Source organism: Mesoplodon bidens (assembly GCF_964165515.1).
Source record: "Mesoplodon bidens genome assembly, chromosome: 13".
NCBI lineage: Eukaryota > Metazoa > Chordata > Mammalia > Artiodactyla > Ziphiidae > Mesoplodon > Mesoplodon bidens.
Window position 1 is genome coordinate 36,084,901 of NC_138169.1, and position 144,179 is coordinate 36,229,079.

General features: G+C 37.0%; 2 protein-coding genes across 3 annotated transcripts; one reads left to right on the forward strand and one right to left on the reverse strand.

Annotated features, from left to right (window-relative positions):
• Positions 1-1,168: 1,168 nt before the first annotated feature.
• Positions 1,169-69,588, reverse strand: NDC80 (NDC80 kinetochore complex component). Its single transcript, XM_081253336.1, has 17 exons — positions 69,463-69,588; positions 68,040-68,149; positions 66,577-66,654; positions 60,657-60,780; positions 60,379-60,551; positions 59,585-59,687; positions 38,811-38,900; positions 36,521-36,614; positions 34,722-34,828; positions 33,820-33,964; positions 31,205-31,410; positions 28,108-28,260; positions 25,139-25,228; positions 17,212-17,304; positions 16,557-16,687; positions 15,617-15,719; positions 1,169-3,243 (listed from the first exon to the last, which is right to left on the reverse strand). Exons 2-17 carry the CDS (start codon positions 68,138-68,140, stop codon positions 3,106-3,108), a joined length of 1,929 nt encoding a protein of 642 aa, XP_081109462.1. The 5' UTR covers positions 68,141-68,149; positions 69,463-69,588; the 3' UTR covers positions 1,169-3,105.
• Positions 69,589-69,772: 184 nt separating this feature from the next.
• METTL4 (methyltransferase 4, N6-adenosine) lies at positions 69,773-101,987 on the forward strand. Of its 2 annotated transcripts, none has more exons than XM_081252037.1 (9): positions 69,773-70,205; positions 70,463-70,859; positions 72,343-72,405; positions 81,136-81,505; positions 83,654-83,723; positions 87,627-87,801; positions 90,169-90,275; positions 90,661-90,752; positions 96,538-101,987. In XM_081252037.1, the coding sequence occupies exons 2-9, from the start codon at positions 70,470-70,472 to the stop codon at positions 96,681-96,683; spliced, it is 1,413 nt and encodes a 470-aa protein (XP_081108163.1). In that variant the 5' UTR covers positions 69,773-70,205; positions 70,463-70,469; the 3' UTR covers positions 96,684-101,987. The 2 variants fall into 2 exon arrangements, with proteins under 2 accessions (XP_081108163.1, XP_081108164.1); XM_081252038.1 differs by having other exon boundaries at positions 69,773-70,015.
• Positions 101,988-144,179: the final 42,192 nt, after the last annotated feature.

Sequence of the window (144,179 nt, forward strand, 5' to 3'; positions counted from 1 at the left end):
GAGTCGCTATTAAATAGTATCACATTATGGATAATATTTAACTAGTGGTGACTTTTTCTTTTAAAGCAGTGCACCTCAAATTTTAACGTACATATGACAACTCAGAATTTTTTTTAATAGTAATTTAAAATTTTTATTTTATTTTATTTTTGGCTGCGTCGGGTCTTCGGTGCTGCGTGCGGGCTTTCTCTAGTTGCGGCGCGCTGGCTTCTCATTGCAGTGGTTTCTTTTGTTGCGAAGCATGGGCTCTAGGCGCGCGGGCTTCAGTGGTTGCAGCATGTGGGCTCAGTAGTTGTGGCTCATGGGCTCTAGAGATCAGGCTCAGTAGTTGTAGCGCACGGGCTCTGCTCCGCGGCATGTGGGATCTTCCCAGACCAGGGCTCGAACCCGTGTCCCCTGCATTGGCAGGCAGATTCTTAACCACTGTGCCACCAGGGAAGGGAAGCCCCCTCGGAGACCTTTTTAAAATGCACATTTGACTTCTGATTTTGATTTAGTAGTCAAAACTATAAGACTTCTAGAATAAAACATAGGTGTAAATCACAGTGATGCTGGCAAAGATTCCTTAAATACTACACAAAATGCAGAAAGTATTGGACTCCCCTAGTGGCGCAGTGGTTGAGAGTCCACCTGCCGATGCAGGGGACATGGGTTTGTGCCCCAGTCCGGGAAGATCCCACATGCCACGGAGCGGCTGGGCCCGTGAGCCATGGCCGCTGAGCCTGAGCGTCCAGAGCCTGTGCTTCGCAACGGGAGAGGCCACAACAGTGAGAGGCCCGTGTACCGCAAAAAAAAAAAAAAAAAAAAAAGTATTTTAAAAAAAGTGATAAATTGGGTCTCATCAAAATTTAATACTTCTGTTCTTCAAAAGACACTTAAGAAAATGAGAAGGCAAGTCACAGACTGGGAGAAAAAATATATAAAACACATATGGTTGAAAAAACAGCACATGAAATGATGCTTAACACCTTTGGTCATTAGGGAAATGCAAATTAATATCACAGTAGATAGAACCACACACCCTTAGGATGGCTAAACTAAAACCATACAGTGTGGTTAAGGATGTGAGCAACTCATACGCCGCAGGTAGGAACATATGATACAATCACTTTAGGAAACATTTTCTAAGTTTCGTGAAAGTTAAATATGCATCTACCATACGTGAACTAGCCATTCCACTCCTAGGTGTTTACCCAAGAGAAATGAAAGGATATGTCCATGTAAACATCTGTACATGAACGTTCATAATGACTTTATTTATAATAGCCCCAAACTGTAAACAACACAAATGTCCATCAACAGGTACATGGATAAACAAACTCGATATATACATACAATGAAACACTACTCAGCAATGAAAAGGTATGAACTACTGATATACAGTGCAACATGGACCTCACAATTTTCTGAAAGAAGCCATACAAATGTACATACTATATGATTCTATTTATAGAAAATTCTAGAAAATGCAAACTAATCTATAGTAATAGAAGGGAGATCAGTGCTTGCCTGGGGATGGGTGTCAGGCAGGTGTCAGGTAGGGGCAAGAGAAAGTATTGCAAAGGGCAACGAGGAAACTTTTAGAGTTGATAGATATATTCATTAGCTCGACTGTGATTTTGACTTTATGGGAGTGTATATGTATGTCAGAACTTAATGAAAAGTTTAAATATGTACAATCTATGTCAATACCTGTAAAAGGTACAGATTCTGATTCAGTAGGTGTGGGGTGGGGCCAAGGGTCTGCATTTTTAACAAGCTCCAAGGTGATGCTGATGCTATTTCCATACCATGTTCTGAGTGGCAAAGCTCTGAGTCTTTATTTTGTCATACATATATATCACTTGAGTACACAATAGATTCATATAGCGGGTATCATACAGGATAGTGCAGGCAGAATACTTCCAACATTGAAGCAAGTTCTATTGGATGTTGGAGTCAAGATTGTTGAATACATTGGTAACCATTAATCTTGCCATACCTATTATCTCCCAGCAACGACCTGTCTTTGTTTCCACGCTGTCAGGCTGAATGCCCTCTCTTCATAAAATGTTGCTGGAATCCCGTTCTGTATATTGCTTACGTTTCATTTTACCATGTTCTTCATTCTGACTTATATTAGAGTTGGAATAAAGTTAAAAGAATAGAAATTCAACTGGAGGCAGATTTTAGTTCAATTTAAGGAGGAGCTTCCTAACAACTTAGACCTGTCTAAAAATCCCACTTTCTAATATGACTCTCTCACCATCCAGAACATTGACGTTTCAGGGCTCCTGTGGCTGTACTCAGGATTGCATGCAGGTTCAAGAAGCTCAGGGTGGCCTCTACCACTAAGGCGCATGACATGAGTAAATCAGAACTTCTCTAGGAATATACTTTCATCTCTAAAATGAGGGGGTTAAACAAGATTATTTCTTCTGATTCTCGCATTCCATATTCTTCTACTTACTTCAGAGTAAAGATGGCATGAAGCCAGAAAGAACTTTAGCTTCTTAGCTCTGGATAAGGAGTGGGTCTCTGTGTCCAAAGTGATTAGGAAAGTATTTTAGTCAGTCAGTGCCAACCTTTGTATGGTTTATCCCAGGGATTGGCAAACTTTCTGTAAAGGGCCAGATAGTATACATTTTTGGCTTTTCAGGCACATGATCTCTGTCACACATACTTAACTCTGCTCTTGCAATGGGAAAGCAGTCATAGATGGTATGTAAGTGAATGGGTGTGATTAGATTTGGCCCACAGTTTGCTGATTCCTGGCTTAATTCAAAATACCTATTTTTCTAACCATCTCAAGTTAGGCAGAGAGATCATGGGAAAAACACACTTTATTGATTTAAGTTTATTAACTCCAGGTACATAATATAATTGGTCTTTCATATCTAAAGATAACAATCCAACCAGTTATCATAATTTCAGGTTATACATACCTTAAGTTAATGAACTAGATTTATAAAAGATATAAAAATATTTCACGGGCTTGGGAAGATGTGGTCATGAGACTTTACTGTAAGGAGGGATATAGGATATGCTAGAGATTTTTCAAACCTACAAAGGACATTTCAAAATTTCCACTGTTAATAAAGTTCTCGCTTAATCAACATTTTATCTTCATTCATCAGAAGCCTTAAGTAGAGCAGCTTTCTTCTTATACTTGTCTCCAATCTCTCTAATATTGTCCAAGAGATCTTCAGACGTGTATTCTTCATACTCTCTATCAGCTTTAGCAATCTGCTCCTCAAGATGTTTCTAGTGGAAACAATTAACAATTGTTAAGGTAAAAACATTAATTTCTTTTAAAGTGTTTAATTGTGAAATCTACAAATAAGAGCATAACATTTGTAAGAACAGGAATAAAAAGAATACTCTTGCATCCACCTAGCAGACTCCTTTTGTGCCCTTTCCTAATCTTATACCCTCTTTTCTCCCTGACACAACCATTCTCCTGAAAGGTACTTTTCTTTATACTTTTACTACACACACACAGATTAAATATATAAACGATATACTAGTTTAGTGGTACCTGGTTTTAACCTTCATGTTTATTGAATGATATTAAATGTAATGTGTTATGACTTGGTTTTTTTTCCACACAGAATTTTGAGATTCATTCATGTTAATGCATATAGCTATAGTTTATTCATATACTGCTATATAACATTCTGTTGAATGAATATACTAACATTTACTTATCCATTTTACTGTTAATGAATTTTTGTTTGTTCCCAGGTGTGGTAGGCTGACTCCTCAAAGGTGCCCATGTCCTGATCACCAGAACTTGTGAATATGCTATCTTACATGGTAAATGGAACTTTGAAGATGTGACTGAGTAAAGGATTTTGAGAAAAGGAGATTATTCTGCATTATCCTGGTGGGTCCAATGTACAACAGTCTTTGTAAGAGGGAATCAGCAGTGTGGGAGTCAGCAGTGTGGGAGAAGACATAAGGACAAAAGAGAGCTCAGAAAGGACAGACGATGCTGTGTTGCTGGCTTTGAAGATGGAGGAAGAGGCTGCAACCCAAGGACTGCAGGTGACCTCTGGAAGGTGGAAAAGGCAAGGAACTGGATTCCTACCGAGACCCTCTAGAAGGAGTGCAGCCCGGAGGGACCATTTTAGACTTCTGACCTCCAGAAATGTAATCACTCAAATCATTTTCTGGTCTGTGGTTCAAATGAACAATACTTGTTAAAAAAGGATCCATGAAAGGTTATAGAGCCACTAAGTGGTTGAACTAGGAAGAAGTGGGTAGAACCTAGGTTTTCTGATGTAGTATTTATTCCAGGATGCTTTTCTTAGTTCTTACCACTAAGCAGAGAAAAGTACTGGCAAGCAAGCAGCAGTTCATGTCATTCAGGAGAGATGAGGTGATATAAGATCAAATGTTCTGTTTTCAAATAAATGAAAGCCTATTAATGTGTTATTATGAGCTTTTTTTCCCCTTAAACAATTCACAACTGGGAATACATTACCACCTAATAAATTACCAAGGAATTTTAGATTTAGCAATTTATTTTAGTTTTTGGGCTCTGTACAGCAGGTTGGAGGAATAGTTTTATTGTTAAACTTTCAAGCTATGTGAAAGGTGGAGCTAAGGTAAACTTCATGTTTCTGAAATACTATTTTCTGTGTTTATATGAAATTAACAGAAAGGAATGTTAAAAAGAAACAACCGGGACTTCCCTGGTGGCGCAGTGGTTAAGAATCTGCCTGCCAATGCAAGGGACACAGGTTCATTCCCTGGTCCGGGAAGATCCCACGTGCTGCGGAGCAACTAAGCCTGTGCGCCATGAATACTGAGCCTGTGCTCCGCAACAAGAGAAGCCACTGCAACGAGAAGCCCGCGCACCACAATGAAGAGTAGCCCCTGCTCGCTGCAACTAGAGAAAGTCCGCACAGCAACGAAGACCCAACACAGCAAAAAATAAATAAATAAATAAATAAATAAAAAGTCCATAAATATATTAAAAAAAACTTATAAAAAACCAAACAAACAACAGGCTCTAAATGGAGTCACTTGAGCTAAGCCTATGTCACTAAAAGGGTCTTAATACCTAACCTAATTGCAGTTTCAACCTTCCCCAGGAACGTAATCTTTACTAGTCCTTTTGGAATTTCCTGGTCAGCATCAGTGAGGTAATCTGCCTAATAAAAACCTTGTATCCCATAAAGGGAGGTGACCTTGCCACCTTGCCTGAAATAATCCTTTTTAAATTTATGACTTCTTTGTCCCCCGCCACCCTCTACCCTGCCTTTAAAAACCTTTTCTTTTCTGTAGCTCCTTGGAATTCTTTTCTACTCGCTAGATAGGATGCTGCCCGAAACATGAATCACTGAACAAAGCCAATTTGATCTTCAGATTTACTCAGTTGAATTTTTCTAACAGTTTTGGTTGCAGCAACGGGATCCAAAGTGAACTTCTGATAGGGTCTCAGGGACAATGAGAAATGCAGGTATGGTACCCGTGAAGCCTTTGGTTCACTGTCTTTCTCACTGTTTCTGAGGGCCGTGGGTAAGTTCCTCTCAGTTCTGAACTCTGTTCTATTTGTGTCAAGGCTCCAGATATAACTGGCTTTCCACACCTTTCCTATTTGACTGGAAACTCCAGCCCTTGATTCTGCCCCAAGAATCTATTCACATGGGAACTGTTAGTGGCAGTTCCAAGTTCCCATTTATGTGGAGCCCCTGTCTGCAATCCCATTTGTTGAGGTTTGCTGGCTCAATCCTTTTCCCACCCCCCAGGTGACACACTGGAAACTGGTGTTACCAGCTGGAGTAGGACACGGTCCAACTTAAGAACCAACAGGGTCTGGAACCGGACTGGGTCTGATTTAGGTGGACTGGGTCCAGTGTGAGGCCTCAGATGAATAAAATTTTGTTTTAAGCAAAGGCTATTACTTATAATGGTGATCTTGGAAGAACTGCCCCACCCCCCCAAAAAAAAAAACCCCTACAAAAACAAATAAAAACCCCAAACAACATACCCCTCAAAACTTAAACTAACAAATAAAAAACCAAATAAATAGAAATAAAAATAAGATCCTTAAAATCAAAAGAGTTAAGTACACTACCTTCAGGCATACCTGCTTATGGTCTCAGAAGCTATAAATATCTACAAAGATGGCCAACATTTTACTAAAGACAACCTGGAATTTTGTGTCTTGAGGACTTGGCTTGGTAACCATCAGATTGCAAGCCCCAAAATATGGCCTGCCTGTCAGAAATGTGGGCTGAACTGTATTTGTGGCCAGGGTCCTACCAAACTGCCACCAGCCCTCGGGGAAAGTACAGTGGCCATCATGAGGAAAGTTCCAATTAGAGAGATAATTTAAGAAGTGCACTTAAAAAGTACGCAAAAGCCTCTAAAGAGCTTCAAAATTGCAAAATGGTTCATTGAAAGGTTTGTTACAAAAGGCTAATGAAAAAGACATAAGAGGCACCTAAAGCAAAAGACTAGAAGACTGACATAACTCCTGCTGCTGCCCTTTATCCTCCTTTACTTGAGTATTCATTTAGTAATCCTCTCTCTTTCTACTCTGAAGAGACTTACAAAACCATAAACAAAAGTCACCAAGTGAATGGCCCTACAGATGCAACCATGTCTGCCTTCAAGAGAGGTCCTCCATATGGGCCCCTCCCAGAGCTGACAGAAGTCAGGGATTTTCTGGTAAACTGCTATATTATTTCCTTGAACAGCCAAGGGAAATGAAAATACTTAAAAACCCCACTTGGAGTCTGCAGATGAGATCCTGGGAAAATCGGCAGAAGCTTCCTAAGGGTAAGAATTCTTACTATAGTCAGATCTCCTGGACCTCTGTCTGTAGTACCCAGTAGAGAGAGGAATATAAATATCTTTTGCACCATTTTTGGGGATGCCTCTTAGTTACAAAATTAATATACAGAAATCTATTGCATTTCTATACACTAATAATGAACTATCACAAAGAGAAATTTGGGCAACAATCCCATTTACCACTGCATTAAAAAGAATAAAATAGCTAGGAATAAACCTACCTAAGGAGGTAAAAGACCTATACTCAGAAAACTATTAGACACTGATGAAAGAAACTGAAGATGACACAAATATTTGGAAAGATATACCATTTTCGTGGATTAGAAGAATATTGTTAAAATGACCATATTACCCAAGGCAATCTACAGATTCAATGCAATCCCTATCAGACTATCAATTGTGTTTTTCATAGACCTAGAACAAATAATTTAAAAATTTGTATAGAAACACAAAAGACCTCAAATAGCCAAAAAAAATCTTGAGAAAGAACAGAGCTGTAAGTATCATGTTCCCTAACATCGGATTACACTACAAAGATACAGTAATCAAAACAGTATGGTACTAGCACAAGAACAGACACATAGATCAATGGAACAGATAGAGAGCCCAGAAATAAACCCATGTACTTATGAGCAATTAATCTATGACAAAGGAAGTAAGAATATAGACTGGAGAAAAGAAGGTCTCTTCATTAAGTGGTGCTGGGAAAACTGGACAGCTACATGTAAAAGAATGATATTAGAACATTTTTAACACCATATATTCAATACAAAAATAAACTCAAAATGGGATTAAAGACCTAAATGGATGACTGGAAACCATAAAACTCCTAGAAGAAAACATAACCAGTACACTCTTTGACATTGGTCTTAGTAATATTTTTTTGGATCTGTCTTCTCAGTCAAGGAAAACAAAAGCAAAAATAAACAAATGGGGCCCAATTAAACTTAAAAGATTTTGCACAGCAAAGGAAACCATTAACAAAACAAAAAGACAACCTACTGAATGGGAGAAAATATTTCCAAAGGATATGGCCAATAAGGGGTTAATACCCAACACAGATAAACAGCTCATACAACACAACATTCAAATTAAAAAACCCAAAAAACCTGATTTAAAAATGGGCAGAAGACTGGGATAGACAGATTTCCAAAGAAGACATGCAGATGGCCAACAGGCACATGAGAAGATCCTCAACATTGCTAATTATCAGATAAATGCAAATCAAAACCCAAATGAGATATCATCTCACACCTGTCAGAATGGCTATCATCAAAAAGACCACAAAATAACAAATGTTGGTGAGGATGTGGAGAAAAGAGAACCCTTGAACACTGTTGGTGAGAATGAAAATTGGTACAGCTACCGTGGAAACAGTATGGAGGTTCCTCAAAAAACTAAAAATAAAACTACCCTGCAATGCAGTAATTCCATTACTGGGTATATATGTGAAGAAAACAAAAACACTGATTTGAAAAGATACATGCAACCCAATTTTTGTAGCAGCATTATCTAAAATAGCCAAGATATGGACACAACCTAGGTGTCCATCAACAGATGAATGGATAAAAAAGACATTTACACACACACACCAGAATACTACTCACTCATAAAAAGAAATGAAATTTTGCCATTTGCAACAACATGGATGGACTTGGATTGTATTATGCTTAGTGAAATGTCAGACAGAAAAAGACAAATACTATATGATATCACTTATATGTGGAATCTAAAAAATAAAACAAACGTGAATCTAACAAAAAAAGAAACAGACTCACAGACATAGAGAACAAACTACTGGTTACCAGTGGGGAGAGGGGCAAGATGGAGTAGGGGATTTAGAGGTACATACTACTGTATATAAATTAAATAAGCTGCAAGGATATATTATACAGTACAGGGACTACAGCCAATATTTTATAATAACAATAAGTGGAGTACAACCTTTAAAAATTGTGAATCATTATGTTGTACACCTGAAACATATAATAAATCAACTATAACTCAATTAAAAAAAAAAGAAAAACCTTGTTAAAGAATTTATCGGTGGATCCTTTGATGTTGTTTAAGTTGCAACCCAATTCCTTGAGGAATTGAGAGCAACTGTCCTAATCATACAAATCTTTGCAAAAGTAGAAATGCGGCTCTAGGGGCAGTTCAAAGTTCACCTGTTCCTTTTTTACCAATCCCCTAACCTCCCCTATTTATCTTAAAAGGCTTGTTAGTTGCATTCTTTCCTTGTGCCTTTGAGACGTAAATGTTAAAATACAAAGTTCAGGGAGGTAATTCTTTTTTAATTAAAAAATAAAAAAAAATTTTCTTTGGCCACGCTGCACAGCATGCAGGATTTTAGTTCCTGGACCAGGGATCGAACCCGTGCCCCCTGCAATGGAAGCAAGGAGTACTAACCACTGGACTGCCAGGGAATTCCCAGGGAGGTAATTTTTGTCATTAAACAAACAAACAAACAAGGGGGAAAGGTCATTTCAAACATGGACAAATGAGAAATCTTAATGTATGGAAGTTATGAGGTCTCTGTGTCTGTCTGTATGTTCTTGTGTATCCACATATGTGCCATAGATGTGTGGTGTCTTCTACCTTCAGATGGTATTACCAAAAATAATTTGTAAAAGAGCCGTATTTAACTGGCCTAAAGAAAATTAAGCCCTTATATGAGTTATATATTCATAAAATTCCTAAAAATTATATAAAAATTAACCCAAGTGCTTTTCATAATCTTTATGATCTAAATAGTCTTTAGTAAATAAAAGCTAGTTTAAATTTGTTGGTTTAATTAAAAGAGGCATGTCTTTGGAGTTATCAGCATTAAGTATAAAACTTTTTTCCTACCTGGGTTTACCAATCAAATAAGTTCATCTTATCTCTGTTACAAAATTTGTTAGCTAGAGAAACAACTTAGGATGATGACTGACATTGTCCAATGACGCTTTTACTTCTTAATTTTTTATTTATTATTTTGGCTGTGCCGCGTGGCATGCAGGATCTTAGTTCCCCGACCAGGGATCCAACCCATGCCCCTGCAGTGGAAGCTCGGAGTCTTAACCACTGGACCACCAGTGAAGTCCCCTCTAATGACGTTTTTGGATGAACTTTTTAAATAGTTCCCCAAATCTTTTTGGTAACCTGAAATTTTAAAATTTTGCTAAGTTAAGTTAAACGATGAATTAAGTTAAACTTAGTGAATATTCAGATCATTTCCAAATAGAATAAAATACTGGAACATTAATTACTGAACATAGATTTATCTACTGTTGGCTTCATTTTGTAAGCAGATAAAGTCGGGGGTCCCCAGAGAAAGAAAATCAGGCATGGCTTTCTTGACATAAGAGAAACCATTTTTGGCTGAAGTCATTTTGTGATCTAAGCCTGGCCACAATGCTTGCCCTTCCTTGAACAGGTCTCAGTAATTAATGATCTTAAGGGAACAGAAGAATGCTGAAACAAATTGTTATCAGACAAGAGAAATAACAATAGCAAAGGTATTTTATCTGTTGTAAAGACTTCCAGTTCTGTTTCAATGTGGAACATTAGCCTGAAGTGCTCAACCTCCAGATCAACTGGAACCTAAGGGACAATGATGTTGACCTTTTCTGACACCTGTGGCTTGAAGCAAGTAAAGCCTGGACTCTGTGGACTGCCCAAGCCCCTTCATGAATATGTATGTACCCTTAGCTTAAAACTTCCCCAATTTTGCTGTTTGGGGAGACACTGCTTTGGGAAAGATCCCTGGTGTTCTCCTTACTTGTTGCAAGTAATTATAAATCCTTCCTTCCCCCCACTGTCTTGGGCTTGGTTGTGTCTTTTGGCTCAACACCCACCAAGAGGCAAACCCAATTTTGAGGTAACACTTTTACAGAAAAACTAAAGATATTTGGGTCTATTGGTAAACAGGTCCAGTGCCACACATAGAGAAATTTACTATGAGAAAATATGCATTTTTAGAAATTATAAAAAGCATTTATAAATTTGCCAAACCACAGAATACCAGTGTGAGTCCACAATTGCTTACTTCTTAGTTTCCACCAGCAATTAAGGTTTTTAAGGGTTAAAAATTCTAATATATATGTAATTAAAGTTACTAGAAATATAGATAGCTGTAGAAGGTTTATAGAAAAGGAATCTTGTGAAAGGAATTTATGCATGATCAAACTGGGAAAGACAGAATGAATTTATTATAAGGATTTAAAAAATAAGCTTTAAAATCAGTAGTGTACTTATGTAAAATTAAAACTTAAATTTCTGGGGCTTCCCTGGTGGTGCAGTGGTTAAGAGTCCGCCTGACAATGCAGGGGACATGGGTTCAAGCCCTGGTCCAGGAAGATCCCACATGCCGTGGAGCAACTAAGTCCATGTGCCACAACTACTGAGCCCATGTGTCACAACTGCTTAAGCCCATGTGCCTAGAGCCTGTGCTCTGCAACAAGAGAAGCCACCGTGATGAGAAGCCCACGCACCACAACGAAGAGTAGCCCCCCGCTCACCGCAACCAGAGAAAGCCCGTGCGCAGCAGTGAAGACCCAACACAGCCAAAAGTAAAATAAAAAAACCCCAAAATACAAACAAAAAAAAACCCCTTAAATTTCTTTCATCTGTTAAAAGAACAAAATTTTCTTGGACTATTGGTCTGCTTCTAGTAAGTGATTCAAAGGTTTTTCTTGATCTTTTAAGCAATCTGCCAAGAAAAGAAAGATTTTGTGTCTTGTCAAAATAATTTCCTGTGTTTCATGCTTTTTAAATCAGTTCTTTGATTACTTAAGAAAACTGAGTCTTCCTTATTAAAACAGCTATGGTTTTGTTTGTTTGTTTTTGGCAACTATTTAACTTTCTGCATTTGCCTTCTAAGACTCTGTCACTATGGTTAGATAAATAACTTAAGTATTGTTTCACAGTGACATGTCTGACCAAGTATTTTAAAACCTTTTGATAAGAAAATTTCCTTGTCAGTTCCATTATAATAAACTCTTATTAAGTCTTTAACAATGGCATTTAAAAGAAGTCTTCTGTCATTTCAGATAAGTTATTGTTTTCCTCAGATGCTTCTGTAAAAGTGTTCCTACAAAAGTGCTTCATCTTTAAGAAGATTCACGGAAAGGACTTTTGAGAAGTACAGGTTTCTGATAACTTTGAAGATCATAAAAATGAACTGTGTAAGAATTTCCAGAATTAATGGAAATACAGGATTTAAGCAGAACAAGAATTAATGACAGGGGACTGAATGAACTGAGGAGGATGATTAAAATTTTTATGACTTTTTGTTTTAAAACATTGCTGGTTTCTTAATTTTTTTGTTTTTCCAGATTTAAAGAAACCTTTTCTCTTAAGCCATTTATGACTTAACAGCAATTGGTAAAGTATACCTTTGTAAACTAAGATGAAACATTTACTTTTTCTCCCTACCTGAACACTCCAGAATTCAGAAACTCTTAAATATTCTTTTCATGGCAATATAATTAAGTTATTTGCATAAGTTCAATATGAATCTTTTCTTCTTGTAACAGGATATGACTGGAAACATTGGCTATATTACCAAGGCTTTAACTGGATTGTCATATTTGACAGAGATGTACATAAACTCAGATGGGACGAGACAGTTTTAAGGAATTAAGTTTGACTTTATGGAGCCAATAAAGCCCCTTGAAAACTTGACCTGGTACCTTGCTTACAAGGTTCCAGCAAAGCAGTCTTAAAAAGAACTTACATGGTCAATCACTATTCTTGCTGTGCTTCTGTAAATAACCAAGCCAAATTTAATGCAGACAAATTAGTTTTACTGTGATTACCCATGGAAAAAATAAACAGGGATAATTGTAGAGAGAAAAGTTATGCCTGCACCTTTGTGGATATTAGATTCCAGTCCTGTTAATTGTCTTTGAGGTTTTGTCACATATCTGTAAATTGGACTGGATCCTAAATTCTTCTAGCTCCTCAAATATCTGGCTACAACCCTCAAAACTAACATTTCCAAATTTCTCCTACACTTCTAATTTAGAATCAGTAATAACCAAGACTGCCTTGAATTTCCTTGGACGAGAATTATAACAGATCCTCCTCACTACCCAGATGGCAGCCAAATTTCAGGGACGTGAATCTCAGATATACATCTCCAGCTGAAGAAGGCTCCACCTGACATCTGGTCCTATATAAACGCTGGAGACCTCCAAATCAAATTGATAGGAAGAGAAGCAGCTGACACTGAGGTAGAATGCTTCCTCCCAAGATGCTGGATCAAGATTCATGCTTTAACTAAACATGAAACCCTTTTTTCTCTTTCTTTCCTTTATTCTGGCATTGGCCTTAAAAGGTAATGCCATTATCTGTGTCTCCCAGGTCACTGCTCAGGGGGGTAACACTTCAAACTGCTGGATCGGTCATTAAAAAACAAAACACTCTGACAGGTTCATAATGCAAGAGATCCCTGGTCTGTTTCTTCATTTCTGGTTAACAACCCCAAACTTGGGGAATTTGGCGTCCAGGCTCTATACAAAGTGACACAAGGCAAGGGTAACCAGAATAAAGCTGCCTGTGTGTTCTACAGATCCTTAAAATTTTACTGGTCTCAATGGCTGTCACATTTCCAGTACTGAGACACAGATTCAAATGGAAATTACCAGGAGGGATTCATGACTCTGGATTTGATTCCTTTGAGAGAACCCTACCTTCCCTGGGTAGGAGTTACTGCAATTGAGGCTATGATCAGGAACCTCTCATTAACTCTTGAAAGCATTATGGAATTTGCCGCTAAAGCAACAACTGTCCAACAAAAATCCTTAGACTCTTTGGCTGAAATTGTTCTTGATAACAGGATAGTCCTTGATTATACTTTAGCTGAGCCAGGAACTGTTAGTGCTGTGGCCAAGGCCACCTGCTATACCTGGATTACCACTTCTGCAGAAGTTGAAACTCAGTTAACATAAGATCACTGAGCAAGCCACTTGGCTTAAAAAGGCGACTCCTTCAGTGGGGTCTTTGACTTATTTGGTTTCGATTGGTTTGGGTTTTGGGGACCATGGCTTCAAAGGGCACTTCAAACACTGGGGATTATCTTGCTTATTATAATCATAATGGTCTCCCCAGTGTGTTACAGTCTCTTAAAAGCTTTAAATGCATGTTTGCAGCTGCTAACCAACAAGCAAATATTTCCCTAAGACTGGAAAATCAGTAAAGAAGCAAAGAGAATGACCAAATCAAGAATTGTGAACTTGGAGCTGGGATCTGTGAATATTACATGGATTAAGCAAGAACATCATGACCTATGAATACCACACAAAGCATCAACAAAAACTGCAAGCAATAGTTGACAGTGGTGCTAACACCTTAAATTTTGATCACGTCTCTCTCAGACAAGCTGAGAGTGTGATCAAAAGGGGGGAACTGTTAAAAAGAAACAACAGGCCCAAAATGGAGTCACTTGAGCTAAGTCCGTGTCACCAAACTAGGACTCGATACCTAAGCTAATTGCAGTTTCAACCTACCCCAGGACTGTAATCTAACTGGTCCTTCTGGAATTTCTTGGTCAGCACCAGTGAGGTAATCTGTCTAATAGAATCTTTGTCCCACAGAGGGAGGTGATCTTGCCACCTTGCCTGAAATAATCCTTTTTAAATTTATGTCTTCTTTGTCCCACTCCCCCTCTGCCTTTGAAAACCTTTTCCTTTCTGTACTCCTTGGAGCTCCTTTCTATTTGCTAGATGGGATGCTGCCCGACACATGAATCACTGAATAAAGCCAATTTGATCTTCAAATTTATTCAGTTGAATCTTGCTTTGTAACAGGAAAAATATTTGTTATTAACACATGCTCTTTCGTCTTAGTCATAATTAAATCTAAACGTACTAATATGTTTTCAGTATGTAGAATATGGCTTGGCACAACATCATTATATACTGTTGATGTAATAAATATCATTGTATGTTGTTTATGCAAATAAAACAGATTATTTTTTATTAAGGGCTTGTACCTTAAGCAACAAGAAGAGTAACTTAATAATTAAATGACAGAGTTGCACAACCCTCACCACAATCTTTGTGCCCATCTGCTCTCATTCCCACCCCAGCTCCTGGCAACCACAAATCTACTTTCCACCTCTGTGGATTTGCCTTTTCGGGACATTTTATATTAGTTAGTCATAAATATGTAGACTTTCACATCTTTCACTGAGCATAATGTTTTTTTTGTTTTTTGGGTTTTTTTTTTTTTGCGGTACGTGGGCCTCTCCCGTTGGGGAGCACAGGCTCCGGACGCGCAGGCTCAGGGGCCATGGCTCACAGGCCCAGCCGCTCCGCGGCATGTGGGATCTTCCTGGACCAGGGCATGAACCCATGTCCCCTGCATCGGCAGGCGGACTCCCAACCACTGCACCACCAGGGAAGCCCTGCATAATGTTTTTGACATTTGTTCATGTTGTAGCATGCGTAAGTGCTTTTTTCCTTTTATTGCTGAATCATATTCCAATATATGGGTATATCATTCACCAGTTAATAAATATTTGGGTTGTTTACACTTTTTGGCTATTATGAATAATGTTGCTATGAACGTTTGTCTACAAGTCTTTGTATGGACATATATTTTCATTCCTTTTGGTGGGTTGATACCTAGGAGTGGAACTGCTGGGTTATATAGTAAACCTATAGTAAACCTATCACTTTACAAAATGCACATTGCTATACAAAATTCTTCTGATAAATTTTTACTAGATAATATTTTCCACAGAAATAAAATTTATCATTTAATTTCTGTAGAAATAAAACAGAAATACATAAAAGTTTTTAAAAGCTTTCTTAGAATGTAGGAAAGACCTTCACACACTTACCTCTACAGACCCTACGTGTGTAGCAACCATCTCTAAAAGACGCTGCAAGTTATTTCCCACTTTTCGTCTTTCTTCAGTTGTGGTCTGCACAACTAGTTGGCATCTGTAGGATAAAAACTCTTGTTTGAATTGTCTAGGACAAAACCTAATATATGAGTTCTAGCTAGCTCACTTCCTTTTATATTCAATAAAACCAGGCTGTGATTGGTATAGGTGCTGCTTGCCCAGTGTATCATTCACAAAGGTCCAGTTCACAATCATTAAAACAGAAATAAAAACATTTTCAAAGATCCCATGCAAGCAACAGCACGAAACAGCACCAAAACCTCATGCTTTAATATACAAAGCTTAGGAGCAAATTGTTTACCTGAGTCTCTAAAAGGATTGTAAACTTAATCAGGGACAAGACATTAAATACATATGAATGAGGAAACAGGAGTCTTAGGCATTCAAATTTAAATTAAAAACAAAGACTATATGCCAAAGATACCTTCAAATAAGTTTTCTGTCCCTAGGCTACAAATAAGGAAATAAAGAGGTGTGATTTTCTTAAGGATTAAGGTGTGATTTCTTAAGGTTGGATACTTCCAACCTCAAAGAAAGATTATTTTGTAGTTTTTTTGAGGGCCCCTTAACACTTAAAAAAAAAGAGTGTATTTTAATATAAATTAACATAGAGCCTATGGGTTAACTATTCAGTCCTCTTCTGACTGAAAAGATAGTAGGGGGGCAATAGCTATAACGGTAGCAGAATGTGTTTATCTAGGGAAAGTATCTCAAGTGTCTCAAGCTGTTCTGCTTAAGTTTTACTCATCAGTCCCTCTCCCCCAAATAGCTCTATAATATAAATTAAAGCAAATAAACTTAGGCCTAGTTTTATATAAATGTTAAGTAATTAAACTGAAAATAAACATTACAAATCTTGGCGAGATGAACTTACTCCCGCTGAATAGCATCTAACTCATTCATAGCTTCACTGAGGCCCTCGTTAACTGCACTCTCCAGCAGGTGCTTGTGTTTCTCCAAGGACTCCAGCTCATTGGCACATTTTTTGTCCTCTTCCTCAGCTTCCTATCAGGGTAAAGTCATGGTTAAGTTTTTTCAGTATTCACATTCTATACACTCCAGGAAGATTTAAAAAAATTTATGTAAAGCATTAAAAAAAAATCAGGTTGCACCATCATTTGTATTTGCAGGATGCTTACTGCTTTACATGTAAGAGACTTTTAAAATGGTCTTTTGGAAATTTTATACTATAAACATAAATGTGACCTTTTCAACAGGCCTATACAGAATTCATTTAGCAGTAATTTCAAGTCTGTACTACAAGAAATATACTGAATCACAAATGCAAGTATAAAATATTAATGGAATACTAAACATGTTCTATGGTAAAATAGCTGAATTCCAGAAAAAAGTCCTTTAGAAAAACAAAATAAAATAACTCCTTAAAATAAACTTTGGATGAGAAGATTAAACTAAAGACAAGTTATAGGATATAGCTTAAAAATTTCAGTTTGATGTCAGAATAGATGCCTAGTCCATTAAACATGACATGGCTTTGGATAACCTAAACAAACGGGCAAAGTTCTTACCTTAACTTTTTGTTGGTGAAGATCATCCAGCTTTTGAACTTCTTCTTTCAGAGTTCGTACACTTCTCCTGCTTTCTGTGATCATTGTATTTAACTTGAGGAAGAAAACTTTGGTTGAGAAATCATAACTACACATCAAAAAAATTTTAGTAAGTTATAAAACTTTTATGTTATCAATCAACTAACTGATCCATGTTATTTCTTCTAGTTCTTGTGGGCTCTTACCTTTTATTTGCCCTATAAATTTATTATTTCCCAAAGAGAAGTTAATTTCAAGAAGACATGTTTTTTAATACATAATATTTAAATGCAGAGTGGTATAGTAGGGCATTAGTTAGGAATAAAAAATCTGGCCTAATTCTCACTAAAATAAAGATACCAATATCTGTTTTTCCACTAGTAGCTGTGGGAGTACTTTTTAATATCTCATATATATTATACAAGTATTACATATAATTAATATTCTTATATTAACTTAATAAATATAAATTGTTTTGCTCTCTATTTTTTTTTTTTTTGCGGTACGCGGGCCTCTCACTGTTGTGGCCTCTCCTGTTGCGGAGCACAGGCTCCAGACATGCAGGCTCAGCAGCCATGGCTCACGGGCCTAGCCGCTCCGTGGCATGTGGGATCTTCCCGGACCGGGGCACGAACCCGTGTCCCCTGCATCGGCAGGCGGACTCTTAACCACTGTGCCACCAGGGAAGCCCCGCTCTCTATTTTAAGACTCACTTTATTTAGATTTTATCTACTTGAGTTAGTTATCTAGCTTTCATTTGTGTGTTCACTTTCTGGGATGTTAAAGAGAACTATTTATATTGATTTTGTTTGATAATATTTGCTAATTGGTTATAGTCAATGCATTCTTCCAACGAGTAATAAAGTAACTACATTTAATCTTGTTCAAGTTTGAGCTTTAAGATCTGATGAAACCAAAACTGGGGAAAAAAAAAGTGTTTCTAAAAAAAAAAAGAAAAGTGTTTCTGAAGTTCATTTCCTGTTGACAAGTGCTGATACCAGTTGATATTGGTAATTAATAGAGAATATTTTTCAGCTAGATCAAGATGATAATATTTCCAACAGGAAACAGAAAATAGTTGACATCTTTCTTTAAAAGGATGATTCTACACATACATAAATTAAAAAAAATATGTTTTGGGAAAAATTTAGTGAAACTATTGTTATTTGGCAAAAGATAGGATGGTAAAATGACCAAACTTATTAAAGAAACCTGCACATAGTACTTTTTTTTTCCCCTTTTCTTTTCTTGCATATACTACTTCTCATTCAGTCATCCAAAGTCCCTTTTAAGGGACATTCCTTTCTTATTTACAAGAAGAGAAGAGTGGGCTGGAAAGAATGCTGTTTACTCATGATCACACAACTAGCATACGCCCAGAACTCAAAACTAACTCCAAGGTCTTTTTCTAATACCAGTTGTCTTTCACATTTTAAAGACCAGAGCTACTGAAGCTATAAACTTTGCTTCCAGTCTAAAGATATGCTACTTCTGAAGTGAACAAACTGTTTCATTAAACTCATCTGCAATAAGACCAATCAACACCCAAATAATCAGAACTTCCACTAGGCCCTCCTGGTTGATCAAACGTGTTGTTTACTTTTATCTGAGCAGCTCTACTTTCCATGTCAGCTTTACTAAAGTTATATCAATTAATTAAACATTTTTTTCCCCGACTACAAAAGTACACATTTCCACTGTGGTAAACAGGGGAAGCATTAAAGAAAATAACAATCACCAATAATTCTGCAACCCCTAAGACCTATTAAGATTTGGCTTCCTCCCTCCCTCCCTTCCTTCTTTCTTTTTTTTTTTTTTTTTTTGCGGTATGCAGGCCTCACTGTTGTGGCCTCTCCCGTTGCGGAGCACAGGCTCCAGACGTGCAGGCTCAGCGGGCCATGGCGCACGGGCCCTGCCGCTCCGCGGCATGTGGGATCCTCCCGGACCGGGGCACGAACCCGTGTCCCCTGCATCGGCAGGTGGACTCTCAACCGCTGTGCCACCAGGGAAGCCCCCTCCCTTCTTTCTTAGCTCTCAAGTTGCTTATAAGCAAAGAAGATACCATTATTAATTAGATGATTTTTTTCTTCTATAATTGAGATGACAGAAGCCACTAGACTGCCTCCAGTCAACCAACCAACCAGCATGAGACCTTTCCTTCTTCCTTCCAGTCAGTTTCAGGATGTAGGGCACACATTTTCTTCATGAACAGAAGTAACCCCTCCAGCTCTTCTCTGGATCTCATGCCTTTGTATTTCTTCACAACCAGACTCAAATACATCAATGCCTTTCGTTCCTAATTTTTAAAACTTTACTCTCTTTCCATGAACTTTCTCCCTCATCATTAAAACCAAACAAACCCCTCCCATAAACAAAGAAACTACACACAAAAAACCAAAAATCTTTCCCACACACCACTTTCCAGCTACTGTTCCATCTCCCTTCCTTAGATTCAAACATTTGCAATAGATTTGTAGTAGTCCCTGAAGAACTACCTTTTCGGATTATAGTATCTTCCTCTTTTACCATTCAAACTCCACCAGTAATATGCTTTCTGGCTCTTCTGGTTCATGAAGTTGCTCTTGCAAATGTCATGAGGAACATCTTTATGGTTAAAGCCAACACGCACCTTTCAGACTTAATCTGAGTAACATTTGTAGTTACTGATCACTCCCTGCTGAAACCTTCTTCCTTGGTTTCTAAGACCATGGAAACTACTGGTTTCCTCTTTAGGTCTTGGGATGTCCTTCTAATTCTTTCTTATAGATTTCTCTTTCTCTGCTTGTACTTTAGATGTGGATGTTCTCCTAGTATTCTCACCTTGGCTGTATTCTCATTTGCTCACTTAGGAGAGCTCTCTCTCATTCTCACACCTGGGGAATCTCCTGGCTGTAATTACACGTATGCTAAAAATATCTATCTGTATCTATATTATTTCCAAACCCCAACTGCTTACTGGACATTCTCTACTTTGATGTCCCAGAGACCTGAAACAGCATATCCCAGCCTGAAATTCTCTGTTCTACAACCTTCTTTGTATTCTTTATCAAGGTTTTAGGACATCACCACTGACAAAGAATCTCTCTTTGACCAAACTACTCAGGATCTTCTGAACTCTCTTCTCAATTAGGCTGACTTTCGGGCGTTCATGTTTGTCTCTGTATTATCCAATTTTAAGCAAGAATCCTCCTAAGTCACTTTAACCAGAATCTCCCATCCCGAATAACTGATCAGGTTCCTCATCCTCTACCACGCCCCAGGTGATGGTTGATCACCTTGGCCTGCCTTCAGCAAGAAACCTGTTAGGTTGGTTTAGCCAGAATCCCCCCTTACCCTGATATTTCCTCTCAGTAATTTTCCATCCACTGATCCTCACTCTGCTCCTTGGCTATAAATTCCCACTTTTCTTTGCTGTATTTGTAATGAGCCTAGCCTACTACAAAACCTCACTGTAATAGCCCCCCTTAAATAAAGTCTGCCTTACCACCACTCACAAGTGTCATAAATAATTTTTCTTTAATACCATATACCAAAGCTGGACACCTGGACATTCTTAATTTCTCACTCTTCCTTAACCTTCACATCCAAGTGGACCACTAAATTATGCTGTTTCAATTTTTTTTTTTGGCCGCGCTGTGCAGCTTGTGGGATTTTTATTTCCCTGACCAGGGATCGAACCCCGGGCCCTCAGCAGTGAGAGCGAGGAGTCCTAACCACTGGACCCCCAGGGGATTCCCTGTTTCAATCTTTAAATCTCTTTTCTCCATCCTCACTGCAATAGTGTTGGTTTGAATCCTTATGGCTCAGGATACTGTTAGATCTCTTAATTGTGTGTCTCTAGTCTCATGTACCTCTAACCTGTTCTTCAAAATGTCAACACTGTGAGCTTACTAAGATACACAGCTTTTATTCCCTTGCTTAAAAACCTTCAATGGTCCCTGCTACCTATAGAATAAAAATTCAACCAGTAAGCAAGAACAAGTAAGTCTCTTCAGAATTAGGTTTTTGTTTCTCCAGGCTTCTCCTCTATCCTATTGATACTTAAACTCATGGTAATTCTTCTTTTTTTTTTTTTCATGGTAATTCTTTAACATGCCATGCTATTTGGTCTCTGGGCCTTCAGCAGTAGGGATGTGTGTGTATCCTTTCATGTATCCACTGGCCAACTCCTTCTTGTTATTCATCACTCAGCTCACCTACCACTTCCTTCAGAAAGAACCTTGTGCTTATCTTTGGTGTATTATAAGAATCCACAGCATGCTGTATTTACACTCTAAAAGTATTATGATGAAAGTGATTGTTTTCATTTCCACCTTTCCACACAAAATAAGAATTCACAAAGGCAGATATTATATCACCAACACTGATTACAGTACAGGCATGTATAGCAGACTCTTAAAAAAGTTTGCTAAACAAATTTCAATTGCTAATATTTAATTTAAACTTTACACTTTATTCATAAGTATGATTGGTTTAATTTTCTTCTTTTGTGATAATCTTCGTTAGGTTGCGGTATGAGGGTTATACTAGCCTTATAAATTCCCTCCGTATTTATAGGGTATCCATTTCTCATTTTGTTTTTTCCTGCTTTTTCTTGAATGGTTTTGGCAATTATTTTAAAGTACTTATCAGATTGATTAGTTTTGTTATTTTTATTTTTATTTTTTTTTGCGGTATGAGGGCCTCTCACTGTTGTGGCCTCTCCCGTTGCGGAGCACAGGCTCTGGACGCACAGGCTCAGCAGCCATGGCTCACAGGCCCAGCCGCTCCGCGGCATGTGGGATCTTCCCGGACCAGGGCATGAACCCGTGTCCCCTGCATCGGCAGGTGGACTCTCAACCACTGCGCCACCAGGGAAGCCCCTAGTTTTGTTATTTTAATCTATTAATTTCTGTTTAACCTTTACTATTTCAAATGCTATTTTACCTTATGCCATCTTAACTTGGTTAAACTACTTGTCAAATTAAAAAAAAATAGTTTTAGCTTTTAGTCTCAAGCATATGACGTCACTGATCACTCCCTTTTTTTCCAGTTCTATTGATATAATTGACGTATAACATTGCATAGGTTTAAGATGTACAGCAAGATGATTTGATATATGTATATATTGTGAAATATTTACCACAAAAAGATTAGTTAGGATCACTACTTTCTTGAAAATTCTTCCCTACTTTGCCTTTTATAGCATATCCTCTTCTGATTATTCTTCAACTATTCTGTCTACTTCTTCTAAGTGCTTTTCCTACAATTTCCTTCTTTGGCCAATCCTTTGCCACTTTCTTCTACAATTATCCCTAAGAAATATCACCCACATCACTGGCTTCAACAATCACATATATACTAGAGACCCTAAAATCTGTACTTTCAGACCCAATATCTCTTTTATGTTCTGAATCTATTGCTTCAACTTCCTTTTGGTTTTCTGTGGCCAATGGACAGCAAGCTCATCTCCCAAGCTGTCCTGGTTATTCCCAGCACTAGGTTTTCCTCCTCTAAGTTGCCCATCCCAGGAAAATGGAAGTCACTGTTGATCCTTCTTTCTCTCCTAGCTTTCCTTTTTTTTTTTTTTTTTTTTTTTTTTTAACTTTTTGGCCTGGCTGCACGGCATATGGGATGTTAGTTCCCTGACCAGGGATCGAACCCGCGCCCCTTGCAGTGGAAGCACAGAGTCTTAACCACTGGACCGCCAGGGAAGTCCCCTCTCCTAGCTTTCATTTGGCCATGAAATGCTTGGGTCCTACCTCCTTAACGTTTCTTAAACCTGTCCCCTTCTTCATTTTCTATTCTAATACTATGGTTTAACCTCTTAATTTCAGTTCCCCTCTACTAAGTCGTTTTTTTCTATGCCCAAAGGAGTTTTGCAAAAAAAATGCAACTCTGATTAGCATAATTGCATATATTGGTCTTCTCCAAATGGGCTTTATATTTCATATAAACTTGAGTTATATTTATCTTTGGAACATTAATATGGGGCCTAGCCTATTGTAGGCATTTCATAATCGCCGTCCCACCCCGCCCAAAATTTCCTGCCTATAGCCTTTAAAAAGTTTCAAGTCAGGGACTTCCCTGGTGGCGCAGTGGTTAAGAATCCGCCTGCTGATGCAAGGGCCACGGGCTCGAGCCCTGGTCCAGGAAGATCCCACATGCCGTGGAGCAACTAAGCCCATGTGCCACAACTACTGAGCCCACGTACCACAACTACTGAAGCCCATGCACCTAGAGCCCGTGCTCTGCAACGAGAAGCCACCACAATGAGAAGCCCACACACTGCAACTAAGAGTAGCCCCCGCTCGCTGCAACGAGAAAGCCCGCATGCGGCAATGAAGACCCAATGCAGCCAAAAATAAAGAAAAAAAAAAGAGGAAGCCAAACAAGGCTAAATTCCTTAAAAAAAAAAAAAAAAGAATCCACCTGCCAATGCAGGGGACACAGGTTCGATCCCTGGATTCTTGGTCTGGGAAGATCCCATATGCCATGGAGCAGCTAAGCCTGTGTGCCACAACTACTGAGCCTGCGCTCTAGAGCCCACGAGCCACAACTACTGAGCCCATGTGCCACAACTACTGAGCCCACGTGCCACAACTACTGAAGCCCATGCACCTAGAGCCCATGTGCCACAACTACTGAGCCCATGCGCCTAGAGCCTGTGCTCCTCAACAAGAGAAGCCACCTCAATGAGAAGCCCGTGCACTGCAACGAAGAGTAGCCCCTGCTCGCCACAACTAGAGAAAGCTCGTGTGCAGCAATGAAGACCCAACGCAGCCAATAAATAAATAAATAAATAAATAAGTTTCAAGTCAGTTGAAAATATGTTTCAGTCAAGAGGTTCCTATTGCTTGAAATTCACACCTTTTTGAGAGTCTTCAGGTTTACTGCCCATTCCAACCAGAGAGAAATTGAACTGAAGCAGGCTAAAGGAAGACTTTACCTCAAATAACCATCACCCCTGGGGAACACCTGTTAAAGCAGTCCGAATTCCTATCTTCTTTCCATACTGTGATGTTACAAAACCCACAGATTTGTAGACACCCCAAATTATAGTAACAATAGTATCATGAAACTCTTCACTTATCTAACAACATTTTCTGTTTGTGGGAGGTATGAAAAAATTCTTTCTAATACAAAATTACTTAAAAGTTATCTGTGAAACGCATAGATTTTATTTCCAGATGAGAGAAAATAAATGTTTCTATTCTCAAAAAAGACAGGATTTCTTTTATATCTTGAAATCTGTTAGCCAGAACACAATAGTTCTCGAAAAGTTGAATTAGCTAGGGGTTTCCTTTAACTGTTTGGTGTTATATAAATAATACCTTTTGCTTGCATTTGAGAAGTTTTTTTTAAACTTTTCTTAATCAACTATAACAATGTTTACTCTAAAGATTATTGAATATAATAGTATTCTTTCTCAGGTATATTGGTGATATTATGTTGCAAGTATCTCAGAAGCAGGAATTTTCTGAAACTACTTTTGGAAATAGACTTTTATAGGCATTTAAAGTTGAATCTCCCTGAATTCTATGGTCCTGAAAAATCTGGTAAATGGAAGTCTCTTAATGTATCATAGTTAGTTAGCTTCTAACTGCAAATGATAACATACTTACTTTTAAGGTAGCCTCCTCAATTCCCTTTTACTATAAAAAGGAATATTACTAAATTATCTTAAGTTAAAGGAGGCAATTCTCCGTTAGAAAAAAAGCAAGCTTTACTCAGTTTTGTATCACTTCATCATCAATGATATGGGAAGCTTAGAATGTTTAAGTAACTTAAAAAGTTACTTCAAGTGTTTCTAGGTCAAGGGTATACCTGACTCTCATTTTTCATAATATTTTATTAAAAATTCATTCCTTATCAATCAGAAAACACAAAATGTTATGTTTGTTTATAATGACTCTGTTTCATTACTTACTTGTTCTAAAGTATCCTCTAACCCCATCTTTTTATTTAGAGCTTTATTAGTTTCTTCTTCAGTTTGGTTCAAGAGTTCTTTGAGTGGTACCTATAAAATACATAGGAATGTGGGTTACATATGACATATGTAATTACAAAATTTCTCTCATGAGGCATCTTTTGGAGAAAAAAAGTGAAGCCATGGTATCTTTAATCTAATACACCATCAGTAAGAAAATAAAACAAAAAAAATTTTAATGCAATTTCTATAACTATAGAATGTAACTTGCTTTTGGTTTTGAATAATTGCAAAATTCTAGATTTGCTTCTCTACTCTGGAAATTCACTGTTATTATTTAAACATTCTATAAGTACACTTAGTTTAATTGAAGTACACTTGAAAACAACTTATATGTAGGTTTTATTTTTATGCTATGCTCTCTAGATGCATCATTTTTCTCTTAATCCTTTTCGATTATTTAGTCTTACAATTATCTGCTTAAATTTCTTCTTTATTTTTACTTATTTATTCTTTTGGCCGCGCCATGTGGCATGCGGGATCTTAGTTCCCTGGACTGAACCCGTGCCCCCTGCAGTGGAAGCATGGAGTCTTAACCACTGGACCGCCAGGTAAGTCCCTCTTCTTTACTTTTTTGCTCCTCATTCTAACTCTGTTGTAATAGCAGAAGACTTGAAACATGGCAAATGTCCATCAGTAAGGACTGGTTGAATAAGCCACAAATGTAGGACTGAGGCTACAAAAGGAATGAGGAAGATCTCGACACTGTCAGGGAGAGGGAAATTCCCCCTCTACCCTCTTGAGTTCTTGAGGCAGGACTTATAACAAAACTGAGAGAAAAGGGACTCTCACCACTTTCCCTTCCACCAGATCCTGTAGTCAGAGACCCTGGAGGCTGACATGGCAAGAAATCTTACTTTCTGCCTGCTTTGGCAGATGTCCCAGGATCTCTCAGTGGCAGCAGTTTTTCAGCTGGTGATTTGTCCAGGCTGGCTTGCCAAAACTGCCTGGGAGAGGGAAACTTCCCCCTCCCCAACAACATACTACTGTGAGAGATCTGGGGTGGGTTGATCCGTGAATAATGCAAGGTGGGTGTCCAGATATAACTCAGGGACAGCCAGATGGAAGAGATGCATAGGGCAAGGTATGTGGGAAGAGGTGCAGCACTTCTATGCTCTCTGGGCATGCCACTCTCCCTGCATCTCCACATGTACACCAATAAGCTCTTAGCTGCTTGCATTTCTTATATTTATCCTCTATTCTACTGATTTTGTTTGAACACAGTACTTCATTCCTTCCCCCCTTTTTTTTATTGAGATGAAACTCACACTTTAAAATGGTTAAACTGAAATAATTAAGTTAAAATATTAATTTAACATAAAATTAACTCTTTTAAAGTGCACAACTCAGTGGCATTTAGTACATTCACAATGCACTCGCATTCTAGAACAATTTCATCACTCCAAAAGAAAACCCTGTGCATTACTATGTTTTCAGTAGGTCTTTTGAAGTCACTGCTGAGTTTTAATTTTGGCTGTTCTTTTTTGAAAGATGCAATTGCCTCTCTAATCTCTTTAAGAACTTTTCTCCAAATACTACTTATAACAGTTGGGGCTGCATCTTCTTGATGCTATTTCTATTTTTATTGTCCTATTATTATGTAAAACTATTTCCAGGGAGCCAAAAAAAAATTTCCCTCTTTTCTGAGCAAATGCATTCTTTTTGAACCAGGTAATCTTTTTTACAGCAATTTAATTTAGGAAATTGTTTTCTTGAACTAGCATGAAAAATTACTCAAAATAGAGGTGAGTAAACTCTATCTGCTTGCCTGCCTATCTATCTACCTACCTAGCTATTGCTTGAGAAACAATACAGTAAAAGATTAAATGTTTACTGGATGCATTTTTTTCTATGAAAAATGAGTTTAGCTTTATTTAATCAAAGTCTGTCCACCAACAAACTGTAATCTGGGAAAGTAGGAACTGTATCTTTCTAGGGTTTTTTTTTGGCTACAATGCACAGCTTGTGGGATCTTAGTTCCCTGACCAGGGACTGAACCTGGGCCCAGCAGTAAAAGTGCCAAGTCCTAACCACTAGACCACCAGGGAATTCCTCTTTCCGCGTATTTTATCTCCAGCATCTAGCGGGTATGGAACGTAGTATGTACTCAATAAATAATTTATGGGATAAATGAGTGATTCTAAGGGGAAAAAAATGCATGGCTTTAGACTTTTATTGACATGCTTCTATTAAAAACTATTTTGAAAACTGACATTTTTTGGGGGGTCACTAAAATACTAAAATCTGTGAATAATTGAGAAGTTGAAATTAACATTTTTCTTCCCCAAATTACACCTTTGACTATATTTGAAAATTATGTGCAGTTTTCTCATTATTGACTCCTGGTGTTACTTACTGCTCTATTATATCTCATGCCTTCATGTGCGTCCTTGTGCCTGAAACTTTTCCACAGACCACCCTCATAAACGTCTCATCTGTGAAGATTTCATTCCAGGTTCACCATCTCTGTGGGGACTTTTCTCTCAATTCTGAGAACTGATCTTGTTACCATACCTTGTAAAGGCTTCTAATAAAGCACATATATAGCATTTATTTTTATGTCTTTCTCCCCTGAGGGGACTAGTAGCAACTTGAGAGCAAGTATCAGGTCATTTTTGTCTTTATAATTCTGGCGTCTATTTTATATGTAATCATATCTTTTATTGGATAGTTGAATAGGTAAAGTATGTAGCGAGAAAGACAAGGCTTTATAATTTGGAGAGTAAGGTACAATAGAGAGCAGATGTCTACTACTAAGAGAGAAGAAGATAAAAAGTTTCAGTGCTGTATTTCTATGTTCAGTCCTGAACTATGGACATTCTAAAGTTTAAATTGTTACTTATAAATATTATGAGCCAGACATCAACCCTATCATTTAAAAACCTTGTGAAGTACTCACGATTACGTACATAAACTTGAGCTCTGTATTTGACAAGGCAGTTGGCACCAGCTTCAGGATTAAACTTAATTTCAAAGTCATAACCTTTGGAATTTTCAGCACCCTTAGGGATAAGTTTTAATTTTCTAGCCAACTTATGATACTCTGCTAATTGTGTTTCAATCTGTAAGAAGAGAACACAAAAACAAACATTAAAAAAACCCAGAGCCCCATTCCATATGGTTTACAATTGGCATTTTTTGGCAGTTTTACACAAAATTATGTGTTTTTTAGTAGTTTATAATTTAGTATTTTTATAGTAGTTTATAATTTATTTTTTTAGTAGTTTATAATTTAGTATTTTTAGTAGTAAGAATGGCAGTTTTAAAATATAAAGAATGAAAGATTTTTTTCACATTAAATTGTAGGATAGTTTTAACACCATAATTAATTGGTCAGTAATATACTACTGTTCCTCAATTTATCTGACAAAGAGTTTGGAATAAAAGTCCATGTTTAGGTATTAACTAAAATTTACTTTTTAAAGTACCAGAGAAATTATGAAATGAAAACAAACTTAGTTTTGCCAATGTACAAAATATTTCATTTATCCAAAATTAGAGAAATGTAGTCACTTAAGTCTCAAAATATTATTTCAACTGTTTTGATAAAAATATTTTACTAATACGTTCCACATTTCCTGGTCTCCTTCCCTTTGTTCAGGGCTCTTTTCAAATTACATCATCAGAAAGGCTTTCCCTCTAATATAACACCCCCAATTTCTCTACCCTCTTACTTTACTCTTCTTCATAGCACTTATTACTACCTGACATATATTATTTATTTGCTCATCTCCATTACTTGAAAGTATGCTCCATGAAAGCAGTTGCATCCCCAACACCTAGAACAGTACTTGGCATACAGTACCTAGTTTTTGATTAAATAAATGAATTTGCAGAGTCTAGGCAATTTATTTTCATACTGCTTTCTCCATGTAATACATACTTAGTTTCTCATTGCTGTTATCCACCCATAAAATTGAATACTTTGAAAGAATGAAATGGCAAAAGTACTTATTGGAATCTGATTAAATAATTTGCAATTTCCAAAAATTTATCAGCTCTCAAAAGCAATACTACTTATATGTTAAATTTAAGATTCCTTATTAATAAATCAGGAAATCATTTCAACTACTATAGCAGCTCTCTAGGTACAACTAAAGTATGTAGGTCTATTTGTCCTTACAGTAAATGATCACAGGGGTAGTTTCTTCTGTTTTTCACTAGGATTTTATTTCTGTAATAAAACAGCTTTCTCAAGACCATGCACTTTATCACACCTAACTGCAGGGAGAGCAAACATGTGGCACATTTCTCCTTCCCTCAGCTAATTCAGACAGTGAAAACTCATCACACTCTTTCCTGATGAGTCTAGATGCAGCCTCAATGTCTATCTCAACAAAGAGCTCCAGAAGGACACTAACTTCCCCTTTCCCACACAGTGCTTGAGAGAGAAAATATACTAACCAGTCAGAGGTGGCATGTGGAATAAAAATCAGTCTAGAAACAAAGGTAATGGGTGGAATGTTTATGTTGGCCTTTTGCATTCTGTTACCATTCTTTAATATCTCTCCTACTCAGTACCCTAAGGCTTTCTTCTCACTGTCCATGGCCCTACTCTTGCCCCTCATAGGCCACTGCTTACCCACTTCCCAGATAACTTCCTCCTTTCAGCCTGATCCTCCAAATCAAACATAGCATTCATATAGCTAGATTTAGCTAGTTAAATAGAATTTGCCTAAGTCCAGAGACTCGTAACTTCCCCTTTCCCACACGGTGCTTGAGAGAGAAAATATATTAATAACTGTTTAAGTGACATTTCAGGTTTCCGACCTAGTCTAACCACACTTTATTTTATAAATAAGGAAACTGAGGCTATGAGAAGTCAGAGGACACTCTGAGGTCACAGAAACATGTGGTGGCAAATCCAGGGCTAACACAGGTTTACCAAATTCTAGGTTCAAAGACTTTTGGGATCACCACAACAGCCTATTTCTTATAAATGTATATTTTTCTCCTTAATACACGGGGACAGAGATTACCAGGTCAGGAGTATGAGGGAGCACAGATGAATCTCCAATAGCATTACCTACAATTCAGCTTGTTATTTCTACTACCTTACTGCCACAGATACTTATCTGACGGGTTTGCTCCCTTCTACCCATTTTTCACATTACCAAAAATGAGATCTTTCTGAAATGTGATCTTATCTGTTTAAAAATTTTAAAGGCTTCCTGGAGCTTTCAGGATAAAGTTCAAACTTCTAAACATGAAAAGGATCTTCACCACTTGGTCTCTGCTTATCCTTGAGTCTCATCTTTTGCACATGCTCCTATCCCTTGTTATTAAGCTCCAGCCATACGAAAACCTTAGGGTACCAGAGTGCACCATGCTATTTTCTCCCTGAGCTTTCCTACAGACTTCTTTGTTTGCTGGCTCCCCTAGCCTTGCCATGCTAACTCTCCCTTATACTTCCCAATTCAGTTCAGGTGTACGTCTTCAAGGAAGCCTTTCTAAAATCTACCTCCATCCATCTCCCCACACCATGCACACCAAAATCTTGGTTAGGTGTACTATATGCTCCCTCAGTACACTGTGCAAACATCTATTGGAGGTCTGATCTCATGGCAGAAAAATATCAACTAGAATGGAAGTTTCTTAAGCTTCTATATCTTTTTATCTCCGCTCTACGCCCATCATGGTAAGTGGCACACAGCAGATGTTAAATAAATGTTTAAGTAGTGAGGAGGTAAATGAAGAAGTGACTCATATCCACTTATGGAATAAAAGGCTTGGGATTTATGAAAATTATTTTCATGGCCTTAGAGACTTCTTTGCTCACTTCTTGGTTCACTATTGGAAAATACAGGCTACCTTAAAAATGACAGAGAAATAGGGCTGTTATTGAACTGACATAAAGGGATGAGTGTGTTTTTAATAAAATGTCGATGCTGAAAAATTTTACCTCTTTAGCCAATTTATTCTACCCACTCAGTTGTCCTTAACTGGGATAGACTTTTACAAATGTAAGTTTGAATGAGGTGCCACTCTGGGAATGGTATGACATACCGCCTCTTTGCCTCGGGCATATTTCAGTTCCTCATTCCACAACTGCTGTTGTTCAGCCTCTAGGTCCTTGGTTAATTTATTAATGGTCTGCTGCAATTCATTTCTTTCATGATTTATTCTCTCAATGTCTGCAACTGAGTACTTCTGGTTATCAACAATATTCTGTAGTCGAGAATTCTCCTGTTTCATTGTTTCACATTCTAGTTCTGCATTGAAAAAGAAAAAATTTGTTAAGTTCCTTCAATTCCTACAAATAAAGTGATGCCGTTATTTAATAGAGTTGACCTCCACACATAATGATTATGATTAATAATTGTTAGACTTAACAGATAGTCTGCTACTATTCAGTTAAAATGCTTTTAATACTCCTACATGATTCTCTGCAAAAAGTCAGAAAAGCCACAGAAAAGCCACAAGTTTTTCACAAACAAAAAATATTTATATAAACATACATCAGTTTATTCTTATTTCACTGATATTTTCAATGGTTTCATAAGATATTAAGCAACCATAGTGGTTAGGTTCTTGCTTTACCAAAATTTGTAATCATGAACGATGATACTGTACCAAGAGAAGATGGTACATACAAACAGCAAATGATCATGAAAGGGGAAGAAAAGTTATCAAATTTAAAATATTTGGTGTTCTTTAGAACAGTGATGCCAACATTTTATGACTCATAGCTTATAAAAAATATGACAGTATTTTTAAGCAGGCTGGGATAAATGGATGAGGATGCTCATGACCAAAGGGGTCACGGAAATCATCCTGAGGGCTGAGAGGATCAAAATCTCAGCTTTGTTATAACTCAGTTGTATTGTAGTACTGTAGTTGGGAAGCTCCACACCTGAGCTCAAAATGAATTAATAGTTGGTTTAAGTAAAACTTCATTTATTAACAGGAATTGGCACAAAAAATCCACAATATACAATATCTATAGAGTTATATATGTCTCATTCACACTCTTGGCCATGAATGACTTTAAGTAATCAAGAAAGTTAAAAAAATTCAGAATAAAATATTTTAGGTTAACAGTTATCAATTATTGTCTCAAACTAAATCACTGTGCAATGGCAAATGATTGCTGAAGTATTTCTCTCTCTCCTACCCAGTTTGCAATTACTGGAAAAAAAGTCTCAGAAGAAAAGTGGGAAGGACAAAAATTCTCTAGATTAAATACCAATAAGGAAAATAAATTATTAATATTATATTGATTTAATTGAATTACAAACATTGCTATAATAAAAAATTAGTTTATGGCTCCTTGTCGTCATGGAGAACAAACATTAGTGGTCAAGTTTAAACTATTTAAAGAGTTGGTTTACAGCAAAGCTAATATATGTAATCAGACTTATTTGGAAAAAAATAAAACAATTTAGCAAATACTCCAGATAATTATTGTCCTTGATTTTTGACAGATGATCAATATTCCATAGACTAAGAACTAAATCAAATATCCTAAGGACTATCTACATAATTCCTACATGACACAGATACAGCCTGTAAAACCCTAAAAGAATAAAATTGAAGCAGGTAGAGGCCTGGGAAAATAGTATAGTAGGTCCATATAGTTATTTATTTTGTAAACTGCCAGCCAATGGCTCTGTGATGTGTAGATATCTTTCTTCGATCTCCTTTTGGCACCACAGAAGCATCAATCAATTCATGTGTCACAGTATTTTCAGGGTTTTATGATTAAGATCCATATGTGTTTATGAAAACAAAGTTAGGAGCACACCAGATATAAACGAGCTTCTTTTAGTTGGGCTTTTATAGTACTAGCATCTTTCCATCTTATTTTCAATCAACTTAAGCTGCTGAGTAGCTTAGGAGGTGGTGATAGAGGATAAGGCAAATATAGCAGACTGAGGCCAGCAGAGATTTAAAAATCTGGCTTATTAATTACAAGGTGGAATAGAAGATATATTTATATTCAGGCAGCTTGTGTTCTTAGATAAGGTCCCTCTGGCTTTAAAAAAACAGGTGTCTGACAACATGTTAGAAGGTGTAGTAGGTTGAATAATGACCACCCAAAGATAGGAAGTCCTAATCCCTGGAATTTGTAAACATTATCATATTTAGTAAAGGGGTCTTCACAGATATGATTAAGTATTTTGAGATGAGGAGATTACCCTGGATTATCGAGGTGGGCCCTAAATGCCATCATAAATGTCCTTAAAAGATAAAGGCAGAGAGAAATTAACATAGGCAGAAGAGAGAGAGAGACACACACAGAAGGCAATGTGAGGATGGAGGCAGAGACTGGAGTGACAGGGCCACAATCTCAGGAATGTCATCAGATACCAGAAGCTGGAAGAAGCAAGGAATGGATTCTCCCACATAGTCTTGGGAGGAAGTGTAGCCCTGCCGGATTTCCGACCTCTAGCCTTCTGTGAGTGAATAAATTTCCATTTTTTTAAGCCACCAAGTTTGTGGTAATTCGTTACAGCAGCCTCAGAAAACTAATACATAAGTCACTAAAAACTTGGTTGCCTGATACATTACCATTAGAGGCAAAAAAGATACAGATGACAAAGCTGTCTCTACATGTGATAAGTCCCACACAGGTGCCCATCCTGGTCTGAATGACCTCTTTCAGCATTAGTTGTGCTTACCTACTCTAGAAATTTCTTCATCAAGGCCATTCAATTTCTGGTCAAGAATGGCTGAATGAGACTCCAAATTGCTCATGTATGCCTGATATTTTTGAACATCTGCTTGTAAGGAAGCTTTCAGTTTTCTCAATGACTCTAGGCGATTCTTTAAAAGAAGAGAAAGTGCGATTAGTTATTCTCGTCAATAATGATGCCATACTTTACTTGAAAGTTAAAGCAATATTATTTAAATTCATCTTAGAGAAAGGTAAATTAGTTTCCTTTTCACTTTTAGAGGGAGTCAAAAGAACTAAAATGGTAGCTTACTGTTATTACCCAATTAAGAAGATGTACGTACTTTTCGGAAATCAGTTTGGGACAGAAAAAGTCCAGGGCCAGAATGAAAAAGAACAAACATTTAAAATCTGTTATTTTACAGAACAGTCTAGGGGCTTCCGCAATATTAAACACAAAATAAAATTAGATATCTGGATATTATCATTTAGCTTTTAGAAAGACCTCTGGATACAATATATTATATAAACCCATTTATTACCATTCTCTTTCCACTAACTACAAAACTCAGGGCCTCTTGTAAGTAGTGCTCCCTAGAGGTATATAACATGTGGACCTTGTTCTAAAGATCTTTTTGGTCTTATGTAAATAGGTAAGACTCTTTCATCATATTCTGAACACTATTAGTCCAAGACTGATAGATCACAAGGGAAAACAAAGCTCTAGGGATACCAAACATGTTTTCATTAGGAGTTCTGTCCTATGTAAAAAAAATTAACTTTTAAGAAGCTTATTTTGTTAATGTATTTTTTTAAAAAAATAGATAAAGAAACAGCTGGTGTTGTCCAAGGAGACCCAGTAGTATAAGTAAGTGTATAAGCCTGTTGAAGATAAGTATGTTTACTAACCGGTTCTTTTTCTCTTTCTTGTTCCAATCTTGCAATCTGTTCATTCAATGCTCTGTTTTTTGCTGCTAATGATTCCAGCTTGGAAGCATCTACATTAAATAAATCCTCTGGAGAAAAAAACCCAGAAACTTCATAAGGTCTCAAATCTGCCTAAAAAATTCTCCCCCAGGTTTTTACCATTGCTCTCTCCCTCACTTCCTCTAGTCTCTACTCAAAACATCCCACTGAAGGACATCCTACCGTCTGTGAAACTGCAACCCTTCCCTTTGGTCCACCGCACTCTCTACCTCCCTATCCTACTTCATTTTCCTCCAGAGCACTTATCACCATTTGACTTATAGTTGTTCATTTGATTATTGTCTCTAATAGAAGGTAAGCTCATAAGGGCAGAGATTTTTACCTCTTATTCATTACTGTATCCTTGGTGCCTACATGGTGGCTGGCATACAGTACGTATATAATAAATATTGTTTGAATAAATGAATATAATTTATATGCTTAATTAATTATAACACAATATCAAAGCAAAGATGCTTTCAGTGTTAGATCACTATGAATTTTCCTCTTTTAAAAAAAGACAAGATCATTTTCTTTGCTCCCCTTCTCATGTGGACAAGCTGAAATTGTCCCGCTTTTTAAAAAAAATATATTTATTTACTTCTTTATTTGGTTACGCTGGGTCTTAGTTGCGGCTCATGGGCTCCTTAGTTGTGGCATGTGAACTTAGTTGCAGCATGCATGTGGGATCTAGTTCCCTGACCAGGGAGCGAACCCAGGCCCCCTGCATTGGGAGCGCAGAGTCTTAACCACTGCAACACCAGGGAAGTCCCTGTCCTGCATATTCTTCAGGAAAGTATATCCCATGGAAACAAAAGAGAATGCTTTCACTTTTTGTGCTAATAGTGGCAGGGTGATCTCCTATTTTCATTGATTCCATAGTCTTTGGAGGATCGCTTTACACATCTTAAACTTATCTATTTTACCTACCACTCTGGCATTTTATATACAAGACTATTACAAAAAAGGAACAACAGGGCTTCCCTGGTGGTGCAGTGGTTGAGAGTCCGCCTGCCGATGCAGGGGACACGGGTTCGTGCCCCGGTCCGGGAAGATCCCACATGCCGCGGAGCGGCTAGGCCCGTGAGCCATGGCCACTGAGCCTGCGCGTCTGGAGCCTGTGCTCCGCAACGGGAGAGGCCACAACAGTGAGAGGCCTGCGTACCGCAAAAAAAAAAAAAAAAAAAAAGGAACAACAATGTAAAATAATACTCTGGAATATTTTAAAGTTAGCCAGTAAATACCGAGTGTCACTAGATTAGCTAAGTGGAAAAATAATTTCTTTCTTTGGAAATATCATGGCCCATTAACTATGTGACATAAATTTTGAAAGAGACCATAGATCTTTTGACTAACCAGTACTTTAATTTCTAAAATAATAAAGCAAGGATATCACAGGGATATCATCCCCCAGGAAGAATAACATTTGCTGATTATATTGTGTGCTCCGGGTAGCACATTTGACATTTTATAAACATGGCCACCTAATCCTGCAAAACTTTGTTAGACAGGTTAAGTAGTTTGTTAATGTCACACAGCCAGTAAGGGGTCATGTCTCAGGTCTGACTCCAACACCAGTATTCTTTCTGCTTAACCTTTTCTCCTCTCCACCAAAGAAACAGTTATGATAAAAATTAGGAGGCATCTAAACGCATTTACATTAGACATAGTAAGATAGGCTATAACTCCTTGAGCAAAGTTAAATCACCCAAAGCAAGCACTCTAGGAATGAGAACACTTACTCAGCTTGGACTGCAACTCTGCATTAATCTCTTCAAAGCTGTCGGCACCAGTCATGAAACTCTCATAGCATTTTATGGTGTAGTCCAAAAACAACTGATTGGGTTAAGCAGATTTAAAAACAAAGCCATGATTCTCTATTTAGTTTATTTCAACTTTTCTAAGTAGAAATTTAAATTTGAATTAAAGAAATAAAAGTCAGGAACACTAAGTGGTTACATGAACTCCTGTAAATGAGATACAAACCTAGGGAATATCATTAATTATGACGCACAGATTTACTCAGTCTGCTACTTCTATAGTGAATAATAAGGATGAAAAGAATACTTCAATTTGGATAAAGGTGATACTTAGTAAATGGTTAAAAAAACCCCCATATCTTCAGAATTTTGAGAAGGTTAGACAAAGAAGCTTATTAATAAATATAATTCAACATAAAATGCAAACTTGAGCACCTTTAGGGATAATCCAACTAATTAAAAATTTAAATGAATTGCTGACCATTTAAGTCTAATTAAACTGACAAGATCTAGTTGTGAAAACCAGAACATAATTAATAAAGGCTATAATTTACATTGTAACTTCACGCTAAAACATGGCATGGTTAGTAGAGACCTAAACAGTAGACTATTAGTACTCTTAATATTTATCCAAGAGGAAATAATACTCTATTTTGCAATTCTGAGGTGTTTTGCTTACTGAAGATGTGTACCTTGTTAGGAGGCAAGGATGGCTGATCAGAATTTTCCAAAGCCAGATTAAGTACACATCCCTCAAGATAAACCAATTCCCTTTGTGCTGATTCTCTGCTTACTAAGCAATCTTCTTATTACTTGGTTCATACTGAAGGGGTGCCCTGAATAGGGAGTATGAGTATTTCTGTAACTGGAAAGATGTGTCATTGGTGGTAAATTAATACATTTTTATTCTTCTTCAGAGGTGAATTTGGTAAGAGTGAACGTTTCCTTAAGTTTGCTCAATTGTGATTTTGCAGGTTAAAAAAAAATTGAATTTCTAGATCTACAAAGCTGAGGCTCAGAATCTGATGAAGTTGGATACTTTGATAACTCTTTTTAATTAAATTTAAAATTAATTTTTACTTTAAAATTAAAATAATAAAAATAGCACTTTATAATTTCCCAAGTGCTTCTTTATATATCGTCATCTGAAATAACAGCTAAAATAGCAAGAAGAATTTTACTGTTTTAACATTTAGGATGAATATCAATAAATTTAATATTTAGTCATTTAGTAGGTATTATACTTTTATTTGGGTGAGAACTGAGGCACAAATAAATCTAGTCTAGTACACATATTGCAACATGGGAAGAGAATTCTCTCAAGAGGATCAAAGGCTTCCTAGCTGCTTCTCCAGCAAGGATCACTGATGAAGTAGTAACGGGGTATCATATTTTTTGTTTGAAAAAAAAAAAAAGCAACACTACCATGCCAGTCAGTTGATACACCTTTCTATTTGAACTATTTCCCAGGTAGTAATAAAAGATGAAGCTGAGGTTATTTCCACTTTCTTTTTATGACAAATGCTCCAAAGAGTGAAGAACAGAGAATTTTTTTTTTTTTTTAATCTTTAGGGTCCTACATAGTAGGACCTATATATGCTATAGGACCTATATATGCTAGGGGACATTAATGTTTAATCTCAATACTATAAATTTATTCCTAGGAGTTGGTGTTTGCTCCCTTTGGATATATAAATTTATGTATTTTAGGAAATAGGGTAGGGTTATTTATTTAATAGGGTTAGTTAAGGCTCCAATACAGGATGGTTTGGGAACCAATTTAGACCATCTATTTACTTTTATCTCAATCACTTTTGGAAGTGGAAACTCTTAAATGCAATATGCCTAACTAAAAAGCCAAAACAAACAAAAAACCTACATGCCATCTATTTAAAGACCCAGTCTTTCAGGCTTTGTGTTGACAAAATACTATATTACAATAATGATGCCAGTATTGATATCTTCATTATAAAAGATAGGGGAGAAAGAGAACTATTACATCTGTACATATAACAATAACATTATGATGTAATTCTAACTGCATTGCTTTTTTAACCTACTTAAAATTTACAAATTTCTGTTCCTAGTTACTTTTAGGAAACTACAATGTGATTTCAAGAGTAATTCCATTGACTAATATTTCCAAAAATCAGTTTTAGCAGATTTTTCAGGAAGCAAAAAGCCAAGTTCTACAAAAGAATATATCAATTTCAATAATAACACATTTATTTAATATTAAGATAACTCTAATGTTTACAGTAATGTAAGGTACCTTATTATACATAACTCCATCTTCAGTTTCTTCTCCCCAAGGCTGTCCATCATCAAATACAGGTGAGCTTTCTTTCATGGCATTATATAACTATTTAGTACACAAGCAAAATATTAAGTTGATTAAGATTCTGAGGAAAACACATAGCTTTCATGTTTTGTCAAATTTGTTTTCAGTGTCATTTTTAGGAGCATTCACATTACTGCCTGACAAAGTCTCGTGAGAAATTATTCTTTTAAACCTTAAAATATAATCCTTTTGATATTTTAGTAACTAAATCCCTTAGGATTAAAAAGGATAGGCTCCATGTTTAGTTCTATTCTATAGTGAAAAATACGCTGATCTTTTTTATACACTTATTGAGAACATATACACACATTAAAAAACATTATTTTATTTATTTATTTATTTATTTTTGGCTGTGTTGGGTCTTTGTGGCTGCACATGGGCTTTCTCTAGTTGTGGTGAGCAGGGGCTACTCTTCGTTGAGGTGCACAGGTTTCTTAGGGCGGTGGCTTCTCTTGTTGTGGAGCACGGGCTCTAGGCATGTGGGCTTCAGTAGTTGTGGCACGTGGGCTCAGTAGCTGTGGCTCGTGGGCTCTAGAGCACAGGCTCAGTAGCTGTGGCGCATGGCGCATTGCTCTGTGGCATGTGGGATCTTCCCCGATCAGGGCTCAAACCCGTGTCCCCTGTGTTGGCAGGTGGATTCTTAACCACTGCACCACAAGAGAAGCCCTACACACGTTTTAATGCAATTCTGAGAATCCAAAACAGAACTGCCACAAAAGGTAAGCCAAAAGTAATTATTTCTCTTTTATATAAACTCAATTTTAGTGCTCAAATGTTATCTACTGACTCCTTCAGACTGTATAAGCATGCACTTTAGATTGAATTTTACAATATAAAATCTTCAGAAATACAAATATTTAACCTTAAAAGTGATAACAAATAATAAATTATAGCAAACATTCAGATGTTATAATTAACAAGCTAAAAGGAAAATGCCTAAAGGTTTTTAAGGCACATAAATTCCATTTTGGAACACTTGTTTTTATAACTTGTTTTAGAAATATAACCTTTTAAAAATAAAAGCTATACAAGCCTACCTCAAGAAAGAAGAAAAATCTCAAATAAACAATCTAACCTTACACCTAAAGGAACTAGAGAAAGAAGAACAAACAAAACCCAAAGTTAGCAGAAGGAAAGAAATCATAAAGATCAGAGCAGAAATAAATGAAATAGAAACACAGAAAACAATAGAAAAGATCAATAAAACTAAAAGCTTGTTCTTTGAGAAGATAAACAAAAATTGATAAACCATTAGCGAAACGCATCAAGAAAAAGAGGGAGAGGACTCAAATCAATACAATTAGAAATGAAAAAGGATAAGTTACAACAGACACTGCAGAAATACAAAGCATCCTAAGAGACTACAAGAAGCTCTATGCCAATAAAATGGACAACCTGGAACAAATGGAAAAATTCTTAGAAAGGTATAACCTTCCAAGACTGAACCAGGAAGAAACAGAAAATGTGAACAGACCAATCACAAGTAATGAAATTGAAACTGTGATTAAAAATCTTCCAACAAATGAAAGTCCAGGACCAGATGGCTTCACAGGTGAATTCTACCAAACATTTAGAGAAGAGTTAACACCCATCCTTCTCAAACTCTTCCAAAAAATTGCAGAGGAAGGAACACTCCCTAACTCATTCTATGAGGCCACCATCACCCTGATACCAAAACCAGACAAAGACACTATAAAAAAAGAAAATTACAGACCAATATCACTGATGAATATAGATGCAAAAATCCTCAACAAAATACTAGCAAACAGAATCCAACAACACATTAAAAGGATCATACACCATGATCAAGTGGGATTTATCCCAGGGATGCAAGGATTCTTCAATATATGCAAATCAATCAATGTGATACACCATATTAACAAATTGAAGAATAAAAACCATATGATCATCTCAACAGATGGAGAAAAAGCTTTGGACAAAATTCAACATCCATTTATAATAATAACTCTCCAGAAAGTGGGCATAGAGGGAACCCACCTCAACATAATTAAGGCCATATACAACAAACCCACAGCAAACATCATTCTCAATGGTGAAAAAGTGAAAGCATTTCCTCTAAGATGAGCAACAAGACAAGGATGTCCACTCTCACCACTATTATTCAACATAGTTTTGGAAGTCCTAGCCACAGCAATCAGAGAAGAAAGAGAAATAAAAGGAATACAAATTGGAAAAGAAGAAGTAAAACGGTCACTGTTTGCAAATGACTTGATACTGTACATAGAAAAGCGTAAAGATGCCACCAGAAAACTAGTAGAGCTAATCAAGGAATCTGGTAAAGTTTCAGGATACAAAATTAATGTACAGAAATCTCTGGCATTCCTATACACTGATGATGAACAACATGAAAGAGAAATTAAGGAAACACTCCCATTTACCACTGCAACAAAAAGAATAAAATACCTAGGAATAAACCTACCTAGGGAGACAAAAGACCTGTATGCAGAAAACTATAAGACACTGATGAAAGAAATTAAAGATGATACCAACAGATGGAGAGATATACCATGTTCTTGGATTAGAAGAATCAATATTATGAAAATGATTATACTACCCAAAGCAATCCACAGATTCAATGCAACCTCTGTCAAATTACCAATGGCATTTTTTACAGAACTAGAACAAAAAATCTTAAAATCTGTATGGGGACACAAAAGACCCCAAATAGCCAAAGCAGTCTTGAGGGAAAAAAACGGAGCTGGAGGAATCAGGCTCCCTGACTTCAGACTATACTACAAAGCTACAGTAATCAAGAGAGTTAGGTATTGGAACAAAAACAGAAATATAGATCAATGGAACAGGACAGAAAGCCCAGAGATAAACCCACGCACCTATGGTCAACTAATCTATGACAAAGGAGGCAAGGATATACAATGGAGAAAAGACAGTCTCTTCAATAAGTGGTGCTGGGAAAACGGGACAGTTACGTGTAAAAGAATGAAATTAGGACACTCCCTAATACCATACACAAAAATAAACTCAAAATGGATTAGAGACCTAAATGTAAGACCAGACACTATAAAACTCTTAGAGGAAAACATAGGAAGAACACTCTTTGACATAAATCAGATCTTTTTTGATCCACCCCCTAGAGTCATGGAAATAAAAAGAAAAATACACAAATGGGACCTAATGAAACCTAAAAGCTTTTTCAAAGCAAAGGAAACTAAAAACAAGACAAAAAGACAACCCACAGAATGGGAGAAAATATTTGCAAACGAATCAATGGACAAAGGATTAAAATCCCAAATATATAAACAGCTCATGCAACTCAATATTAAAATGAAAAAATGGGCAGAAGACCTAAATAGACATTTCTCCAAAGAAGACATACAGATGGCCAAGAAGTACATGAAAAGCTGCTCAACATCACTAATTATTAGAGAAATGCAAATCAAAACTACAATGAGGTATCACCTCACACCAGTTAGAATGGGCATCATCAGAAAATCTACAAACAACAAATGCTGGAGAGGGTGTGGAGAAAAGGGAACCCTCTTGCACTGTTGGTGGGAATGTAAATTGATACAGCCACTATGGAAAACAGCATGGAGGTTCCTTAAAAAACTAAAAATAGAATTACCATATGACCCAGCAATCCCACTCCTGGGCATATACCCAGAGAAAACCATAATTCAAAAAGACACATGCACCCCAATGTTCACTGCAGCACTATTTACAATAGCCAGGTCGTGGAAGCAACCTAAATGCCCATCGACAGACGAATGGATAAAGAAGATGTGGTACATATATACAATAGAATATTACTCAGCCATAAGAAGTAACAAAATTGGGACATTTGTAGAGATGTGGATGAATCTAGAGACTGTAACACAGAGTGAAGTAAATCAGAAAGAGAAAAACAAATACTGTATATTAACGCATACATGTGGAACCTAGAAAAATGGTACAGATGAACCGGTTTGCAGGGTCGAAATTGAGACACAGATGTAGAGAACAAACATACGGAAACCAAGGGGTGAAAGCAGCGGCAGGTGGGGGTGGTGGTGTGATGAATTGGGAGATTGGGATTAACACATATACACTGATGTGTATAAAATGGATGACTAATAAGAACCTGCTGTGTAAAAAAATAAATTAAAAAAATGCCTCTGCACCTCTAGTTCTTGCGGAGGTTGGCATCTTCAGTGAAGTCTCCTATTGCGGGAGGACCTTCAAGATGGTAGAGGAGTAAGATGTAGAGATCACCTTCCTCCCCACAAATACATCAGAAATACATCTACAGGGCTTCCCTGGTGGCGCAGTGGTTAAGAATCTGCCTGCCAATGCTGGGGACAATGTAGGGTTCAAGCCCTGGTTTGGGAAGATCCCACATGCCGCAGAGCAACGAAGCCCGTGCACAACAACTACTGAGCCTGCACTCTAGAGCCCACAAGTCACAACTACTGAGCCCATGAGCCACAACTACTGAAGCCCATGCACCTAGAGCCCATGCTCTGCAGCAAGAGCAGACACTGTGATGAGAAGCCCGCGCACCACAACATAGAGTAGCCTTTGCTCGCCAAAACTAGAGAAAGCCTGCGCAGCAACGAAGACCCTACACAGCCAAAAATAAAAATAAATAAAATAAATAAATTTATAAAAAGAAAAAATACATCTACATGTGGAACAACTCCTACAGAACACCTACTGAATGCTGGCAGAAGACCTCATACTTCTCAAAAGGCAAGAAAATCCCTACATACATGGCCGTGTGGCTGAGAGGGTCTTGGTGCTCCAGCCTGGTGTCAGGCCTGAACCCCTGAGGTGGAAGAGCCGAGTTCAGGACACTGGACCACCAGAGACCTCCTGGCCCCAAGTAATATCAATCGGTGACAGCTCTCCCAGAGATATCCGTCTCAACGTTAAAACCCAGCTCCACCCAATGGCAAGTAAGCTCCAGTACTGGGCTCCCCATGAGAAACAACTAGCAAGACATGAATACAACCCCACCCATTAGCAGAGAGGCTGCCTAAAATCATAATAAGGTCACAGACACCCCAAAACACACCACCGGACACAGTCCTGCCCACTAGAAAGACAATGTCCAGCCTCATCCACCAGAACACAGGCACCAGTCCGCTCCACCAGGAAGCCTACACAACCCACTGAACCAACATTACCCACTGGGGGCAGACACCAAAAACAACGGGAATTACAAACCTGCAGCCTGCAAAAAGGAGACCCCAAATACAGTAAGTCAAGCAAAATGAGAAGACAGAGAAATACACAGCACGTGAAGGAGCAAGGTAAAAACCCATCAGACTAAACCAATGAAGAGGAAATAGGCAGCCTACCTGAAAAAGAATTCAGAGTAATGATAGTAAAGATATCCAAACTTTTGGAGATAGAATGGAGAAAATACAAGAAACGTTTAACAAAGGCCTAGAAGAACTAAAGAGCAAACAAACAATGATGAACAACACAATAAATAAATTAAAAATTCTCTAGAAGGAATCAAAAGCAGAATAACTGAGGCAGAAGAATGGATAAGCGACCTGGAAGATAAAATAGCGGAAATAACTACCGCAGAGCAGAATAAAGAAAAAAGAATAAAAAGAATTGAGGACAGTCTCACAGACCTCTGGGACAACATTAAATGCACCAACATTCGAATTATAGGGGTCCCAGAAGAAAAAGAGAAAAAGAAAGGGACTGTGAAAATATCTGAAGAGATTATAGTTGAAAACTTCCCTAATATGGGAAAGGAAATAGGCAATCAAGTCCAGGAAGCAGAGAGTTCCATACAGTATAAATCTAAGGAGAAACAAGCCAAGACACGTATTAATCAAAGTATCAAAAATTAAATACAAAGAAAAAAATCTTAAAAGCTGCAAGGGAAAAGCAACAAATAACATACAAGGGAATCCCCGTAAAGTTAACAGCTGATCTTTCCGCAGAAACTCTGCAAGCCAGAAGGGAATGGCAGGACATATTTAAAGTGACGAAAAGGAAAAACCTACAACCAAGATTACTATACCCAAGAAGGATCTCATTCAGATTTCTTTTTTTTTTTTTTTTGCAGTACGTGGGCCTCTCACTGTCGCGGCCTCTCCCATTGCGGAGCGCAGGCTCCGGATGCGCAGGCTCAGAGGCCATGGCTCATGGGCCCAGCCGCTCCGCAGCATGTGGGATCTTCCCGGACCGGGGCATGAACCCATGTCCCCTGCATCGGCAGGCGGACTCTCAACCACTGCGCCACCAGGGAAGCCCCAGATTTCTTTTTTTTAATAAAAGAGATTTCCCTTTTTATTTTTTAAAATTAATTAATTAATTAATTTATGTCTGCGTTGTGTCTTCATTGCTGTGCACAGGCTTCTCATTGCGGTGGCTTCTCTTGTTGCGGAGCACGGGCTCTAGGCACACGGGCTTCAGTAGCTGTGGCACGAAGGCGCTAGAGCTCAGGCTCAGTTGTGGTGCACAGGCTTAGTTGCTCCACGGCGTGTGGGATCTTCCCAGACGAGGGCTTGAACCTGTGTCGTTTGCATTGGCAGGCGGATTCTTAACCACTGCGCTACCAGGGAAGCCCCTCACTCAGATTTGAATGGAGAAATTAAAACATTTACAGACAAGCAAAAGTTAATAGAATTCAGCACCACCAAACCAGCTTTACAACAAATGCTAAAGGTACTTCTCTAGGTAGGAAACACAAGAGAAGAAAAAGACCTACAAAAACAAACCCAAAACAATAAAGAAAATGGTAATAGAAGCATACATATCAATAATTACCTTAAATGTAAATGGATTAAATGCTCCAATGAGAATATACAGTCTGGCTGAATGGATACAAAAACAAGACCTGTATATATGCTGTCTACAAGAGACCCACTTCTGACCTAGGGACACATACTGACTGAAAGTGAGGGGATGGAAAAAGATATTCTATGCAAATGGAAATCAAAAGAAAGCTGGAGTAGCAATTCTCATATCAGATAAAATAGACTTTAAAATAAAGACGGTTACAAGAGACAAGGAAGGACACTGCATAATGATAAAGGGATCAATCCAAGAAGATATAACAATTGTAAATATTTATGCACCCAACATAGGAGAACCTCAATACATAAGGCAAATGCTAAAAGCCATAAAAGGGGAAATCGACAGTAACACAATCATAGTAGGGGACTTTAACACCCCACTTTCACCAATGGACAGATCATCCAAAATGAAAATAAATAAGGAAACATAAGCTTTAAATGACAGATTAGACAAGATGGACTTAATAGATATTTATAGGACATTCCATCCAAAAACAACAGACTACACTTTCTTCTCAAGTACTCATGGAACATTCTCCAGGATAGATCCTATCTTGGGCCACAAATCAAGCCTTGGTAAATTAAAAGAAAAATGAAATCGTATCACGTATCTTTTCCGACCACAAAACTATGAGATTAGATATCAATTACAGGAAAAAAACTGTAAAAAAATAAAAACACATGGAGGCTAAACAACACCCTACTAAATAACCAAGAGATCACTGAAGAAATCAAAGAGGAAATCAAGAAATACCTAGAAACAAGTGACAATGAAAACATGACGACACCAAACTTATGGGATGCAACAAAAGCAGATCTAAGAGTGAAGTTTTTAGCAATACAATCCTACCTCAAGGAACAAGAAACATCTCAAATAAACAACGTAACCTTACACCTAAAGCAATTAGAGAAAGAAGAACAAAAAACCCCCGAAGTTAGCAGAAAGAAAGAAATAATAAAGATCAGATCAGAAATAAATGAAAAAGAAATGAATGAAACAATAGCAAAGATCAATAAAAGTAAAAACTGGTTCTTTGAGAAGATAAAGAAAATTGATAAATCATTAGCCAAACTCATCAAGAAAAAAAGGGAGAAGACTCAAATCAACAGAATTAGAAATGAAAAAGGAGAAGTAACAACTGACACTGTAGAAATACAAGGGATTGTGAGAGATTACTACAAGTAACTGTATACCAATAAAATGGACAACCTGGAAGAAATGGACAAATTCTTAGAAAAGCACAACCTTCCGAGACTGAATCAGGAAGAAACAGAAAATATCAACAGACTAATCACAGGCACTGAAATTGAAACTGTCATTAGAAATCTTCCAAGAAGCAAAAGCCCAGGACCAGATGGCTTCAGAGGTGAATTCTGTCAAACATTTAGAGAAGAGCTAACACCTATCCTTCTCAAACTCTTCCAAAATATAGCAGAGAGAGAGGAACACTCCCAAACTCCTTCTATGAGGCCACCATCACACTGATGCCAAAACCAGACAAAGATGTCACAAAAAAAGAAAACTACAGGCCAATATCACTGATGAACATAGATGCAAAAATCCTCAACAAAATACTAGCAAACAGAATCCAACAGTACATTAAAAGGATCATACAACATGATCAAGTGTGGTTTATCTCAGGCATGGAATATTCTTCAATATACGCAAATCAGTCAATTTGATAAACCATATCAACAAATTGAAGGATAAAAACCATATGATCATCTGAATAGATGCAGAAAATGCTTTTGACAAAATTCAATGCCAATTTAAGATAAAAACTCTCCAGAAAGTAGGCAGAGAGGAAACCTACTTCAACATAATAGGGGCCATATAAGAGAAACCCCCAGCCAACATCGTTCTTAATGGTGAAAAACTGAAACCATTTCCTCTAAGATAAGGAACAAGACAAGGTTGCCCACTCTCAACACTATTATTCAACATAGTTTTGGAAGTTTTCGTCATGGCAATCAGAGAAGAAAAAGAAATAAAAGGAATCGAAATTGGAAAAGAAGAAGTAAAAATGTCACTGTTTACAGATGACTTGATACTATACATAGAGAATCCTAAAGATGCTAACAGAAAACTACTAGAGCTGATCAATGAATTTGGTAAAGTAGTAGGATACAAAATTATGCACAGAAATCTCTTGCATTCCTATACACTAATGATGAAAAATCTGAAAGAGAAATTAAGGAAACACTCCGATTTACCATTGCAACCTAGGAATAAACCTACCTAAGGAGACAAAAGATCTGTATGTAGAAAACTATAGGACACTGATGAAAGAAATTAAAGATAATACAAACAGATGGAGAGATATAGCACGTACTTGGATTGGAAGAATCAACATTGTGTAAATGACTCTACTACCCAAAGCAATCTACAGATTCAGTGCAATCCCTATCAAACTCCCAGTGGCATTTTTTAGAGAACTAGAACAAAAAATTTCACAATTTGTACGGAAACACGAAAGACCTCGAATAGCCAAAGCAATCTTGAGAAAGAAAAAGGGAGTTGGAGGAATCAGGCTCCCTGACTTCAGACTATACTATAAAACTACAGTAATGAAGACAGTATGGTACTTGTACAAAAACAGAAATATAGGTCAATGGAATAGGATAGAAAGCCTAGACATAAACCCAAGCACATAGGGTCACCTTATCTTTGATAAAGGAGGCAAGAATATACAATGGAGAAAAGACAGCCTCTTCAATAAGTGGTGCTGGGGAAACTGGACAGCTACATGTAAAAGAATGAATTTAGAACACTTCCTAACACCATACACAAAAATAAACGCAAAATGGATTAAAGACCTAAATGTAAGGCTAGGCACTATAAAACTCTTAGAGGAAAACCTAGGCAGAACACTCTATGACATAAATCATAGCAAGATCCTTTTTGACCCACCTCCTAGAGAAATGGAAATGGAAAACATACACAAGATAAAAAGACAACCCTCATAATGGGAGAAAATATTTGCAAACAAAGCAACTGACAAAGTATCAATCTCCAAAATATACAAGCAGCTCATGCAGCTCAATATCCAAAAACAAACAACCCAGTCGAAAAATGGGCAGAAGTGCTAAATAGACATTTCTCCAAAGAAGATAAACAGATTGCCAACAAACACATGAAAGGATGCTCAACATCACTAATCATCAGAGAAATGTAAATCAAAACTACAATGAGGTATCACCTCACACCGGCCAGAATGGCCATCATGAAAAAAATCTATAAACAGTACATGCTGGAGAGGATGTGGAGAAAACCCTCTTGCACTGTTGGTGGGAACATAAATTGATACAGCCACTATGGAGAACAGTATGGAGGTTCCTTAAAAAACTAAAAATAGAACTACCGTATGACCAAGCAATCCCACTACTGGGCATATACCCTGAGAAAATGATAATTTAAAAACAGACATGTACCACAATGTTCACTGCAGCAGTATTTGCAATAGCCAGGACATGAAAGCAACCTAAGTGTCCATCAACAGATAAATGGATAAAGAAGATGTGGCATATATATACAATGAAATGTTACTCAGCCATAAAAAGAAATGAAACTGAACTATTTGTAGTGAGGTGGATGGACTTAGAGTCTGTCATACAGAGTGATGTAAGTCAGAAAGAGAAAAATACCGTATGCTAACACATATATATGGAATCTAAAAAAAAAAAAAGGTTCTGATGAACCTAGGGGCAGGACAGTAATGAAGATGCAGACGTAGGGAATGGACTTGAGGACACGGGGAGGGGGGAAGGGTACGCTGAGACGAAGTGAGAGAGTAGCACTGACATATATACCTACCAAATGTAAAGTAGACAGCTAGTGGGAAGCAGCTGCATAGCACAGGGATATTAGGTTGGTGCTTTGATACCACCTAGAGGGGTGGGATAGGGAGGGTGGAGGGAGATGCAAGAGGGAGGAGATATGGGGATATATGTATACATATAGCTAATTCACTTTGTTATACAGCAGAAACTAACACACCATTGTAAAGCAATTATATTCCAATAAAGATGTTAAAAACAAAACAAAGTCCTAGAAGAAAACATAGGCAGTAAGCTCCCTGACAGTGGTCTTGGCAATGATTTTTTGGGATTTGAGACCAAAAGCAAAGGCAACAAAAGCAAAAATAAACACGTGGGACTATATGAAACTAAAAGGCTTCTGCACAGCAAAAAAATGATCAACAACATGAAAGGGTAACCTCTGGAATGGGAAAAAATATTTGCAAAGCATTTATCTGATAAGGTGTCAGTATCCAATATCCATAAAGAAGTCATACAACAATAGCCGAGAAATAAATAATGAAATTAAAAAAATGGGCAAAGGACCTGAGTATACATTTTTACTAAGATATTCAAATGGATAACAGGTACTCAACATCACGAATCATTAGGGGAATGCAAATCAAAACCACAGTGAAAACCTCATGCCTTTGAGTATGGCTTACATGGAAAAGACAAGAGATAAATGCTGGTAAGAATGTGGAGAAAAGGGACCCCTTGTGCACTGTTAGTGTAGTTGTACATTTGTACAGCCATCACAGAAAACACTGGTTTCCATCGAGGTTCCTAAAGAAATTAAAACTAGAACTACCACATGATGCAACAATTCCACTCTAGGTATGTATCTGAAGGAAACAAAATCACTATGCTGAAGAGATTCCTGTACCCATATGTTCACTGCAGCATTATTTACAACATGGAAACAGCCTAACATCTACTGACAGATAGATGGATAAAGAAAATGTGGTATATGTGTATATATATACACACACACACAGGTACACACAATGGAATACTATTCAGCCGTAAAAAGAAGGAAATCATGTCATTTGTGACAACATGGATGGACCTTAAGGGCAGTACTCTAAATGAAATAATTCAGACAGAGAAAGACAAATATTACATGATCTCACTTACAGGTGGAATTTTGAAAAAACAAGCCAACAAAAAGAGATCATATTTGTGGTTACCAGAGGCAGGGGGTTAGGGAGTGGGAGAACTGGATAGAGGTCAAAAGGTACAAACTTATAGCTATAAGATAAATAAGTCCTGGGAACGTAATATACATCATGTGTATATACCAAACACTACTGTTTGGTGTATTTGAAAGTTGCTAAGAGAGTAGATCCTAAAAGATCTCATCATGTGGAAAAAAACCATTTTTCTTCCTTTTTCTTTTTGGCATCTACGAGATATAGATTTTAACTAAAGTTACTGTGGTAATCATTTGGCAATGTAAGTCAAGTCATTACACTGTACATCTTAAATTTACAGTTCTGTATGTCAATTATATCTCAACAAAATTAAAGAAAAAAAAACGAAGGGGAAAAGATGGGTTATCCAATAAAAGGTATTGAGATATATGAGTGAGCCATTTAAAAAAATAAAATTTCCTTTTCTTTAATGTTAAAATAAATTGCAGATGGTTTAAGATTTAAACACAATACAAAGAAGCCATAAAAATACTAGGGAAAAAAGTGAAAGCACTTTTTAAAAAACATGGGAGTAAAGGAGACCATCCTAAGTGTGGCTAATTACCTAGGATTCTGTTAAGTGGGAAAGAAAGCATAAGAAACCTATGAATGCTCTCTCACTGATTCTTACATTGTTATAGTGTTCAGTTGTAGTACCTCAAGCAAATTAAGATAGGAAGGAGGGGATTTCAACCTATGCCTCCAAGTCTATGTAATGGACTTGGAGGCATCTCAAGAGGTCCCTCCCCAATATAAGCCAAAGTAGGTACTCCATACAGAAGCTCCTGTATCACTGTGGAAATGCTATCTCCCTAAAACATAACAATGACCTAAGCTGCTTAGGCAAACAAGGGTAAGGTGTTCTAATGACAATAGGGGTATTTGGAGGGAAGAGCAGAGAGGTGGTTACCCAATGTCCACGTGTATCACTGAGGAGAGGCAAACTGAACACATAAAAGTTATAAAGTTCAATAAAACTTAAGTTCTATTAATGGACTATGGTAGTGGATTTCTACTTCTCTCTTGAAAATTGGTGGTGCTGAATGTACCAGTATATCTCCTGGGTCAAAATCCATCCCCAGGGCCTGCCTACATTTAGTTATGGGCTTGCTGACGGCCAAGAGAATGTCAGGGGACAGTATTAGTTCTAAGGATTCCAGAACTAAGTAGGACAGGAAACTTAGAAACTAGAGAAGGAAGAGACTGTATTAGACTAGGTAACAATGTACATATTTACATTTGCAACCAATTAAAATACAGCACATAAATCAAAAGGATAATGAGGGAAAAACATTTGCACCATATACAAAAGAGCTTATTTACCCAATTCAACTCTTTTTGACATACAAAATGGCGATCTTGCAAATAAACAAGAAAAAAAAGTCAAAAGACATGAATACGCAGTTATGTGTGAATATTCAAGTTTAAAAACAAAAACTGCAAATACAAAAATATCTTTTGCTTGTCATGTTGTCAATTATTAAAAACATCAATAAGCTTAATATGTAAGGAGTTCAATATATAAAGGCTTATAGTAATACTAGGAAGAAATAAAGAAATATAAAATAGGCCAAAAAAGCACATATAAGCAAGTTATAGGACTTCCGGGTAAGATGGCGGAAGAGTAAGACGCGGAGATCACCTTCCTCCCCACGGATACACCAGAAATACAGCTACACGTGGAACAACTCCTACAGAACACCTACTGAACGCTGGCAGAAGACCCCAGACCTCCCAAATGCAGGAAACTCCCCACATACCTGGGTAGGGCAAAGCGGAGAGATTCCCGCACAGAGGATCAGTGCCGAGCGACACTCTCCAGCCCGAGAGGCTTGTCTGCTCGCCCGCCGAGACGGGCGGCGCTGGAAGCTGAGGCTCGGGCTTCGGTCAGAGTGCAGGGAGAGGACTGGGGCTGGGGGCGAGAACTCAGCCTGAGGGGGGCTAATGTGCCACAGCTAGCCGGGAGGGAGTCCGGGAAAACTCTGGAGCTGCCGAAGAGGCAAGAGACTTTTTCTTCCCTCTTGGTTTCCTGGTGCGCGAGGAGAGGGGATTAAGAGCGCTGCTTAAAGGAGCCCTACAGACGGGCGCGAGTCGCGGCTGAAGGCGCGGAGCCCAGTTACGGGCGTGGGACGCTGGGGCTGCTGCTGCCGCCGCCAAGAAGCCTGTGTGCGAGCGCAGGTCACTGTCCACACCGCCATTCCGGGAGCCTGTGCAGCCCGCCACTGCCGGGGTCCCGGGATCCAGGGGCGGCTTCCCTGGGAGAACGCACGGCGCGCCTCGGGCTGGTGCAACGTCACGCCGACCTCTGCCGCTGCAGGCTCGCCCCGCACTCCGTGCCCCTTCCTCCCGCCCGGACTGAGTGAGCCAGAGTCCCCGAAGAGGCTGCTCCTTTAACCCTGTCCTGTCTGAGCGAAGAACAGACGCCCTCCGGCGACCTACACGCAGAGGCGGGGCCCAATCCAAAGCTGAGACCCGGGAGCTGTGAGAACAAAGAAGAGAAAGGGAAACCTCTCCCAGCAGCCTCAGAAGCAGCGGATTAAAGCTCCACAATCAACTTGATGTACCCTGCATCTGTGGAATACATGAATAGACAACAAATCATCCCAAATAGAGGAGCCAGGAGTCAGTGCTGTGCCTCTGAGTGGGAGAGCCAACTTCAGGACACTGGTCCACAAGAGACCTCCCAGCTCCACATAATATCAAATGGCGAAAATCTTCCAGAGATCTCCATCTCAACACCAGCACCCAGCTTCACTCAACGACCAGCAAGCTACAGTGCTGGACACCCTATGCCAAACAACTAGCAAGACAGGAACACAACGCCACCCGTTAGCAGAGAGGTGGCCTAAAATCATAAAAAGTCCGCAGACACCCCAAAACACACCACCAGACATGGACCTGCCCACCAGAAAGACAAGATCCAGCCTCATCCACCAGAACACAGGCACTAGTCCCCTCCACCAGGAAGCCTACACAACCCACTAAACCAACCTTAGCCACTGGGGACAGACACCAGAAACAACGGGAACTACGAACCTGCAGCCTGCAAAAAGGAGACCCCAAACACAGTAACATAAGCAAAATGAGAAGACAGAAAAACACACAGCAGGAGAAGGAGCAAGATAAAACCCCACCAGACCTAACAAATGAAGAGGTAATAGGCAGTCTACCTGAAAAAGAATTCAGATTAATGATGGTAAAGATGATCCAAGATTCTATTTCCAAGATCCAAAATCTTGGAAATAGAATAGACAAAATGCAAGAAACAGTTAACAAGGACCTAGAAGAACTAAAGATGAATCAAGCATCGATTAAAAACACAATAAATGAAATAAAAAATACTCTAGATGGGATCAATAGCAGAATAACTGAGGCAGAAGAACGGATAAGTGAGGTGGAAGATAAAATAGTGGAAATAACTGCTGCAGAACAAAATAAAGAAAAAAGAATGAAAAGAACAGAGGACAGTCTCAGAGACCTCTGGGACAACATTAAACGCACCAACATTCGAATTATAGGGGTTCCAGAAGAAGAAGAGAAAAAGAAAGGGACGGAGAAAATATTTGAAGAGATTATAGTTGAAAACTTCCCTAATTTGGGAAAGGAAATAGTTAATCAAGTCCAGGAGACACAGAGAGTCCCATACAGAATAAATCCAAGGAGAAATACACCAAGACACATATTAATCAAACTGTCAAAAAGTAAACACAAATAAATCATATTAAAAGCAGCAAGGCAAAAACAACAAATAACACACAAGGGAATCCCCATCAGGGTAACAGCTGATCTCTCAGCAGAAACTCTACAAGCCAGAAGGGAGTGGCAGGACATAATTAAAGTGATGAAGGAGAAAAAGCTGCAACCAAGATTACTCTACCCAGCAAGGATCTCATTCAGATTTGATGGAGAAATTAAAACGTTTACAGACAAGCAAAAGCTGAGAGAGTTCAGCACCACCAAACCAGCTTTACAACAAATGCTAAAGGAACTTCTCTAGGCAAGAAACACAACAGAAGGAAACGACCTACAATAACGAACCCAAAACAATTAAGAAAATGGGAATAGGAACATACATATCGATAATTACCTTAAATGTAAATGGACTAAATGCTCCCACCAAAAGACACAGATTGGCTGAATGGATACAAAAACAAGACCCATATATATGCTGTCTACAAGAGACCCACTTCAGACCTAGAGACACATACAGACTGAAAATAAGGGGATGGAAAAAGATACTCCATGCAAATGGAAACCAAAAGAAAGCTGGAGTAGCAATTCTCATATCAGACAAAATAGACTTTAAAATAAAGACTACTAGAAGAGACAAAGAAGGACACTACATAATGATCAAGGGATCGATCCAAGAAGAAGATATAACAATTGTAAATATTTATGCACCCAACACAGGAGCACCTCAATACATAAGGCAAATACTAACAGCCATAAAAGGAGAAATCGACAGTAACACAATCATAGTAGGGGACTTTAACACGCCACTTTCACCAATGGACAGATCATCCAAAATGAAAATAAATAAGGAAACACAAGCTTTAAATGATACATTAAACAAGATGGACTTAATTGATATTTATAGGACATTCCATCCAAAAACAACAGAATACACATTTTTCTCAAGTGCTCATGGAACATTCTCCAGGATAGATCATATCTTGGGTCACAAATCAAGCCTTGGTAAATTTAAGAAAATTGAAATTGTATCAAGTATCTTTTCCGACCACAATGCTATAAGACTAGATATCAATTACAGGAAAAGATCTGTAAAAAATACAAACACATGGAGGCTAAACAATACACTACTTAATAACGAAGTGATCACTGAAGAAATCAAAGAGGAAATTAAAAAATACCTAGAAACAAATGACAATGGAGACACGACGACCCAAAACCTATGGGATGCAGCAAAAGCAGTTCTAAGAGGGAAGTTTATAGCAATACAATCCCACCTTAAGAAACAGGAAACATCTCGAATAAACAACCTAACCTTGCACCTAAAGCATTTAGAGAAAGAAGAACAAAAACATCCCAAAGTTAGCAGAAGGAAAGAAATCATAAAAATCAGATCAGAAATAAATGAAAAAGAAATGAAGGAAACAATAGCAAAGATCAATAAAACTAAAAGCTGGTTCTTTGAGAAGATAAACAAAATTGATAAACCATTAGCCAGACTCATCAAGAAAAAAAGGAAGAAGACTCAAATCAATAGAATTAGAAATGAAAAAGGGGAAGTAACAACTGACACTGCAGAAATACAAAAGATCATGAGAGATTACTACAAGCAACTCTATGCCAATAAAATGGACAACCTGGAAGAAATGGACAAATTCTTAGAAAGGCACAACCTGCCAAGACTGAATCAGGAAGAAATAGAAAATATGAACAGACCAATCACAAGCACTGAAATTGAAACTGTGATAAAAAATCTTCCAACAAACAAAAGCCCAGGACCAGATGGCTTCACAGGCGAATTCTATCAAGCATTTAGAGAAGAGCTAACACCTATCCTTCTCAAACTCTTCCAAAATATAGCAGAGGGAGGAACACTCCCAAACTCATTCTACGAGGCCACCATCACCTTGATACCAAAACTAGACAAGGATGTCACAAAGAAAGAAAACTACAGGCCAATATCACTGATGAACATAGATGCAAAAATCCTCAACAAAATACTAGCAAACAGAATCCAACAGTACATTAAAAGGATCATACACTACGATCAAGTGGGGTTTATTCCAGGAATGCAAGGATTCTTCAATATACGCAAATCAATCAACGTGATACACCATATTAACACACTGAAGGAGAAAAACCATATGATCATCTCAATAGATGCAGAGAAAGCTTTCGACAAAATTCAACACCCATTTATGATAAAAACCCTGCAGAAAGTAGGCATAGAGGGAACTTTCCTCAACATAATAAAGGCCATATATGACAAACCCACAGCCAGCATCGTCCTCAATGGTGAAAAATTGAAACCATTTCCACTAAGATCAGGAACAAGACAAGGTTGCCCACTCTCACCACTCTTATTCAACCTAGTTTTGGAAGTTTTAGCCACAGCAATCAGAGAAGAAAAGGAAATAAAAGGAATCCAAATTGGAGAAGAAGAAGTAAAGCTGTCACTGTTTGCAGATGACATGATACTATACATAGAGAATCCTAAAGATGCTACCAGAAAACTACTAGAGCTAATCAATGAATTTGGTAAAGTTGCAGGATACAAAATTAATGCACAGAAATCTCTGGCATTCCTATACACTAATGATGAAAAATCTGAAAGTGAAATCAAGGAAACACTCCCATTTACCATTGCAACAAAAAGAATAAAATATCTAGGAATAAACCTACCTAAGGAGACAAAAGACCTGTATGCAGAAAATTATAAGACACTGATGAAAGAAATTAAAGATGATACAAATAGATGGAGAGATGTACCATGTTCTTGGATTGGAAGAATCAACATTGTGAAAATGACTCTACTACCCAAAGCAATCTACAGATTCAATGCAATCCCTATCAAACTACCACTGGCATTTTTCACAGAACTAGAACAAAGAATTTCACAATTTGTATGGAAACACAAAAGACCCCGAATAGCCAAAGCAATCTTGAGAACGAAAAACGGAGCTGGAGGAATCAGGCTCCCTGACTTCAGACTATACCACAAAGCTACAGTAATCAAGACAGTATGGTACTGGCACAAAAACAGAAAGATAGATCAATGGAACAGGATAGAAAGCCCAGAGATAAACCCACGGACATATGGTCACCTTATCTTTGATAAAGGAGGCAGGAATGTACAGTGGAGAAAGGACAGCCTCTTCAATAAGTGGTGCTGGGAAAACTGGATAGGGACATGTAAAAGTATGAGATTAGATCACTCCCTAACACCATACACAAAAATAAGCTCAAAATGGATTAAAGACCTAAATGTAAGGCCAGACACTATCAAACTCTTAGAGGAAAACATAGGCAGAACACTCTATGACATAAATCACAGCAAGATCCTTTTTGACCCACCTCCTAGAGAAATGGAAATAAAGACAAAAATAAACACATGGGACCTAATGAAACTTAAAAGCTTTTGCACAGCAAAGGAAACCATAAACAAGACCAAAAGACAACCCTCGGAATGGGATAAAATATTTGCAAATGAAGCAACTGACAAAGGATTAATCCCCAAAATTTATAAGCAGCTCATGCAGCTCAATAACAAAAAAACAAACAACCCAATCCAAAAATGGGCAGAAGATCTAAATAGACATTTCTCCACAGAAGATATACAGATTGCCAACAAACACATGAAAGGATGCTCAACATCTTTACTCATTAGAGAAATGCAAATCAAAACTACAATGAGATATCATCTCACACCAGTCAGAACGGCCATCCTCAAAAAATCTAGAAACAATAAATGCTGGAGAGGGTGTGGAAAAAAGGGAACACTCTTGCACTGCTGGTGGGAATGTGAATTGGTACAGCCACTATGGAGAACGGTATGGAGGTTCCTTAAAAAACTACAAATAGAACTACCATATGACCCAGCAATCCCACTACTGGGCATATACCCTGAGAAAACCATAATTCAAAAAGAGACATGTACCAAAATGTTCATAGCAGCCCTATTTACAATAGCCTGGAGATGGAAACAACCTAAGTGCCCATCATCGGATGAATGGGTAAAGAAGATGTGCCACATATATACAATGGAATATTACTCAGCCATAAAAAGAAATGAAATTGAGCTATTTGTAATGAGGTGGATGGACCTAGAGTCTGTCATACAGAGTGAAGTAAGTCAGAAAGAGAAAGACAAATACTGTATGCTGACACATATATATGGAATTTAAGAAAAAAAAATGTCATGAAGAACATAGGGGTAAGACAGGAATAAAGACACAGACCTACTTGAGAATGGACTTGAGGATATGGGGAGGGGGAAGGGTAAGCTGTGACAAAGTGAAAGAGCGGCATGGACATATATACACTACCAAACGTAAGGTAGATAGCTAGTAGGAAGCAGCCGCATGGCACAGGGAGATCAACTCGGTGCTTTGTGACCGCCTGGAGGGGTGGGATAGGGAGGGTGGGAGGGAGACGCAAAAGGGAGGGGATATGGGAACATATGTATATGTATAACTGATTAAATTTGTTATAAAGCAAAAAATAAATAAAGAAATGAAAGAAAGAAAAAAAAAGCAAGTTATAAGAAATAGCAATAATAATGATAAATCATACAAAAACATAATCACTTTAATAATATATTAAAACAAGCTACATTTCCACCTCCCAAATTGGTAAAGATTTTAAAACAATAATGCCTATCATGTGGGAAAATGGGTATTCTCAGACATTGTTGAGGACCTTTTAACTGGTGTAATTTTTCTGGAGGGAAATTTGTCAATATGTATCAAAAGTTGAAAAAATACATATAATTTGCATAGCAAAAATGCACCTTTAAAACTATATCCTAAGGAAATGTTTTAAGTTGTTGCCTCTGAGTTGTGGGATTATGAGTATACCAATTTCTGTGTACACGTTTCTGTATTTTCCAGAACTTTTGCAATGAATATGGACTTTAAATAAAAAGGGGAAGAAAACGAAATGTTATGGGGGAAATTCCTACTGACTTATTTTGCTGTGGTTTTTTTTTTCTGTTTGTTTGTTTGTTTTTGAGCTGTAAAACCTCATGAAAACAAATGATCTCCTTGCCATTGTGATATTTCCTTTCCTCACCTCTGGAATCATATATTAACATCTTGAAGAACTTAAAATTAAACATGCTTTGAAAATGGAAAACTGATGCAGATTTTGAGATAATTGGTAAAAGTAAGATTGGGAAAGAAATAGAAATACCCTGAGGAAAAAAAAATCTTTCCTATATATATAATTAAAATGAGAAATCAAATACCTTGATGCAGTCTATTAGCCAAACCAAGGCTGCCACAATGTGAGGCCATGTATGAGGGGCCCCCACTGTATACATGGAGCTTTTCGATAATGCAAAAGGATACCTATGAAAAGTCAGAAAACATAAGCCAGTATGTTAATTTTGTAAAAATAATGGCTAAATTAAGCAAGAAGTTACATTAAAAAAAATTCCACATATATACCATGTCTCGACTTGTTTAGAAGCAAGATACTTGTTGAGATTCTCTTCTTCGTCTTCTTACCCTCAAATGGTTTTGTGTATTTTTTGTTTTTTTTCTCTGCAGATTACTTTGTACATATATCCCCTAAGCTGCTTGATTTACAACCAACATGCTGGACTTCTCTCCTGAAAGATTGTTCCCTCAAATCCAATGTACCCCAAATAAACCACATGTATGTATTTCTCCTCCTGAAATCCATTTCTCCCCCTGTGTTTATTCTACACAGGCTTTTCTGGACTTTCTTACTCCATTTTCACCAGGCTTTCAATCCTATCTTTTCTGTTTCTATAAAATCTGCAGTAGCTAGCCTATTCTATCTATTCCTCATCACATCAGTAGTTGAGGGCTTTATGATCTATCATCTGTAGTTCAGTAATAATCTCCAAAAAGTTGTTTTTTTTGCCTTTTCAATTTATCTTGCATATGTGGCCCATAGTGACCATCTTAAAATATATTATTTCTCTAACTCAAAATCTTTACACACTTATTGAGTTTCATTCTTTTCTGTGTTCCAACAACCTCTCTAGGCTAATGAGACATATAACATACAAACCCAAGATCTTTAAAGATTCTTGGAACCTCTTCTTCAAACTTTGTGTCAGGAAGTTCATACGAAGGGCACAGGAAGCCATAAAGAAAAGTGAAGATCTTTAGGAAGTCTTTAACAGAAGGAGCTTGTAGAGATTTCATGGATACGCTATATGCATAACCGTTTTCTGAAAGAAACTATAATAATTTTTATGAAACATCAAACATTTTACAATAGGAAAATTACTGAAAAAATACTTAAGAAAACACTCACAATTTCGAATAGTTAAGATTATAAAATACCTCACAGAGCTGTCGAATACATTGCTGAATGAATGCTTTGTCATTAAGTGGTCTTGGGTCCTTGATTTTTTCAGAAGTGGAAAATATACCAAATTGACTATTCCGGGATCCATGTCCACTAGTCCTGTAAACATATTTTAAAAAAGTCAGTCAAAATTATTTCCTTCTGTGGTCAAGCCTAAATTATTTCAAGACAATTTTATATTTTAACATCAGCATCAAACATTAAAGTTCAATTCTTTGGTTTTTATTTAAGATTTCTCTTACTCAAAGCAGAGAAAAAAAGAGCAAATAATGAAGATTAAAGCATAAAATGAGGTGGGAAGAAAACTACACTTCTGGTGCTCTGCATTACTAACACATACATCATCCTCTAAAACTGTGCATTTTGAGTCCACTAGGTCTTCTGCACCAACTGTTCTCCAGGTCTATTCAATAACCCAGATTCTTTCAACATCCTACTTGCCCCTCCATGATTGCTCCTTCACTTCCAACTCCTTAATTTACAATTATTTATTGCAGGAAAATTTGAGATGTTGAAACAGATTGTGCTTTTTTTCATGAACGTTATTGTGTCATGCAATATTATGTATCTGATTGTTATTTACCATAAATATATGTTGCTACTTTTTAGTCATTAATAGCTATAGCATATATGCTCCATCTTAAGCCCCTCCTCTCAAAACATCATTTGTTTAAATCATTTTTTTTTGAAATTTGGCAACTTTTCTCTTTTTTATTGAAGTATAGTTGATTTACAGTGTTGTGTTAATTACTGCTATACAGCAAAGTGATTCAGTTATATATATATATATATATATATATATATATATATACAAACACACACACACACATTCTTTTTTTTTTTTTGGATTTTATTTTATTTATTTATTTATTTTTTTGCTTTATAACAAATTTAATCAGTTATACATATACATATGTTCCCATATCCCCTCCCTTTTGCGTCTCCCTCCCACCCTCCCTATCCCACCCCTCCAGGCGGTCACAAAGCACCTAGCTGATCTCCCTGTGCTATGCGGCTGCTTCCCACTAGCTATCTACCTTACATTTGGTAGTGTATATATGTCCATGCCGCTCTTTCACTTTGTCACAGCTTACCCTTCCCCCTCCCCATATCCTCAAGTCCATTCTCTAGTAGGTCTGTGTCTTTATTCCTGTCTTACCCCTATGTTCTTCATGACATTTTTTTTTCTTAAATTCCATATATATGTGTCAGCATACAGTATTTGTCTTTCTCTTTCTGACTTACTTCACTCTGTATGACAGACTCTAGGTCCATCCACCTCATTACAAATAGCTCAATTTCATTTCTTTTTATGGCTGAGTAATATTCCATTGTATATATGTGGCACATCTTCTTTACCCATTCATCCGATGATGGGCACTTAGGTTGTTTCCATCTCCGGGCTATTGTAAATAGGGCTGCTATGAACATTTTGGTACATGTCTCTTTTTGAATTATGGTTTTCTCAGGGTATATGCCCAGTAGTGGGATTGCTGGGTCATATGGTAGTTCTATTTGTAGTTTTTTAAGGAACCTCCATACCGTTCTCCATAGTGGCTGTACCAATTCACATTCCCACCAGCAGTGCAAGAGTATTCCCTTTTCTCCACACCCTCTCCAGCATTTATTGTTTCTAGATTTTTTGAGGATGGCTGTTCTGACTGGTGAGATGATATCTCATTGTAGTTTTGATTTGCATTTCTCTAATGAGTAAAGATGTTGAGCATCCTTTCATGTGTTTGTTGGCAGTCTGTATATCTTCTGTGGAGAAATGTCTATTTAGGTCTTCTGCCCATTTTTGGATTGGGTTTTTTTTTTGTTATTGAGCTGCATGAGCTGCTTATAAATTTTGGGGATTAATCCTTTGTCAGTTGCTTCATTTGCAAATATTTTATCCCATTCCGAGGGTTGTCTTTTGGTCTTGTTTATGGTTTCCTTTGCTGTGCAAAAGCTTTTAAGTTTCATTAGGTCCCATGTGTTTATTTTTGTCTTTATTTCCATTTCTCTAGGAGGTGGGTCAAAAAGGATCTTGCTGTGATTTATGTCATAGAGTGTTCTGCCTATGTTTTCCTCTAAGAGTTTGATAGTGTCTGGCCTTATATTTAGGTCTTTAATCCATTTTGAGCTTATTTTTGTGTATGGTGTTAAGGAGTGATCTAATCTCATACTTTTATATGTCCCTATCCAGTTTTCCCAGCACCACTTATTGAAGAGACTGTCCTTTCTCCACTGTACATTCCTGCCTCCTTTATCAAAGATAAGGTGACCATATGTCTGTGGGTTTATCTCTGGGCTTTCTATCCTGTTCCATTGATCTATCTTTCTGTTTTTGTGCCAGTACCATACTGTCTTGATTACTGTAGCTTTGTAGTATAGTCTGAAGTCAGGGAGCCTGATTCCTCCAGCTCCATTTTTCGTTCTCAAGATTGCTTTGGCTATTCGGGGTCTTTTGTGTTTCCATACAAATTGTGAAATTCTTTGTTCTAGTTCTGTGAAAAATGCCAGTGGTAGTTTGATAGGGATTGCATTGAATCTGTAGATTGCTTTGGGTAGTAGAGTCATTTTCACAATGTTGATTCTTCCAATCCAAGAACATGGTACATCTCTCCATCTATTTGTATCATCCTTAATTTCTTTCATCAGTGTCTTATAATTTTCTGCATACAGGTCTTTTGTCTCCTTAGGTAGGTTTATTCCTAGATATTTTATTCTTTTTGTTGCAATGGTAAATGGGAGTGTTTCCTTGATTTCACTTTCAGATTTTTCATCATTAGTGTATAGGAATGCCGGAGATTTCTGTGCATTAATTTTGTATCCTGCAACTTTACCAAATTCATTGATTAGCTCTAGTAGTTTTCTGGTAGCATCTTTAGGATTCTCTATGTATAGTATCATGTCATCTGCAAACAGTGACAACTTTACTTCTTCTTCTCCAATTTGGATTCCTTTTATTTCCTTTTCTTCTCTGATTGCTGTGGCTAAAACTTCCAAAACTAGGTTGAATAAGAGTGGTGAGAGTGGGCAACCTTGTCTTGTTCCTGATCTTAGTGGAAATGGTTTCAGTTTTTCACCATTGAGGACGATGCTGGCTGTGGGTTTGTCATATATGGCCTTTATTATGTTGAGGAAAGTTCCCTCTATGCCTACTTTCTGCAGGGTTTTTATCGTAAATGGGTGTTGAACTTTGTCGAAAGCTTTCTCACCATCTATTGAGATGATCATATGGTTTTTCTCCTTCAATGTGTTAATATGGTGTATCACGTTGATTGATTTGCGTATATTGACGAATCCTTGCATTCCTGGAATAAACCCCACTTGATCATGGTGTATGATCCTTTTAATGTGCTGTTGGATTCTGTTTGCTAGTATTTTGTTGAGGATTTTTGCATCTATGTTCATCAGTTGTTTAAATCTTTATAATGGTTTCTTTTGCTTTTCTTTGTGGCCCAATTTACCTAACCATTGTAGTTTATTAAATATCCTTGGGACAATAATTTTTCTTTTTGGACAGATGCCAGAAAACTGAGTTACAATGAACACTGCTGTAATGTCTGAACTCTGTTCATCAAAACAATTTCTCCCTGCATGTTTGCTTGCTGCTTTCAAGTTCTTTCCTGACCAGGTTCTAAAAGTTCTTTAGCTTGGGCTCTCTGATGCCACTGCTCTGATTAACTAGCTAATTAGCTAATTCTTCCCCTGAGAATTTGCTATTTGAGATCCACTTTTCTACATACTGCTATTACTTAATCTTTAATATTTTTTTTTACTAGGAAAGAATACATGTATAGATTCAGCTCTTATTCTACACAAAACTGTAATAATAGATAGCTTTTTAAATTATAAAAGAATTCCCCAACCAATCAAAATACTGTATCATTCAACTTATAGTTTAAGATAATAGGGTCTAGAACCAGAGTCTGGTTAAAAATTCTGTCTCTGTTAGTAGTTGTATGACCTTGGGTAAACTATTTAACCTCTGTGCTTTAATTTCCTAATGTCTAAAATGAAGACAATAACAGTATCTACACATAGGGCAGTTCTGAGGATTGATTAAAAGAGATATAAAATAGCACTTTTCTGGCTTACAAAAATGCTCAGCAAAAGTTAGATTTTATAATCATTATCATCAGTATCTCTGACATTCAGCTCTGAGATGAAAGTTACATTACAAAAATGCCTTAAGATTTTTTATCAACTAGAATAAACACCAGAAACAGTTTAACTTGGGTTCATGACAAAGACTTTTCATAAGGTAACAAATATGTCATCTCTAAATATTTTCAAAATAATTAAATAAACATTTGTTTTAAAACAAAGTTATATTTTGTTTTTGGTGAGATGAACAGTTTCTCTATTTTGGAGTTGGAAATTTCTTTAAAAAATTAATTTTATTGAGGTATAATTGCTTAGAATAAAATGCACCTGCTTAAAGCATACAAATTTTTTTTTTTTTTTTTTTTGCGGTATGCGGGCCTCTCACTGTTGTGGCCTCTCCCATTGCGGAGCACAGGCTCTGGACACACAGGCTCAGCGGCCATGGCTCACGGGCCCAGCCGCCCCGTGGCATGTGGGATCTTCCTGGACCGGGGCACGAACCCGCGTCCCCTGCAACGGCAGGCGGACTCTCAACCACTTAAAAGCATACAATTTGATGAGGTTTGACAATATTTACACCTATGTAATCTCTACCACGATCAAGATATTAAACATTTCCATCATCCCAAATCTTATCCCCCTTACCAGTCAATCCTTACCCTACCCCCAGCCTAGGCAACTACTGATCTACTCTAGACAGTGGTTCTCAAAGTGTGCCCTAGGGGATCAAGAAGTCAAAACTATTTTCACAATAAAATTAAGATTTTTTTCACACCTTTCATTCTCATTCTTTCGTTGAGTGTACAGTGGAGTTTTCCAGAGGCTGGCTACATGATGTCAGATATCATAAGACTGAATTCAGAAGCAGATATGAGAATTTAGCTATCTTCTATTAAGCCAGACATTAAAGAGATTTGCAAAAATATAAATGTCACTCTTCTTACCGAAATAGTTTTGTTTTTTAAAAGTTAAAGCATGTTATTTATATTAACATGTAATGGGTTACTGCTATTTTATTTTACTTTAAAAAAAATATTTACTTATTTAATTAATTAATTTATTTGGCTGCTTTGGTTCTTAGTTGCAGCATGCAGGATCTTCGTTGAAGCATGTGGGATCTTTTGTTGCGACATGCTGGCCCTTCATTGCAGCATGCAGGCTTCTCTCTAGTTGTGGCGTGTGGGTTTTCTCTTCTCTAGTGGAGGTGCACAAGCTCAGTGGTTGTGGTGCGTGGGCTTAGTTGCCCCGCCGCATGTGGGATCTTAGTTCCCCGACCCGGGATAGAACCCATGTCCCCTGCATTGGAAGGTGGATTCTTTATCACTGGATCACAAGCACAGTCCTGGGTTATTGTTATTTTAAACTGAATTAATACATACTAATTTTTTTCTCAGTTTCATTTTCTAATATAGTTAATATCAATAGATACAGCCCACAAGATAAAAGCTCTTTGGAGTCCTTAATATTTTAGTATAAAAAAGTCTTTGGCTAAGATTTTGGACTAGATGATGGTTCCTAATTTTAAAATGCTATGATTCCATAGTATGTGAAAGCTATGTGTAGACTTTTCAATCAAGTATTCACTTGTAACAATGAAATACTGGTCTAAATGTGCTGATATATCTCAGCATAACCTAAAGCAAATATAACCATTTTAACCATTTAAAACAGAGGAAAACTAGATTATAACTTTCTCTTGAAAGGGACCATGCCATCTAATTTTTTGTACTTTGACAACATCTAGCTCAATGCATGGCTATAAGAATCCCTTTCATTAGAATTAATAAAAAAAGTAATTACCTTTTACCAAATACAGAGGCTTTTCTTTCAGATGTGGGTTTGTTTATATTCAATTTTCCAAAGGTTGATTTCTCTTTGCTTTAAGAAAAGGAGAAAAACAAACTCTTTAAATAAGTGGAAAAATATTAGTTCAAGAAACTTTTGTAAATACATTGGAACCAACCCCTCTTCCTCATTACCTATAAGAATAATTCAAAATCATGAAAATTTTTAGCAGCAATCATAGCTATCAAAAATAGGATAGGCTTACAACATAGTATGAGTTTTAACACTAAAATGTTAAGAAAAAAGGAGGAAAACCCCCCATATCTACATTGTAATTTTAATTATCCTAAAATATGTACATTTATGGATAACAACTTCAAAGGAAAAGAAATGACTTAAAAATAGATATTTTCAATCATAGAATGATAGCCACACTTAAAATTTTTTCTTTTGAGGCTCACTCTTTATTAGACTGCAGCTACACTTAAGAACATACATTACGTCAATTACAAACCAGAAACATTGACAAAGGCAGCCTTTTAGCTTTGAATGCAATTCAAGGCACAAATCTTTTGGAGTAGTAATGTGCAACAGTACAAAACATTTCTCTGATTTCAGAAGAAAAAAATGTATAAATATTTCAAATTTCTAAAAGTAGCAGAGGCTCATACTATGTAAACCCAAGTAACTTAAGAACAGTTAGCAAGTAACTTGTACCTTGGTAATAGAGAAGGACTGATAGCACTCAACATGGTTACAAATAGCCTTCTCTTAATTGTAAGAAATTCATTCATAGGGAAAAATTAGTTTATGATTTTAAGTTTTTTTCCCCTCATTTTATTTTTTATTAAAAAAATTAAAAAAAAATTGAAGTCCAGTTGATTTACAATGTTTCAGGTGTATAGCAAAGTGACTGAGAGATACACACACACACACACACACACATACCCATACTTTTTTGAATTCTTTTCAATTACAGATCATTACAGGATATTGACTACAGTGATAGCAAGTTCTTTTGGGCACCTTTCTTTCCCAGTGAATCCTGAGGAAATAGTTTGGAGAAGTGGTGTTCTGTAGGCTGCTACTCAACTGCAGCTAATTGTCAGGGCAAATAATACCTTTCATTGAGAACTGTGCTAGTTGGATACACCTCAGTAAATAGAAGTTACAGCAGAGAACCTGCTCAAACAAGCAGCTCTACGGTAAAGGGGGAAAATAAAAGAGTGAAAGAGTGCTGAAAAGGAATTAGCAGTCCCTCAGGGATTGCCTAGCAAAAGACGTGGCTTTGGAGATTTAACTATCAAATGAGATAAAACACAACACCTAGTAACATGCCCACTTTTAGCCTTCACTGACTCCAAATTAGGTACCACTGAGAACAGGTAAGATTCATCACAGTATCACTCATACTACATCTTTGTATTAACCTCCTTTACAGATTTCTTTGCCAAAGACAATAAGGCATAGGTACTCACGTTTGAGGGGTATGGAGGCCTGGTTTATTTAAGTCCTGGGATCTTAATTCCTGCATAGAGAGGCGGCCAGCACCACCGGTGGAAAATGAACTGCGTTTCATGCTTATGACCTGCATTCACGAATTTGGTAATGAACAAGTCTTTCCAGACACAGATGGTACATTAAGCAACAACTATTATCTTTACCCTCAAACAGAAAGGCAGCCAAGTTTCACTGTTTTTTCAAGATAATCTTTCCCGGGCTATCTTTGCTTGTTCATGTAAGGTGAAGTCCTCATTTGCAGGGAACATCTATCCATTTAAAAATATTCAACACACATAAACACTTACTAACTGCCTACCATGTACAAGGGAGTGTACAAGCAATGCAAACAATACAAAGGTGAATAAGGTATGATTCCTACCTTCACAGGATATTTATGGTAGTTAAACTCCTAAATCCTAACTCAGACCACATCACCACTGTTGGCTGTGCCTATTTCAATGGGAAGTCAGAGGCTACTGACAAGAACTACCTCTGATGTTTCCTTTTCTTTGGTCTTGGAACAGAGCTATTCAGTTTTCTTTTCCTAATGTCCATCTCCCCTGCTCTGTCCTTAACCTACTGTTTCCCATTTACATTATTCAATTACTGCCCCTCGTGCTTCAATCTCCCACTCATCAAGGATAAATTATCTGGTCTACAGACTGCTTCCATTTTCTCAGACCACATTCACATCTCATTCCCTTCCCATCTACTGAAACAGTTGCCTCCTGAGATACTCATGACTGACAAATCTTTTGATCCTATCTTAACTCTGAGACATTAGACACTATACACCTAGCCCTTCCAGGTCCTGTCCTGGTTTCCAAGAAAGTGAACATCTCTGGTTATCCTTTTACTTCTTGGGGCTCTCCTTTGTCTTTTAAACTGATTACACTCTTTCCTTCTTTGTTTGGCTATTTCTTCTTCAGTATACGCTTCTGATCTATTAAACTTTTCCACTCTCACCTATCTGTCCACTCCCAATCTCCACTTAAAATGTACTCTTAAAATCTGAGGTTAAGACTTTCAGATGTACTCCTTACACGGCCACCAGGATGTTATACTAGTATCTCAAACGCACCATAGCAAACAGTTCTTCATCTCGTCCTTCCTCTCCCTGCTCCCATCCATTCTTCCCCTTTTCCTCTCTCCATGTCCTCTTCACCCCACCAGTGTCACCTTGGCCTTCCCCTTCTCCCTTGGAAAATCACTGCCATAAGAAATTTATTGGACTCCGGGAAACTAGCGCCTCGAACAGATGGGGCCCGGGGGCCGGTTACAACAGCAAACACCAAACCGTCGCTCCTCAGGGCCCGTGAATCTAACTTTTTGGCGCCCTGGCGTTCTCCCTCTAGCCCAGTGCTGCCGGAACAAAATTAACGCAAAGTCATTAGTCACCTTTCTTCCAGCTTCCCGATACGACGCAGGGACCGAACTGTTGTAAACCGTGCTATTGCCCGCTAGACAAGACGTCAGCCGCCAAAACACAACCACCTTCCTTCACCCGCCGGCGCCGTTCGAATTTTAAAATCTCCGGCGGGCGGCGCTGACGTCATCGCGCACGACATGCGCGCGCGTGCGCAACTCTCGCGCGCCGCTCGTCGCCGGAACTCTGCGTGTTGGTGAAGTGCCGCCGCCTCACGGGGGCGCTCGGGCGTCTCCCGGCAGCTGTAAGCGTCCTCTGCGAAGTCTGGTCCGACCCTTAAAATTTAGCTGTGAACACCCGAGCGCTTTACGTCCCTGAGTAGCGAGAAGAGCGCTCCAGGCAGCCCTAGAAACGTTTTTTCCGTAGAGCAACATGGCGGCTCCCGCTGACTGTTAGAAAAGGAGATTTTTTTTTTTCCTTTGCCCTGAAAGGAGTGTCTTTCAGGACCACTGTTTAGATGGGTGCTGTTTCATGAAGCAAGTCTGGGAAGGCGGGGTGCACTTTTCTGACAAGGGAGGCGGCGAGGTAGGAGATAGGGACGGCCGAGTGTGGGGGCACAGTCGGCCCCAGGGTAGCGCTGCTGAGGCCGCCGCCAGGGTTCGGGCTCAGAGCTTGAGCGCTCTCTGGGGTTCCAGGTACTCTAGCGGTGGCCTGCGGAAAGCTGGAGGATCCAGTGTGGAGCCGAGAATTAGGAGAGAAAAGTGACCTGAGCACAGTAGGTTACTTTGCTAAAATATGACATCCCCCCTTCCCTGCGTTTGAGGCAAACACAGCCCCAAACTTGGAGAGTGGTGGGTGTCGGGAGGGGAGCTCAGAGCCGAAGTCTGGATACCTGGGTTTTGTAGCAATTGTGCCATCAACCAGTTGTAATTTTGGGCACGTCACCTTTCCTGTCTGAGTTTAGTACTTAATTAGGAAAGTTGGGTTTTACTTCTAGTGTCTAATTCTCAGAGGTGCTTGTTTGTTTTAAAGGAAGAGAATGTCTGTGGTGCGTGAGCTATCACCAGGATGGTTACTGGATCATCTTTCTTTCATTAACAAGATAAGTTACGAACTTCACCAGCATCATGCGCCTTGTTGCAGTAAAAATGAGCCTACTTCTTCTGTTCACCTTGATACTCTTTACATGGATTCTATGTCCTCTTTTGGAGCCTCTGCTACCTGTATTGCTTCTACCACTAAGCCAGAAAATGATGATGGAGGAAATTGTGAAATGTTCATACAAAAATATGTTTTTCGATCTGAACTGTTTGATGTCACCAAACCTTATATAACTTCTGCTATTCACAAAGAATGCCAACAAAGTAATGAAAAGGAAGATGTAGTAAATGATGTTAAGAAAGAAATCTCCATTTCTGTTAATGGGAAGGTAATAAGTTTTAAGAAATTAAAATTTTTCTACAGAGAACACAAATTTATTATTCCAGCATCTCAAATATCTTGTGATTTACTAAGTATAAAGAATAGTCAATAAAGCATAATAAGACTTTAGCACATCCAGAGTGATTTTTAACTTTTTGCTAACATTCTACCATTTTTAGAAGACCAAATTTACGTATTTCAGAAGTAAGCCAAGTTGATTCAAAAGTGAATGCTCTGTAAATTAAACAAACAAAACTAAGTAACAAAAAAAGAAACCCTGTCTGCCTAGGTTTTCGTATTAATTGCATGTTTTTACACCGATTTTTGCCCAAAAGTATGTTTCTTTCTCTGTAAAATTCTAAAGCAGTATATAACAGTATAAAGGGAGAATTTTAGAGATTTATCCTTTGGGGATAAGCTTGTATAATAAATGTTTGGAAGAAGGGTGATATTTTTGAAAAATTTCTAGTGATAAAATTAGACAGCTACTATGGAAAATATATATTCTTAAAGTATATATATTTGTATACACATTGGTGCAATCAAAAGTTTTGAGAATGCCATATAGAGTCAAATTAATTATGCTTGAATACTTTTTATGTATTTGAAGAGCTCAGAGGTGATTATACAAAGTCCATTTCAGATAGATTACATTAATATTTTCTTTGTTAGAGATAGGAATTACATTCATTATTCTCCCAATAAATGTTTGAGATCTTTCTATGTGCTGTTGTACAAAGAGTGATGAAACAAGATAAATATAATCTCTGCCTTTTTTAGATCTTACAATTGAGTGGGGAAGAAAGATACTAAATAAGAAAGCATGTTGAAAATTAGAATAAGGAAAGTAATAGAGAGTCCATGTATTTATTCAGCCAAAGAACTTTTGTTGTTAGCCTGCTAGGAGTTATGCCACCATGTAGGCACTGAGATTTCAGCAATGAAAAGTACAAAGTCCCTGCTCTATATTGCAGACTTACATGTTCTTTGCTATGGAGTTGTTAGATGTAGAACAGTGTTAATATATCTTATTTATACCTAATCCTCAGATTACATATAAAGATCTATTAAAAGGACATTGCAAATTGTTTTTGTTGTAGAAATTAAGAAAGTTCAGAATAATTGTACCGTATATCAACTGATAGATGACACTGGTGACTCATACAGTGTCACAGTTTCCTTGTGTTCTGTGGATGTCAGTGCCATTTTATTATGTCATACTAGTTCTTACTAATAGTAGATAATGCCTACATGGCCTTTTATCACCCATTAAGTTTGTAATAATGATTATTATTATTTGGGAAATCTTACCTCCCCAGTCCATACTCTTTGTACTTATTTCGACCTCAGTAGTTAATTATCACCTCTTAAAGAATGAGATACACAATATGGAAAATGTGATAAAGAAAAAAGAAGTACTAATATATTTCAAAATATCATTATTTTGATGGATGGCCACATAATTTTTTTCCCTGTAATTTACTCTTTAGAAGCGTAAGAGATGTGTTGTTTTCAATCAAGGTGAATTGGATGCTATGGAATACCATACAAAGGTACGGTGTAAAATATTCATTGATAACTTTGGAAGTTTAATGTGAACTAGTATAAATAAATGGACAACATAAATAAGGATGTTCTTAAAAATCAATCAGTCATTAAAAAAATATTATTATTTATTTATTTATATTTACTTTTGGCTATGTTGTGTTTTAATTGCTGCTGCCGGGCTTCCTCTAGTTGTGGCGAGCCAGGGCTACTCTTCATTATGGTGCACAGGCTTCTCATTGCGGTGGCTTCTCTTGTTGCGGAGCATGGGCTCTAGGTGTGCGGGCTTCAGTAGTTGTGGCTCGTGGGCTTAGTAGTTGTGGCTTGTGGGCTCAGTAGTTGTGGCTCACGGGCTCTAGAGTGCAGGCTCAGTAGTTGTGGCGCACAGGCTTAGTTGCTCTGCGGCATGTGGGATCTTTCTGGACCAGTGCTTGAACCCGTGTCCCCTGCATTGGCAGGCGAATTCTCAACCACTGCGCCACCAGGGAAGTCCCTCAAGCAATCATTTTGATCAAGGTTAGAATTTAACAGTGGAGTGATTTATCATTACTTTTATTGTAATGAACAATTTAAACCAATTTTTATTAAAATCTCATATACTTCTCATTTACATATTTAACATAAGTAAACTTATGCTATATTGGTTAAGTCCAGAAATTTTCTGAGTTATAAAAGCCTACTGTCAGTAGGTAAAACAACTTAAGATAGTGGCAGAAGAAAGTGAATAATATGAAGGATGTATTTCTAGAACTTAGAGGTTACTGAGATCTGGGAGTTAAAGAAATGAGAGGAAACAGAGGGTACAAATTGTTTTAGATCTCATTGTCTTTCCTACTTTTATTTACTTAATCTTTAATTGCTGACATTTAGGTATAGTATGCACATGTCATTTTCTGTATTTATGTGTGGTATCTGCAGGATAAATTTCGACAAGTCAAATTTCTGGGTCAGAGGGTTTGAACATTTTGATAGATACTGCCAAATCGCTGCTACGGAGATTGTATCATCTTATTAGCACACCAGAAATGTATAATTTTGCCTGTTTTCCCACATCCTCACCATTACAGTATATTATCATTTTTGATGTTTGCCAATCTAATAGTTGAAAAATAGTATTTTAGTATGGCTTTAATTTGCATTTCTTATTATGAATGTAGTTATGCATTGTAATGTATGTTTAAAATTCATTTGTATTTCTCTTATGTGAACTGTTTGTTTCCTTTGCATACTTAAAAAAATTGGATTCTTCTTTTTCTTACTGATTTATAGGAGCTCTTTATATGCTAGGGAAATTAGGTCTTTGTCTATCATGTAAATTACAAGTATATTTTTCCCAGTTTGTCATTTTAATTTTAATTATGATTTTTTTGGGGTTTGTTTTGCCATGCAGACAATATTGTATTTTCATTTAGTTGAATTTATTCATTTTTTCCTTTTATGACTTCTGAATTTTGGAATCATAAGTAGAGAAGTATTCATTCTTCAAGGTTTTAAAATAATTTCCCATGTTTTATTCTAGAACATTTATGGTTTTACTTCAAATTTATATCTTGATCCATTTAGACTTTATCCTGGTATACAGTGTGAGGTATGGATCCAATTGACTATCTATATGTCCTACCATTATTCATGCAGTTTTTCCCTCCTTATATGAGATGCTTGATATACTAAATTCACCTAAGTATTTGAGTTTATTTCTGGACTTTAAGTCATATTTGTTTGTCTCACTATTTATTTGCCAATCTCTTTTGAGATTTTATAATGTGAATATGTTTTAATATCCTATCTGGTAGTACTTATTCCCCACCCTCCACCCCCCCACCCCCAACTCTGGGCCATCTTCTCATTGCTACTTTTTACAGAATTTTCCTGGGCTTTTTGTTTATTTTCCCATATGAATTTTAGGATCAATTTTAGTGTCTGGTTAGAAAAAAAAACCTATTGGAATTTTTATGGCAATCAAATTTATAAACATTTACTATTAGCATCTTTAAGATGTTGTGATCCTACTCCAAAACATAAATGTGTCTTTTCATTTGTTTAAGTTTCTGTTGTTAGTCTGTAAAATTTTCTTTATATAGATCTAGCATTAATTAAAAAAAAATTGAATGTCTTGATTTTTGAGGTAATAATTATAACTCTTGCAAATATTAATAGTTTTACTTACACCTCTGTAATTATTATATCCCTAATTTATTTATCTTCTCTAATTGTATAGGCTGGAAAATATGATACAATATTAAGTAACATTTGTGAGAGTATCTATCCTTGTCCCTGACTTTGTAGGAGATGATTTCCTCTCCACTGGGTTTTGGGCTGAGTTGGAAATAGCATGTTAAAGAAGTTTCCGTGTATGCTTATTTATGAGTGTTATTATCAACTGTGGTTACTGAATTTTATCAAATGTTTTTTAAGCATCTATGGAGATTGAATGGATGATTTTTCTCCTAATATTTTCCTTTGATTTTTAATCATATGTAACCACCTTACATTTGTAGTATATATTTCAAATGACCATGATGTATTATTTTTTAAATGTTCTGCTGGATTTTGTTTGCTACTATTTTATTTGGAACAGTCGTAAGTGAGATTGGTCTGATATATTTAATTTTTTTGTTTTATATATATAATTATATACAGATATTTACATATTTCAGTGTTGGAAGTTTTTCTTTTTTTCTCCCCAATTCTCTGGAGTAATCTGTTCTTTAAAAGTTTGGTAGAGCTCCCCTTTGCATCCATCTCAGTACGTTGCTTTTTTGTGGGGATACTTCTTTGACAGCTTTTCCTTTTTCCTCTTTGGAAATCAATTTTAGATTAGAAAAAATTCTTTTGTAGTCAACCTTGGTAAATTATGTTATCTTAGAATATTATCCATTTCATCTAATTTTTCAAATTTGTTTATGCATAGTCTGTTTCTATGGTTATTTTGCCTTCACTATTTATGTTGTATGTTTACTCCCTTTTCCTTGATAGATTAGTTAATGCTTTGCCTAATTTATTAGTTGTTTTTGAAATTAATTTACCTTAAAAATGTCTAACTTATTTCTGCTTTAATCCATTTTAATTTATTCCTTCTGCTTTTCTCTTTTTTTGACTTTTTGAGTTGTCTTAGTTCATTTTTTTTTCTTCTTTTTTTTTTTGGATGGAAGTATTCAATGTTATGATTTTTTTCTCGGGGCACTGCAGCATACCATAGGTTCTGATATGTTGTGTTGTAATTGTCATGATGTGATATTTCATTGATATATCATGGTTTTCTAGAGATTTGCTTAAGAGTTGTTTGTAATAGAGTTTTAAATTTCCATGTTGGAATGGTTTTTTTTGGTTTGATGGTTAATGTTATATTTATCCATAAAAAAATGCCAAATTGCTTTCCAAAGTAGTTGTACTGTTTTGCATTTCCCACCAGCAAAGTATGAGAGCTCTCTTTGCTTCATATCCTCACTAGCATTGATATCATCAAATTTTTGATTTTAGGAATTCTTTTAAGTGTGTAGTGGTATTTTATTGAGGTTTTAACTTGCATTTCCTTAATGACTAATAATGTTGAGAATCTTTTCATTTGCTATACATCCATATACATCCATCTGCTATACATTCTTTGTTGAAGTTTTCATAGGGTCAGTGTTTTTTCATCCTTGAATATTTGAAATAATTCACCAGTGAAATTATCTAGGCCTGGAGTTTCCTTTTGGGGAAGGTTTTTAGGAACAATATAAGGTTCTTTAATAGATAACAGAGATTTTCAGATTTTCTGCTTTTGCTTATGTCAATTTTGGCAAGTTGTATTTTCTAAGAAATTTGTTTCATCCAACTTGTCAAATTTATTGGCATGAAGTCGTTCATAGTATTCTCTTATAATGCTTTTAATGTCTGTAGGATTTGTGATGATAAGTGATACCCCTTTTCATTCCTGATGTTGGTGATTTGTATTCTTTCCTTTTCTTGCCAGGGGCTTGTTATTTTGTTGTTGTTGTTTTTTCAAAGAACCAGCTTTTTTTTGTAGCTTTTCTTTTTTTTTTTTTTACTGTGGCAAAATATACATAAAATAAAATTTACCACTTTAACCATTTTTAGGTGTACAATTCAGTTGTACTGAGTACATTCACATTGTTTTGTAACCATCACCGTTATTTATCTCCTGAATGATTTTTTTTCCCCCAACAGGGAAGTGCCTATTTATATATATTTTTGTAAATGGACATTTGGGATGTTTCCACCTTTTAGCTATTGTGAATAATGCTGCTATGAACATGAGTGTACAAATATCAGTTCCAGTCCCTGCTTTCAGTTTTTTGGGGAATATACCCAGAAGTGGAATTATTGGATCATATAATAATTCTAATTTTTTGAGGAACTGCCTTATTGTCTTCCACAGTGGTTGTACCATTTTACATTCCCACCAGCAATGCATAAGGGTTTCCAGTTTCTCCATATCCATGTCAGCACTTATTTTCTGTTTTTGTTTTTTTAACAGCCATTCTAATGGATGTGAGTGGTGTTTCACTGTGGTTTTGATATGCATTCTTCTGATGATTTATGATGTTGAGCATATTTTTATGTGCTGTTGGCCGTTTGTATGTCTTTTTTGGAGAAATGTCTGTTCATGTCCCTATTCATGTCCTTCACTCATTTTTAAATTGGGTTTTTGATGTTGTTATTGAGTTCTAGGAGTTTTGTTCTTTTTTTTGGCCGCACTGCACGGCTTTTGGGATCTTAGTTCCCTGACTAGGGATCGAACCTGCGCCCTTGGCAGTGAAAGCTTGGAGTCCTAACCACTGGACCGCCAGGGAATTCCCTAGGAGTTCTTTTATATTCTGGATATCAATCCCTTATCAGACACATGAACTGATGTCAAGTATATTCAAAGAACCAGCTTTTAACTTAGTTAATTTTCTTTACTGTCTATCTATTTTGTTGATATCTGTTCTCTATTATTTTCTTCCTTTTGGTTTACTTTGCTCTTTTTCTAACTTCTTAAAGTAGAAGCTTTTGTCAGTGAATTTAGATTTTTTAAAATATAAGCACTTAAAGCTATAAGTTTGCCTTGAATCATTGCTTTAGTTGCATTCCACATATTTTGATATTTTGTATTTTCACTTTCATTCACTTCAAAATATTTTCTAATTTCCTCTGTGATTTTATCTTTGACCTATATGAATTATTTAGAAGTCTGCTGTTTCATTCCCAGATATTTGGGGTTTATCTTGATATCTTCTTGTTATTGATTTCTAACTTAAATCCGTTGGGGTATAAGAATATATACTCTGATGATTTCAATCCTTTTAAATGTATCGAGCCTTGCTTTATAGTCCAGCATATGAATTACCTTTGTGACTGTATTGTGTGCTATTTTTAATGTATTTTTGAATACGTATTCTATAGTTGTTGGATGCAGTGTTCTATGAATGTCAGGTTAAGTTGGTAGTGTTGTTCAGAACTTCTATGTCTTTATAGATTTTTGGTTTAATTGGTCTAACAATTACTGGGTAGATTTTTCTTAGGTGAGTTTAGAATGATGTTTTTAGACTAAGGCTGATTATTCCTTTTTACTGACACAAAATCTGTTATCTACCCAATACCCCTGTCAAGAACTGGGATGAACTGTCTGAGATTTTACTCTATTTGGAAGCTAACAAGTTAGCAAGTTTAGGTCTCAGATTTTATTAAAATAGATTTAGACCTAAGATTTTATTAAAATAAGGAGTTTACTGCTCCCTGCATAGCAGGAAGCATATACTTTTTGTTCATAGACTTCCCTTGTACTCCATGGGGACAATACCAAGGAGCCTTGGTGTATGCTCTGCATGCAGTAGATTTGGTTCATAGCTAAAGAACCCCAAGGTTAGGGAACCCCAGTTTTTTAAAATGGGTTGCAAACAAACCTGTCCAACCTTTTGTCCCAGAGTGAGCCTTTATTAACCTGGACAGCAAACAGATCTGCCTTCTGGCTTGGAGGGAGACATGATCTCTGTCTTCCATGCTATATGAATATCCTTGTGTTGGAGGAACTGATCTTGGGGATATGACCACTGGTTGACCTGGACACTTGGAGGCTCCTCACCCCTCCTTTGTCTTTGGACTGTACACTCTGCCCACTGTTCCCACAATGGGAGCTGTTTTCAAGGACATAGCCTTGAGAGAGTAAGCTGTTGTTGAGACTATCTGGACTGTGTATGTGACTGAACCCAGTTAAGAACTCTGTATAAACTTTTAGGATTCTGGGAGACAGGTACAGAGATCTACTTGTCTTGCAGCCTCCCAAGACAAGCCTCGTTTGTAAGTTCTCTTGTTGTTAAACCTGCCATCTTCCCATCTAGAGTGGTCTGCCTCTTTTCTTTGGTCTCTCCTTGCCCTCTGTGTACGGGGGCCAGTTTCAGATTTCACCTGGGAAGCTCTTGAGGTTACAAACCAACACCTTGAAAATTTATTCTGGAAGAAAAGCTATCCGTGCCTCTGCTCACACAGAGAGACCCATGGTGAAATGTCCTCCAATTGCCCTGTGAATCATGATGTTTTCTGGTCTGAGTGTTGGAAACAGGTACTATTCTTGGCCCTGTGAGAGCTCAAGACACTGTTTCTTTTGGTCCTCTTGGGTGGTTCTTTTCTTGGCCTTGGATAGTTCCCCCACACACTTGGAGTGGTCAGTATTTAGGGGAATTTCTCCAGTGTGACTACCTGCAGATCTACAGAGTTCTCTCTGTACAGCTCTTTCCTCTCTGATACTCTCCTGGGTACTCTGTCTTGGCCTCCCCGTATTCTCAGCTCTGTCTCCTCAACTCTGGATTTCTTCTAGACTCTGCCCAGATTCTTCCTGTGCCTTGGAAAATCTCCAGGCAGTTAGCTGGGGCAGTCAAAGGGCTTACCTATGATTTCTTTCACTCTCCTTTGTTGCCTGATGTCCAGTGTCTTGAAGGCTTTTGTCCCTATTACTCCATCTTGGTTGGAAGTGGAAGTCTCTGGCTGCTTTGAGCGTTTTCAGCAATTTAATTGTGATGTTCCTTAATGTAGTTTTCTCTTCCTACTCTTCCTCCTCCTCCATTTGTTGATCTTCTTGGATCTGTGAATACTTAGTCTTCAACAAATTTAGAAATTTTTGGCTGTTATCTCCTCAAATATATTTTCTGTCCCCTTCATTTTGGGCACTTTTATTGCATTGTTTTAAAGTGCATTAACCTTTTCTTCTTCAGTGTCTAATCTGCTGTAATTCCAATGTAGTGTATTTTTCACTTGTGCATTGTAGTTTTTAATCTCTAGACACTCAGTTTGGTCTTTTCTTATGGTTTCCCTATTTCTTCTTAACAGGTTCATTTTTTCTTTACATTTTTGAACATATGAATATGGTTATAATGAGTGCCTTAATATCCCTTTCTACTTTTTTTTCCTAATCTTTAAAAATGGGCTGCACAAGCCCTGTGTGAACTCTGGGGATTTCTCCCTCTGATCATTTTATCTGGTTCTTTCCCTGACCTTGGGTATTTCATCACATACATGTGCTGATCATTACTCAGCTGGAGACTTGACCCTCTGCAGCTCTCAAGAGCTCTCTGTCTGTGCAGCTCTCTCCTCTCTGGTATCCTGCCCTGCAAACTCTAGCTGCCTTGGCCTTTCCAGACCCCCAGCTCTATCTCCTTGACTCAGAGAGACTGCTGGACTCTGAATGGGTCTCTTTCCTGTACTGATACCTAGAAATTTTCTCAAGGCAGTAAGCTGGAGCAACTGGTTTTTCCTTTTTTAGGGACTACTGTTCTACACTGCTTGACATCCATCCAAGGTCTGAAAACCGTTTTTTAAAAATAATTTTTTAAAAGTAATTTCAGATTAAAGGTACTCCATCTTGTCCAGAAGCAGAACTTGGCTTTTAATTTTATAATTATTTTGGTTGTATTATTGAAAACCTTTGTTTTATATTCATTTTATAGAGTTAATTCTTTTCTTTCTTTTTTTTTTTTTTTACAATTCAAGCTATATTTTATAAAATCAAAGGTATATTTATTTTAAAATTAAATTACTAGGGGGACTTCCCTGGTGGTTCAGTGGCTAAGACTCCATGCTCCCAATGCAGGGGGCCTGGGTTCAATCCCTGGTCAGGGAACTAGATCCCACATGCTGCAACTAAAGATCTCATATGCTGCAGTGAAGATCCTGCGTGCTGCAACTAAGACCTGGCGCAGCCAAATAAGTAAGTAAGTAAATAAATAAATATGTAAAAAATTAAGTTACTAGAAAAATTTAAGATTAAATGTGATTTAAACTTAATTCTTTTTTTTTTTTTTGGCCACACTGTACAGCTTGCGGGATCTTAGTTCCCTGACCAGGGACTGAACCCGTGCCCTTGGCAGTGAAAGCATGGAGACCTAACCACTGGACTGCCAGGGAATTCCCTTAATTCTTTTTATGAAGTAGAAATTCCACTTTCTTTTAGAAACATTATCAAATTTATCTTATAAAGTTTTAAGGATACATTTTCTACGTATTCACTATATTGTTTGGTTAGTTAATTTTCAGTGAGTTTATGAGATTTGTTTCATTCCACACTTAAGAAATAGCATTTCAAAGGTATATTCACACTTTCTAACTTTTTTTGTAGTATAAAGTTATTTTCCTGTAAGCATTAAGGATGTTGATTTTAATCTAAGAGTTGAAATATTCAAAGCATAGTAGGAACTTTATTATTTAGAAAATTGTTTTAATGTCAGTGACTTTTTAATGTACTTAAAAAAATTCTCTTACAGATCAGGGGGCTGATTTTGGATGGATCTTCACAGTTAATACAAGAAGGTCTCAAAAGTGGCTTTCTTCATCCACTTTATGAAAAACGGGAGAAGTATAGTGAGCCCATTACTTTACCACTTGACACCTGCAGTTTGTCAGAATTATGTGAAATGGCAAAGCACTTGCCTTCTCTGAATGAAATGGAACTTCAGACGTTACAATTGATGGAAGATGATATATCTGTTACAGAGCAGGATTTATTTTCACGGATTGTTGAAAACAACTCTAACTTTACAAAAATGATTACTTTAATGGGACAGAAATACCTGCTGCCACCAAAAAGCAGTTTTCTTTTGTCTGACATTTCTTGTATGTACCCGCTTCTGAGCTGTAAGTAATTATTATGTTCATTATTAGAAAAAGATAATTTTTTTGTGGCCTCAGAAGTCAAGAACAAGTCTGAATGTTGAATGAGCACCAGCATTTTGTGATAGGGTAAACACTTAATTTTCTCAGTATATTTTTTCTTTTAAATTCAATTTTAAAGTGCTGACTTCTGTCTTAAAAATTAAAAAAATTCTTATTACAAACAAAGGGTCGAAAACTTAACTAGCCCCCAAGAGAGTAAACATAGTTACTGTTCTGTACTTAGTAATTCAGGGTACAGTTGGGGTTGACCAAATAACTTTATTTAGCTTTTATTCATAGCAAAGTAGAAACACTTCATATACAAATGTTAATTCCCAAACCATTCCTAGCCTTTTAGGTTACATTTTAAGCTACTGTTCAAGTCTATTATCTAAAGTTTCTCAAAATATTTTCCTGTATAAAGTTAAAAATTTAGATATTTAAGTCCAGAGTCATATACACCTGAATTTGAATTTAGGTTCTGAAGCTTAACTATGAGTCTTTAGGCACTTCACAAAACTGAGCCTCAGTTTCCTAGTTTATAAAATGGATATGATAATACCTACTTCCAAGGGTAATTTTGGGGATTAGATGAGATAATCTGCATCATGAGCTTAGCTCAGTGATTTATATGTTTCTAACAAATTATAACTTATAATAGTCTAAGGGATGATGTAGATAAGAGGTATATTGATCAAATTGAATTTAATCTGCTGTTTAATGTTATTTGGACATTTTTAAGCAAAATTTTACATTATTAACATAACATAGCTTACTAATGAAAAGCTTCTTTTAATTACTTTCAAACCGTCTTATAAATGATTGGTTATTCATGTCACAGTGTCATAAATTCTTCAGGGTAAATGACAAGATAACAAATTAATGAGAAAATCATTCTATATTTGAACATTTTTCCCCATTCTTTTTGATCTTTGTTACTCTAATAGTTTAAAAACCATCACTTCCTTATTTTAAATTGCATTCTTTTGATCACCTATGAGATTGTACATTTACAAAAATATACCTCTGTTTATAAAAGGAAAAGGGACAGCTCTTCCTCACAGTAAAATTCCAATTAATAAATATAGGTAGAATGATGTAACTAGAAAATTTCCATTTGGCACACATCATAGTATTTGGGTGTCAAAATAGTGGATGAAAAGATGAGATGCAGGTTATTTGCACAGTCTTAAAATATCTCCCTGCAAAATACTTATTAATTACAAAGGTAAAACTGGAGAAACTTGGCTGACAGCATTTTAACCAAATAATCAAAGGTAGTATCACGAATAATGAGACATTTTGACACTGTGTTTCCTGATAATGTTGCTCTGATAAGGGCATGGTGGTACTCTTGCCAAAAATAAAGAGCCTAAATTTAATCACGAGGAAATACCAAACCCAACCTTGAGGGACATACTATAAAATGACTAGCCAGTAGTCTTCAAAAGTATCAAGGTCATAAAAGACAAAGAAAGACTGAGGAACTTTCCCAGATTGGAGGAAATTTAGGAGACATGGCAACTGAATGCAATGTGTGATCCTGGTCCAGAGAAAAGGGCACTAGTAGACAATAGGGGACATTTTGTTGTGGTCAATATATCAGTTAAAAGACAAGTTTTATTTCATGTAAAAAGTTGAAAAACAAAAGCAAATAAACCACACCTACCCTATCTAGGCTTGAAAGGACCATGTTAATATGGCTACCAAGACTTATAGGACATTTATAAATCATTGATGTCTAGCTAAGGGAGCTGTAGTTATTTTTAGGAAGTCTCTGCAATAGGTGAAATTATGTTAAAATCCCAGAGGTACTAAATTATAAGGGGAATCTCTTAATTTTTTTAGATAAATTATTTGAATAAATGCCACATATCCTTTTCTTGCATTCCAGTATATTTGTGTCTGTAGTAAATGCACTTCATTGTTGAAGAACATGTTTAGTTTTTTTTTTTTTTTGGCCATGTGGCACGTGGGATCTTAGTTCCCCAACTAGGGATGGAACCCATGCCCCCTGCAGTGGAAGTGCAGAGTCCCAACCACTGTACCGCCAGGAAGTCTCAGAATATGTTTAGTTTTTAAAGTGATACATATAGAAGATATTTTCTGAAATTGTCTCTTTGTTTTCAGGTAAGAAAACATATGATGTAATTGTGATAGATCCACCATGGCAGAACAAATCAGTTAAAAGAAGTAACAGGTAAGTATAAATAATTTATCTATTAGATATGCTTTCTCAAAGCTATTGTCCTTTGTACATTCTAGTTATATATGCTAAAAGCATTACTTTATGATAATAGATTGTCTGAAACTACTAAAACACTTTCGTTTTAAGATTTTAATTCCCTTAAGTAGGTAATTCTCTTGAACTAGAACTATATGTAGGTGTAGGTTAAGAATGTTAAAAGTAATATATTTATTAATGATTAAGTTTACTGACTGTCCAGTTCAGGGATGTTTCTATCACACCAAAAGGCAACATTTTTGCCTTCTTTGATATCAAATTCTAAAGTTTAGAAATATGTGCCAAAATATAGTATTCCTTAATACTGCTATGAATGAATTGGTCTACTTCATTCTGAAATTTGTTTTTATTTATGCCACCATTTAGTTTATGTAAACTTTTAGAGTGATAAGTTCACTTAGTTAGTAAGAAGACATTTCCTTTTAATAGCTTTTTAAAAAATTAAATTTTTCCCTCTAGTTCTAGTGAATGTCTTCAGTTGTATTTCCTCTCACTCTTCGATTTTCTAGACTGAACAGTTCCTACTACCTTGACTTAAACTTCATATGAAATTTCTTCTCCACAATTATCTTGTTTTCTTATGCTTTTTGTTTATGAGCTGTGCCAATAATTGGACTTTTTTCTCTTAAAGTTTCAAGGATCATACAAAGAATTCCTGTAGCTATTCTCTATATGTGTGTATTTGTGCATGTGTGTAGATATCTATGTATATATAATTTCTTTCTGAACTGTTTGAGAATAAATTATTTAGGAAGAAGTAAGTTACTCTGGAATATTTTATTCTGTATTTCTTGAAAACAAAGATATTAATATTTTCTTATATAATCATAATGTAATTATCAAAATGGTAATTAATTTTCTTTTTTAATTTTCTATTTTTCCTTTATTAGTCAGAATCGTATAGGGAGATACTGTGGTATATGTAAATATCTTGTTACCAGTTTTAGCATCTGTGGTAGGTAGAATACTGTTGTCCCCCCTCCCCCCACACCCGCCTCCATGTCCTTGTCCTAATCCCTGGAATTTGTGAATATGTTAGGTTACATGGAAAAGGGGAATTAAAATTCCAAATGGAATTAAGGCTGCTAAGAAAAGGAGATTACTATGCATTATCTGGATAGGCCAGTCCTTAGCTTAGCTGTAGACAGGAGACCTAACTGAGAGTATTTCTCCCTTTTTTCTTTTCTGTTATTTTTTCTTCTCTTCTTTTCTTTCTCCCTTCTCCACCCTCCCCCCGCCCAAGTCTTCTCTCCTCTTTTTTCCTTTAAAAGTATATAGTATATAGAAAAACTAACCAAAAAAAAAAAAAAAAAAAAGAAAAGAAAGTAAAAGTGTATAGTATAAGCATATTTATAGGGTGATGGTAAGGAACTACTAGAGAGGTTGAAAATGCAGGAGGAGAGTAATTAGCATCACTAATAGACTAGAAGATGGGAATAAGAGAACACAGCTGGAGGGATAAGCTTTAAATATATGAAGCCATGCCATCCTTTAAGAGGAAATGTATAGCAATGGGTAAGTGAAAGCGTATAACCAGGTGGGAGAGGGTTAGGTAGTTGAAGCAGTCCGATGGCTTTTTTTTTTTTAATTGATATATGCATTAACTTCATCTGCAAAGAGTGAGTTTGGGCGAGACTTGAAAAGAGATGAAGGTTTGTAGTAGTTGACCGAGGATAAGTAAAAGAATTGATGAGTAGTTTTGTGAACCTGAGAATGGACTTAATTTAGCAGTTTAGCATTTTTCTCCACCTGATTTTGTCCTTATGAAGAAGTTGAATTGAATTGTGTTGAAATTGAATTGAATTTAAGATTGGAGGTTTGCAGGAGTTATGGGGTGAAGGAGTAAAGGGGAGATTGGAGTTAGGGGTGCTAGTGAGAAGGCAGTGAAGTGATTGGTTGTTGGTAGTGTGTAAGGAAGAGGAGAAAGTGTGGGCAGGAAGAAACCAATAGACTCAGTAAAGTAGAGGAATGGGGCACTGACTGAATGCTTTGATAAAGTCAAAGAATTAGTGACGGAGAAGAGGTAATGGCCAATCATCAGAAAATCTAGAATCAATAAATGCTGGAGAGGGTGTGGAGAAAAGGGAACCCTCCTGCACTGTTGGTGGGACTGTAAATTGATACAGCCACTATGGAGAACAGTATGGAGGTTCCTTAAAAAACTAAAAATAGAACTTCCATATGACCCAGCAATCTCACTACTGGGCATATACCCTGAGAAAACCCTAATTCAAAAAGATACATGTACCACAGTGTTCATTGCAGCACTATTTACAATTGCCAGGACATGGAAGCAACTGAAATGTCCATCAACAGATGAATGGACAAAGAAGATGTGGTACATATATACAATGGAATATTACTCAGCCATAAAAAGGAACAAAATTGAGCTATTTGTAATGAGGTGGATGGACCTAGAGTCTGTCATACAGAGTGAAGTAAGTCAGAAAGAGAAAAACAAATACCGTATGCTAATGCATGTATTTGGAATCTAGAAAAACGGTACTGATGAACCTAGTGGCAGGGCAGGAATAAAGATGCAGCATAGAGAACGGACTTGAGGACACGGTGAGGGGAAGGGGAAGCTGGGACGAAGTGAGAGCGTAGCATTGACATACACATACACTGCCAAATGTAAAATAGATAGCTAGTGGGAAGCAGCCGCATAGCACAGGGAGATCAGCTCAGTGCTTTGTGAAGACCTAGATGGGTGGGATAAGGAGGGTGGGAGGGAGACACAAGAGGGAGGGGATATGGGGATATATGTATACATATAGCTGATTCACTTTGTTGTACAGCAGAAACTGACACAACATTGTAAAGCAATTATACTCCAATAAAGATGTTAAAAAAAAAAAAGTAATGGCTAGAGATCAGTGTATATGGTTTCAGAAATGGAGCAAGTTTGAGTGATGTCAAGGTCCAGGTTTTGGCCACTCGAATGGATTATTGAAGTGGGGTGAATGCAATTGTGTTTATTTAGGGGAAGAATAGGTGAGTGTGTACATTATTTAGCTTGTGCTTTGAAATTGCCCAGGATACTGGCAAGATTTATGTTGGTGAGGTAGAAGGATCTCAGAACTTAAATCCTCATTGAACATGGAGAGTGAGGATGTGTAATAGGTTCGATAAGGAACATTGGAGGCTAGATAGCGTACTTCTCAAAGAGAAGGGGATTTTACACAGAGGTAGATGACTGATAGCCTGGAACTGGAAATAGGGGAGCTAGGAGAATACTGACCTCTCCTGTCTCTGTTGTGTGTGTTGGGTGCTGGAGAAAGGGCCGCGTTGGTTTGATGGGGTATTGTAGAGCAAGTAGTGTTTTAGCAAGAGAAACTAGACTTCATACTACTAACGACCAGGAGGTGCAAGACTGTAGAATTTTTTTTTGTAATGAAAGCATGAGAGTTTCAGAGAGCCCAGTAGAACTGATTGGGAAGGATGAAAGAAACAAGATGATCGATTGAAGATGTTGGTGGGATATTGAGACAGTAGTTTCAAGACTGTTAATGGGGTCCCTTTGTAATGTACAGATGATCAAACCATAATATTTGCTTAATTTTGAATGTTAGAAAAGCATATAGAAAGTATTATTAAAATTACTGAAATGTAATACATTTAGAAATGATAAAGAAATATGGCTTCATCATTTTAAATTAGTAAAAACTAAAAATATTATTTCCGACTTGCATGTAATAATGTGTCCACTGGGTGTCAGTGTGGCTTCATATTTAGTTGCACAAATAAATATAGGAGCTTTGTGTTTGTGGAGTCAATGTTATAATAACAGGTCTTCTCCCTGCTTATTTTTCTTTTTTGCAGCAAATTTTGCTAATATTTTTTTCTGTTTATTTTTAGATACAGTTATTTATCACCACTGCAAATAAAGCGGATACCTATCCCTAAGCTGGCTGCTCCAAACTGTCTTGTTGTTACTTGGGTGACGAATAGACAGAAGCACCTACGTTTTGTTAAGGAAGAGCTTTACCCTTCTTGGTCTGTGGAGATAGTTGCTGAATGGCACTGGGTAAAAGTAAGTTTAGAAGTTACGTATTTGTTAACTTTATTTGTTAATAAGGTGTGACATACAAGTCACATAAAGGTAGCATCTACTTTTTAATGCTTAACATGACACCGCTCTACTCCTTCAACATGGTCTAATTAAAATGTTTACTTTGCTGCTAAATACCTTTGTCTTCTTATTCTCAAGACTTTTCACCTATTTGTTCTGTATATTTTTGTAGTAGAATCCCAAACTGCTGGCCTTCAGAAATCACTCAGAGATATCAGGGTGACATTTTAAAAAGCTCTGATGTCTGTAGTTTAAGAAACAACAAACAAAAACTTTGGGGGATTTGTCCATCACTAAACATAGAAATTGTCTTACTCTTCATCTTCTTCCTCTTTACTCATCCAAAATTTCAGCTGCCCTTTGTGACTTGTGTCCTTCTTTCTTTTTTCTTCTCCTTCCTCCCTCCCTCCCTTCCTTCCTTCCTTCTTTCTTTTTTTCTTATGTTTCTGGGGATGAGAGGGAGATAGCAAAGAAACCTACCATGGAAGAGTTGGGAAAATGCTAGAAGCAAGGACCTTTTATACTTTAAATCTTAACTTGGTTCCTCAGTGCCTGTTTTTGAAAGAAATGATTCTAACTCTTGGATTGGTTGAATGATCTTTAATATCTTTGCTTGGTATAAAAATACCAAAAGATACAAAAATATAAGGCATCAGTTCAGAGTTCATTGGACATCCTTTTAAAGATACATTGTCTACCAGGTGAATTCCACAAAAGCCCTCCTAAATTTAAAAAGGTAAACCAGGTTATTATGGGTTGAATGTTTAACATTTATATAATATTTATATAACTGTATATTCATTTTAGACACAGGTTCTATTTTTATGTGCTTTGTGTACTTTGTAGTGTACTGGAATATCTTCTAAAAGCTGTGTACATTATTTATTTGCACCTATTTTGTGAGACTTGACAAACAAACACTTACAGTTGTATCTTTGCTTTTACAGTGGTGCTTTGGGCTTAGCTTTGGTTGATTTGCTGTAGGACCATAACAGGAATATAAAACTCCATTCCACTCTGTCTATTATGGCAGTTCTTTTATAATCAGAGACTGAGGCCAAAGTCATGAAAAGGTTACCTTCTGAAATCAAAACCAGTAAAATGTTAATACATGAAAACTAAGACTGTTCATTTCTGGTAGTAATCAGTTCTATGAGATGGTATGATATGACTATAGCTTAAAACAAAAATATGTTTTATGAAATACTTATTAGGTAATTGAACATATTGTTATATCAGAAGGAGTAGTCTGCATTGAGTATAAAGGATATCCAAAGAATAAGAATTTGCCAGTGTTTATACAGTGCTGTGTGGAATAGATGCTGTTTCTCGTGGGCCCTAGAGTTGATAAAAGGACTTTACTGATTTGGTTTTTTAGATACCTCGATATAGGGTAAAGGGTTCCACAGAGAATAGATATGAATATTCTGATAGTGAAAATATTTTCTTCCATGCTTAATTAATGAATTGATATTGTTATTATAAATTGTGTTTTGAGTTTGATTAGCTAAAGTGAGTCTTTGGGAGTCTGATCACTCCAGGATGAAATGATAAGATTGAATTTCTGCATTTATAATGCCAAGAAATTGACCATGTATTGTCTATCTCATCAATCCCTGAGCTTCTTTCATTATTAGTTTTAGCTCTGACAGCATTTAATGCCATTGTTTCCTATAAGTAAAGGAAAATACTTTATTGTAATCGACTTAGTCACATTGCCAGTAATAGGTAAATGTTATTTGAACAAATAAATGAATTAATGATGGCATGGTTTCCAATAATAAATTTTAATGAAAAATAGAGGTTTTTGTGTGCAAGATGATAAAATGATACTTAAAATTTTTTAGTCCTTCATAGCTGCCTTGTCCATTATGGTAGTCACTAACAGTGTGTAGCTCTTCAGCACTTGGAATGTGGCTAGTCCAAATTGAGATGTGGTGCTAAATATAAAATATAAGTGTTTTGGATTTAAAAGACTTAGTATGAAAGAATATAACATACCTCAATAATTTTTTGAATTGATTACATATTGAAATGGTAATATTTTAGATGTGTTAGGTTAAATTAAAAATAATTAAAAATTATTTAAAACTTAAAATACAATTAAAATTAATTTTGCCTCATTCTTTTTGATTTTTAAATGTTGGTACTAGAAAATCTAAATTACATGTGTGGCTTAAATTTGTGGCCCACATTATATTTTTATTGGACTGCGGTACTTCTTTTTCTTTGGTGGAAATTGTATAGTGGTAGGAAAAAAAAACCAATCATTTTCCTGGATATTTACAGATGTATGGGTTGTTTTTGTTTTTGACTCCTTTTTGTCAGATCACCAGTTCAGGAGAGTTTGTGTTCCCATTAGATTCTCCACACAAAAAGCCTTACGAAGGTCTTATACTGGGAAGAGTTCGAGAAAAAGCTGCTTTACCATTAAGGTAGGAAAGGTGATTTTTCAAAATTGTATAAATGTATTGATTTTAAGGCTTTTAAAAGTTATTAATACAGTGATCATTAGTTTTTGTTAATTTTTACATTTTTGAAAATCTGAAAATGGCCGAGATGAGAAAAGTGTGAATGGTATGGCACATGAAATTTTATATTATCTTTTGCTTTACCTAATGTGTAAGAGTCATTATTGTAGAAAGGAAACTATCTGAAATTTCTTAATACTTAGGTTGTTGATTTCCATTATTTCTATTCTTAAATTTATTATAAATTCAGATACTATTGGAAAGGTGAAAAAAAATCAAGGCAACTGTGGCTTATATGTAAAAAATTGTCCTCTAAAATATAATTTACGTTTCTGTTCTGTTTTAATAGGAATGCAGATGTAAAAGAGCTCCCCATTCCAGATCACAAGTTAATTGTCAGTGTGCCCTGTACGCTTCACTCACATAAGCCACCTCTTGCTGGTATGTTTTTATAAAATAGTTATGACTTCTGTGAAACTGACAAAAGGGTTGAATGTATTGATAGTATTTGAATAGTCTAGAAATTTGGAAATTAAATCAGGTATATGTTATTTTAATTAATATTTTAAAATCATATAGCAGAATTTATGGAATAGAGAATAGATTTTTTTTTGCTACAGAAAGTTTTATTGTTTCCAATTGGTCTGTAGCTTGGGAGAGGGCTTCAGGCGGTTACATAGCTGCCTAGTGGCAGCAGGGAGAGGCTCAGGCAGAGGCCCTGAGACCAGGAGGTGGAATTGGGCCCTCAAGGGCTGCTGGGCTCGAAGGCTACTGGTCCTAAGTACTCGCCCAGCCTTGGCTGGGGGCCGGCCAGCCTGAGGAGGTTGGTCAGGTGGTCACCCATCTTCTTGAGTCTCACCTCCTCATCCAGGAGGTGGCTCCCCAGGAAGGCACAGAGATGGTCTGTGTGGGCAGAACCCAGGGCATGCAAACCCAAAAAGGCCTGGTTCAGGTTCTTCTCCAGGCCCATGGTAGCTTCTGTGGCGTCCAGGGCTTTGCCCCACTCATCTTGGGGCAGCTTCGGTGTGTGCTGGAATAGGGTGCTGCTGCCATGCTGGTTTTGCATCTTGGAGAGGTGCTGGGCCAACCTGCTGAAGGAGGCAGGGCCCTGGCCCTCCAGAGCTGCATTGTGGCGCTCAGAGCAGAAGCCCAGAGAGAGGTAGGTGTAGCAGGCCAGAGGATGCAGGTCCACCAGGCGGGTGACCGCACCCTCCACTTGGGTGGAATAATTTGCACGAATCTGGGAGGTCATTGTGGGTGGCACTAAGGAGCTGACCGCAAAAGCGGTGTTGCCTGGTCCCAGAAGTCGCAACTGGAAAGGAGTCTGGAGGGTGGTTGGTGGTTGGAAAAAGGGTCTGTTATATTAAAACGCTGTTGAAATGGAGATGGAGCCGCGTGACCACCCAGCGCACCCGTGCAGATTAGTCTTACATTACCTCAACCTTCCTCATTGCCATTTTTTAGGTTCCCCTTACTAACCGGGTTGTTATCCCATCACTGCCCTCAGCAGAATGAAGACTGATGGTGCATGTCAGGACAAGTTCTGCTAGGTTGTACTGTCAGGGTTCTATCCCTTGCTGGCTCGAAAGCCAAGAGTGCAGAAAGCAGTCAGAGAGATGGTTAGAATTCCCTTGATAGTTGGTAGACACTCTCAGTTTTATGTTGAGGTGGTGTTGCTTTACTGAACCATTGGAAAGGTAATTGCTGCAGCCTGCAATTCTTACTAGTCTTAATGCTTTAGTATAATGTCTGTCATTTAATGAAAATAAGCAGCAAGGAATAGTGGAAAGCTTTAGCTTTTCAGATTGACTAACACGAGTTTGAATCCTGGTTCTGCTACTTGAGCAAGTTACTCTAATAATTTTCCACCTCAAAGTCGACATTTGAAGGGGGAATAATGATATTTAATCTTTCAGAGTTGTGAGGATTGGTTATATTTGAAATTCTGTAGCATATAGTAGAAGATCAGTAATTGCTAAATTTTTCAAGTGAAAGAATAAAAAAATAGGAATGTAATAGGAATAGGAATATGAGAGATACTGACTTTGACATTCAAAGTTTACTATTAAAATTTTTTCTTTAGAAATATATATTTTATTAATTTGGTGGTCCTGGCTTAAATAAACCAAAACTTTCAAGCTGCCACTCAGGAAGACTATAGGCTATCAGCTTATCACCTGATTTTGCAGAATGTGGGATAGTTCATGAGCTAGGATACATAGGAAGGTGAATTCAAATTTCCAAGAGAATGCTTGTTGGTAGCATTTAAGATTTCTATTATCTTAAATTGCTTATACAGAGAGTCTTTAGTGTTAATTCATTTGAGAAATGTTCAGATGTCTACCTGTTGATCCATTCTTTGACTTAGAGGGATTCTCAGTGAATAATTGCCTGTAAACTTTGGACTGTTATAGATTCTTTAATGCATTAAACATTTGACTTAAATGAAAAGTGAAGCTGTATTGTTCTTTGAGAAAAAAATTATGTTTGCCACCAGTTATACTCATTGGAGGAAATCTAATTTGTATTCTTCTCATTTGAATTTTCTTTATCATTTGGTGAGTACCAAAGCTTAATTTAGGGTTTGTCTTAGGGCTTATTTTTTTACTTTTAAAAATCCAAGCGCCAGACTCAAAAAACCTTTCATTCCCAAATGATAGTTAAACTATTTCTTAATTCATTTTACATGGATTATGTTTAAAGAGTAGTCTTAAGATATAAGGCTTTATAAAATAGTGATTAAAATTAGTCTTATATTAATACTAATGAAAATTAGTACATATTACGGCCTGTAGTTATGAAGTGCAATTCTGCTGTATTCCCAGTAGAGGGCAGCACAAACACATTTTTAGCATTGAGAATATTTAAAAAGAAAAGTTAGATTTTGGGGGGGAAAATCTTGTGTGACTCAATATATGTTATTCTTATGTTTTGGTTAAGTACTGGTAGACAAGAAGTATGTATAATCCTTTATTTTTGAGTTCATGTTACTGGATAGCAAGTGCCTGTATTTTGGATACAGAGCCACACAAAGCCATCAGAAAGCAACTTGCAGATTTCTGCAGTATATTTTACTCTGAGGTGAGAGAGTGGCATGGACATATATACACTACCAAATGTAAAATAGATAGCTAGTGGGAAGCAGCTGCATAGCACAGACAGATCAGCTCCGTGCTTTGTGTCCACCTAGAGGGGTGGGATAGGGAGGGTGGGAGGGAGGTGCAAGAAGGAGGGGATATGGGGATATATGTATACATGTAGCTGATTTACTTTGTGATACAGTAGAAACTAACACAACATTGTAAAGCAATTATACTCCAATAAAGATGTTAAAAAATAAGTAAATAAAATAAATAAAATAGTATTTTACTCTGAATCATAACCCTAGGATTTGGGTAATACATGTTCTCTATATAATGCTTAGAACTTTTACATGGAAATGTTCTTAAACTGCTTTATGCCAATTCACAAAATGAAATGTTCCCTCTTTTGCTTCTAGAAACACCAAGTTTTTTTTTCTTTTAACGAGTTTTAATTTGTTATTTCTACTGCAAAATGTAAAAAACACCAAATTGGAAGCATATTCTGTTTCAAAATGAGACATTTACTCTTTTTAAGTTTTGAAATTTCTTCCTATAGACTGAAACATAAACCAACAATAGCTATGGCTTACAACCTAACATAAATGTATAATATTTTAAGTTTAAAGATTTAAGGTAGGAAAATCATGAAATAAAAGTATTTGAATGAAAATTTTGTTTTTCATATTGTACCTTAGAGGAATTTCTACTCCTTTTTACTACTTTACTTGCAACAATTTGTATCTGAACAGTTAAATATAGTTTGATGAGATTCCATGCACTGACATTTGAGCCGCTTTTCCCCCAGCCATGCCCTTTGCTCCCAAGCAGAAGGGGAATGACAGGCTATGTATGAATTACTTCCTTTCCATTGGTTACAAGTATGTTTTACTAATGCCAGATGTTATGTAATTATTTATATATATGTCATACTCATATTTAAATTTATACATTTGAATTTGCTTTTTTAAAATTGAGATAATTGACATATAACATTGTATTAGTTTCAGGTGTACAACATAATGATTCAAGATATATATATACATATTCACTGATCACAGTAAGCTTATACATAGCTACAAAATTTTTTTCCTGTGATGAGAACTTTTAAGATCTTGCATTTTCTTTTAAATTGATATTTAAAATTAGTAAGAATAAAATATTTCCATTAATTTGCCTCTTTCTTTTGCTTTGTTTTGAAATTAAACATATGTGGTTAACATTACAAAAACATTACTCCTTGATTTTCTCTGTTTCTCAACTAGAAAGGAAAAAGGCCATGCAGAAATGTGTTCCACTGATAAAGTAGAAGGTGATAAATGGGTTTAGGTTTTATGTATTTTTCCACTCCAAGTACCTGGCCATCTTTTTCTATTAGCTTCTGAACTCTTAGAAGACATGGATATCTATTTCTTTTGCTAAGTCCCATAGCACTTATAATGGGTGCTCAGAAATAGTAAACATTAAAAAAATTGTATTTATTTATTTATTTATCTAGGCTGTGCCAGGTCTTAGTTGTGGCATGCAGGCTTCTTAATTGCAGCATGTATGCAGGATCTAGTTCCCCGACCAGGGATCAAACCTGGGCTCCCTGCATTGGGAGCACAGAGTCTTACCCACTGGACAACCAGGGAACTCCCTCAGAAATAGTAAACATTATTGACTGGCTGATTCCAGTTTAGACTCCAGTTTAAAATTCCAAAATAGAGTTGCTAACAACTTTGTACCAAAGAACTGAACAAGCAGAAACAAGAAAACAAAACCTTGCCTTCAGTATAACCTTAGACCACATTAAAAGTGAATTGAGGCCAGTAAGGCATTGAATTCATGGGGCAAAAATGGAAAAGTGATATAAAAGTTTATTGTTCTAAGACTCTGGGGAAATTTTTCTCACTCACGTTTAATAGCATTTAATTATATACTTATGAAAGGACTAGAAGTCTCATGTAAGCATCACCTAGAAGCTATCAAAGCCCAGATTTGAGTTTGGTGAGTTATAGACAATGAATACTTTAAATTCTTCGATTTTTGATAATCAGGACCAGTGCTTTCAGACAAATGAACAATTATTTTGCTGTGAGAGCATCTGAAGAACATGAAATATACATTTAAAAATATATTATCTTTTTTTTTACATCTTTATTGGAGATAAATTATCTTTTACATCTAACCTATATCAAATATTTCTAAGGAACCCTTATCATTGCTAAAGGGAATTTGATGGGTTTCTTCCAAGCTCAATCTTATATAGCAATTAAGAACTATATTTTGCCAGTTCTAGTGACTTTTCATCCCTGAATCGTTATTTTCATACTCAGTTCCTTTTGTAGAATATACATATATCAAAAAAATATAGCTAACCAGCAATGTGATCAAGGTTAAATTGATTTAACTATTTGTCATTCAAATGAGCATGTACTTTAAAAAAAAGCTTCTACGGTATTCTCTTTTTTTCTGTTAGTGTAGATCACAGCTATTTAGCCAAGGTATAGATGAGATGCCATTTTCCTAACAAAATATAATTTTCAGTAGTTATGAATACATAGAATAAGGAATACTTAACTGTGGAAATAATATGGTGAACTTTTAGGTAAAGAAAGATCTGTAATTTTGTTCTCAGTACTACCAAGTTATAGCTGAGGAGGTAGAGTTATTTGTTATATATATGTTCTGAATATTTCTCTGTGTTTCCAACTCTTACACTAAAGTATGTTTTTGCAGAGACTTATGTTTTATCTTAGTTTTTAAAGTGGGTTGTCTTTGTATTGTTCCTATAGACTTTTTTTCATGCATGGATTATATTTATTAAAAAATAAGTTAGTACTCAGGAGCTATGTCAGCATTATTGGAAGACTGAAAAGTTACTGGTGTGGGTGTTAAAATCCTCATTGCTTATCTACAAATGAAAACTGATAAGTCAGGACTATTGAAAGTTCTGATGGTATTGTTCCCAATCTCAAGGGTTTTTATTTCAAATGACTTTCTAACTATAAATAGTAAAGCCTGTGATGAAATCCTTGAAATTAACTTGCCTTTTTTTTTTTTTAAGGAAACATCCCTTCTTTTCTACTCTTTACTGCTAAAGGAAATTGATTCCTTCCTTAATAATAATTTTTGTGTTTTTTTCTCTTTTTTTTTCTGGACAGAGGTTCTAAAAGACTATATCAAGCCAGAGGGGGAATGTTTGGAATTGTTTGCTCGAAATTTACAGCCGGGTTGGACTAGTTGGGGCAATGAAGTTCTCAAATTTCAACATGTGGATTATTTTGTTGCCCTGGAGTCTAAAAGTTGACTATGTTCTTAAAATTGTGTTTTTCTTCAGTTTTTCCTCACTCCTTCTCCCTTCATTCTAATAGATTTTTCCTTTTATTACCAACCAATATGCTTAGAGATGTAAACAGGACTTGGTTTTTCAGCAAAATGATTAGAAGTGACTAGCTGTCATATAATTTTGAGATGAATTTTACTTCAGTTGCACTAGTATTTCACATTATTCTGGGCTCTACAAATAAAGAGGTAAGCAGTTAGAATGATGGCAAGACTTTGTTACTGAAAAAGTTCAGAAAGCATGCACTATGGACCTGAAGTCACAATTCTATGTATGGGTGTGTTTTGTTTGGCCCATATGGTGTTGTAAAAAAAATTGGAGCCATCATTCTAAAAAAATCAGGAAATTTCACATAATAAGTCCATATTTCTGCCTTTCTTTAAACATCAGAAACTCTGACTACACTGCAGCCTGTGTTCTTTCCTGGCATCAGTCTGTGGGACCCAGTGGTGGCAGCTCATTTGGGAAGGGCCATGTACTCTCCAGTTTACCACAGTAACCCTTGTCCCATACCACTCACTTATATTGTCTACCTGACCCCTGTACAACCTGAATTTAGAACGTCTAGTATGCTGCTACATTCTGGAAAATGTATTCAAAGACCTGCAAAGTATTGCATCATTGTACTGAGTTCATGAAACATTTTTTGGAGGGTTTTAAATTTCATTCAGGGTCACTTTTCAATTACTTTTTAGTTTTGCTTGTTTTTCTAGAAGAAAAATAAATTCTTAATAATGTCAGAAAGTAAACACTGCTTGGACTTAATTGATATTTATAGAACATTCCATCCAAAAGCAGCAGAATACACATTCTTCTCAAGTGCACATGGAACATTCTCCAGGATAGATCACATGCTGGGCCACAAAGCAAACCTTGGTAAATTTAAGAAAATTGAAATCATATCAAGCATCTTTTCCAGCCACACCGCTATGAGATTAGAAATCAACTACAAGGAAAAAACTGTAGAAAACGCAAACATGGGACTTCCCTGGTGGTGCAGTGGTTAAGAATCCACCTGCCAATGCAGGGGACATGGGTTCGAGCCCTGGTCCGGGAAGATCCCACATGCTGCGGAGCAACTAAGCCCATGTGCCACAACTACTGAGCCTGCATTCTAGAGCCCATGAGCCGCAACTGCTGAGCCTGTGTGCCACAACTACTGAAGCCCGATCACCTAGAGCCAGTGCTCTGCAACAAGAGAAGCCACCACAATGAGAAGCCTGTGCACTGCAATGAAGAGTAGCCCCTGCTCACTGCAACTAGAGAAAGCCTGCATGAAGCAATGAAGACCCAACACAGCCAAAAACAAACAAACAAACAAATAAATAAAAATTTGAAAAAAAAACCCCACAAACATGTGGAGGTTGAACAATGTTACTAAACAACCAATGGATCACCTAAGAGGAAATAAAAAAATACTTAGAGACAAATGAAAACAAAAACATGACAATACAAAACCTTTGGGATACAGCAAAAGCAATTCTAAGAGGGAAGTTTATTACCAATACAATCTTACCTCAGGAAATGAAAAATCTCAACTAAACAACATAACCTTACACCTAAAGCAACTAGAGAAAAAAGAACAAACAAAACCCAAAGTTAGTAGAAGGAAAGAAATCATAAAGATCAGAGCAGAAATAGAGATGAACAAAACAATAGAAAAGATAAGTGAAACTAAAAGCTTGTTCTTTGAAAAGATAAACAAAATTGCTAAACCTTTAGATTCATCAAGAAAAAAGGGAAAGGGCTCAAATCAAAATTAGAAGTGAAAAAGGAGAAGTTACACCTGACACCACAGAAATACAAAGGAATCATGAGACTACTACAATCAACTATATGCCAATGAAATGGACAACCTGGAAGAAATGGACAAATTCTTAGAAAGGTACAATCTTTCAAGACTAAACCATGAAGAACAGACCAATCACAGACCAATATGAACAGACCAGTCACAAGTACTGAAATTGAAACTGTGATTAAAAAACTTCCAACAAACAAAAGTGCAGGACCAGATGAATTCTATCTATCACAGGTGAATTCTGTCAAACACTTAGAAAAGAGTTAACACTTATCCTTCTGAAACTATTCCAAAAAATTACAGAGGCAGGAAAACTCCCAAACTCATTCTGTGAGGCCACCATCACCCTGATACCAAAACCAAGCAAAGATACTACAAAAAAAGAGAAAATTACAGGTCAATATCATTGATGAACATAGATACAAAATCCTCAACAAAATACTGGCAAACCTAATCCAACAATACGTTAAAGGGTTCATACACCATGGTCAAGTGGGATTTATCCTAGGGATGCAAGGATTTTTCAATGTACTCAAATCAACTAGTGTGGTACACCACATCAACAAATTGCAGAATAAAAATCACGTGATCATCTCACAATAGATGCAGAAAAAGCTTTTGACAAAATTCAACACCGATTTATGATAAAAACTCTCCAGAAAGTGGGCATAGAGGGAACCTACCTCAACGTAATACAGGCCATATATGACAAACCCACAGCTAACATCATACTTAGTGGTGATAAGCTGGCAGCATTTCCTCTAAGATCAGTGAGATCAGGCTGACAGCATTTCCTCTAAGATCAGGAACAAGACAAGGATGTTCACTCTCACCACTTTTATTCAACATAGTTTTGGAAGTCCTAGCCATGGCAATCAGAGAAGAAAAAAAAAACAAAAAAACAAAGAAATCCAAATTGGAAAAGAAGTGAAACTGTCACTGTTTGCAGAAAATCCTAAAGATGCTACCAGAAAACTACTAGAGTCCCTCAATGAATTTGGTAAGGTTGCAGGATACAAAATTAATACACAGAAATCTCTTGCATCTCTATACACTAACAATGAAAGATTGGAAAGAGAAATTAAGGAAACTCCCATTTGCCATTGCATCAAAATAATAAAATACCTAGGAGACAAAAGGCCTGTACTCTGCAAACTATAAGATGCTGATGAAAGAAATGGAATATGATACAAACAGATGGAAAGATATACTGTGTTCTTGGATTGGAAAGATCAGTATTGTCAAAATGGCTGTACTACCCAAGGCAACTACAGATTCAATGCAATCCTTATCAAATTACCAATGGAATTTTTCACGGAACTAGAACAAAAAATTTTAAAATTTGTATGGAAACACAAAAGACCCCTAATAGCCGAAGTAATTCTGAGAAAGAAAACTGGAGCTGGAGGAACCAGGCTCCCTGACTTCAAACTATACTACAAAGCTGCAGTAATCAAAACAGTATGGTGCTGGCACAAAAACAGAAATATAGATTAATGCAACAAGATAGAATGCCTAGAAATCCATGCACCTATGGTCAATTGATCTACGACAAAGGAGGAAAGAATATACAATGGAGAAAAGACAGTCTCTTCAATAACTGGTGCTGGGAAAACAGCTACATGTAAAAGAATGAAATTAGAACATTCTCTAACATTATACACAAAAATAAAATGGATTAAAGGCCTAAATGTAAGACCAGATACTATAAAACTCTTAGAGGAAAACATAGGCAGAACACTCTGACATAAATTATAGAAATATCTTTTTGTATCCACCTCCTAGAGTAATGAAAATAAAAACAAAAATGTACAAATGGGGCCTAATTAGACTTAAAAGCTTTTTCACAGTAAAGGAAACCATAAACAAAATGAAAAGACAACCCACAGAAAGGGAGAATATATTTGCAAACAAAGTGACCGAGAAGGGATTAATCTCCAGAATATACAAACAGCTCATGCAGCTCAATATCAAAAAAACAAAAACAACCCAATCAAAAAATTGGCAGAAGATCTAAATAGACATTTCTCCAAAGAAGACATACAGGTGGCCAAAAAACACATGAAAAGATGCCCAACTTTGCTAATTATTAGAGAAACGCAAATAAAAGCTACAATGAGGTATCACCTCACACCGGTCAGAATGGCCATCATCAAAAAGTCTACAAACAATAAATGCTGGAGAGGGTGTGGAGAAAAGGGAACCCTCCTACACTGTTGGTGGGAATGTAAATTGGTACAACCACTATGGAGGACAGTGTGGAAGTTTCCTTAAAAAACTAAAAAAATTAATAGAACTACCATATGATCTAGCAATCCCACTCCTGGGCATATATCTGGAGAAAACCGTAATTCAAAAAGATACATGCACTCCAGTGTTCATTGCAGCACAGTTTACAATAGCCAAGACATGGAAGCAGCCTAAATGTCCATCAACAGAGGAATGGATAAAGAAGATGTGGTACATATATACAGTGGAATGTTCCTCAGCCATAAAAAAGAATGAGATAATGCCATTTGCAGCAACATGGATAGACCTAGAGATTATCATACTAAGTGAAGTAAATTGGACAGAGAAAGAAAAATATCATATGATATCACTTATATGTGGACCCTAAAAAGATGATACAAATGAACTTATTTACAAAACAGAAAGACTCATTGTTTTCAAAAACAAATTTATGGTTACCAAAGGAGAAAGGTGGGGGGAGGGATAAATTAGGAATTTGGGATTAAGAGATACACACTACTATATATAAAATAGATAATCAACAAGGACCTACTGTCTAGCACAGGGGACTATACTCAGTGTTCTGTAATAATCTATATGTGAAAAGAATCTGAAAAAGAATGGATACATATATAACATATATAACATATATAACTGAACCACTTTGCTATACACCTGAAACTAATACAACATTGTAAATCGACTATACCCCAATATAAAATAAAAATTAAATTAGAAAATAAAAACAAAGAAAAAAAGAAAGTAACTACTGCTTATGATTGTGAAAAAATTTTTAATATTATTTCCAGATTTTCTACAAATAAATATTTGTTTACTAAGTAAAATATTTTTACTGAAATGGTTCTTTGAAAAGCATGCTGATTTATTATATATAAGCTTAAAAATTTTTTTTGAGGTATACTTTTCACATAATAAAATTCTCCAATTATCAGTGTCGAATTCAATGAGTTTTGAAAGCATACATATATATCTACCACCATAATCATGATATAGAACATTTCCTTCATCCCCCAAAATTGATATGTCCCTTTGCAGTCAATCCCATCCTCCCACCCTTGGCCCTTGGCAAATGATTTGTTTTGTATCATTAGTTTTGCTTTTTAGAATTTCATATAAATGGAATCGTAGAATATGTAATCTGTTGTGTTTGGCCTTTCACTTAGAGTTTTGAGAAAAGAGTTTATTTACAGATTTTCTACAAATATTTATCTACTAAGTAAAATGTTAGATTGAAGTGATTATCTGTCAAGTTTGCCAATTGATTTACTGATTTTGCCAAATAAAATTGTTATTTTTGAAGTTTGTTCAATCTCTGAGTATGTGAATATCAGAGGCTTAACTTTGAGCCTTGCTTTAGTTGCTGCCTTTTGCTCTATCCTCGCTGTAAGCTCTATCTACTTTGTCCTGTTCTAGTCATCCAAATTCTATGGCTCAAACTCACTCTTACCAGAAAACTGTAGGCCCTCAAATCTTACCTTTTCAGGCTTGGTACTCTAGAGACATATATTTAGCGAATTTGTGTTTTCAGCTTCAGTGAGACATTGGATTTTGTACTGATTGTGATTCAGAGGAGGATTATAATCACCTTCAATGGCTTTACCTTCCTTGAAGATGCTGCTCAATTTACCTCATTTGACATATCATGTACCGTTGGCTTACCACATGCTGGGAAGCACCACAGCACTGTTGCCATAGTTTTCTGGTTATCAGAGTTCTTTTACTTCAATTATATCACTTTATTCTCAAAGCAGTCTTATGAAGTTGTAGTTATAATGAGAGAACACGTTCATAGAGGTGAACTGACATGGCTAATAAGTGAACCAAGACTTGAGTTCTATTCTGTTTCCTAAATTAAGACACTTTATGTTGTACCATGTTTGCTAATGAACCTGAGATCTTAATAGGCTCATCAGCTACTAATCAAAGGATCCACTGTTTGGCCTGAAGCAAATTTAGAATGGTTCATATGTAGTCATCCAAACATACCTTTCTCAATATGTGATATCATCAGTCTTGGCTAATTAACACAATATTTTTTGTTAGAGATTTAGTGACATTAGTTGAACTGATATCCTGAGTGCAACTCAGAATCACATAGCCTGCTAAACCCTTTGACATAAGCTGTTAGCACATTTACCATGCAATTGTATTTATCTCAATCAGATTAGCCATTTTAAATTTACATTTTTTAAGGAAGCCCTTCTGCAAGATACAGACTCGGACTTGAAGGTGGTTGTTCAAATTGTTAGATTAAGTAACGTAAGTACAGGTGCAAATTATTTAATGCACCATGGTTATCTGCTATCAGGGTATAGACCAACCCAAAACTCCACTGAGGGTCTTAATTAAATTCATGGCTCTATTTTTTTTTTTTTTTCTTTTTGCGGTATGCGGGCCTCTCACTCCTGTGGCCTCTCCCGTTGCGGAGCACAGGCTCCGGACGCGCAGGCCCAGCGGCCATGGCTCACGGGCCCAGCCGCTCCGCGGCATATGGGATCCTCCCAGACCGGGGCACGAACCCGCATCCCCTGCATCGGCAGGCGGACTCTCAACCACTGCGCCACCAGGGAGGCCCCATGGCTCTATTTTTAAAAACTTTATATTGATTTATTTATTTACTTTTGCTGTGTTGGGTCTTGTTTCTGCGCACGGGTTTTCTCTCTAGTTGCCACGAGTGGGGACTGTTCTTCGTTGCGGTGCGTGGGCCTCTCATTGCGGTGGCTTCTCTTTGTTGCAGAGCACAGGCTCTAGGCACACGGGCTTCAGTAGTTGTGGCACATGGGCTCAGTAGTTGTGGCTCGCAGGCTCTAGAGCGCAGGCTCAGTAGTTGTGACTCACGGGCTTAGTTGCTCTGTGGCATGTGGGATCTTCCTGGATCAGGGCTCGAACCCATGTCCCCTGCATTGGTAGGCAGATTCCTAGCCACTGTGCCCCCAGGGAAGTCCAAATTCATGGCTCTATTGACCAGTCTGCTCCAGCTTGAAAGCAAGTCAATACCAGAATACCATGATAATTACACTAAATATTTTCCTCTAAATATTCCTAGGAGTTAACCTAGGTTTTCTAGGGCTTCTGTGAACTTGAGTGAACTTGTTGGATTTTTTCAGTATCAGTCCAAATTCTTGGGACTATATAAAAACAAATTGATCTCTAGGAGTGGAGACCATGAGGAAAATTTTTTTTTCATCAACTTTTTCTGATTAGACTTTGTACTAATTATCAGATAACTGACATAACAATGGGATAACTTCGGATGACTAAGGCAAATGACTGGTCATTTACAATGTTAAAATCATTTTTGGTCAATATCTTTAAGGAAAAACATATGGTACTTAGCTTGATTTTTAGCTGCTTCTCCCAACATTCCCATATATGCCTTAAATGTTAGTCTAACTGCATATTTGCTATTACCTGAATTTAGGACTCTGCTTTTGCTCATGGACCTTCCTCTGTCAGGAAAAAACTAGGCTTTGGGATCAGCTGGATCTATATATTGAGTCTTAATATTTAGCTTATGAGTGAATTTGAATAATTATTTAAACTATGTTTTCCTGTTTTGTTTCCTTTTTTGAGGTTAAGAGGCCTAATCTTTGGACCTTGTAGGATTATTATGAGGATGAAGGGAAATAACATATGTGAAGTGCCTAGCGTAGGGCCTGGTACCTAGAAGGTATTCGATATATATGCTTATTTCTCTTTATTCACAGTCTTCTTGACAGCACCTCTTATTTTGTGATCCACCTTTTTTTGTCTCCTAAAGGAAAGCCTTTATTCTTGCTTTTAGAGCCACTTTTCACATACATGGATTATCTAGCTAGGTTTTTCCTCACATTTATCATGAAATCAGAAAGTGGTTTATTCTGTAGGTGGCTCCCTTTTTTTTTTTTAAATAATAGATTTTACATCTCAGTAGATTATGGGAGGTAGGCCAATTTTTCTTTTTTTTTTCTTTCTTTTTTTTTTTTTTTTTTTTGCGATACGCGGGCCTCTCACTGTTGTGGCCTCTCCCGTTGCGGAGCACAGGCTCCGGACGCACAGGCTCAGCGGCCATGGCTCACAGGCCCAGCCGCTCTGTGGCATGTGGGATCTTCCCGGACTGGGGAATGAGCCCGTGTCCCCTGCATCAGCAGGTGGACTCAACCACTGCGCCACCAGGGAAGCCCAGGACAATTTTTAATATATGTTTCTCTTATCAGCATATCTAGCACTGCCAATATTTAATGAATGAATGAATGGACTCTTGGCCTTCAGTTATCTTTGAATTCAATGGAATAGACAAGACTCCTACAAGAAACCATGAGAGCTTAATAAACCACAGTATACAGTAAACACTAAGCTGGGGAACAGATGGAAAGTGATGCAGAAGTTTAGAGAAGCACATCACTTCGAGATCACTGAGCAATGTGAGAAATGGAGAACAGGAACCACATGCTGGTTAAATTTTGGTTTATTTTCTAATTCTAGGTAGTGGCTGTAATGTTACTAGACAGTAGGCAGCTAAAATGTGCAAGTTCAGAAGAGTTACAAAGGAAGCATTTTGTTCTTTGTAGATTGTAAGCTTTAAAAATTCTTTTTATAGAAATATAGAAGATAGTGCACACTATTTTTAAACTGGAGGCTAAATTAACAGGATTAAAAAAATCTGCTCTGCATTTTCTACCTTTTGAATGAAAATGTTATTTGGGCATCTTTTCTACAGTTGTCTAGGAGGCTTACTTTTAACATTTTTACAGCTGTATTGAGGTATAATGATATAAATTGCACATTTTATAACATACAGTTTTATGAGCTTTGACTTATGTGTACGCTTGTGAATCCACTGTCAGAAACAAGATAATAAACACAGTCATCATCTCCTAAGATTTTTCTCATGGCCCCTTATAATCCACCTTCCTTAACCACCCTTCCCCATCCTATTCCCAGGCAATCACTGGTCTGTTTTCTGCATCATAGAGTTGTGTGCATTTTCTAGAATTGTACATAGATGAAATCATACAGAATGTACTCTTATTTATTTTTACCTAGCTTCCTTCACTCAGCGTCATTATTTTGAGATTCTTCCATTTTTTTGTGTGTATCGATAATTCATTCTTTTTTATTACTGAGTTGTATTCAGTTGTATGGACATACCACGTGTTACCTATTCATGTACTAGTTTTCTATTGCTGCCATAACAAATTACCACAATCATAATGGCTTGAAACAACACCGATTATTAGCTTATAGTTTTGTAGTTCAGAAGTCTGAGCAGTCTCAGCTGGGTTCACTGCTCAGGATCTCAGGAGGCCAAAAACAAGGTGTTGGCTGGGCTTAGCTCTTATCTGGAAGCTCTAGGGGGAAATCCATTTTCTTTCTTTCTTTTTTATTTTATTTTTTTTTACTTTTGGCCACTCCATGTGGTTTGCAAGATCTCAGTTCCCCTACCAGGGATTGAACCCAGGCCGTGGCAGTGAAAGCACTGAATCCTAACCACTAGACCACCAGGGAACTCCCAGGAAGGATCCACTTTCAAGGTTGTTCAGTTTGATAGCAGAATTCAGGTCTGTTTCTTTGCTGGCTGTTGGCTAGGAGTCAAATCAACTGCTAGAGGCTGCTCTGTGGTCCTTGCCCATGATTCCCTCCGTCTTCAAGCTCACAGTAGCACATTGAGTGCTTCTTGCCCTTTGACTCTCTCTGACTTTGCCTTGTGCTGCCATCTAGAGAAAATTCTCTGTTTTTAAAGGGCTTTTGTGATTAGACTGGACCCACCTGGATAACCTTCCTTTTGTCATATAATGTAACATAACCATGGGAGTGATAGTTCATCATGTCACAGGTTCCCACCAAACTCAAAGTGGAGGTTATACAAGTGAGAAGGTCACTGGGAGTCATTCTTAGAATTTTGCCTAATATGACCCAACCTCTGGCCCACAATGATCCATGCCTGTTCCACAAGTGAAATACATTCAACCTATCCTAAGGTTCGAAATGGTATCATTCCATCATATAAATTCGACTGGCTTAAAAGTCCCAAATCTCATCATCTAAATCTAAATCAGGTTAGAACAGGCTCCGCTGTAATCCGTTAAGTACAGCTCCTGGGCAAAATTCCCTCCATCTGTGGACCTGTGGAACTAAAGAAAAAAGTGATCTGCCTCCAACACTCCCACAGTAGTTGGATGGGCATAGCATAAGAGTTATAGCTATTCCAGTTGAAAAATAGGGGAGGATGGAAAAAAATAACAATTTTCCTTGTCCAAAGCAGTTAAAAAATCCAGCCAGGTAAACTCCAGGCAGAGTTCTTTGATTAAAGCTTCAAGGCCTGGCAATAATGGGTGGTTCCGAGCTCTGCACTTTGGGTTCTTGGCTCCATCCTCTGAGCTCTGATTCTGCTCTCTAGGCTTTTGTTTTCAGCTTTTGATTCATTCTTTTCTTTATTTTTTTAAAAAGTTGAAGTATAGTTGATGTACAGTAATATTATATGTTACAGGTGTACAACACAGTGATTCACAATTTTTAAAGGTTATACCACATTTATAGTTATTATAAAATATTTGCGGGCCTCCCTGGTGGCGCAGTGGTTGAGAGTCCGCCTGCCGATGCAGGGGATACGGGTTCGTGCCCCGGTCTGGGAGGATCCCATATGCCGCGGAGCGGCTGGGCCCGTGAGCCATGGCCGCTGGGCCTGCGCGTCCGGAGCCTGTGCTCCGCAACAGGAGAGGCCACAGCAGTGAGAGGCCCACATACCGCAAAAAGAAAAAAAAAAATATTTGCTGTATTCCCCATGTTGTACAATAGATCCTTGTAGCTTATTTTATACCTAATAGTTTGAATCATCCTTTTCTATGAAAGTTAGCATGTGTTTACAGCTGAATTATTTTATCAGCCTCCTCCTGTCAGTAGAATTTGGGGGACTTGACAGCCTTTTTTTTCACTTTCTACTTTCTCATGTTCAGTCCACACTGGTATTGTGTCTGCTGATATAAAATTCTCAAAAACCTATGGATCTTGTTTGGAATTCAAGGGGATTCACTCCCATCAGACAAGAGCCAGATCCACAAATCTTTTAAAGATCTCTGTGTTTTGGCTGAGGGGCAGTGCTCTTAAACTATCTCAAGGCCCTCTTGATTGACTGAGAAGATCTGTTAGGAACACGCTTAATCACTTGGAAGGATCTTTTGTGTGGCTGAATACTCTGACCCTTTGATCTTTCCAGGGTTTTGGCAAAGGGTTGTGTGGTTACATGCCCAGCCTGAGCTTGTCCTTAATGCCATGATTTCAGAAGCAATCTCTTACTTTTAGCATCTCTTTCCACCTGGATAGGCCGAGAATTTCCCAAATCAGCGAGTCCTGATTCCTTAGCAGTTCTTTCCTCAATATATCTCCCCTTATATTTTACTATAAGCAGCAAAAAGAAAACAGGGAACACCTTCAACACTTGGCTTGGAATCTCCTAAGTATTCAAGTTCATCACTTTTGAATTTTCCTTTCTCCTATATAACTGCAGGATATAATTTTGCTAAGTGTTCTGTCTCTACAACACAAGGATTTCCTTTCTTCTAGTTTCCAAATGCATGTTCCTCTGAGTTCCACTCAGTTCTTTCTGGGTCCTCACCAGCAGTATCTTTAAAGTCCATATTTCTACTAACAGTCTGTTCAAGATTTCCACCATGCTCCTCAAAATCTTCCAGTCTCTCTCTGCCCATTGCCCAATTTCAAAGTCACATTTTAGGTGTTTATCATCATGACATCCCACTTCCAGGTACCAAAATATGTATCAGTTTTCTATTGTTGTGTAACAAATTACCACACAGTAGTTTAAAACAACACTATTTTTTTTTTTAATTAATTTCACAAACCTTAGGTAAGAATTCCAGGCAGGCTAAACTGGATTCTTTGCATAGAGTCTCAGGAGGCCAAAGCAAGGAATTGTTGGTCAATCTGGACTCTTATCTGGGGGCTCTAGGGAATAGACTGCTTCCAAGCTTATTCAGATTGTTGACAAAATTCAGTTCCATGTGGTTGTAGGACTGAGGTCTCTGTTTCCTTGCTGGCTGATAGCAGAGGTGGCTCTCAGCTCCTAGAGGCTGTACCCCCTCCATCTTCAGAGCCAGCAACAGTGTGTCAAATCCTTCCTGTGTTTCCAGTCTCACTGACTTCACCTTCTGCCATCAGCCAGAGAAAACACTCAGCTTTTAAAGGGTTTTGTGATTAATTGGTTCACCTGGATAATCTCCATTTTGCCAAATAAGGTAACATAATCATATTCATAGGTTCAGCTCATAATCAGAGAAGAAGAGAGTATATTAGGATGTGGGTTATTGGGGGTCATTCTTAGAATTTTCCTACTATAATTCTTCTGTCGATGGACATTTGTGTTGTTTTTAGTCTGGGGCTATTATAAATAAGGTTTATATGAACATTCCTGTGTGAGTTTTTGTATAGAGGTAAAGGTCAATGTTTGTTTTTCCCAAATGTATAACCAGTTATTTACAGCACTAATTGCTGATAAATCTTTCTTTTCCACTATTGAGTTGCCTTGGCATCTTTGTTGAAAACAATTGACAAAGATATATGTGTCTATTTCTGGATTCTCAGTTTTGTTCCATTGAATTTTGTCTTCATTTATGTCAGTTCCACACTATCATGATTACTGTAGGCTTGAAATCAAATAAGATCAGTTCACAACCTTTATCCTTCTTTCTTACTTTTGGTCATCACTTAAGAGATATTATCTTTATATGTAAATTTCCTTTTAAAAATTAGTGAATCAAACAGTTAAGAATGTTTGGCCATTTATATTTCTTTCATGGATCATCAGTAGTTTCTTCTGATTATCCATTTTTCTGATGAGGCATTCATATTTTAAAATTAATTTTTCTAAGGTTTATATTATAGAAATTTCAACTACCTGCAAAATAGAGACAATGATATAATGAATCTCTGTGTATCCATCATCCAACTTCAGTAATTATCAACCTATGGCCAGTTTTGATTAATTCATACCCCTGCCCACTCCTACCTCAATTGTTAAAAAGAAAATCTCAGACATCATATTATTCCTCCTGTGGTGTCCTCATTTTAAACATGAATATAGTGAGATTCAGAGAGTTTAAATGATTTGGCCAAAGTCACATGGCTAGTAAGTGGCAAAACTGGGACCTGAACCCCAGTCTGTTTCACTCCAAAATCAATCAATCTTTCCTCCCTCCCTCCCTCCCTCCCTCCCTCTCTCTTTCTTTTCTTTCTTTCTTTCTTTCTTTCTTTCTTTCTTTCTTTCTTTCTTTCTTTCTTTCTTTCTTTCATCTTCTTTCTATTTTTAAACCACTTCATTGAGGTATGAATGACATGTACAAAGCTGTACATATTTAATGAATACAACTTGATGCGTTTGGGGATAAGCATATACCCATAAAACCATCAGTACCATCAAGGCCATAAACATGTCCATCACTTTTCCAAAATTTTCTCCCACTTCTATTATTGTTATTATTTTGTGTGTGCATTTGTGTGTGTATTAAGAACACCTAAGATCTACCTACTTAGCAGATTTTAAGTATACAATACAGTATTGTTAGCTCTAGGCACTATGCTGTATAGCAGATCTCAAGAACTTATCTTGCACAACCGAAATTTTGTGCCCTTTGACCATCACCTTCCCATTTCCCCCTCCCTTTTCTGGTAATTGCCAGTCTACTGTCTGCTTCTATGAGTTTGATTATTTTAGATTTCACATATAAGTAAGATCATACAGTATTTATCTTTCTGTCTGGCTTATTTCACCTAGCATGATGTTGTTTTGGCTACTCTAGGTACTTTGAATTACTGTATAAATTTTAGAATCAGGATAACAGTTTCTAGAAAAATACCTACTGGGTTTTGGTTGGAGATAAATTGAAGCTATTAATCAATCTGGAGACACTTGCCAATATTTCTTTGTGCAGGTGGGGCCCTTCCCCCACCTGCAGCGCCCCTGCATTCTTTTTTTTTTTTTTTTTTTGCGGTACGCGGGCCTCTCACTGCTGTGGCCTCTCCTGTTGCGGAGCACAGGCTCCGGACGCGCATGCTCAGCGGCCATGGCTCACGGGCCCAGCTGCTCCGCGGCATGTGGGATCTTCCCGGACCGGGGCACGAACCCGTGTCCCCTGCATCGGCAGGTGGACTCTCAACCACTGTGCCACCAGGGAAGCCCGCCCCTGCATTCTTGGGCACGGTTGAGAAAGCTGAAATTATGCCTCCATGTGGCTCCCTCACTCACTCCTTCACATCCCACATCCTGGACACCAGTAGGCGTGCTGCCAAGATGCCTCACATGTCCTCTTCTCACCTCCATACTTCTGCCTGCCATTAATTCTTCTACCCCAGGAAAGGAAAATGGAAAGGGAAAATGGGAAAAGATGGGAAGATGGCAAAGGAAGGGGATCTGGGAAAGGAAGGTAACAAGACTGAAATGTCTGAAACCAAGTAAAGAAAATGCTTAAACAAGCAGTTGGTTAATCAACTGCATCAATGATGCATATGTTTGGAATAAAATGAATGCACACAGATTGGTCATCTTAACACAGGTGATTTTAATGGAGTAGCAGTATAAAAGTCTAACTGGAGTGAATTAAAGAGATAACGGAGGGGAGGAAGATGGTGAGAATTAATATAAATCATTCTGTTAAGGAATTTTGTTATATAGAATGAGCAGAAAAATGGGCAGTAACTGGAAGCAGCTTTTAATTTAAATGTCTTACTATTTCATTACAAAAAAAAATCGTCGTTCCCAGGACTTACAGGAATGAGTATTTCTTCTAGCTGGGTTTAGGTCATCTGGGGATAGTATAATCTTGTCCAGTAGAGTGCCATACTTTTTTTTTTAACTAACTTAAAAAATTTTAAATCTATTTATTATTATTATTATTATTATTATTATTATTATTATTATTATTATTATTGTTATTATTATTATTATTGGTGGCATGGCATGTGGGATCCCAGTTCCCCGACCAGGGATCAAATCCGTGCCCCCTGCATTGGGAGTGCAGTGTCTCAACCACTGGACTGCCAGGGAAGTCCCTAGAGTGCTATACTTGAAAGAATCAGCACTTACATTTTCACAGAGAATATAGGAAGAACTGTATTAAGAATCAGAAGAACTGCACTGAAGCTGACACAACTTGTTATTGACCCTGGTAAAATCTACTGACATCTCTGGCCTCACCAGCTCACCTCATGTGGTGGTTTTGAGTATCAAAATGAGACTATGTATATGAAGATATACTGTCTACTTAAACAATAATTTGTTTTTTGTGGTATCCTTAGTGCCTAGAACAGTGGTGGCACCTAGTAGGTGTTCAATAAATATTTGTTGAACAAATAAATGAATATATTTTATTGTACATTATTTGTACATTAAAGTGAATAAAGCACTATTGCATATTAAATGATTAATGGAAATTAACACAAATCTCTTAATTTCAAGTGAGATACTCTTGCCATTACTAAAAATTGCATTGCTAAATTTACTTTGCTAGAAAGGCAATGTACCATTGCTATTATTATTTTCATAAGAGTGAATTGGTCAATGTAAGTGTTTCACTAAATAGTCTGAATATTTTCTCAGTGTATTCACTATATATTTTCCAGATATGGAAAAGTTGATGCTTTTATTGATTAAAAAGAACCAATCCATAAATTGTGCATTTTTTCCTTATATTTCCTTGAGATAGACCAGCTTAGGGGTTATTATATGGACTATGTAGTTGAGAAGATTAGAATTTGGAGAAGTTAAGTCATTGACCATAGCTTATGGAGCTAACAAGTAATGAAGCCTGAATTACAGACTTTCAATCCTTGGATTACTTCACTCTCAGCTACATCATCAAACTTCTCTTGAAAGGAAGGGGCATCTAATGGCAGAAGTGAAAGGAGATGCACTAAACATTTTAGGGACGAATTTGCTTTGAAACGACACAACTGAGATTATTTTAGCCTAAAACGAGTAACCTATTTCAACATGAACAAGTATGAATGCCGTTTTGTCTTCCTAAGTACTGTTCAACTGTCTTCCTGCCATGAGAATATTTTATGTTGATAAAGAAAGCTAGTTTAAAAATAAGAGATAAACTACCTACATAATTATTTCTAGGTCTCACAACAATCCTGAAAGGCAGCTATTGTTATTTCTGTTTTACAGATGATGAAAGGGAGATCCAAGGTCTCACAGCTAGTAAATGGCAGAACTAGGACTCAAGGCCAATTAGGCAAGATTATAAACCCCTTAATGTCCACCGTGCACAGGCATTCCCACCAGGCGTTATGCCACTTGCTCTAAGTAATGCCAGAATATGCTGCTTTTAGCACAAAGGTTTCTTCTTTCTGGTTCAAATATGGAAATTAATCAGCATATACCCACTTTTTCTGGTCTCTAGAGTGAGATGGTATATGCTGTCATTGAAATGCCAACCTAAAGATACCATAAACTTAGAATGTTGGGAAATATGGTATATTTCTTGAGACCAATGAGAGCTGGAAGTATCATCTGTCCTGATGAAAGAGACAGGTGGATAAAATAATTCAGTTAGTTTTCTTTTAAGCTACAGTAAAAAACATTATTTAAAAAAAACATTATTTAAGGATCAATAAAATGACAACTCTGAATATCCAGAATATACCTCTAATTGCATTACATGAAATTCCCAAAATGTAGCTTTCATTATAAAGTTTTATCTTATCTCTATGACATCTGTAAGTAATTTTCAACCTTTATTCATTTTCTCATTCTCTGTACTTGAGCTGTTGCATTTTGTATTGATGGTTGCTTGTTATTCTTCCTCATTTGCCATATAATCTGAATGGCCTTTTTTTTTTTTTTGAGTGCCTTAGGTTGATGGAAACATTAAAGGCAAATTTCAATTATACAATACAGTATTATCAACTACAGTCACCATTTATACATTAGATCCTTAGACCTTATTTATTTTATAGCTGAAAATTTGTATCCTTTACTAGACTTTCCCTATTTTCCTCACCCCCCTTAATTCCCAGACCCTGGCCATCACTGTTCTGTTTTGTTTCTATAAGTTGACTTTTTTTTTTTAAGTTTCTACATATAAGTGATACCATGCAGTGTTTGTCTTTCTCTGATATATATATCACATATGTTATATATATAACATTTTCTTTATCCATTCATTCGTCAGTGGACATTTAGGTTGTTTCTGTACCTTGGCCATTGTGACTAATGCTACAATGAACATAGGAATACAGATGTTTCTTCAAGATAGTGATTTCACTTCCTTTGTATATATACCTAGAGTGGGGTTGCTGGATCATATGGTAGTTCTAGTTTTAATTTCTAGAGGAAACTCCATGCTGTTGTCCATAGTCCCACCAATGTCCAGTTTACATTCCCACCAACAGTGCACAAGGGTTCCTTTTTATCCACATCCTTGCCAGCATTTGTTATCTTTTAGCTTTTTGTTAATAAGCATCCTAACAGGCGTGAGGTGATACCTCGCTGTGGGCTTTTTTTTTTTTGGCTGTGCCACGTGGCTTACAGGATCTTAGTTCCCCAACCAGGGATCGAACCTGGGCTCCTGACTGTGAAAGCCCGGAATCCTAATCACTGGACCGCCAAGGGGTTCTCTCATTGTGGTTTTGATTTGCATTTCCCTGATGATTAGTGATGTTGAGCATCTTTTCATATACCTATGCCCATTTGTAGGTTTTCTTTGGAAGAAGGTCAATTCAGGTTCTTTGCCTGTTTTTAAATTTGGTTGCTTTTCGGCTCTTGAATTGTATGAGTTCCTTGTATATTTTGGTTATTAAACCCTTATTAGACATGTGGTTTGCAAGTATTTTCTCCCATTCCATAGGTTGCCTTTTCTTTTTTCTTTTTCTTTTTGATATTAGATGGATATTTTATTTTATTTTAAGTTTACTTTTTAAATTGGAGTATAATTGCTTTGCAATATTGTGTTAGAACAATACAAGGTGAATCAGCTATATGTATACATATATCCCCTCCCTCTTGAGCCTCCTTCCCACTGCCCCGCCACCCCCACCAATCCACCCCTCTAGGTCATCACAGAGCACGAGCTGAACTCCCTGTGCTATATAGCAACTTCCCACTAGCTATCTATTTTACACATGGTAGTGTATATATGTCAATGCTACTCTCTCAATTCTTCTCACTCCCCTTCTCCCTGTGTCCACAAGTCCATTCTCTACATCTGCGTCTGTTTTCCTGCCTTGCAAGTAGGTTCATCAGTACTTTTTCTAGAGTCCATATATATGTGTTAATATACGATATTTGTTTTTCTTTTTCTGACTTACTTCACTAGCCTTTTCATTTTGTTGATGGTTTCCTTTGCTGTGCAGAAGTTCTTTACTTTAATGTAGTCCCTCTGTTTATTTTTGCTTTTGTTGCCTTTGCTTTTGGTGTCAAGTTAAAAAAATCATTGCCAAGACCATTGTCAAAGAGGTTACCCCCTCTGTTTTCTTCTAGGAGTTTTATTGTTTTAGGTCTTACATTCAAGTCTTTGATCCATTTTGAGTTGATTTTTGTGTATGGTGTAAGATAGGGGTCCAGTTTCATTCTTTTGCATGTGGTTTTCTAGTTTTCCCAACATTTATTAAAGAGACTGTATTTTCCCATTGTATATTCTTTGTGTTTTTGTCATAAATTAATTAACCGTGTATCTATGAGTTTATTTCTGGGCTCTCTATTCTGTTCTGTTTATTTATGTGTCTGTTTTTGTGCCAATACCATACTGTTTTGATTACTCTAGCTTTGAAATAATATACTTTGAAATCAGGAAATCAGCTTTGTTCTTCCTTCTCAAGATTACTTTGGCTATTCAGAGTCTTTTGTGGTTCCATATACATTTTAAGATTGTACTTCTATTTCTGTGGATAAACGCCATTGGAATTTTGATAGGGGTTTCAGTGAATCTGTAGATTGCTTTAGGTAATATGGACTATTTAACAGTATTAATTCTTCTAATCCATTAGCATGGGATATCTTTACATTTATGTATTCTGCAATTTCTTTCATCAATGTCTTATAGTTTTCAGCATAAAAATTTTTACCTTCTTAGTGAAATTTATTCCTAAGTATTTTATTCTTCTTGATGCTATTATAAGTGGGACTGTTTTCTTAATTTTTCTTTCCAATAGTTTGTTATTATTGTATAAAAATGCAAATGATCTTTGTGTGTTGATTGTGTATCCTGCAACTCTACTAAATTTGTTTATTAGTCCTAACAGTTTTTTTTGATGGAGTCTTTATAGTTATATATATAATCTTATAACCACTAAGGTGCATAGGAAATCTGCCCTACATACTTTAATAAGAACATTACCTAGAATGGGCATTTCCATATTGTAATACCAGATCATAATTCTGACTTTAAAAAAAAAATAAGTTTATTTATTTATTTGTTTTTATTTTTGGTTGTGTTGGGTCTTCGTTGCTGTGTATGGGCTTTCTCTAGTTGAGGCAAGCGGGGGCTACTCTTCGTTGCAGTGCGCGGGCTTCTCATTGTCGTGACTTCACTTGTTGCACAGCATGGGCTCTAGAGCGCAGGCTCAGTAGTTGTGGCACATGGGATTAGTTGCTCCGCGGCATGGCATGTGAGATCTTCCCGGACCAGGGATCGACCCTGTGTCCCCTGCATTGGCAGGCAGATTCTTAACCACTGTGCCACCAAGGAAGCCCCTGACTGTGTTTTTAAAAAAAAGTATTAAATAATGGCTCTTTCCTTGTTTAGTAAGAAAGGTAACTGTGATATTTGTTAAGAGTTCCAGCAAGAAAAGCAAAGGTGCTTAGCTTTATGTTTACCTTTAAGTAATACTTAGTAATGTCAGGAAATGAGGACTTGCTGTAAAATTCCCAGGTCCCCTTCTTTCTGTCTTTAATATCATTTTTATCTTAGAGTCCTTCTTTTTCATTTTAAGATGCTCTTGATTCTAAAAGAGCTAATTTATCTTTTACTATGCTCCCAAAGAATTTCTGAAGCAATTTGACTTATCTTGGGACCAGGCCCAACATTAAACTGAAATCTTTTTAGTGGTAATATTATTATTATTATTTTTTAACGTCTTTATTGGAGTATAATTGCTTTACAATGGTAATATTATTTTCTCAAATGTTTTATGGTCCCTTGGAATATTGTCAAAAAAGTATGTAACCTTCAAATAAATCTTACTCTAGGAATTTCCTCTTAAATTATAAAAACCAACTCTACTTTGTGGATTGATTTTGTGGAGAATGCTTAATAATAAAGTATCAATATAGAGTTCCTAGATTCCTTACCTAACCCTATTAAAAAAAACTTGACAATGTTATTTCCATTTTTTATTTGCTTCATATGAAAATTATATTTAGGAAAGATATTAGCAATGAGTTGAACAATCATTTTTCCCATATATAAACTTTCTCCTTGAACATGACTGACTCTGTGTTCCATTGTGACAGGATAAATTCCAACGTTTATATATGACGTACAATTGAACTCATAGCTAAATAGAAGAAAGTGGGGAGTGAAACGTGCATCTTGCCCTATTCTTCTTTGAAAGGGATTATAATACTGAATTAAGGTGATTAACGTCTCTTGGTGGCATTTGTGACACACGAATCAAGTGCTGTTTTGTTTAGGCATGCTGAGATATTGTCGACACCATTCCTTTCCAATAGAACTTTCTGCAGCAGTGGTACTGGAACTGTTCTATATCTGCGCTGTCAACAGAGTAGTCATGTGGAACCCTCGAGTGCTTGAAATATAGCTAGTGGACTGAGGAACTGGAATTTTCATTTTATTTCATTTTAATTAATTAAAATTTAAATAGCCACATGTGACTAATGGTTATTTTATCAACTCAGACTCTCAATTTGATTTTTTTCATAAGTAGTATTTTGTAAACAACAACAAAAAAGGAATTTGAGTTACCAAAAAAGTATGTTAAGTGTGCACAACTTCTCTCTGTCTCTGTGTAGTGGATTCTGTTAAGTTGTTTTTGGAGAGGAGGCAGTATATTATCATGGAATGGGAAGATCTGTGTTCTGAACTGGCTATGCCATTAAGCAGCTTGGACAAATTATCTCCCTGGACTGTTACTTATAAAATGAGGGGTCTTTTGTTTTTATTTAACAATGGAAACATATCTTTCTCAAAAGAAAGATAGAAGTGAAAGTTAGGGGTGGGATGAGAAGAGGCAGCAGAGTCCTGTGCATTAAACTATCCCTTTACTCTCAGTAATTCCCAAGCTTCTCCACTACAGTACAGAACCCATTTCACAAAGCACTCAAGTCGATGAAATCCAGGGTTCCTTTCAGCTCTGATAAAGTATGGTTTCAGTAGGATTACATGTGGAGTTTTCTCTCTATTGATATCATCTTGGTAGGAATTATTCTCCAAAGGCCAATCTTTACATGTATTTTGACCCAATTCAGCTCATTAAAGTTGAGTTTGAGAGGTACTCAGGCCATTCGATGGGGAGAGGTTTGTGTTCTCTTAGCTCACCAAAAATGAAGCTAAAAATAAGAGCTTAATAGACATAGCAGATATGGGCAGGTCCAAATAAAATTTGCATGCAAATTAAAAAAAACCACTTAAATTTCCTCCATTGGGAATGGTTTTTATCATTTTGACAAATTCAGGACTGAGTTTCATAAAAGAAAACATGATTGAAATGGTTAAATTGATAATGTAGAGACTTACTCTTTACTCTGTGTGGGCTCAAGGAACCACGCTTGCTCATCCCGGCCTTCTAGGGAAAAGTAACGAGATATTTAATGGAGTCCTCAGGTTCATACAACTAGACTGTGGGGTGGAAATTGGCATAAAGGGGAAAGTTTCAGAGGGAAGTATAAGGAGGTTAAAAGTGCTTTTTTCTGCATGAGTTTTTTGGGGAGTGGGCATCTATTTTGGATCTCTTCCTCTCCCTTTTCCTTCCCTTCCTTTTCATTGCCCTTCTTTTCTCTCCAATATGATGGTAAGAAGGGCCCAGGTCTACCTCCCCTTTCACTTTCATTTTCTGAAAGCTTAGCAGGCACTAGGGTAAAGTACAGAGGATGAGTGGAGAGTACAATTCTAGCCTTGGAAGGAGTCTTTGCATTACTCATGGTCCGTCCAAGCTCACCTGGGTAGGAGAGGTCTCAGGGGCTTAGGACCAGGAACATGCTCCCAAGGATCTCTGATGAGGTTAGGCAGTCAGTGGAGGAATCAGGAACTTGAGAGATTTTGTCAACCTTTCCATTTGTTAAGACTAAGAAATATAGTATTTTTGTTATTACATCACGCTATGATTTTAAACGTATTGATGGGAAGGATGGTTCATTGTTTCCAAGGGTACAGTGTTCTATAGTAAGTTCAGCTCTGCAAGCTTTTAATTAAAAAAATATATTTTTCCTTTCTTGGCATTCTTGAAATTTAGCAAGTGAATGAATGTAAAGAAAGGAAAATGAGAAAAAAAGCTTAGGTTAAAAAATGTCAAGCATTTTGATTATGCTTGTATACAACATGTCTCAAGGTTGTTCTATTCTATTAAATACAATGGGACAGCTGAGCCCATACAATTTTCTCCTTCCTCTTGACTATTCCTTTTTGGATCTTTAGTTCTTCTCACAGTGCTTTATTACATGGTAGGAACTCAATAAGTATATGTTTATTGCTGGATTGGAGATGTTGGCATTAAAGTTGAAGGTGAATGGAGGGAAGCGAGAGCTTTGACAGAATGAGCAGAAATTTTACTTGCCAAATATAATACATTAATGTGTCTCTATAACTTCACAGTTTACCAAGGACTGCTACCTACAGGGTCTTATTTTTCCTCACAACAATCCTATAGGATATCGGTATTCCTCTTTTACTTATGCGGCACAGAGAGGTTAAGTGACTTGTTATACCTACAGGCAGAGTTAGGTCTCAAACCCAGTTCTCCTTTCTCCCCAAATGGAAGAGAGAAAGTTTTCCAGAAGGAGGGGATTAGCAGAGGGTTCAGAGCTTCAGAAATATTAAGGAAGATATAATTTTTCAATAACCTTCATGGCTTTCCTGAGAAAAAACATTTCAGTGGGACAGAAAGATTGGAAGACCTAAGGATGGGCAGATTACTGTAAGAGTGGATGCTCTTACTTTCTTCATGGGAGAAAATCCTTTCCAAGTAAAATTGTTTTCTTACATATTTACTAACTGGGGAAAGTTAATGATTTGAATAACTCCACAAGCTGTTCTATAATATTAGCTCAATTGTAAATGTATAGTTTACAAACAATTTAAAGTTGCTAAAGTAAGTAACTTACAATAGTAGGGGAGTATTAGTCAATTTGTTTTGTACTTAGAAGTAATTATTTTCTGAAATATTTAAGGGCTACAAATCTGTACCCCATTTCTCTAAGGTATTCATAAACATTTGCTAAAAGACATATATTGGTAAGAATTGTTATTATGCAAAATATACTTTACGATTTTACTGAATTTCTTATGTCACCATTCAAATTTTTCATGTCTTTTTTTAATGTTTCATAGTTTATTTCTGAAATATCTGTGGAACTTAATATTTTAGAAAACTTTCTTCTATAAATGTCAAGACATTTCTGTGTAAAATTATACAACTGCTGCTGTTCTGATAGTCATGTACCACCCACTTTCCACTACTACCCCCTATCTAAATATAGCAGAGCATGCATTCACCTGTTGGAGGTGAAGTGTCCATAGGGAAATGAATATCCGGAACTTGTGCCTACCTCAGTGAAACCTAGAAGATTTCATGTATTGATATACTTTATTTTTATAATATTCTAAGTATCCTACCTGTAATTTCAATTGTTAGAATTTGCTTTAAGTCCTTAATCTGTGACATAATAGTTTTGCTCATACCCAAGAAAAAGGGCCTAAAAAATGACATGAGAATATTTTAGATGTTTTCTCTTGACTTTTTTCAGTACATCTTGAAAAAGTGGGAGATATGATGATAGAGTGCTTGGCACTTGGGTCAACAATGTAATTAATTTATTAGTTCAAATATTTATTATATACCTACCTATCAGGGGCCATGCTGGGGTTATGGTATGGAACAAGCAGACCCAGTCCTTGGCCTCCTGGGCTTACAGTTTATAAGTGCCAGATTTATAGAGTATAGAATAGAAGCAAATTAATTGAAAAATTATGTGTAAAGATAAAAGTAGAACAGGAGTCCTGTGAGTTTGAGTATGAGGACAGAGCATCGCCTTGATGTCATTTTACTCTGCTTCCCTAAAAGGTCACCAGAATTCTGATTACTTCCACTGTGATATGGGCTTCACCCTCACCTGTCAATTCAGTCTACTAGCAGCTATAATTTGCTAAAGCATAAATTTTTTTTTAAACCAGTGTTCAATTCAGAGCCCAGATCAGATCAATCCTCTGTAGGTTAGAGATTTCTGCCTTTAGTAAAGGCAACACACAATACTCTTCTGTCTCAGCACAGTAACTTGTGATGCATCCCAGTCAGAACAATGACTAGTTAATCTCACTGTGCCTCTCAGCTCTGTCATCTTTGATGTCCCTGAAATGTCAGCCCCTTTAGGCCTGTGCCCTTTCCAGTGTGGTTATTCCAGCCTGGCTCTGTGCTGCAACTCTTTCCTCTCAAACTATCCCTTCACTGCTGTCCTTGCCAGCTTTTCCACTTGCCATTTGGACCTCGTACATGCTGGATCATCCAGGTTAACAGGGCTGCCTATCATGGAAAAGGATTCCATAGTTTCAAAACTGAGTTTGTTGAAGTTCAACATATTAATTATCATAATCAGTCAGATGTAATTTTACTGCTGTGGGAGTGAAGCTGAATCCAAGATGTGAGAGTCCAAGGTGTAGAGACAAAGTGATTTTATATGGATTGGAAGAACCTCAGGACAGTTTCCTCCATGAGACCTGATGCCTGTGAAATAATTTTTCCTTTTCATGGGAAGCAGATGGGAGACTAGAGTGTGACCATGCCTTCTGTGTGTAGGTGAGGTGACCTTTGTCTTTGTGCCCTTCCCAGAGATGGGCTATGTAATCATCACAAGAAAACATGGAAGTTCTACTCATCTGCTAAAAACCCTTCAGTTAGCAATCATGGTTGTTTGCCTTATGTATGTTTCTTTCGGTAGCCCATGTGAGGTGAAGGAAAATTATAACTAGATATGCAGTTGGAATTGTAACTTCTTGCCTGAGTGAAACAATTAATGGGATGGGAGCATTATCCTCTCCCTACTTCTCCCTTCATCCTCTGCCCTGCCTTGATAAGACTGTAGACACACCCATGGAAGCTTAACTGTCATGGTCAAGGACCATCCCTCTGTCACTCGACCAAGAAGCTCATTGCCAAGGGAGTTTCACCATCTCTAAAACCCAGGAATGTCTACCTGGTTGTGGAATGTCACCTTCAGGCAGAGGGTAGGAACTGTGCAGGCTGCAGTATTACAAGACCCTGCATTTAATAAGAAATAGAGACTAAAATCTTTTGCCAAGTTTTGTCTCATATAATTTCTTTCTTATGGGGATCAAAACAACCAACACACAGTCTTGACCAGAGAAGGAAGATATTCCTAATTTTGGAAAGCCCAGGACACCTTGACATTTTCTTATGTATTCTTTTAGTTTGCCTTTTAATTTTAGCTATGGTATATTCTGACATAGAAATATTTTAATTTTCATTTTGTTACATCACTTTTCTCCTTTGAACTTTTGTTTTTATGTCTAGAAACTCTGTGACACTTCTAATATTACAATCTAGGGGTCTTAAGAGAGCCAGAGACTTTAGCATAGTACAGCCTTCATTCTGCCTCTGAAAGTACTTGTTCCCCTTACCATTAGAGTTGCTTGGTTGCAAACAACAGAAACCAACTTCGGTTAACTTAAGAAGAAAAGAAATTCATTGCAAAGATATCCAGTAATGGGAAGGATTGAGAACCAGTCTCAGAAAATGGGCATGTATGCAGATAGGGTCGTGGGTCCCTGGAGGAAACGAACCAGACATAACTTTCTTGACAAGAAAAGCCATTTTAGGCCTAAGCCATTTTGTGATCTAAGCCTGGCCATAGTGCTTGCCCTTACAGAAGAATAAGTCTCAGTAGTTAATGATTTTAAGGGAACAAATCAATGTAAGAACAAACAGCCATTACCAGACCAAGGAAATAACTTAACCATATTGGAGACAATAAATCAGTTGTAAAGACTTCCAGTCCTGTTTAAAAGGTAAAGATTAGCCTGAAGCATATTCTTGAGCTTTTTTTGTAAGATCTAAACCTCCTCTTGTACTCAACCACCAGACTAATTGGAACCTAAGGAATGATGATGTTGACCTTTGCTGACCCTCGTGACTTCAGTCAACTAGAGCCTGGACTCTGTCAACCTTTGCCCCAATACTATGCTGAATTCTACTCTGCTCAAGCCCCTTCATGGATATGCATGTACCCTTAGCTTAAAATTTCCCCAATTTTGCTGCTTGGCGAGACACTACTTTGGGAAATATCCCTGATGTTCTCCTTACTTGCTGCAAGTGATAAATCCTTCCTTCTCCCACTCTTTGTCTTTGTTGTGTCTTTTGGCTCTACACCCACCAAGAGGCAAACCCAGTTTTCAGGTAACAGGCAGGAGCCAAGGGAAACTGGGCAGCTACAGCTGGAATCACAGGCACTGGGTCAGTTTGTTTAGGGGGCTGCCACTGGGTCACAACCTCCATCACTGTTACCACTGGACTCTCAGCCATCCATACTCTCAAGCTAATAATAAAATATATGTGGAAATTAATATTTTAGAGTTAAAAAATACCAAGACATTTTATGTTTACAGTTATACCAGCTGTTGTTTTTCAAATTGTCATACCTCTCCATTCCCCACCACCTCCCTCACCCAAATTGTCAAATTAGAGCAGACAACAGAATACATTCACATGATAGAAAATTGTGCCTTTAGGCATGAAGTGAGTATTGGAAATCCTTTTCTACCCTATTGATGCTTAGGGGATATCATATGTTAGAATACTTAATGTTTACAATATGCCTCACATCCTACTTGTTATTTAAACTGCTATCTGTGTCTCCCTGATTTCAGACTATATACAAAGCCACAGTCATCAAAACAGTATGGTACTGGCACAAAAATAGACACATAGATCAATGGAACAGAATGTAAATTGGTATAGCCACTGTGGAAAACAGTATGGAGTTTTCTTAAAAAACAAAAAATAGAACTGCCCTATGACTCAGCAATTCCACTCTTGGGTGTATATCTGAAAAAAACAAAAACACTAATTCAGAAAGACACATGCACCCCAATGTTCATAACAACATTATTTACAATTGCCAAGATACGGAAACAACCTAAGTATCTATCAACAGATGAATGGATAAAGAAAGATGTGGTGTATATATATATATATATATATATATATATATATAATAATACTCAGACATTTTGACATTTGCATTAAAATGAATGGACTTGAAGGGCATTATGCTAAGTGAAATAAGTCAGACAGAGAAAGACAAATACTGTGATATCACTTATATGTGGAACCTGAAAAATACAACAAATTAGTGAATATTATGAAAAAGAAGCATACTCATAGATATAGAGAACAAATTAGTGTTTACCAGTGGGGAGGAGGGAAGGGGCAATATAGGGTAGGGGATTAAGATGTACAAACTATTAGATATAAAATAAGCTACAAGGATGTATTGTACAACATGGGGAAAATAGCTAATATTTTATAATAACTATAAATGGAGTATAACCTTAAAAAAAGTTAGGACTTTCCTAAAACAAAACAAAACAAAACAAAACAAAACAAAAAAACCCCACCACCAACAAAAAACCGCTGCTACCTGTGCCGTGAAGAATTTCTCAGGTTGGCTGCACGCTTACGTGACCGCCTCCAGGGAGAGTGTGGGCCATGGAATTGGCTGAACCTGGGTCACAAACCCTCTTTTCAGGGGCCGGGGGAAGGAGAGACTGCTCCTTCTTTGGCTTCTTTTCTTTTTTCCTCCAAGGCCAAGCCCTGGTTTGGATACTGGAGAGCCAAAAAGAAAGAAATCTAAACTAGATCACCTGGCTTTCCACCAGAGCTCCCACTCCCTTAGCATCTTGGCCAAGTGACCACACTCCTCTTCAGTGCTACAAACCACAGATCTGGGAAGGAGTGAGGTGGGGTCAGCATCCATTTGCCCTCACTAACCACTTCAAAAATCTTTGTTTCTCCTCTCACGCTGGACCTCCTTTGGGGCTCATGCCATGAGGGAGAATACCTTTTATACCATTCTGGTTGGGATTACATACTAAACCCCCCTTGACTCCATATTTATTAAAAATAGATGGCTCCCCATCCTGCTCACTGCTCTTAGTTCTGCCTTTGTCCTGAGAAGTGACTTTAATGTAGTTATGCACTAATTATCTAACACAATTGACTTCACAATTAAAGTTGATCTTTCAGCTGAATGTATAGTATGAATTGATCTCCATTTTGATCCTATAGATAGCTCTAATTTAATATGTTAAACTGAATTTATAATCTACTCCTTCCAAATCTACCTCTATTCCTGAATTCTCTTAGTGAATAGCATCACTTTCTTCCAAGTTTCCCAAGCCAGAAATCACTGAGTCATTCTGTATCCTCTCCCTTTCTGAATACTCCATATACAATTTAGTTTGATGTTGATATCGCCTCCTTAAAATCTCTTGAGTCCATTTCCTGTTTTTGTTTTACTATTGCCTTAGTATAAGTTTAGATGTCTTTTCATGTGGATAGCTGCAATATCTTTCTAACTGGTTTCTATTTTTAAAATGCATTCTGTTCAATCTATTCCCACATGCCAAAGTAATTTTCCTAAAACAAATCTGATCATCTCATTCTTCTGCTGAAATCCTTTGGTGGCCCTCTTAGCTCTCAGAATAAAAATCAAGTTCATCCCTTTAAGATAAAAGTCTGTTCTTGATATGACCTTTGACTATTTCTGCAATTCAACTACAGTATCTCCTGTAACGTGTATTTTGTTCCAGACAAACATAGAGTTCTCCAGATTGGTCTTTTAATCTTTCTAGTTCTTTCCTATGTCCATTCCTGTTAATGTTTTAAAACACAGTTTGGTTGTCAAGTGATATACTTGTATATAGATAATATTTTGAGATTTTTAGCATGGGCTTGTGATCCAATTCAGGTCAATCAGAGTCATTGCCTGGGACTTTTCTTCTGGAGGAGCAGGAAAGACCATCTTTTGCCTTTTGGGTAAGGTTTCTGCAAAGATTCAAAGTGGGGCTCCTGTCACTTGGAGGATACTCATTGACAGAGAGAAGGAGGCCAACATCTAGAGGAAAGCAGAGCTAAGAATGGGAGCAAGGGAGTATGAGACAGAGTGAGAAAGCAAGTCTTGGTGACATTGTTTGGGCCCTGGATCTAGTGTGGGTAATGCTGGATCTATTACGGTCCTTTGCAGTTATTAGCTGATAAATCCACTCTCCCTTTTTCTTTCACTTAAATTAGATTGATTTAGCTTTTATCACTTCAGACCAAAAGTGTCCATGGAGTTACAATAGAATTAAAGAGTTAATTAACATTATTTATAAACTTAGTCTTTACAGTTTTGGCTGTAGCTACACATAAGCATAATTTTGACAGATGGTTTTCATGAGAAATCTACAGGTTTATGTGTGAGTGTATGTTGATTTTTAATTCCATATAAAGCAGGCTCTACTTAAAGGGCAGTTCAAACTTACCTGAATTAGCACTGGAAGTAGATAGAGGGAAAATGTAAGAATTTTTTTTTTTTTTAAGAAATCTTATTTGTAATCTTGTATCATTTAACCTAATGGTCCTCAACTCTGGCTGTACATTAAAATCATCTGAGGAACTTTTAAAACTACAGATGCCTGGGACTCTCCCAGACAAAGTAAATTGGAATCTCTGGGGCTGGGGCCCAAGCATTGGTATTTTTTAGAAGCTTGTGGGATTTCAACTTTCAGCGAGGGGTGAGAACCAGTGATCTGACCCAATATTTGTCCTCTGTTCCTTGAGGAATTCAAATTACTTACACATGACTTTTTGTTGATCTCTTTTCCTCATTGTAATTTTCTCTGTAATGAACAAAACGTGAGAAATCAAGTTGCTGGCTTTTGTGCTGTCCTCTAGGTTGGGATTTCTGCAAAACTGGCCAGGGACTTACGCTTAGGCACTGCTCATCTTTAATTCTGAATTTAATAATGTGGCTGTAAATGCACATCTCTATAAATTAAGTTACAAGTTGTCTTGCTTAGATTTATATTTTCTCAGACTTATTGAAATAAAAGATTTCTTTAAGGAAGTGACTCTAGATGTAAGAAGATACCTTTCAATAGTAAAATTAATATAAAAGGAAACCATTAGAATGATATATTAAAATAAACACAACTTGTGTTATTAGGAGTTTAATATGTAGGACCAAAAATTTCCTTATATTCAGATGTGCATTTTGGTTTATTTATTCTAAGAGCTCACCAACATCCCCATGCTAAAAGCAGTTGCTGTTCAAGATTTAAAGTATATTTAGTTTTTGATGATGTATCTGATTAAAGGTAGACATATTTTCCTTAATTTTATGACATCCGCCGGTTGCCTTTAGGTATTATATACACTCACACACATATTTATTTTGTTTTACTTGAAGCGGACTCTCAACCACTGCGCCACCAGGGAAGCCCCACAATCTATTCTTTATAGAGTATTTTTAAGAAAATTCTATGTTGGTTGGTAGGGTGGGGGGTAATTGTGAGCTTATAGGTTCTCAAAGGTTTCCCAAATTTAAAATTCATAGGTTGTAATTTTAAAAATTTGGATTGGATTTTATTCATTCTAATTTCCTGCCCTCAAAATAGAAGGCAGTGTGACTTCCGTAGAGATGTCTTGACTCCTGGTGTGGAGGACTGGTCATGAGTGACGGGGCTCAGATCCAGAGAGTCTTTTAACCTGTGGGCTCCCATGAGCTTGTTGACAAGTGGACAGATACTTTGGCCTTCTCTAGGAATTTCCAGTTGCCCTTCCTAATTTGTCTTACTCTCTGCTCAGGTATGGTAACAGCCTGAGGTGTCTAAATCATAAGGTATATTCCAAGTAATGAATAATTTAACTTTCCCCACACATTAGAGTACTTATCCCAAAAAGATGGTACAGTCGCACATTAACAATTCTAGAGTTGAAGAGAGAAGGATGAAATATGGTGAAAAATTGCACGTCTAATACCCTAGTGTTTTTTTTTTTTTTTTTTTTTGTGCTTGTGGGGTGTATGTCTTAAATGGAAACATCATTTGATCATCTGTCAAGTGTCTTGGAAAAAAGGATACAAAACAATTGCTCGGGCTTCCCTGGTGGTGCAGTGGTTGAGAGTCCGCCTGCTGATGCACGGGACACGGGTTCGTGCCCCGGTCCGGGAAGATCCCACATGCCGCAGAGCAGCTGGGCCCGTGAGCCATGGCCGCTGAGCCTGCGCGTCCGGAGCCTGTGCTCCGCAATGGGAGAGGCCACGACAGTGAGAGGCCCGCGTACCGCAAAAAAAAAAAAAAAAAAAAAAAAAAAGTAAAAGAAAACAATTGCTCTATAAGGGCAGAGCTATTTCTCTCCGGTCTCATCTTTCCTTATTGGGAGAGAAAGTTTTTTTGTTTTTCTTTTATCTGGGTCTCAAAACCACTTTTTGGTGGCTGGTCAAAATTGCTTTCCTTTCAGCCACTTGAATGCCAATTCAATTAGACCCTCTCTCCTCAGGGCACCTAACCCTTATGATAAAAAATCACCTACGATGTCCTCAGTGTTTAATACCACCATCCAATTCTAACACGTTCTTACTTTTGTTTTGCATCTGAAGTTCTCTAGCTTTCTTTACTAGTTTGCCTCTTTATTTTCACAATCTATGGCTTTTTATTTTAAGCTCCTCATCTGAGAATCAACTTCGGGTCCATTGTCTCAAATAAATATTAGTGTTTCTACCAACTAATTACAATTCAGTCTCTCTAGCCTCAGGTAGCTTGGGATTTCTTGAATCTCTTTTGATTTGGGAAAAGGTTTTTTTTTAGTGTTTCCACTGCAATTATTTAATGATTCAATATTCATAGAAACTCAGACTTCAGAAGAGCAAATAACCTCAACATAATCTAATTAAGCTCATGTTACGCTAGTGAAGTAGGGAGAATAAGTAAACAGGGAGGCTATAATCATTTCCTCCGAAGCCCGCTTAAAAACAAAGTTTTAAAAAATGTTAAACTAGTGCTAATCTGCGTGTTTGCTTCAGGTTTCACTTGAGAAAAAATTGTGGCTGCTAATATTATCACTAAAATATGTGAATCTATTTCCATAATCAGAGCCCTGTGGGATGGGCTCTGATTTAATGTGGCTTTGGTGCCTGTGTGTTTTCCAGTGCATTGATTAATACTGTCCTCTCAAGTGGAACCCAATCAGGGGTAACCTGGCAGAGGATTGTTTTCTATAAATTTCAGCTGAACTAATATCTGCAGAAATCTTAAGACTAAAGGCAAGTTGATGAATATACCACAATTAAACTTGCCTTGTGAATTGAAGAATGCGGCAGAGGATAATGAACATGTTGAAATGATTCCACATGTTTTATGCATGACACATTTGTAATTAAAATAGATCCTGAAGGTAAGTTTGTATATACTAATATAATGATTTCAAGAAAGCAGAATGTGTTATTAAATATCTACAGGGCATATTTCCCAAGCAGAGAAAGTGAAAATTTGGCTCCTTTTGCTTCCTCAACAGTTTTTTATCAGAAACTAGAGATGGAGTGCACCAGCAAACCACACTTGTTAGGAAATTTGTTTATATTAATTAAATATATGCTGATTGTATAAATCTGTCAGTTCACCCTCAATATATAGTTTTCTAAACAATGTTTTATTAATAACTTTAATTTCAGTTACTCAGCTAAACATTAACGTTTGTCAAAATTCCTTGGTCTTCCAGGAGCCTTTGAGACCTTTAACAATTCAACAGTGATTGTCCATAGCAGCTCAAGGGTGCATGGCTATTGCAGCCAGGGCCATTTTAGGATTTAATAATAATAAGTTATGTCTGCAAACTATATGAACCCCACTGCAGTTTATAAAATATTATTACAACCTTTTTTTATCATTTGATCCTCAAAGTAATCTTGTGAGGTAGAATAAATATTGTTACTGTTTTACAAATGAAGAAAATGGAGGCAAGTGATATGTTCTGTAGACTTTCATTTTTAGGTTATGAGTAAGAGCTAATTACCAATAATCTATTAAATGAGTTATTAAAGTTGACTAAAATTTGGCTTTCATAAAGGAGAATTACCAGGTAACTAGAGGGCTCTCATTCAGTACAGTTGTGGCTAAAGAGTCTGGCTACTATGTAGTTCTTGGCAAGTTTACAAAATTCCTGTTGTACTTACTCACCTGTGGATAGTTGCAGTTCCCATGGTATCAAGGAAAAAGTTATCCCTGCATCATCCCTGTATGATATCGTCTTGAGTATGGTATGGTTTTTAGTTGGTGCTGTTTTGTTTTGCAATTATAAATGACTGTTAAAGTGTTGTGAGTTGTTTGGTTAACCTTACAGTGTAGAGTGTTGCTTATCTGAAACAAATTTATTCTTGGTCCTTACTTTTCACCTTAAGCAGACTTTAAGGTAAATTACTATCTTAAGATTATATATATATATATAATATACATATACATGTATATGTATATATACACACACACATATGTTAGTATATACGAGCTTACCTTAAGGTAAATACATATAATATGTATTATTACATAAATATATGTATTATATATACATTATATATATATATTTGTGTATGCCAACCACTAAGTTGTATATGCAGCACTGAGTTGTGTATGCACAGATATAAACCAGCATACTTCTATATTGAATGAAGCAGATGTACATTATAGTGAGAATGGGTGAGGTGGATGGGTCTAGGGGTCTTTGACATTCCTTAACTGGGCTGTGTTAAAAAGTGAGAACTACTGCCTTCAGCAGTCCTGAGTTGGACAGTCCAGGCACCTGCTGGCTTGACATGTGGTTACAGGGGCTCTACATGGATACTTCCAGTTTCCATAAAGACCATGTTGATGCCATGTGTTTGTAGAAGAGATTGGGACTGTTTGCATAGAATCTGGGCTTTTGCTATGTGATTATGAAGAAATGAATCACAATTGTGTTGGCCAGAGCCACCATTAAGCTTTATATGTGAAATGCAGAAAAGTATTATTCTATTTTTTCCGTGAGGCTATGATTTCTTACACACGCCTAAAAGTCTACAATTAGAAGGAACCTTAGAGATTTGCCAGTCTAACTTCCTTAGTCTTTGAAGGGAAAAACGAGCCACAGAGGAAATGACTTAAGACCACAGGGACTGAGATGGAACCAGTGATCAGAGCTCCGGATGCTCAGCCTAGGGTGTCTTTTTTTAATCTAAATTTTACTTATTTATTTGTATAGGAAATACATCCACATGATTAAAAAATTCAAAAATTACAAAAGGGCTTCCATTCCATTCCTCCACCATCCAATTCTTTGTTTTGGAAGCAAACAATACTATCAGTTTTTAAATATACTCCCAGAAGTATTTTATGTATATGTAAATAAATATATATGTAGATATTCCCCTCCCCTGATATACATGGTAGTATACACTTCACACGATTTTGCACCTTGTGTGGTTTTTTTAGACTCAACATTTGAAAGCATTCCGTATTGCTACAACAAGAGAATCCTCATTAATTTTTATAGCTGCAGCATATTTCATTGGATGGATATACCACAATTTATTTAACCAGTCATCTATTGATGAACATGTGGGTTGTTTCCAGTCTTTGCTATATCAAACAATGTTGTCATAGAATCTCTTGTACATGTTATTTTGCACATGTTTGAATATGTCTATAGGATAAATTCTTTGGAATTTATTTCAAAGACATTTGAAAGGAATTTTTTTTTGTTTAAGAGTAGATTACCTAATTGGTTGCATCATTTGCAAATATTTTTTCCCATTCTGTAGGTTGTCTTTTCATTTTGTTTATGGTTTCCTTTGCTGTGCAAAAGCTTATTTATTTGATTAGGTCCCACTTGTTTATTTTTGCTTTTATTTTGTTGGCCTTGAGAGACTGACCTAAGAAAACATTGCTACACTTTATGTCATAAAATGTTTGCCTATGTTCTCTTCTAGGAGTTTTATGGTGTCAAGTCTTATATTTAAATCTTCAAGCCATTTTGAGTTGATTTTTGTGTAGATGTGAGGGAGTGTTCTAACTAATCAATTTATACATGGCTGTCCAACTTCCCCAACACCACTTGCTGAAGAGACTGTCTTTTCTCCATTGTATATTCTTACCTCCTTTGTCAAAGATTAGTTGACCATAGGTGTGTGGGTTTATTTCTGGGCTCTCTATCTGTTCCATTGATCCATATGTCTGTTTTTGTGCCAGTACCATGCTGTTTTGATTACTGTAGCTTTGTAGTATAGTCTGAAGTCTGGGAGGGTTATGCCTCCAGCTTTGTTCCTTTTCCTCAGGATCACTTTGGCAATTGCTTCTGGGTCTTTCTTGGTTCCGTATAAAATTTAGGTTTATTTGTTCTAGTTCTGTGAAAAATGTCATGGGTAATTTGATGGGGATCACATTAAATCTGTTGATTGCTTTAGGTAGTATGGCTATTTTAACTATATTAATTCTTCCAATCCAAGAGCATGGGATATCTTTCCATATCTTTGAATTATCTTAAATTTCCTTTATCAATGTTTTATAGTTCTCAGCATATAAATCTTTCACTTCCTTGGTCAGGTTTATTCCTAGGGGCTTAATTTCCAGAAATCCAAACAGCTGATACAGCTCTCTCTCTCTCTCTCTCTCTCTCTCTCTCTCTCTCTCTCTATATATATATATATATATATATATATATATATATATATATATATATATGTATATATATATATGTACACACACACATAAAACAAAACAAAAGCAGACAACCCAATCAAAAAATGGGTAGAAGACCTAAATAGACATTTTTCCAAAGAGGAAATGCAGATGGCCAGCAGGCATATGAAAAGATGCTTGACATTGCTAATCACTGGGGAAGTGCAAATCAATACCACAATGAGATATCACCTCACATTTGTCAGAATGGCTACCATCAAAAGAACACAAATAACAGATATGTATAATAATACATATTATATGTATTTACCTTAAGGTAAGCTCATATATACTAACATATGTGTGTGTGTATATATATACATATACATGTAAATTGGTGCAGCCACTGTGGAAAACAGTATGGAAATTTCTCAAAAAGATAAAACTAGAATTACCATATGACCCAGCAATTCCACTCCTGAGTATATATCAGAAAAAAACAAAAACACTTATTCAAAAAGATACATGCACCCCAGTGTTCATAGCAGCACTATTTACAGTAGCCAAGACATGGAAGTAACCTAAATGTCCATTGACAGATGAATGGATAAAGAAGATGTGATATATTGATATATATATACACAATGGAATATTACTCAGCCATAAAAAAGAATGAACTAATGCCATTTGCAGCAATATGAATGGACTTAGAGATTATCATGCTAAGTGAAGTAAGTCAAAGACAAGTATCATATGATATCACTCATATGTGGAATCTAAAAAAAATACTACAAATGAACTTATTTACAAAACAGAAACAGACTCACAGACAGAAAACAAACTTATGGCTACCAAAGGGGAAAGGGGGTGGGAGGGGTAATTAGGAGTTGGGGATTAACAGGTGCATACTACTATATATAAAATAGATAAACAACAAGGACCTAATGTATAGCACAAGGAACTATATTGACTATCTTGTAATAACCTAGAATGGAAAGAGATCTGAAAAAGAATATGTATATATATAACTGAATTGCTTTATTGTACACATGAAACTAACATAACATTGTAAATCAACTGTACTTCAGTTAAAAAAAAAAAGGAACCTGCTCTAGGGACTCAAAAAAAAAAAAGAGTAGATTACCTGATATATGTTGCAAAATTGCACTTCATAGAAGTTGAATCAATTTTCATTCCCACCAGCCATATATGATACTGCCTATTTCCCCACACAGTTACCAACACAGTGTGTTAAACTTTTTGGTCATTGCCTATCTAATAGTTGAAAAATGGTGGCTGAGTGTTGTTTTAATTTGCACTTTTATTTTGAGGAAAGTTGTACATTACTTCAAATGCTCCAGAGCCATTCCATCTTTCATATTCTGTAAACTGTTCATACGTTTTGGCCATTTTCCTACTAGTTTTTTGGTCTTTCCCGTATCAATTTTTTTTGAGATTCTTTCTAAATTAGTGAACTTGATACACTGTGTTTTTTTTTTTTCTCAGTTAATCCTATTATGTGCCTAACTCTGGACTTGGACATGCTGCTTACTTTTGAGAGAGATAGTAGAAACTTAGTTTTGAATATTTATATGCTGAGGTTAAGAATCTTTTTTCCTTGGCTACATCTGATAGAGTTGAAGAATCACTGAAAGGAAATCTGTATAACAGCACACTATATTAAGAGCCTGTTTCTGGTCGGTTTATTCATTGAAATGGCTGTGAGTCCTCAAGAGGAGAAGCCTTCAATTGTGCTACAATGAATGGAGACAAATGAGTGCTGAAAAATTTGCAGCTCCCTGGAAAAATAAACTCCTTTCTTCTAGGAAACTGCTAATTTCTTAAAGGTCCTCATTTGCATTTAGTTTTGGGAATTCATATTAATTAAAAATTATGATTTGGTTTGGGCTTTGTTCTGTGGCACTTCCTTATCTATCTGAATCAGTAAGCTCACTTAAACACACCAGGAATTCTTCATTTGTTAAGAATGTAAAGTAGACATTACTCTCCCCATTTGACCAGTAAGGAAACCTAAACCGAGGCATGGAGAGGTTATGTAAAATAAAAACCGAAAAAGGTGTCATTCTGTAGTGTATAGATCTGAGTGATTTAGATTTTAGCCAAACCTAATTCTTTATTTGAAAATAAGCTAGGCTTCCCTGGTGGCGCAGTGGTTGAGAGTCTGCCTGCCGATGCAGGGGACACGGGTTCGTGCCCCGGTCCGGGAAGATCCCACATGCCGCGGAGCGGCTGGGCCCGTAAGCCGCGGCCGCTGAGCCTGCGCGTCTGGAGCCTGTGCTCCGCAACGGGAGAGGCCACAACAGTGAGAGGGCCGCGTACTGAAAAAAAAAAAAGAAAAGAAAAGAAGCTAGATAATCCTCATGTTCAGCTTTTTAGCTAACTCTTCAAACCCTCTGTGGTTGTGGATTTCAGTGGTAAACTCACAGAATGAGAGCAACAAGATTTTCTGAGGATATCTCAGAAACTGAAAATAATAAAAGCATATACAAGGAAGAAATTAAATTTGGTATTAGTGTTATTTTAAATATACTGCAATGAAACAAAGGATCAATCATTATCATTGTTTAAGAGGTATTGATGAAAAAATTATTCAAACTATTATCCACAAATGCCACAAGATATGAATGAGGAAGAGGGAAGAAAAAGAGTCCAGGAGCAAATAAGTTTGGCATTAAATAAATGACTCTAAAATTTGATGAATTATGTTACTGAAGTTGTACATCTGCCTATAGTTAATAAGGCATATTAGCTCTAGTTAATAGTTTGTGTAAGAAAAAGTATGGCACTTCTTTAAGTAACATCAATTAAACAGTTATGATTAGGTTGTAAAGAGGGAAGGAAAGACTTTTCTTTGGTGACAACTGGTTGAAGATCACCAAGGGACTGTATCAGTGGCATCAGTGTATTGATGCCTCAGTAGTGCATCCATCCCAGCAGTGGAGCAGCCACACCAGGAAGGAAAGTTTTAAGTTAATTTATATAAAGTAAGTTTTATTCACACTAGGGAATATGAAGCATTTTAAATCTTTGGATTATATGGTCCTATGAAACTTATTTCAGTCCCTCAAAGAGTATATCTTGCTCTCTTGCTTCTAGGCCATTGAACATATGGCTTCTCTGACTTAAATTTTCTCCATCTCTGTGCTTCTTCTGTGTTTGGCCAACCCCTACTCCTTATTTTACAAGTCTCAGCTTAATTGTCCCTTCCTCCTGGAAGCTTCTGTGACCCCTCAAGTATGGGTTAAGTACTCCTCTTAGGCACTGCTAAAGTAGGTTGGACTTCTCCCATCATGACACATGTTGCTCTGTATTCTAATTGCTTGTTATTTGTCTGTTTTCCTGACTAGACTATAAATTCCCAAAGGCTGGGATACATTTCTTTTTTATGTATTATTTTATCCCCAGACACATAATTGTCTTCAAGAAATATTTATTGAGTGAATAAATGTGTGAATAAGTTCATTCAAGTTACAGTTACTCTAAATAGTGTGTTATAATTTTGGTGAAAAAAGAAACTATGGTTTAAGTTATAAATATGGTAATTTTTAAAAGTTTATGTAAATATTATTTAGTGTAGATACTATGCATCCTAATCTCCTGCAATGAATTATCTTATATATTAATGTAAGTACCCTGTGAAAAATCAAAGTAATATTTATGCCATTTATAATATTTATAGGTATTGATTTACTAGTGTATTGATAGTCCATTGTTTTCAGTGGTTTCTAGAATATGCTCTTCTATTATGTTGGCTACTTATAGTACCATACTTTCATAATAAAATATCAAAGTGTTGTATTGGAGATTTGATGATGAAAACTGAGATATATTTTGGTATCTATGGTATCAGTAGTGCAGTACTCTGTAGTATAGAAAAATCCAGTACTCATACTGGTACAGTATCCGTCTGGATCCTATTGGATTATTGGGCTTTTACTGAAATTATCTAATGGTGGGCATCTAGCAGGTGACAGAACCCAGATTGGAGGGTCAATCAATCTGGTCAGCCAAGGTTATTTTACTATTTTGTACAGTTTTCCTGTTTGAATATGGCTCCTTAGGTTATTGAATAACTGTGCTGATGAATAAAAGGTATGAAAGAAAGGATACTATTTTGGGAGAACAAAGTACAATACTGTAACATATGATATAAAGCAAGTAAAATATATAATTTTTTATAGTTATCAGAATGTAGTTCTTATAGCCAAGAGTCCAATTGTCCTTTATTCTTTTAAAGTGGTGTTTTGAGAGTACTTTACTTCCTTTAAATTAGTTTATTGTATTATTGGTAAAATAATGAATTTTGTTCTTCTTCCTCATTCAGAGCCTGTGTCATGATCATGTTTTCTCTTCCAGTGTGATTATTGCAGGACCAAGGCCAGATGAATGTCAGGAAAAACAGGGCTTCAATAAATAGAATCTCTAGAATCTTACATCAAGGAGCTACTGGATGGGTTTTAAAGAAAATATGAGTATATGGGTTGAGGTACAGAAGGGTGGATGGTTGGAGAGAGGAGTGAACTGAGAAGATGGAAGGGTGGGATGAGCATAAAGTCCTCTTTCTGTTTTCTTCTTCTGGACTCTGGTCAGAATTTGCTCATCACTGCTCTTTTCTGGTCACTGACTCTTGCAAGGCAGAAGGGGAGAGGGAGAGGTTTCATGAGCTACCTCTTTATAGAGTGCTTTACCAAAAGTGTGTCTTTGTCTAAGCCTGCGAGCAGAGTCTGAGATAAGAATTGTGTGTGTGGGTGAGGGAAGGAGGGAAAGCTGATCCATCATCTGGCTGTTTACCACTGTGAGAGCTAAAGCTACATCCTACTGGACTCTCCTAGGAGCCATGTAGATTGCACCTATTAATTGTCCACCTGAGTGACAGAGGAGGGTGGCACTTATTCATGGGCTCCCATCCTCAGGAAATACTGAGATATTCATTTCAAATACAAAATTCAATAAAACAGCTTTAATTATTACATGATCATACACACAAAATCTTGTTTAAGACTGTGGCTTTGTGTATGCATAAAAAGTAGAAGACAGGAGAAGACAGTAGAAGACAAGGAGTCTGGACTCCTTGGTTCTGTATTTCAGAAACCTAACTTGCACAAATTTTATCAAAAATCGGGAATTAATTGGTTCAGTTAACTGACTTTGAAGAGGGTAGGAGAGAGCTATCTCAAGGATGACTGGACTAAGATAATCAAAACTTTCAAAGTGCTCTTTCCATCCTTTGGTCTTGATTCCCTCTAATTGTTTACTTCATTTTCTCCTACTTCACACCAGCTTTTCCCATTTATGAGGGCACAGAGCCTTGGCTAACTCTGGGCTTGAAGCCTTACAGCATCCGAGCTCAAGAGGAAGGAGAATCTTCTAGCCTGAATTCAGTTAGAAATTTCCAGGTGACAGTGGGAACCTGTCATGGGCCACATGCCTGTTCCTTAGACCAGTCACTGAGGCCAGGTAGTGGTTGATCCAGCACAAGTCACAAGCTCCTGGGGGTGAGGAGGGCAGAGTCGTTAACACAGTAGGAGTGCCACACAGGCATGTGGAGCCTGCAGTGACAACCTGCCAGGGGATCAGTGAGGTCTGGCTGTGTGTGAGGTGCATACCAGACAAGGAACGCCAGACCTCTCAGCCGACGTTTCTAATATGGATCTCTGCTTTCATCTGAGCCTTGAGAAGACTTTCTTAAGGAAGGAATTCAGCTCTGTCACCCTTTCTACTATGTGAGGACAAAGCAAGAAGGCACTGGCTATGAACCACGAAGAGGACCCTCACCAAAGACCATGCTGGGGCCTTGATCTTGGACTTCCAGTCTCCAGAACTGTGAGAGATAAATTTCTGTTGTTCATAAGCCACCCAGTCTGAGGTGTTTTGTTACAGCAACCCAAACAGACTAAGATAATAAACTTTGAGGGGATTACTTTCAAAATGACTAAACACAAATTCTTCAGCGCTCTCCAGAGGAAAGATTCTGGCAGGAGGGGCAGTGACATCAGGGATTCTGGTCCATGTCTCTGAGTTTTGGTCACTTCCTTGGTGTTTTTTACAGACATCCAATCCTAAAGTTTTAGCTGAAGGAAACTCAGTAGAATGATGGAGTAAAATTTCCAATAAGAAAGCAGGAAGTCTAGCCTTGAAGATAGTACAGAGAAGTGGAAGCAGAGTTGTGTCTGGAACCACTCAGGTTTATGATAAACATGTTCATGAATAAAACTTTATTTTCTTCAACTTATAGACATTTTTTGTATTTAAAGAGGTGTCTTAACGAGGAAGCAGGTTGTAGATTATATGCAAGGAAAGCTGCCTAAAGCTGCTCCTTCAACAAAGTTTAGGGAAAAGTTGAGTGGTATGGAATTAAAAGGTGATATTTGCCTTTATTGCTGTTCTGAACAGAGGTGAACTAAATTTTGGTGGACATTTAGTGTTACATGGTCAACATAACTGGACAGTGGACTACATCTAGATGTCCTGGTGTTTTTTAGCCACAAGTTTTATATTTGAGTGAGTGAGTGAGTGAATGGGAAAAAGCAATAAAGCCTCAGTGAAGAGAAGTAAACAAATCTTCTCATGATTGATACAAAGCTAGAAATAAAAATCATGTCTTGTTTATACATATAGTGGAGCATATTTCTTTTGGAGATGAAGAGTCCCAAAGCCTTCTGAAAGTGTTTTTTTTATTTAGACAAAAAAGTAGATGTTCTTATATATTTCTCTGCTGTTAAAAATATTTATGATAAAAACATTGCTTCCAAATGTGTTTTCTTTCAAAGATGTTCTTTTCATTTTGAAGTCTAGGTCTTTAAAGCTTTTCTGGTTTAACTGTTCTTAGAAATAATGGGTGTATGTGACACCCATGGTACCCCACTAGGTAAATCACTACAAGACATGAGAAGTAAGAATACTGAGGCTTACATTTTCCTACCTGAGTATCAATGCTGCTGAACCACTATACTGACTTTTACAGAGACATTTAATGGGATCTTTAAAGGAGGGTCATAAACAAATGGCCCCCAAATAAAAAATGAACAAGCAGTACACATTATAGATTGCTTATTGTAATCCTTTAGCATTTCCATTATTCACAACACCGAGGAATCAGACAACTAATTTTCTGGAGTTGCCCTACAGCCTGTGATTTTGGGGGAATGAATAGAACAGAATACTTCTGAGAGTCAGAACACTAATCCAATCATACTTTGTCTAACTCAGCAGACATCTTCCTGAAAAAACTGTATTTAAATCAAATCACATAAAATGTGCTAAATTTAGTCCGTTACAGGTGTTAGGTACATAAGTGTTTATTATGTTATTTTCAGTACTTTTCTGAAGTTAAAAAAGTTTCAAACTAAAAAAGGAGAAAAATGCTCTAAGGGAATTCATTATTTAATGGAATTATTTTGTTAAGCAAAAAATCACTTCCTAATTTATACTTTTTGTATAAAAATTAGTGTGTTAATCCAGGTCCTCCCAGAGGCAGGCACCAGGATGGGATTAACTGTGCAGGAATTTCATAGGAAAGTGCCTGTGTGGAAGGAAGCAGACAGGGAGCAGGGGAGGGCTGGAAGCATGGTCAGGCCATGATGCAAGGCTGGCCTGAGCAAAGATGTAAGAAAACCTGGTCTAATCTTGAGGATGAAGGTCACATGGAGGAGGTCCAGCACGCAGGCTCCAGACCTCTGAGTGAGATCATCTTGAATCTTCCAGCTGTTCCTGCTGCCATTTGATGGCAACTGCAAGAATGACTTAGGTTAGAAAATAGTACTCATCGTTGCTTTAAGCCACAAAGTTCTGGGTATTTGTTATGATACAGTGGTAGATAACAGATGCACAGAGTCAAGGTAAGAGGGACAAGAGTTCTTACTTTCTTTGTTATGAGCAGAAATTTTCCTAGTGCACCTCTCACTGAGGGTGTTGACCTTGAGAGTTCTGGCTGGATGTGAAGGTCTCAGTTTCAATATCTTGCCTTGTCTGAGCCCAGGGTCTTACTTTCTGTCTCCATATGGTCGTTAAAACTTGTGACCTTAATTTATTGAAACATACTCCCATGTCCACTCCAGAGTATAGCTAAAACTCAGCATACTTGAACTACGTTGATTTTTTTTTAGCTTTGGGGGATTCTCTTACTGTCTTGTTCTCTCAGGAATATATTTAAGAGGGTATGAGTATATTGAAGTCAACATTTATAGTTTTTCAGATTGTCTAGTCTGCCACCTTGTTTGATATGGGAGTTTCCATCTGGCATTTCTGAATCTTCCCTAGAGATAATATTTTAATTTTTTCCCCCACAAGTCACTTGACTGTCCTATCTGGGATTTGGAGAAGGAAATTTACACTTGACCTTGTTGTGGAAGGAGTGGGTTGTAGTAGTGGGCTCCACTGCTTTGTTCCAGCTTTTAATGTACTGGAACCTCATAGACAATGCATATTTGTAAATGACCATATGGCAATGAATTTTTGTACATTAATAAAAGTATATGTTAGAAAGAGTAGCAAACCACTTTTGCTTAGTAATAGTGTGATCCTAAAATGTGGCATGTAAATTGCATAATTTCAAAATTCTTTTTTTTAAACATTTTTATTGGAGTATAATTGCTTTACAATGGTGTATTAGTTTCTGCTTTATAACAAAGGGAATCAGTTATACATATACGTATGTTCCCATATCTCCTCCCTCTTAATGTTGTCCCAGAGGTCTGTGAGACTGTCCTCCATTCTTTTCATTCCTTTTTCTTTATTCTGCTCTGTGGCAGTTATTTCCACCATTCTGTCTTCCAGCTCACTTATCCATTCTTCTGCCTCAGTTATTCTGCTGTTGTTTCCTTCTAGAGTATTTTTAATTTCAGTTATTGTGTTGTTCATTACTGTTTGTTTGCTCTTTAGTTCGTCTAGGTCCTTGTTAAATGTTTCTTGTATTTTCTGTATTCTAGTTCCAAGATTTTGGATCATCTTTACTCTCATTACTCTGAATTCTTTTTCAGGTAGTTTGCCTATTTCCTCTTCATTTATTTGGTCTTGTGAGTTTTTATCTTGCTCCTTTGCCTGTAAGATATTTCTATTTCTACTCATTTTGTCTAATTTACAATATTTGAGGTCTCCTTTTCCTAGGCTGCAGGGTCGTAGTTCCTCTTCCGTCTGTTCTGTGCCCCTGGTGGTGGGGTTGGTCCAGTGTCTTGTGTAGGCTTCCTGATGGGAGGGACTGGTGCCTGTGTTCTGGTCGGTGGAGCTGAGTCGTTTCCCTCTGATGAGCAGGGCCATGTCAGGTGGTATGTTTTGGGGTGAGTGTGAGCTGAGTATGACTTTAGGCAGTCTGTGTGCTGATGGGTGGGTTTGTGTTTCTGTCTTGTTTGGTGTTTGCTGTGAGGTGTCCAGCACTGGGAGCTGCTGGCAGTTGGGTGGAAGGGGGTCTTGGATTCAGATAGAAGCCTCCTTGAGAGCTCTTGGTGATTAAGCTTCCCTGGGGCCAGGAATTCTCCAGTGGTCCAGCATCCTGGACTCAGTGCTCCTACTCCAGAACCTCAGGCCTGACTTCTGGTCGCAGGACGAAGACTGCAGAAGTCGCTCATCCCAGCAATAAGGGGGATTAAAAAAAAAAAGACTAACAAAACACCATACAAATTGTAAAAAGTAACATCAAAGAAACAGAAACAAGCAAACATGAACACACACAAAAGAAACAAAAACAGAACCAAATAAATCAACTAGCAAGAGAACAGCCAGACAAACAAAAGAACCCAAGAACGAAATCAAGCAATTAAGAAGAAAGCTGACAAAAACCCCAAACCAAAAAAGAAAACCAAAGCAGAGTGCCAACTGAAGAATGAAGCAAAGAAACAAAACAAGCTGACAAAAATGTTTAAAAAAACAAAAGGAAAGAGAGAAAGGGGAAAGGAGAGAGAACAACAGAAAAGCAACATAGAAACAGAAATATGTATATAAAAAAAGAAAATATATTAAAGAAAAAAAAAGACAAATGAAACCCTGGGGAAATGGTAAAAACAAAATCAAACGAGAAAACAGAAATAAGGAAACAGACACACGTGTGAAAGAAGCAAAACCCGAGCCAAATAAAACAAAAAGCAAGAGAACAACCAGACAAATAGAACTCAAAAATGAAATCAATTAGGATTAAAACTAACAAGAACACATAACATAAAAACAAAATGAAAGCAATGTGCCAACTGAAGAATAAAGTAAGGAAACAGAACAAACCAATAAAATGCTTAAAAAAATAATAAAAATAAAATAAAATAAAAAGTGAAAAAGCACAGGACAACAGAAAAGTGAAGTAGAAGTGGAAATATATATATATATATATATATATATATATATATATATATATATATATATATATATATATATATATAAAGAAAAATATATTAAAGAAAAAGAGGAAGAAAAAATAAGGGCAAAGAACACAGAACAATAGAAAAGCAAAGTAAAAATAGAAATGTATAAAAAAATAAAAAATAAAAATATGTTATAAAACACAGAGATCCAAAAAGACTAAAAAAAAAAAACTAAACAAAGAAAAAGAAACAAACAAAAAAAGCTAGAACCAACAACAATGAATCAAAACGTAATAAAATTAATAGTCATAATTAGTTTCCCTGCAGTGTCTGCTATAAGTGTCCTTGCACATGCCGTGAGCCACAGCCCACCTCCTCCTCCCCAAGAGGGTATCCTCTGCCTCTGGGCTGGTCTCTGGATCTGCTGTGGGCCCTATAGGGACAGCTCAGACTCTGATCTGGCCCAATTCCTGTGTGTGCTGCCCCCAAAGTCCATAGCTGCCAGAGCTAGACCGTTTTCACTTGTGGGAACACTCATTGTCTACTCAGATATTCCACAGATGCACGGTCTACCTAGCTGATCATGGGGATTTAATCTGCAGCTTGTACAGCTGATGGAAAGATTTTCAATCTTCTTCCTTAGTCACCCCATTCCTGGGGTTCAGCCTTGGTTTTATCCCCACCTTTGTGTGTGGTCCACCCACAGGAGTCTGGTCCTGAGGCTGCGTTGGAGCTCTTGGGTCTGCCCCTGTGAGGACCGGGCACAGAGGTGGTCTGACTGCTTGGATTGTGGGAGCCCTGGTGGCTCCAAATGCACAGGGAAGCTGGTGGCCATGGGCGCAAGAGATATGGTCCTAGTGAGGGCCTTTTCTGGCACCTGGTGTAAGGTACATGAGGGCCAGCCCTGGCTGGGGTTTTTCTGGCACCTGGCAGTGGGTATGTGAGGGCCATCCCTGAGTGGGCTTTTTTTGTTTGTTTGTTTGCAGCTGGCGCATGAGGATAGAGGTTACAATAGTGGCTCCTCCCCCTACATGTGACTCAGCAATAGCGCCCTGCATCCATGGCAGTCCAGTCTTCCTCCATAGGCATTCCCTGCTGCAGATTTCCTCTCTCCCATCCCTTCAGTCTGTCTCCCCACAGCCCACAGCAGTTCTCCCTCTGGGCCTGTTCTCCAATCCCCATGCTCCCAGCCCCTTTGCACACCTGTGAACACACGTCCAGTCTGGGGCTTGTAGGGCTG

Coding starts and splice junctions, on each gene's coding strand:
- NDC80 (XM_081253336.1), bottom strand. CDS start 68,140: ATGAAACGCAGTTCATTTTCCACCGGTGGTGCTGGCCGCCTCTCTATG. Junction 36,615..38,810: donor ATGGAGTTATGTATAATAAG/GTACCTTACATT, acceptor TAACCCAATCAG/TTGTTTTTGGACTACACCAT. Junction 15,720..16,556: donor TTAGATGCTATTCAGCGGGA/GTAAGTTCATCT, acceptor TTTATCCTACAG/ATGCCAACTAGTTGTGCAGA.
- METTL4 (XM_081252037.1), top strand. CDS start 70,470: ATGTCTGTGGTGCGTGAGCTATCACCAGGATGGTTACTGGATCATCTT. Junction 81,506..83,653: donor TATGTACCCGCTTCTGAGCT/GTAAGTAATTAT, acceptor CTTTGTTTTCAG/GTAAGAAAACATATGATGTA. Junction 90,753..96,537: donor ACATAAGCCACCTCTTGCTG/GTATGTTTTTAT, acceptor TTTTCTGGACAG/AGGTTCTAAAAGACTATATC.